At 41.9% G+C, this 108983-nt stretch overlaps 6 protein-coding genes across 9 annotated transcripts; 4 read left to right on the top strand and 2 right to left on the bottom strand.

Moving 5' to 3' along the window:
* Positions 1-6329: 6329 nt before the first annotated feature.
* On the top strand, positions 6330-47140 carry LOC100565325 (vomeronasal type-2 receptor 26). The gene is made up of 6 exons (XM_016995840.2): positions 6330-8066; positions 21741-21968; positions 25764-25890; positions 41937-42164; positions 43019-43145; positions 44789-47140. Exons 3-6 carry the CDS (start codon positions 25828-25830, stop codon positions 45697-45699), a joined length of 1329 nt encoding a protein of 442 aa, XP_016851329.2. The 5' UTR covers positions 6330-8066; positions 21741-21968; positions 25764-25827; the 3' UTR covers positions 45700-47140.
* Positions 47141-48102: 962 nt separating this feature from the next.
* On the bottom strand, positions 48103-60282 carry LOC103279782 (zinc finger and SCAN domain-containing protein 16). Of its 3 annotated transcripts, none has more exons than XM_016995843.2 (4): positions 60194-60282; positions 57078-58013; positions 56206-56410; positions 48103-50270 (listed from the first exon to the last, which is right to left on the bottom strand). In XM_016995843.2, the coding sequence occupies exons 2-4, from the start codon at positions 57858-57860 to the stop codon at positions 49642-49644; spliced, it is 1617 nt and encodes a 538-aa protein (XP_016851332.1). In that variant the 5' UTR covers positions 57861-58013; positions 60194-60282; the 3' UTR covers positions 48103-49641. The 3 variants fall into 3 exon arrangements, with proteins under 3 accessions (XP_016851332.1, XP_016851331.1, XP_062839944.1); XM_016995842.2 differs by having other exon boundaries at positions 48103-50273; positions 60194-60281; XM_062983874.1 differs by lacking the exon at positions 60194-60282 and adding an exon at positions 59885-60030 and having other exon boundaries at positions 48103-50273.
* Positions 60283-60286: 4 nt separating this feature from the next.
* On the top strand, positions 60287-69248 carry LOC103279781 (zinc finger and SCAN domain-containing protein 16). Its single transcript, XM_008116496.3, has 4 exons — positions 60287-60488; positions 63986-64908; positions 65339-65468; positions 67310-69248. Exons 2-4 carry the CDS (start codon positions 64078-64080, stop codon positions 67795-67797), a joined length of 1449 nt encoding a protein of 482 aa, XP_008114703.1. The 5' UTR covers positions 60287-60488; positions 63986-64077; the 3' UTR covers positions 67798-69248.
* Positions 69249-74224: 4976 nt separating this feature from the next.
* On the top strand, positions 74225-80282 carry zswim9 (zinc finger SWIM-type containing 9). Its single transcript, XM_062983873.1, has 4 exons — positions 74225-74381; positions 75986-76048; positions 77205-77457; positions 78673-80282. Exons 3-4 carry the CDS (start codon positions 77210-77212, stop codon positions 80042-80044), a joined length of 1620 nt encoding a protein of 539 aa, XP_062839943.1. The 5' UTR covers positions 74225-74381; positions 75986-76048; positions 77205-77209; the 3' UTR covers positions 80045-80282.
* A 2418-nt stretch (positions 80283-82700) lies between these two features.
* Positions 82701-103869, top strand: lig1 (DNA ligase 1). 2 transcript variants are annotated; one of them, XM_008116500.2, is made up of 28 exons: positions 82735-82837; positions 83756-83789; positions 84297-84354; positions 85047-85127; positions 86201-86342; positions 87217-87328; positions 87753-87860; positions 88098-88262; positions 88702-88822; positions 90810-90908; positions 91464-91520; positions 91622-91794; positions 91965-92131; positions 92954-93030; positions 94015-94106; positions 94675-94774; positions 95279-95364; positions 96086-96201; positions 96437-96532; positions 96670-96780; positions 97711-97782; positions 97948-98092; positions 99408-99490; positions 99829-99981; positions 101540-101593; positions 102058-102201; positions 102645-102737; positions 103552-103869. In XM_008116500.2, exons 3-28 carry the CDS (start codon positions 84338-84340, stop codon positions 103627-103629), a joined length of 2742 nt encoding a protein of 913 aa, XP_008114707.1. In that variant the 5' UTR covers positions 82735-82837; positions 83756-83789; positions 84297-84337; the 3' UTR covers positions 103630-103869. The 2 variants fall into 2 exon arrangements, with proteins under 2 accessions (XP_003224638.1, XP_008114707.1); XM_003224590.3 differs by lacking the exon at positions 83756-83789 and having other exon boundaries at positions 82701-82837.
* Positions 103870-103931: 62 nt separating this feature from the next.
* On the bottom strand, positions 103932-108750 carry atf5 (activating transcription factor 5). Its single transcript, XM_016995845.2, has 3 exons — positions 108476-108750; positions 105739-106011; positions 103932-105054 (listed from the first exon to the last, which is right to left on the bottom strand). The coding sequence occupies exons 2-3, from the start codon at positions 105920-105922 to the stop codon at positions 104411-104413; spliced, it is 828 nt and encodes a 275-aa protein (XP_016851334.1). The 5' UTR covers positions 105923-106011; positions 108476-108750; the 3' UTR covers positions 103932-104410.
* Between the last annotated feature and the right edge of the window lie 233 nt (positions 108751-108983).

Here is a 108983-nt window from a genome sequence, read left to right as displayed (position 1 = left end):
CCAGTACAGAGAAACAAGTTCCCCAGGTTGAAGGCAATGCCATATAGGTTTATTACAATTCAGCCAAAAAGTATACAAGTACAAGCATAAACTCACAGAGAAATGCAAGACATGTTATACAGTTCTTACAGCTATTCAGACTTCCCGCTCCCTCCTCTATTGGCTGAAAAAAGAGACCAGCTAGGATATGCACCTGGATTGGCTGGGAGTTCCTTTGATGTCACAGCCCACAGGTGGGGATTTCCATGGTGAGAAGGCAGACAGCTGGCAATTGGATAATTCAAAGAACCAATGCATTGCAGGGATGCCCCTTGGGAGGTCACAGCTCATAAGGAAATAATGCTATGATTAACTTAAGTGTCCAGTTCTGTGCGAGACAAAGGTGTTGATTCAAAATAATGAAGGGCTTGGCTGCCGGCCTGAGAAGTGAATGGCTCTGTATCTACTAAACCCCCTCTTCTGCGGGAGCAGCAGACTCTCAGCCTCAAAACTATAATATAATATAACACAACTTTATTTATATACTGTCCTATCTCCTCAAGAGACTCAGAGTGGTTTCCAATACAACAGAAAACATACAAGTTAAAAACCATACAGGAATTAGAACATAATACCACATGAACATAAATATATAAGACATATAATCAGTTAACACAAATTTAAAACCTAATGACAAGAACTCCATCAATAGATTAATGTCTTGCTCACTCCAAAGGATCAGTCTGAACGCAGATCAAAGATAGCTGCTCTCAAACACAATCTTTATTGAAGAATACATGACTTTGGAAAAGTCAAGAATGACTTAATGTTTACATACAACTATTTTTATAACTTTTGATGCTACGTAATACCACACGTAAATATCATCATCAAGCCCCACCTCCAATATCACATTACTACCATTTTCACACACTAAACCAATTATAATTGTTTACACTTTCGGTTCCCAGTTCCCAGGCGTATTCTATCTTCTTCTGCCAGGTGCTTGTTTATGTTATGACTCCCAGTTGCAGAGCTGAATTACCAAAGCTCTGTAACTGGGTTCCATGACATGGTGCCCTCCTTTTCTTCGCCCTCCTCTTCGGTTCTTTCTTCGTCACAAATCTGAAATCAAACGATAATTCTATGTGTCCATTTTGTCCAAAGTACCCATATATTTCTTCAGTAAGCTACGATGGAAAACAGGGTGTATTTTCCCTAAACTTTTTGGCAATGCCAACTGGAAAGTCACTTCGTTGATAACACCCTGTATTCTAAATGGTCCAATATATCTAGGGCCCAATTTTTTCGAAGGTAGCCCCAGTTTGATGTTTTGGGTACTTAACCACACTAGATCTCCTTTCTCCAATTTATCGCCTTCCACCCTCTTCCTATCTGCGAACACTTTATACTTTTTATGTGCTTCCTTTAAGGATGCAGTCACTTGACTCCAGCATTCCATCATTTGTGATTTCCATTTCCCCCCTTCTGTTCCCTCATTCTCTGCCCATCTTGGCAGCTGGGGCAGAGGCTGTATTTCATACCCGTAAACTACTTCAAAGGGGGTTTTGTTTGTTGCTGAATGTATAGTCGAATTAAAAGCTAGTTCTGCAAAAGCCAACCACCGAGACCAGTCATTTTGTCTCATGTTAGAGTACATTCGAAGAAACTGTCCAAGTGTCTGCTGAGTACGTTCTACCGCCCCATTTGTCATGGGGTGAAAAGCAGAACTTAAACTCCTTTCTGCTCCTAGCATTTCCAAGAATTTTTCCCAAAATTTCGCTGTGAATTGTACTCCTCTGTCACTGACTACTCTACTAGGACATCCATGCAGTTTGTAAATGTGGTTTATGTACAATTCAGCTAGTTTCTCGGCTGATGGTAGTTTCGGCAGTGCTATAAAATGGGCCTGTTTAGAAAACAGGTCTAATACCGTCCAAATATAACGATGTCCTTTGCTAACTGGTAGTTCCCCCACAAAGTCCATAGCTACACATTCCCAAGGTCTGGTAGGCTCTGCTACTGTTTGTAATAATCCCATTGGTTTCCCTCCTCTCGATTTATTTCTGGCACAATCATCACATTGAACCACATGGTTCTTTATGTCCTTCCTCATCCCTGGCCACCAGCAATGTTTTGCTATTGCTTTTGTTGTTTTTGTAATTCCTGTATGACCAGCGCTCTGGTTGTTGTGAAAACGATGCAAAATCTTGATCCTTAATGTTGCTGGGATATACAGTTTCTTGTTCACAAACCAAAATCCTCCCTTTTGCTCCCCCTGTTCTGTATTGGATGCGATCCACTGGTCTCCTTCATAAGACTGTTTCAGTTCGTTTCCCCAATTATCTTCCCCGCCGAGTTCAACCATAGCAGTGTTCTCTTTTTGGGTTTGTGCTCTGGTCCTGACAGCTAAGCCCCATTGTTTATCAGAGAATATTGTTCCCTCTGTTGCTGCGGTTATTCCGTCGTGTTGAGGCATGCGTGAAAGGGCATCTGCCAAGACATTCTGCTTCCCTTGAAAAAACTTTAATTGGAAATCGAACCTGCTGAAGTATTGTGCCCATCTAATCTGTTTGGGGGACAATTTTCGAGGAGACTTTAGATACTGGAGGTTCTTATGGTCAGACCAAATTTCAAATGGGATTCCGCTTCCTTCGAGAAAGTGCCGCCAGCATTCTAAGGCTTTTAGTATGGCTAGTGCCTCTTTTTCCCATATCGGCCAACATTTTTCAGCTTCGCTGAACTTCCGGGACAAATATCCACAGGGTTTTAAGTTCCCATTTTGATCCTTTTGCAATAGTACTGCCCCATACGCACAGTCTGATGCATCGCAATGGATTATGAACGGGCTCCTGATATCGGGGTGTTTTAGAATGGGCCCCTCTGTGAAGCATTCTTTTAGGGTTTCAAATGCCTTTTGGCATTCTGGCGTCCAACTTAGTTTGGCGCCCGGAGCTTTTACTTTTGCTGTCTCTCCTTTCCCTTTTGTTTTTAAAAGTTCAGTAAGGGGTGCAGTTATTTGCGCGAAGCCTTTTATGAAGGATCTGTAAAAATTTGCAAAACCCAGAAACAATTGCAATTGCCTCCTTGTTTGTGGCACTCCCCATTCTTTTACATCTGATACTTTAGCTGGATCCATAGCTAACCCTTCTGGAGATATCCGATACCCCAGAAAGTCAATTTGAGTTTTATTAAATTCACATTTGGACAGTTTTGCGTACAGCTTTGCTTCTCTTAATTTCTGCAACACTTCCCGGACCAATTTTACGTGCTTTTCCTTATCTTCAGATACAATCAAGATATCATCAAGGAATATGAATACCCCTCTGTACAATAACGGGTGTAGTATTTCATTTATAAGCTGCATAAAGCAGCCGCCTCCATTTTTTAAACCGAAGGGCAAAATTTTATATTCAAAATGGCCGAATGCGCAGGAAAATGCAGTTTTCCAAGTATCCTCCGGTTTGATCCGTAATTTATGATATGCTTCAATTAAATCAAGTTTAGTAAATATGCTCCCTTTCTTCAATACGGTAATTAAATCCTTTACTAAGGGCATAGGGTATTTATTGTCCTTAGTAATTGCATTTAAATTTCGATAATCAATGCACAATCTTAGGGAGTTGTCTTTCTTTCTCCTGAATAACACTGGGGCCCCGAGAGGGGAATTGGATGGCTTAATGAAGCCTCGCGCCAGGTTTTTATCAATGTATTTCCTCAATTCCTCCTTTTCCTGCACAGACATGGGATACACTTTTGGTTTTGGTAAGTTTGCTCCTGGGGTTATTTCAATTTCTACTTCTACATTCCTTTTGGGGGGTAATTTACTTGCCTCTTTCTGATTGAACACATCCACAAAGTCTCTGTATTCAGGTGGCAACAGCTGTGGGTCTATTTCACCTTCTTCATCTCCCTCGTCCTCCTCTTCTGCAATCTTGCTTATCTCCCATTGTGTCTGCTGTTCTTTAAATGCTAGACTCTTTCCTCTCCAATCTACTTCAGGATTTGCTTGCTCAAGCCATGGTATCCCTAATATTACATGGTATGTGGCAATAGGGGCTATCACAAAGGATATTCTTCCTTCCCATTTGCCTATCTTACATGGGACCTCCCGTATTTCCTTGGTAGATACTTCCCCAGTTGCAACTGAGCCGTCTAGCTGAGAAAACGCAATTGGGGAGTCAAGCGCCATCTGCTGGCATTTCAACGCTCCTGCTAATTCCGGAGTTATAATATTCCTGGAACAACCACAATCCACAAATGCCTTGCAGGTGGCCCGATTCTCCAGCCCCGAGAGGCAAATTGGCACTACTATCATGCGTTTGTCCCGACTCACCAATTTTTCTGAGGGTTCTGGGGCTTGCACCTCCTCCTCCGCACGCCTCCCGGTTGCAGGTTTGGGCTTTGATGGTTTTGGCGGCTCCCCCTTCCGGGCCCAGCATTCTGCCGCTCGATGGCCCGTCTTCCCACACACAAAGCATCCCGGTTTAGGTTTGTTGTCATCTCCTCTGGAGGGAATCCCCGGCCTCCCTCCGGGCCTTTCCTGCTTCCTCGTCTCTCCTCGACCTCTCGCCACCGGTCTTTGCTGGCCGCCGCTGCTCCTGAAGCGCTTTACTTGGGCCAGGGTGGATTCAACGCGCCCCACTAGTTGAATCCATCCCTGGATCGTTTCGGGGTCGTCTCTGTGCGCTGCCCAGCTGAAAATCTCGGGGCGTAGTCCCTCTTTAAATAATTCCACTTTGGTCACTTCAGACCACTCCGGTACCCTTTCCGCGAGGTGGAGGAATTCCTCTGCGTACTCGGGCACCGTTTGTCCCTCTGTTTTATTCCTTTCAGCTGGTCTCGAGCCCTCAATTGCTCTAGCCGGTCTCTGAACCGGTTTTCCAGTGCGGCGAGGAAGCGGGGCACCGACCTCAGGCATGGGTCGCGTCTGGCATGTAATTGCACATACCAGCTGGCCGCTCCTCGCTTTAGTGTGTTGCCGATGGCTCGAACCCTGCTTGCTTCGGAGGGAAATGTGTGTGCGTTGTCTTCCATATATCCTCTGATGCTAATTAGAAAAAAGTTCAGTTCATCTGATTCCCCTCCGTATTCTAGCTTGAGATCTTCCCTTCTTGGCATCCATTCAGCGGCCCGTTGGTGCTGTCTGGGAGGCATGGGGAAGGGTTGCATCGGGTTTCCTTGGATGGCCCCTTGGCACACGCCGCGCCCCACTCCGGTGGTCATTCTGCGCGGCTCCCGAAATCCTGCCGCCGCTGTCGGCCCTTCGCCCCATCCGCATATTGGCCTCATTGTAGCCCCCGCATCTCGCCTTTCCTCGTCGTACGGCACATCCTCCTCCTCTTCCTGGATCTCCTGCTGCTCTCCGCATTCATCTGCTAATCCACTGGACCCGATCCCTGGCCCCAGTGGCTTTTCTACTCCGATTCCCATTCGGAGGGTTGGGAGTTCTGTTGGGGTTGGCGGCCTCAGACTTCCCAGAGTTTGCTGGCGCTCCACTTCGCGCGCCATTCTGTCCCGGAACTCAAGCTCTTGCCAATATTCCTCGTCCCTTGCCACCGCGGGACTCTGCGTTGAAGCTCGCTGTCCCCTCTGGCTCCAATCATCTCCTTTGCTTGGCTCTCTCTCGGTGCCATATCGGATGTGCTCTTTTTGGAGATTCTCTTCCAATATTGGCACTATTCTCCCCACGGTATCCGACAGCCTGGATAAATGAGTTTCCAGGATGGATAGCCGCAGGGCCACGGTCTCCGGCATGCTTCCTCCAGATCCCCAACTGGTTTCTGCCGCCGCCGGAGCGCCTCTTCCCCCTCTGGGAATCCTCTGAGTCACGCCGTCCGGCTTGGGGTACCCCGTAGAGGAAGCTATGGCTTGCAATGTCTCTCCTGCCAACGGCCGAGCTTCCAGCGGAGGCCCCTTTGCTCCGTCATGGCTTTGATCTCCTTCCCTGCTCATTTTCACTTCACTGCAAAATCGCAGGAGGGTGAGAACTGGATTCTTGACTTAATTGTCTTGCTCACTCCAAAGGATCAGTCTGAACGCAGATCAAAGATAGCTGCTCTCAAACACAATCTTTATTGAAGAATACATGACTTTGGAAAAGTCAAGAATGACTTAATGTTTACATACAACTATTTTTATAACTTTTGATGCTACGTAATACCACACGTAAATATCATCATCAAGCCCCACCTCCAATATCACATTACTACCATTTTCACACACTAAACCAATTATAATTGTTTACACTTTCGGTTCCCAGTTCCCAGGCGTATTCTATCTTCTTCTGCCAGGTGCTTGTTTATGTTATGACTCCCAGTTGCAGAGCTGAATTACCAAAGCTCTGTAACTGGGTTCCATGACAGATTAATAACTAAATGGATAAACATCCTGATCTTTTTTGTTGGCAAATGTGATCATCTATCCACACACAAAGGTTCTAGTAGTTATCTGGCTTGGGAAATGGCTGGAGGGATCCTGGCCATGGTCCTCTTTCCCAACGGATTATGTAAACTGGGACCATGAAGAGGTGATTACCATCAAGTTACATTTTGATACATATATTGGATACAGTTTATACTCGTCATCTAGTAGGACTTGACACAATATGCAGTACAGTAGAGTCTCACTTATCCAACATAAACGGGCCGGCAGAACGTTGGATAAGTGAATATGTTGGATAATAAGGAGGGATTAAGGATAACCCTATTAAACATCAAATTAAGTTATCATTTTACAAATTAAGCACAAAACATCATGTTAGACAACAAATTTGGCAGAAAAAGTAGTTCAATACACAGTAATGCTATGTAGTAATTACTGTATTTATGAATTTAGCAGCAAAATATCAATGAAAGCATTGACTACAAAAATGCGTTGGATAATCCAGATAGTTGGATAAGCGAGTGTTGGATAAGTGAGACTCTACTGTAATTACTACATAGCATTACTGCGCATGGAACTACTTTTTCTGTCAAATTTGTTGTATAATATGATGTTTTGGTGCTTAATTTGTTTAATCGGCTTTTCCTGAATCCCTTCTTTTTATCCAACATAGTCACTTATCCTGCCGGCCTGTTTATGTTGGATAAGTGAGAGGCTACTGTATATTGATAATCTTATATTATCTGCTTAGAAGTGGATTATATGAGGCCCCTTCTTCACAGCTGTATAAAATGCACACTGAAGTGGATTATATGGCAGTGTGGAGTCAAGATAATCCAGTGCAAAGCAGATAATATAAGATTATAAATGGGTTATATAGCTGTGTGGAAGGGCCTTGAGTCTACACTGCCATATAATCCAGTGCAAATTAGATAATCTGTGGAAGAAGCCTAAATTAGGTCTAAATCTGCCTGTCCCCTAACTGAACCCTGGCTGTCCCTTTGCTGACAGCCTGGTTGCTAGGCGACCAAGTGGGCAGAGATTAGCCCTCTAAACTGGCAGCAATTGGATAAAAAACAGTTATTGCTCTCCCTCTAATTAGGACTTTATTTTTCTTTTCTTTTTGTTGTATCAACCTTGAGGCATGGATGATGGGTTGTGTTGTCAAATTTTGAGGTTGGGGGGCCTGTACTTTTGTTGTTTTGTGAGTCGCCGTGATGCCATCACTCTTTTATATATATAGATATTATAGTTTTGAGGCTGAGAACACAAAGGTTCTAGTAGTTATCTGGCTTGGGAAATGGCTGGAGGGATCCTGGCCATGGTCCTCTTTCCCAAGGGATTATGTAAACTGGGGCCATGAAGAAGTGACTACCCTCAAGTTACATTTTGACACATATATTGGATACAGTTTATACTCATCATCTAGTAGGACTTGACACAATATGCAGTATCTATATATATAATAAAAGTGAAATCGGAGTATGTATCAGCGTTTTGATTGGCCTGGCGGAATATGTGCTCGCGTTTTGATTGGCCTCGCAGAATATGGATCAGCTTTCTAATTGGCCAGCCGGAATATGGGCCAGCTCTGATTGGCCGCCACTTTCACAGGCCACTGGGATCGCTGAGGGAAAAACTACTACCAACTGGCTTCGTTCGGCCTACTTCTCTCCTCTCCTTCAACACTCTCCTTCAACAAGGTAAGGCGGCAGTACGTAAATACTATTCACAGCAGACTAAAGAGAAAATAATGATTATCTTTTTATTCTTTCCTTTTAAGGATCGTTTACTCCCCCCCCCCCCCCAGTTTTTACTGAGGCAAAAAACTACCACAGAGCAGGCTTTGGCCTACTCACTCTAACAGGCCTGACACATACAGTCCCCATGGCCTACTATACATCCGGGCCCTGTTTGGAGTGGGATGGACCATGGATGATGGACTTGCATATGGGAGTTGTAGTTCACCTGCCCCCACTGAACCCTGCTATTTCTTATTTATACTACTATTGCTTGACATTACTTTTATGTTTTATTTATATGGTGGATGTTAGCACGTGGCTTAATGACCTTGCAAGTCACTTTGGGTCCATTGCAGAAAGGCGGGGGAGAAATATCAGAATTAAATAAATACATAAATAAATAAATGTCTCAATGGTATGTATGGTTGGAATGACCTTCTGTCGGGAGGGCTTGAATGGTCTCTTCCTTTGTGGCAGAAGGGGCTGGACTGGATGACCTTCAAAGACCCCTTTCAAATCTAGGACTCTATCTCCCAATCGTATGTATGACTGGATGGCCATCTGTCAGGAGGGCTTGGATGGTGTCTTCCTTTGTGGCAGATGGGGCTGGACTGGAGGACCTTCAGAGACCCCTTTCAAATCTAGGACTCTCTCTATCTCCCAATCGTATTTATGACTGGATGGCCATCTGTCGGGAAGGCTTGGATGGTGTCTTCCTCCATGGCAGAAAGGGGTTCGACTAGATGGCCTTTGGGGCCCCCTTCTAACTCTAGGATTGTATGGAAGCCTTTAAACCAGGCACAGGCCAACTTGGGCCCTCCAGGTGTTTTGGACTCCAACTCCCACAATTCCAGAGAGCCTACCCCATGATGCGCTTTATGTCCTGGTGCCGTTTGCAGGATGATGGACCATGGGTGATGGGATATGTAGTACTTTCAATCGCTACGATTCCCACAGACCACTGCGATGCCCACCAGTGACGGAACTGGACCAAATTTGGCACACAGATGGGACATGCAGTACCTTCACTCGCTTCTTGAGACCACAGCAACTGCTACATATGACAGAACTGAACCAAATCTGGTATATATATCCCAAATGACACACTTTATATGTTGCAGCAGTTTGGGGGAGGATGGACCAAGGACGATGGGATTTGCAGTACCTTCATCCAATTCACCTCCCACAGGCCACTGTGATTCCCATGAATGATGAAACTGTACCATACTTGACACACAGGTGCAATGTGGCCCCCTTTACGCCCTGGTCCAGTTTGACGCAGGGTGGGCCATGGATGATGGGATTTGCAGTACCCTCACCCAATTCACCTCCCATGGATCACTGTGATACCCATGAAAGATGAAACAGTACCATACTTGACACACAGGTGCAATGTGACACAATTTATGTCCTGGTGTGGTTTGCAGGAGAATGCACCAAGGATGATGGGATTTCCAGTACCTTCATCCAATTCACCTCCCACAGACCACTGTGATGCCCATGAATGATGAAACTGTACCAAACTTGACACACAAGTGCAATGTGGCCAGCTTTAAGTCCTCCTGCCGTTTGAGGAAACAACTGACCAGGGAAGATGGGATTTACAGTACCTTCACTCACTTCCTCAGACCACTGCAACCCACACCAATGACTGATCAAGATCAAACTTGACACATTGCGTCCCCATGACCTACTTTACATCCTGGCGCTATTTGGAGGGGGATGGACCATGGACTTACATATGGGAGATCACATTATTTGCTTCAGGTCTCTTGGTGAACAACAAATCATTTGTTAATTTGTAAGTTAATTTTCATATGTAAGTTAATTTTTTAACTGATTTATAGTGTATTGTACAGTTTTATATATGTGTTTTATTGTAAGCCGCCCTGAGTCCCCTGTTGGATGAGAAGGGCGGGATATAAATATTGTTATAATAATAATAATAATTTGGGGGAGAGGGGTGCAATGACTCAATAACATTAAGGCTCTAGCGCAATGAGAGATTAGATATTTCTAATCTGGAAAAGGCAGGATAGAATTAGAAAGACTTTTCAAAAGAGTTCCTCCCAATCTATGTTTAATCTACATAGAATCTATATTATTAATACATTGTAGGTAATACCGAGCTAGGAAGAATCTGATAATCCAGAGACAGGGGATATATGTTCTTCCAGGTATTGTTGAACTGAATCCTAGTCAAACAAACCAGTAAGGAGGAAAGATAACAACTGAAGATCAACAACATCTAGAGGGCACATATTTCCTGTGATAGTCCAATTGCCTAACTGAGGCCATGTATATACAGGTCCAATAAAATAGACTCACCTTGCAGCTGCTTCAAAGAGTCCAAAGATATTCTAAAAGAGACTGGTTGGTACTATCTTTTTTTTGTTTTCATTTCATACAGTCAATGCAAGGAATAATATTTTTTTTTTTTTGCAATGGTACAAAAATGAACCAATTTTCTCTATCCATTTCTCTCTACTTTAATTAAACCAGAAAATTACCAAAGAGGGGATATTCAAATAAAGAAGGGAGCAGACTTGCTTTATTACTTTCATTTTGGAGAATGAACCCATTCTCACATCTGTTTGCCACAACGTTTCCATTCAATATCGGTCACTTATTGAATAACTGGAGAATACATTAGAAACAAATTTACTTTAAACCAGTAAATGTTGTCATTTTTGAAGCGGCTGATCAAACGTTTGGGAAGACAGAGGCATCTGTTTGCAGAAGCAAATGGCAAAGCTAACTTTCAACCATATACAAACATGACTGAGAGAATTGCCCAACACCTGATTCTTCCAACTGTCACATAAAAGGCCGTGTGCAAAGGCTTTGGCAAATGTCAACTCTACTTTGTCGATTTCATACGGTCACTTCATGGGTTACTAACTATACAGGGTTTCATTGAAAGGAATACACAAACCTTTTTTCAGCACAAAGGCAGTTCCAGACAGGAATACCTCAGCCAAAAGGACAAACCATGTTACAAATCAGAGTTTCAAAGTGTATATTTCATGGAGAGAAACACGAATGCACTGCTGAGTATAAATGATGGATCACTTCTTGTAAAATGATCAAGGGTCTGGAGAACAAGCCCTATGAGGAACGACTTAAAGAACTGGGCATGTTTAACCTGCAGAAGGGAAGGCTAAGAGGAGACATGATGAGGGCCATGTATTAGGAAGAACTTCCTCACTGTAAGAGCTGTTCAGCGGTGGAACTCTCTGCCCCATAGTGTGGTGGAGGCTCCTTCTTTGGAGGCTTTTAAACAGAGGCTTGATGGCCATCTGACAGGAGTGCTTTGAATGTGATTTTCCTGCTTCTTGGCAGGGGGTTGGACTGGATTGCCCACAAGGTCTCTTCCAACTCTACTATTCTATTATTCCTATTAACTCCATTTTCCCCAAAACCAAGACTCCAGCTGCCTTTTTGATTAAAATAAATACAACACAGTTTAAACATATCGCTAAAATGATATTAAAAAGAAATTAAACGGTACCTCCCCAGTACATTACCCAAAGAACAAGACAAATGAGAGCTCTGTTTTGCATAGGAAAAGGCATACACCAATTTATAGGTAGAGATATAAATGTAGACATGATTGCTACAAATACAATACACCTGGCAAGACAATCTCTTACTTGGCTAGGTGTACATGTGCACAGAAATGCATACACATCTTACTTGTTGATGATCTTTGTTTTTACTAATTGCTTTCAAGTGCTGCATAAATATTAACAGATCTTTCCATTTGGTTTATAATGCAATGCTAAAGCCAAAGGAGGTGGAGAGGAAAGAAGTAACCCAGGAGTTTCACAATTTCCAGGGAGAAGCGCAACAGGGTTCTTGCGACCCTGGAGAAGGATAGGTGTGGTAGCCTCCATGGTAGCCCCTCCCGGCTGAAGGTCCTGCTGTTTAATGCCAGATCCGTCAAAGGTAAATCATCTATTATCCAGGATCTAATCATGGATGAACATGCGGATCTGGCCTGCATCACCGAAACCTGGTTGGATGATCTGGGTGGGGTTAGTCTTACCCAGCTTTGTCCTCCGGGTTTCGGGGTGCATCAGCAGGCCAGGCCAGGAGGGTGGGGAGGTGGGGTTGCGGTGGTCTTTAGGCAGTCCATCGCCCTGGTCAGATGCGTTGCTTTGCAATCGGTCGGGTTTGAGTGTCTCCACTTGAAGGTGGGTACCCGGGACAGTTTGGGGATTCTGCTGGTGTACCGTCCACCCCGCGACACAGCAGTCTCCCTGCCTTAGCTAGCAGAGGTGGTTTCTAGCGTGGTGTTGGGTTCCCAGCGCCTGTTGGTGCTGGGCGACTTCAACATTCACGCTGAGACCACCTTGACAGGTGCAGCTCAGGAATTCATGGCCGCCATGACGACCATGGGTCTGTCCCGGATCTGGCCTGCATCACCGAAACCTGGTTGGATGATCTGGGTGGGGTTAGTCTTACCCAGCTTTGTCCTCCGGGTTTCGGGGTGCATCAGCAGGCCAGGCCAGGAGGGCAGGGAGGTGGGGTTGCGGTGGTCTTTAGGCAGTCCATCGCCCTGGTCAGATGCGTTGCTTTGCAATCGGTCGGGTTTGAGTGTCTCCACTTGAAGGTGGGTACCCGGGACAGTTTGGGGATTCTGCTGGTGTACCGTCCACCCCGCGACACAGCAGTCTCCCTGCCTGAGCTAGCAGAGGTGGTTTCTAGCGTGGTGTTGGGTTCCCAGCGCCTGTTGGTGCTGGGCGACTTCAACATTCACGCTGAGACCACCTTGACAGGTGCAGCTCAGGAATTCATGGCCGCCATGACGACCATGGGTCTGTCCCAAATAATATCGGGTCCCACTCATCAAGCTGGACATACACTCGACCTGGTTTTTGTTGCGGGCGACGGTTTGGTCGGAGTGGAAGAGCAAATTATTCTTCCATTGTCATGGTCCGGCCACTATCTGATCAGTTTAAGACTAACCGTCTCTTCCAACCTCCGCAGGGGTGGTGGACCAATTAAGATGGTCCGCCCCAGGAGACTTATGGATCCTGAGAGATTCCTGAGGTGTCTTGGGGATCTGTCTACCATGGAAGCTGACGATCCTGTCGATGCCCTGGTCACTCGTTATAATGGCGAGTTGTCCAGGGCAATAGACCCGATCGCTCCTGAGCGTCCCCTCTCGCTGCGTGGAGTTGCCCCAGCTCCCTGGTTTACTAGGGAGCTGGCGGAGATGAAACGTGCAAGAAGGAGACTAGAGTGCCGCTGGCGGACAACTCGTGACGTATCTGACCGAGTACGGTCTAGAGCCGCTATTAGGGCCTATTCCGCGGCATTGCGGGCAGCCAGGAAAGTTTTCTCGACTGCCCGCATCGCGTCTGCAACAAATAGATCTTCAGAGTTGTTTCGAGTTGTTGGGGAGCTCCTCCACCCTCCTCAGGTTGGGGGAGCACCTGACATCTCGTCAACTCGGTGTAGCGAGTTCGCTCACCATTTTGCAGACAAAGTCGCTCAGATTCGTTCCGACTTAGACGCCGGCCTTGATGCATTGCCAGGTGAGGTAACCGAGGCATCTGTCTGTTCGATCTTGTGGGATTCGTTTCGGCTTGTGCAGCCTGATGATGTGGACAAGATTCTTGGAGCGGTGAGGGCGACCACCTGTGCCCTTGACCCTTGCCCATCTTGGCTCTTAAAACAAGCCAGTGGAGGGCTAGTTGATTGGTTTGTGAGAATAATCAATGCCTCTTTGGAGCAGGGCATATTTCCATCTGGCCTAAAACAAGCTGTGGTGAGGCCTGTTTTGAAGAAAGCCTCCTTGGATCCGGCTAACCTCAGTAACTACAGACCAATCTCTAACCTTCCATTCTTGGGCAAGGTCTTGGAGCGGGTGGTTGCTTCCCAGCTCCAGGGATTCTTGGAAGATACGGATTTTCTGGCCCAATCGCAGTCTGGTTTCAGACCTGGCTACAGTACCGAGACGGCTTTGGTCGCCTTGGTGGATGACCTCCGCAGAGAGCTGGACAGGTGGAGTGTGACCCTGCTGGTTCTCTTGGACATCTCAGCGGCTTTCGATACCATCAACCATGGTATCCTTCTGGGACGTCTCTCCGGGATGGGCCTTGGGGGTACTGTTCTGCAGTGGCTCCAGTCCTTCCTAGAGGGCCGTTCCCAGTTGGTGAAGCTGGGGGACACCTGCTCGGACCCCTGGCCATTGACCTGTGGGGTCCCGCAAGGTTCCATTTTGTCCCCCATGCTTTTTAATATCTACATGAAACCGCTGGGTGAGGTCATCCGGAGTTTTGGAGTGCGGTGCCATCTCTACGCGGATGACACCCAACTCTACTACTCCTTTCCACCTAATTCCAAGGAAGCCCCTCGGATACTGGACCAGTGTCTGGCCGCTGTATTGGCCTGGATGAGGGCGAACAAGCTGAAGCTCAATCCTGACAAGACAGAGGTCCTCCAGGTCAGTCGTACGTCTGATCGGGGTATTGGGTGGCAACCTGTGCTTGATGGGGTTGCACTCCCCCTGAAGGCGCAGGTCCGCAGCTTGGGGGTCCTCCTGGACTCTGCGCTGACACTTGAGGCCCAGGTGTCGGCCGTGGCTGGGAGGGCCTTTGCACAACTAAAACTTGTGCGCCAGCTGCGACCATACCTCGAGAAGTCAGATCTGACCATGGTGGTCCATGCCTTAGTTACCTCTAGACTGGATTACTGCAATGCGCTCTACGTGGGGCTGCCTTTGAAGACGGCTCGGAAACTACAACTAGTACAACGATCGGCAGCCAGGTTTCTAACTGGGGCAGATTACAGGACGCGCTCAATGCCGCTGTTTAAAGAGCTCCACTGGCTGCCATTTATTTTCCGAGCCCAATTCAAGGTGCAGGTTATCACCTACAAAGCCCTTAACGGTTTGGGACCCACCTACCTTCGAGACCGCATTTCCCCCTATGAACCCGCACGACCTCTTCGCTCGTCGGGGGAGGCCCTCCTCTCGCTTCCACCAACTTCGCAGTTGCGGTTGGTGGGGACGAGGGAGAGGGCCTTCTCCGCCGTGGCCCCCCGGCTGTGGAACTCGCTCCCCAGGGAGATTAGGCAGGCCCCTACCCTACTCTCATTCAGGAAGAGCCTGAAAACTTGGCTATTCCAGAAGGCCTTCGTTGACTGATCCTTGTGGGATCATGTTATTTACCTATTAAGCAGTAGACCCTCTGGATTGTTTTTAGGATTCATTCAGCACTTTAAGTATTACACCTGCTGTATAATTATCCCTCCCTGATAACTTGATATTGCTTTGCACCTTGGCCTGGATCTTTTGACCCAAATCGGGATTTTAATATTATTGTGTATATTGACTTTTATGACTGTTTTTAATCATGTTGAAGTTTTACTGCTCGGTTTAATGTTTTATCTGATTTGTGCTGTCGTGTCTGGGCATGGCCCCATGTAAGCCGCCCCAAGTCCCTCCGGGGAGATGGGGCGCGATATAAGAATAAAATTATTATTATTATTATTATTGTTCTCACGCATCTGAAAAGGCAGGAAATAGAGGAGGCAGAGTGGAGATAGTTTCTCAACCAAACTAACTCTCCCTCTGCTACAACTAGACACCACAATGTTGGTTTGTGTTTTCTGGATGAATCTTTTATAGTCTTCTGCTGGACTATGAGAATAAGCATGCTGGTTAGGAATTTGGATTAATGCTGTCATGTGAAACAGCAGCATTGGAATGGTAATACTAGCTCACTGTATATATAAAGAATATAAAAAGAGACCACAATGACCATCCAGTCCAACCTCTACCATACATAACAGCACTCCTGATTGATGGTCATCCAGCTTCCATTTAAAAACATCCAAGGGAAGTAAACCCCACCACACTCCGAGACAGCATATTCCACTGCCAAACACTTCTTACTCTGAAGACATTCTTCTTAATCTTTAGGTGGAATTTCTTTTATTGTTTAGGTCTGTTACTCTATGACCCAGTCTTTGGAGCAGCAGAAAACAAATTAGTACCATCTCCAATGTGACATCTTTTCAAATATTTAAACATGGCTGTTATGCCCACTCTCAACATTCTTTTCTCCAACATAAACACAACCAACTCCCTTAGCTACTCATCATAAATACATGGTTTCAAGATCTTTTCCCATTTTTATTGTCCTCTGGATGTATTTCAGCTTGAATGTATTCTTCTTGAATTGTGGGACCCAGAACTGCACTCATAGTGCTCAAGATGAATTCTGGCCCATACAAAATAGAGTAATAATTATGACTTACCTCAATCTAATCAATATATTCTTATTAAGGCAGTCTACAATCACATTAACTTTTTAAGCCGCAACATCAAACTGTTGAAGCATATTCACATTGTGTTTTATTGATGTGTGCATTTGGGCTGCCTCTCTGAGACTGCGATTGGAAACCAGTGTCTGTTGTCTCTAATGGATTGTAGAAACAAATCTCATAAAACTGCCATATCTTTGTCACATACATGTTTTTTAATCTTTTGAAGATGCCTAAATTTGCAATGATAGTTCCTTTAATAGTAGAATATGATGAGGCTGCAGTTCTGTAGGGTTCGTTGTGCTTTCCTTCACCACAGCCTAATCCTGGATCTATGTTGCATTCAGCAAGTTCTCTACCAAACAGGAAATCAGCTTTGAACGTTCAGATCCTGTGACAGAACATTGTGCAAATATGAGTTGGAAATGCTGCAGTATTTATGGAATGAAAGAGCGAGAGATTTATATCAATGGAGAAACATATTGAACTACTGAATAATTATTATTGAATTATTATTGAATAATGCCCCGTTTACATGCAACAGAATATTGGTCTTTGATTGTTCTATCCTAGTAGAGAGAATTATAGACAGATTTCCCAAGTCTGAAGACTGTAGGAAGTGTGTTTGTCTGAGTGAATTTTTCAACTTGCTGAATCTACTGCCTAAAACTTTAGAGCAATCCCGCGGCTTTGACCTAGTGTAGTCAGCAGAACCAAATCCAATCCAGACCGATCCAATGTCCACATGGGTCACTGCTGCCATCTCCTCCTTCTTCTTTGTTCTTGCCTTCTCCCTGGTCATATGGGTTCTTCTGATGTGGGATTGAGCACCCACAATGGCGCGAAGTTCTCATGAAACTCTGCAGCTGTCAGGAAGAGGAAACAGCAACCCAGATAAAATAGTGATGATCCAGTGGGGCTGATGTGGTCTTGGCCTGGTTGGACCAGTTGGACTCTGGTCCACCACCACTGCAGTTCTGTTCCAGTCAGATAGCCTACGTGATTTCATTTTGTTGTTAAATGCAAAAGGCCTATACCTATTTTGTTGTTGGATGCAAAAAAGCTACCTGATATCCCACATTCTATGTCTGAAACTGATCTTGAACCTTAATTTTGCAAAGGTATGTCCTGTAACAGTCAGCTGCAAACTTTCACTTTAGGAAGAATTCAATAGGAATATTGTCCCGATAGCTTTATGACATACTGTATCCACAGTACTCTTATCCGCAGATTCAATACCTACAGCTCCAGGTATCCACAAACCAAAAATATCCCTACCTATTTCTGAAAATGTTTGGAGTTCTTCATTGCAGTTCTATGGTATACCTTTGGTCCATGTATAGTCAAAATATAGGATTCCACGGTTTCAGATATTCACAAGGAGGTCTTAGGACCTATCCCCCTGGATACAAAAGTTATACTGGATATTTCACCCAGTTCTAACAAGCTCTTCTAAGACATTTTATAATGGAAGTTAACCTAACTTCATTTGCATTTCTCAGCCCAACAAAAGTGTTGTTTTAAGGGGTTACAAATATTTTCTCAGAACAGGAGCAGGTGAAATTGATCTTTGGAGAAAAGGGCTTGCTTCCCTATTATTATGGTAAGCAACTCTGAAATTATTGTGTTATGAAAAACACGGAGTACAATCTCCATAGGGAACAGTATTTTTAAATGGTATTCTCCAAAGCCCAACTACAAAAATTAGTAACAAAAACATCCTATACTGACAAAAGGGGGACGTAGTAATGTGCAGAGGATCTTTGAATACATAAATAAAATGAGATCATTTAGGAAGAGAGGCTCCACACAAGCCAAGGGTTTTTTGTTAGTCCCAAACTGTGACCAAACATTCAGGAATGATCTGCTAAGGAAACCTAACACCATAGACAGAAGAAGAAGATACATGCTCAATGCCAGATCCAGAAGTGGGGAAAATATGTTTGTGTTGTCAATGCAATTCCGCTCACTGCTTCAACTGCTATTTTTTCTGCAACAGTGCGCATGCAAAACATGCCAATCTTTTCAGACAACAAAAATAACATATAATTATGTGCAGAAATATTACACTTCTGGAAACCACATTATAGGTGGAGGCTTTTCTCACAATTTTTATCTCTATGATGTTGAAAATTTTAATAAATCTCCCAAGCAAATGTGTGTCCTTAACAAGAGGTGAGTCTTTCTCATTGAATGTGTATTCATAGGCACTGGCAGAGTATTGCACAGTGGATACCATGAATGTATACAGAGGATTTTGGACTGTGTGACATTTACTAAATAAAAACAGAAAAGTATTTATTTAGTAAATGTCACACAGTCCGAAATCCTCTGTATACATTCATGGTATCCACTGACATGTTATCACACTATTTCAATTGTATTTCAATATTGAATTGCCAGTATTGCATGTATAGTATGATACCCTGCATATCATAAATTCTGATGTTAAGGGAAATCCTATGTCTACATAACATGATTTACATACCATTGTAGCAGATAGAGATGTGATTGTGTGTGTGTGTGTGTGTGTGTGTGTGTATAATAAGATACATGGAGAGTATTATTAATTAATCGAGCCAAACTGGGAGTAGCGGCATACAAGTCTAATAAATAAATAAAATACACATATTGGACTGGGACTGTGTGGTTAAAGCTGTGATCTTTGATTTTACTGCCCTCCAACCTATTTGTCTTCCCCATCTTTATGAAATGAGGAATGTGATCACTCAACAGCAACAACAAACATCCAGATGAAGTTAGTTACAACCAGCCATAGGTCCCATTAATCTTGATATGCAAAGTTAGTTATGACTAACTCCCATTGATTTTAAAGGAAACTATTATTATTATTATTATTATTATTATTATTATTATTATTATTATTATTATTATATTCATTTATACCCCACTTTATCTCCCCAAAAGGGACTCAAAGTGGCTTGACATAAAAGCATTATTATACAATTTAAAATATATCCCCTGACTAGATGTTAAACACCTTCTTCTTTAAAAGCCTGCCTGAATAAAAAGGTTTTGGCCTGACGCCAGAAGGACAGTAGGGAGGACTCATAGATCTATAGTGTGATTGGGGTCTCATATTCTATATTGTAATCTCTCATACAGAATAGTTTACATTCCATATATAATTTTAATATATCTATATTGCAGATTCACGCGCAAAAATCTTTTGGAAGCCCTGGCTTTCCTGTTTACAAGGAAGGAACTCAATGAACGGCAGAATCTCTTGCCCAATATCAGCCTTGGTTTCCACATGCTTGAAAATTACTTTATCCCCCAACTGACTTTTAAACACACTATGAATCTCTCCTCCATTCAACGTCAAAGAGTCTTAAATTACAAATGTGGAAATCAGGGCAATCTTTTGGCTAACATCGGAGGGATGAATTCTGAAGCCACCATTTCAATGGCAAATATCTTGGGCCTCTTCAAGATCCCACAGGTTGGTGTTCATGTTGAAACAAACTGCTTTTTACGCTAGTCAAGCAATGCAATAAACTGCATTTTCAAGAACAACATTAAGGAATATTGAAACTGTGATACTTATATACAGCTGAAAATCAGATGAAACTAGAAGGGGGCAATCTGTTTTCCCTCACAAAAAACTTAACATGTTATAAGAAATAAAAAACTTGAAATGATGTGCAGTTGATAATAAATTTTAATACTTTTTTTTAAAGCTCGGTTATGGCTCCTTTGCTCCTGAGTTGAGTGATAAGACTCAGTACCCATTTTTTTACCGGATGGCCCCAAACCAAGATCTCCAGATATCAGGAATAATACGCTTACTTTTGCACTTCAAATGGACTTGGGTTGGACTCGTTGCTTATGAAGGAAACAACGAAGAGATGTTTCTACAGAGGATTGAATCAGTATTTACTAAGAATTGCATTTGCACTTCCTTTGTGGTTAGACTGCCCTACCTGAATTTCAGTGAAAAGGGCTTAAATTTCATCCAGAAGCAAAAAGAGTCTGTACAGAAAAACATTGTCAATGTGGTTGTGCTTTATGCAGATTCTCACACTTCATTATATTTCCAGATGAACACAACTGGAAGAGTTTTTATTTCAACAGCCCAGTTTGATTTTCTTGCAGACCACACTTCCACTGATGGTTCAATTTATTTCAATGGTGCCTTGTCCTTTGTTCCCCATTCTAAGGAAGTGAGGGCCTTCAGAGAATTTCTTCTGAACTTGAACCCTCGCTCTTCTGATGGAGGCTGCATTATCCAAGCATTTTGGCAGATCATGTTTTCCTGTTGGATGCCAATGTGTTCTTTACCTGATACAATGGACCTGTTCAAATGCATGGAAGAAGAGGCACTGGATGACCGACATGTCATTGCATTATTGCAGACTCAGGATAGCAAAAGTTACAGCATCTATAACACAGTTTATGCTGTTGCACATGCACTCCATGGCATTGCTTTAACATTCTTCAGTCATAAATCAAGGGGAAGCAAAACAAAAGCACAACTATGGAATTTGCAGCCATGGAAGGTAGCTATCTATCCATTATGTGTGTGTGTGTATTAAATTCCTGCACATTTTTTGAAGGTTGCTAATATTGCCACGGGGTGCCCAGTGGCACAGTGGGTTAAACTGTTGAGCTGTTGAACTTGCTGACCGAAAGGTTGGTGGTTCAAATCCAGGGAGCAAGGTGAGCGTCCACTCTTAGCCCCAGCTTCTGCCAACCTAACAGTTCAAAAACATGCAAATGTGAGTAGAGCAATAGGTACCGCTCCGGCGGGAAGGTAATGGCACTCCATGCAGTCATGCTGGCCACATGACCTTGGAGGTGTCTATGAACAATGCCAACTCTTTGGCTTAGAAATGGAGATGAGCACCAACCCTCAGAGTTGGACACGACTAGATACAATGTCACAGGAAAACATTTACCTCTCCCTTAATATTGCCAGGATAAGGAAATCTGTTTAGAAAGGATCCTTTTCAGATATCTTATTAAGAGAATGAGCCCTTGTACAGTTTGAGTTGATTATTCTAAGATATTCCATCATGTTAATAGCAACATTACAAAAACCTAGAGAAATCGTTGGGCATACATCAAAGCCAGTTTGTGCTCTGTTTAGAAATGTAAGTATGTGTGTGTCTCTATAGCTGTCAACAGGTTGTATTTGATCCAAGGCAAGGTGTTATTATTTGTTCAAGTCAATATGCTTTGCTTGTCTCAGCTAAAAAATGGTCTCTGAAACACATGATGCAAGAAAATTGTGCATTGTAATCTCTGTGAAATTTGAATCAGATAATGGACTTTGTGAATGTTTCAAGAGAAAAATCCAAAATCTTAAACTGCCTACATTTCCACACTTTTTCCTAGCTTCATCTCTACCTGAGAAATGTCCAGTTCAACAATAGCGCTGGTGATGAGGTGTATTTTAACCAAAATGGAGAATTGAATACAGGGTATGATATCATAAATTGGTGCATTTTCCCCAACAAGACTCTAACTAAAGTGAACGTTGGAAGGATGTGGCCTCCAGATTTATCAGGACATGAGTTTTATATCAACGAGAGCATCATTCACTGGCATCATCATTTCAACCAGGTAATTATGATTTCAGAAAGGCCTTGACCCATGACCTTCTTGCAAGCAAACTTGTCAAATGTAGGCAAGGCAATACTGATAGTAAGTGGATCTGTAATTGGTTGAGCGACCAAACCCAAAGGGTGCTCAGCAATGGTTCCACCTCATCCTGGAAAGAAGAAACTAGTGGAGTGCCACAGGGTTTGGTCCTGGGCCCAGTACTGTTCCCAGTACTGGACCCAGTACTGTTCATTAATAAAAATAAACATCTTTATTAATGATTTGGCTGAACGTATAGAGGGCATGCTTATCAAGTTTGCAGATGACACCAAATTAGGAGGGGTAGCTAATACTCCAGAAGACAGAATCAGAATTCAAAATGACCGTAACAGATTGAAGAGCTGGGGCAAAATTAACAAAATGAATTTCAACAAGGACAAATGTAAGATACTACACTTGAGCAGAAGAAAATGAAATGGAAAGATACAGGATGGGTGATTCCTGGCTCGATAACAATCTATGTGAGAAAGATCTTGGAGTCTTCATGAACAAGTTGAACACAAGCCAACAGTGTGATGCAACAGCTAAAAAAGCCAATGGGTTTTGGGTTGCATCAAAAGAGTTTAAATCAAAGGGTTATAGGGCCTTTCTATTCTGCTTTGGTTAGATCTCACGTGGAATTCTGGGCACAATAGTATAAAGGAGATATTGACAAGCTGGAAGATGTTCAGAGGAGGGCAACTGAAATTATCACAGGCCTGGAGGCCATGCCCTATGAGGAGCATAAAGAGCTGGGTATGTTTAGCCTGCAGAAGAAAAGGTTGAGGGGAAACATTATAGTGATGTATATGTGAAAGGGTGTCATAAGGAAAGGGGAGCAGGCTTGTTTTCTGAAGCCCTGGAAGCTAAGATTCAGAGCAATGGGTTCAAATTACAGGAGAGGAGATTCCACCTAAACATTAAGAACTTCCTGACTGTAAGAGCTGCCCAGTATTGGAACTCTCTGCCTCCAAGGTGGTGGAAACTCTTCTATGGAAGCTTTTAAGCAAAGGTTGGACAACCATCTGTCAGGGTTACTTTGATTGTGCTTTTTCTGTGTGGCAGGGGGTTGAACTAGAGGGCCCATGTGGTCTCTTCCAACTCTATTATTCTATGATTAATCTATGATTCTATGTCTATATGGCTAGTAAATCCAGGGCCAGTTTAGAGCATGCAGCCACATACAGCCCCCCAAAACCTACTGCAGTGGTGGGTTGGAGTCTGTATAATCCAACTGAATTGTCACCTCACTTTCCATGTTACCATTGCCGTACCCAGCTAGCCACAGAGCTCCATGTAAGTTCCTAGCCATCATGGGCACCTTGTTCTGCTATCAGCAAAGGTATCTAGATTATCTCCCCCAACTTCTTCCTGGATGTAAAAACAACTTTGTTGATATCAGAATGAAGAGCCAGACAGGATACTGGCAAGGTCCTCTTATCCCTGGGCTGATGGCGGTGATGATGGCAGTGTTCCTTGAGGAAAGTGGACTAGTCCAAATCACACCTGAACCATCTGCCCACACTGCTCTAAACCTATGAGATACTCTGAAGTTTCAAGCAAATCCAATTTTTCCTGAAGTATGCAAAGATTCTGTTTAATCCACAATGCACACCCGAAGGGGAGGAATGGTGTGAAAACAGCCAGGAGATAATTCAGATTAAATCATGGTTTTAATGGCCATATAAGCAAACTCTGTGAGATGCATAGATCTGTCCCCATTCAAATCATAGTTATACCCTCACTGACTATTTTACTCCATGAAACATGTTAGGAAAAAATGGGGCTAGTCTTTATTGCAAAGCTATTTAGGCTTTCTTCATTTTCCCAATGCCTATCAAATATAGACAATATAAACCTAAGTAAGTTGAAGGAAGGCCTCGCTTTGTGCAAAACATGCAAATTGTTCTTTCTGGGAAGATCTAGTTTTGCTGAATCATTGAGATTTCTCTGAATCTTTCTTGTTGCATTGCTCTTGGCGTTTCCTGTTGATATGGCAAGATTGTGCAAATGGTCTTCATTTGCCACAAAATGAGGAGGTGTTTTGTGAACAATACTTACTGTATTTTAAATTTAATGAGTTGTGTTTAATGTACCATAAAGTTGCAAAGCAATCATAGCAAAATAAAGATGCATTTTTTATTTTCTGGGCAAGTATCTGCCCAGAAGGAATCGTAGGGTTTATGGTTTTGTGCACCCAAATACAAATCCCCAAATTGCATAACATAGAGCTACAGCAGTTACAGTGGTAGAAAATTGCTAGAATTGTGTAAGATATTTAGGATCAGATAGTGTCCCGTAGAAATCAATCAATGATATAGCAGTACTATCTAGCCTTTAGTGGTGGTGTCTCAAGATTAGCAGTTTCCTAGTGAAGGTAAAGGTTTCCCCTGACGTTAAGTCCAGTCATGTCTGACTCTGGGGGTTGGTGCTCATCTCCATTCCTAAGCCAAAGAGCCGGCATTGTCCGTAGACACCTCCAAGGTCCATGAATGCATGGAGCTTCGTTACCTTCCCACCGGAGCGGTACCTATTGATCTACTCACATCGGCATGTTTTCGAACTGTTAGGCTGGCAGAAGCTGAAGCAACACCGGGCACTCACTCCGCTCCCGGGATTTGAACCTGGGACCTTTTGGTCTGCAAGTTCAGCAGCTCAGTGCTTTAACACACTTCGCCACCGGGGCTCCATGTAGAGGAACTACAACTCCAAAATTCAAGGTCAATGCCCACCAAACACTTCCAGTATTTTCTGTGCGACAAGTTTGATTCAGTTCCATCATTGATGGAGTTCAGAATGCTCTTTGATTGTAGTTGAACGATAAATCCCAGCAACTACAACTTCCAAATGACAAAAAATCATTCCCTCCCCAAGCCCACCAGTATTCGAATTTGGGCGTTATCGGGTATTTGTTCCAAATTTGGTCCAGTGGATGAAAATACATCCTGTATATCAAATATTTACATTACGATTCCTAACAGTAGCAAAATTACAGTTATGAAGTAGCAACAAAAAGAATTTTATGGTTGGGGATCACCACGACATGAAGAACTGTATTAAGGGGTTGCGGCATTAGGAAGGTTGAGAACCACTATCCTAAGCATTCCAAAACATATGACTCTAAAAGGTTCATTGTGGCAAAGGGTGCTCACTTACCCAATATCTCCCTGCTGAACTAATGGAATATACTCAAGGAAAGAAGAAGTCTGAAGAATCCTGCTTTCTGTCAGTGGCAGAGAATCTAGCCTTGGAAGATGCTCCCTTCCTGTCTTTCTCTGTCCTTGTACATCCAACAGATAATACCATAGCTGGACATTTTAGGATGTTGGCATAGATACAAGAATGACATATGTTTCTTTTTGATCGTTTGTGATAATTATTAACTGCCAAACGTATAAAAGGGGCTTGGAACTGTTGTTTGGGGTTGTTAGAATTGTTTTGTGGCAGGAAATCTGCTTCTGGCAATCCCAGCTGGTATGGAATATATGCCTGTACTTTTCCTTTTCACGAGAAGGTCTCTTTTGTGTCTGTCGGAAAAATTATACTCTTTACCCAGTACTCTTTCAGCATGACCCACAAAGCATGGTCAAAACTAGTCCATTCATTGTGACAAATTCTCTAGGATAGCCTACTTCAGAATTTTTTGAGGCAGATCTGAGTCCAAGTGTGAGAACTGTCTGGGCATCAGGGCTGTAGTTTCTTCATGTCAATAAATGAACTGACCTCTGTCTCAAGCTCCCTTAAGATTTGAATTTACTTTTTAATGTTTATATCCAGACAACGCCTTACGCCCAGTGCAGTGATGTCTGTGATCATGGATACATGAAGGTTGGCAGGGAAGATGGACCAGTTTGTTGTTATAATTGCTCCCCTTGCCCAGAAGGGACCATCTCCAGTAGCACAGGTCAGTATGCTTGTGTGTACATGTGTATCCATACATACCAGACACACACATACACACATATATCTATATATCATGCCAGCAGGGGAATCTGAGAGTTGTAGGTAAAGGTAAAAGTAAAGGTTCACCTTGACGTTAAGTCTAGTCATGTCAAAGTCTGGGGATTGGTGCTCATCTCCATTTCTAAGCTGAAGATCCGGCAATGTCCATAGACGCCTCCAAGGTCATGTGGCCAGCATGACTGCATGGAGCATTGTTACCTTTCCGCCGAAGTGGTACCTACTGATTTACTCACATTTGCGTGTTTTCAAACTGATTGACAGAAGCTGAAGCTAACAGTGGGCGCTCACTCCGCTCCCCAGATTTGAACCGCCAACCTTTTGGTCAGCAAGTTTAGCAGCTCAGCGGTTTAACCCACTGCAACACTGGGGGCTCCCTGAGAGTTGTAATTGGACAAAATTTCCAAGGTCTGATATTTACCTAGTGCCATTGACATTTCATCCTTCAATGCTGATAGTGATTCACTTTTTTGTGGCTGAGAAGTTCATAGTGTTATGCCTTAAACATTCAAATGACACTGCCATTATTTTACTTTGTTCCTTTTAGATATGGATTATTGCAACAGCTGTCCAGCTGACCACTATCCCAATAAATTGAGAGATGAATGCATCCCAAAAATAATAACTTTTCTTTCTTACGAGGAACCTCTTGGACAAGCCTTCTCTTCCTTTGCTCTTCTGCTCTTCTTCATGACCTTTGGGATTTGGGGGATTTTTATTAAATACCAGAACACCCCAATAGTCAAAGCCAACAATAGGGAGGTGAGCCATGTTCTTCTAACTTCTCTCATGCTCTGCTCTGTGAGCTCCTTCCTATTCATTGGACGGCCCAGAAAGCTCTCCTGCCTCCTCCGACAAACTGTTTTTGGCATTGTTTTTGTTGTTGCTATTTCGTGTGTATTGGCAAAAACCATCACTGTTGTTCTGGCTTTCCTGGCCACAAAGCCAGGAAGCAAGATGAAGGAACGGATGGGTAAATGGCTGTCAGTCTTCATTGTCCTTTTCTGCTTTCTTACACAACTTTGCATCATTGTTGTTTGGCTGGGAAACTCCCCTCCGTTTCCAGAATTTGACATGCATTCACAGAGTGGAAAAATAATTGCACAGTGCAACGAAGGCTCCACTGCCATGTTTTATGTCGTACTGACATATATAGGTCTTTTAGCTCTCACAAGCTTCATTGTGGCCTTTTTTGCCCGAAAACTTCCTGACAGTTTTAATGAGGCTAAATTTATTACTTTCAGCATGGTGGTTTTTTGCAGTGTGTGGGTTTCTTTTGTACCAACCTACCTAAGTAGTAAAGGGCTACACATGGTAGCTGTGGAGATCTTCTCTATCTTAGCCTCCACTGCTGGGTTACTGGGTTTCCTCTTTCTTCCCAAATGCTACATTATCATACTGAAGCCCTGGTTGAACACAAAGGAACAGCTAATAATAAGAAAAACAATTGTCAGGGAATAATAAGGGTAACAAAATTGCTCCCATTTGTTCTCCAGTACAAGTTTCACTGATAGCACAGAAATCACAGGCATGAATTGAAAAATTTCTAACAAAAATAAGAACAAAATACCTATTTAAAAGTGAGAGTTCAGGAACAGCTTTGATTTGCTTTTTTCTGAACCTTATTCTAAATGTGTATACTTCTCCCCATGTCCCAATATACATGTTAAAAATTGGATAGAATGTCACCAGTTGTTCTTCGAACTATCATTGTTATTTTATGATAAAACTGTTCCTATGTATATGTATGTATGTATGTGTGTGTGTGTGTGTATATATATATATATATATATATATATATATATATATATATATATGGACGCCCCAGCCTCATATACATATATACACATACACAATAAAAGTGAAATATGTATATGTATATATGGCTGGGTGTCCACTTACACAGACAAGCTCCTGCCTCCACAAACCACTATACCTCCCACTGCACAGGAGACACCAATGGCCTTCCCTCCAATGACATTGCAGGTTATAGTGAGTGCCATGAACATGTCCAAGAGTCCTACCAATGTCCTCCACAAACACCATACTGCCCACCACCCAAGTGATGGCTTTCATATAGGCACAATTTCCTCCTATATTTCCTGTTTTTTTCCTCCGCCACAGACATCCCAGTGTTTCTTACTCTTTCCATTGGTGTGGAATTTGCATGACCACGCCCACTGCCTCTCCCATAACCCTTTCCTATTCTTTTCTATGGTTCACAACCTTAAATTCTATAAAATTTAAAAACTTAAAAAATATAAATATTAAAATAACATGTAATGGTACAATTGTCGAAACAATTCAGTTAACCTCTCATTAAACTGAATAAGTAACAAACTGTGTTACTGTTAATAAACATGAGCCAACTATGCAAATCTACAAATTGCTTTCATAATGTCTCATATATTCATTTCTCTAGCCTTATTCTATGTTATATTCTATTTATTAATAAATCAAAGCTCTTTTAGCTTATTTTCTCTGGTGCTTCTCTGCCTATTAATGTGTATAAACGCACACAAGTCGACAAATTTCATCTAAACAAATCATTCCAAGAAAAACCCGTGATAGAATCTGTAGCAACAGAAGATAAGCGGAACATGTTTTTTAAAAAATGTTTCTTTCCAGGGCAAAATGGTTTTTTATTTCTTTATTTCCACTGTTGTGTGAGCTGTTTCCTTTTTGCAAAATGTCATCATATGCAAAGAAAATGCATTTTGTGATTAGAGGGCACCTAAATGAAACTTTTGTGCTACATTTCGAAGACACTGATGCCCCCTTGTGGCTGAATGCTTTGGAATCCGGGATGAGGCAGAGAAGGTGGAAGACCTTGCAAAACTACAACTCCCATGATTCCATAACATTTAGCCATGGGCATTAAAGTGGTGTCAAACTGTATTAACTCTACAGTGTAGATGTGCCAGTTGTTATCTTCAAATGGCAGCTAAATTGTTCAATTAGGTGGTAGCAAACATTATTGAATCCAGGCAAGACTGTGGACTCATCTTTTAGGCTAGATCTACACTGTCCTATAATCCTGTTTCAGAATGTGGATTAACCGTATTGAACTGGATTCTGTCAGTCTACACTACCCTATAATCCAGATCAATGCAGTTAATCTACATTCTTTTTTTTCGTGCCAGGAGCGACTTGAGAAACTGCAAGTCACTTCTGGTGTGAGAGAATTGGCTGTCTGCAAGCATGTTGCCCAGGGGATGCCCAGATGTTTGATGTTTTACCATCCTGTGGGAGTCTTCTCTCATGTTCTCGTATAGGGAGCTGGAGCTGACAGAAGGAACTCACCCACTCTCCACGGATTCAAACCGCCAACCTGTCTGTCAGCAGTCCTGCCAGCACAAGGGTTTACCCCATTTATTGGACTGTTTAGATTCAGTCATAGTTCATGGAAAACTGATTTAAAATAAAAATATTCTAATTGTGCAAGGAAGAATGTTACATTTCTATGATATTCAAAGAAAAAGAGAACAAAATACATGTATTATTCATGGATTTATAACAAGTTTTGTCCTTTCCTTTTTACTGTTGTTGTAAATGCATAACTATAACTACAAGAAAAGATGCACCACCTAAACATTAGAAAGAAGAGTTCGACAGTGAATATACTGCTTCAAAATGTGATGGGAGTTTCCTTCTCTGCATGTTTTTAAAACAGAGGCCGGATGGTAATCTGCCAGGAGTCCTTTGATTGTGTATTTCTCCATAATACGGGGTTGGGCTGGGTGGCTCTTGGGATCTCTTCAAACTGTACAGTTCTACGAGTCTATGATTCTGTCCATTTAACTTGACATTCCCCCATTAAAAAATCTATTATTCTGCAAGTAGAATTAAAGAAATTCTGCTGTCCATGTGATACTCAGAATTTTCCAAAAGCAGTGTACCCCTATCATTTGGGGATGAGCAAATCTGTCCAGTTTGATCTCATTGAGGTTCCCAATTTTCCTTTACTAGGATGCTTTTATCTCACTGCCTCCATTGGATTGTGAACTATTTTCCCCACAAAATAGTTCCTATAGTATGCAAAGATACTATATGTGTGTTAACTGGAAAATCAAATGCATGGAGCTGATTGGCTGAGTTTCCAAGGACCTGGGAATTGGTTTTGTAAGTGTTGCTATCCTGCTGCTGGAGAACCAGTTTGAACAGGTTTCTCTGTGTGTGTGTGTGTGTGTGTGTGAGTTTTCTGAGTACTGGCTGGAAAGAAGATGGCTTTGTACTCGGAGAGGCCTGACTATTTCTGAGGCCTTGTTTGCTGCTGATCTTCACTGAAGCAGACTCATGGACTAAGACTGCTTCTTGGCAGGGGGTTGGACTGGATGGCCCATGAGGTCTCTTCCAACTCTACTATTATATGATTCTATAAGAAATTATTGCTTATAACTGCCGATTTCTGTAAGTAATCAGAAGGACTACTGTAAATAAATACCATTGTTCTGTTGATCTATTGGATTCAGTAAAAGTTCTTGTGTTATTTGTTCTGCAAAGCTGAGTGGTGCATCTTTTTGCAGAGTGTCTCTGGGCTCACATACACACGTAAGAGCTTCCATCTATCATCCACAATCCCCAACAAGAAATGCATATCTATGTTTTCGCATTTTTTTAAATTGTGTACATTTCATGCACATACACTGTTGACTAAGTGTATTCATCTATTTTAACTCAACAATTAACTGGTTTGTTTTTTTTTTTAGTTGCAATGGATACTTTCTCCTTACATGGTTTACACGTCATTCCAAGTATTTTGAAATATGTGGATTGTTGTGGTTAACTAAGATCGCAGTTAAAGAGGATCCGTGTCTTGATGCAAATTCATAATACTGATTTTATAGCCAATTTAGCTATAAAAACATTAGGGCCAGAAACTTGCTGTAGTGATATATATGGTGTTTTCTATTTTTTGATACAATTTTATGTATTTAACCTTTTCGTATAGCTTATGTTTTGTGGAGGTTCATCTATTTGAAGAATGTATATACAAGTATATTTTTGACTTTATAATGTTTTTTGCATTTAGTGTAGGTATTGTTTTATTACATCAGTGCAGCTTGTAATATCTTACTATTCATGTTTAAAGATTCCTTATTTGTCTGGTATAGGCTTCTTTGTGCCAAATCCTTTTGGTACACTATGTCAATGATTGCAGTTTTACCAGGAATTTGCAATGGCATCAAGGGAAAAGAGGCATAAATTTGCCAAATCTACTAAGTGTCCTGTTTCTTAATTGCTTTATTTCCACTTTGATGTACTTCCTCCATTCTCTCATTGCCTTTCCTTTCCTGCAGTCACTACTTACAGTATATTGTATAAACTTGTGTATAAGTCTACCTTGTGTATAAGTCAAAGTCAGGTTCGGGAAGTAAAATTATGGATGTTGACATAACCCATGGTTAGGTTGACAGTAATTCCATATAGAGAGTAGTCCAAAACAATCTTCCATATATATTAACTGTATAGGCCTGAACCAACCCATATTGACCTCAAATGTTGACAGTTCAGCCCCTAAAGTGGTCAGAAGACATTTGCTGCATTCCTGTACCTTCAGGAAGTTGTCCATTCTCGGGTTACTGGCTCATGTGCAAAAATTTAAAAAAATCACTTCCATCAGCACAAACTAACTTCGGAAAGGAACAATTGGTTCTTTGCTGCATAAAAAAATATGAACCATAAAAACATTGCTTCAAAAAAGGAACAAAAAGAAAGCAACAGAGCACAAGAACTGCTGTCAAGGCAAAATCACATTACATTTTCATAGTCAGCAATTCAACATCCCACTAGATCTTAAACCTTTGCTCCCTAGATGACTTGGACTGCATCTCCCATGATTCCTAACAATCTACCATTGTAGCTGGGGATTCAGGCATGAGAAAGTTAGAATACCCAAAGCACCACTAGTCTAATGTACCTGGAGAAGCAGTTGCTATTTTTGCCCCACTTCTAATAGTTTCTTGCACCCTAATCACACTAAAGTAAGACTAAAGTAGGTGATGGGAACATAGTGGGATTGGGAGCTATTGATAGAGTGTACCTACTAACACATTTGAGTAGATCAATAGGTACTGCTCAATAGATCAATAGATACTGCTCTGGCGGGAAGGTGACAGCGCTCTATGCAGTCATGCTGGCCACATGACCTTGGAAATGTCTACGGACAATGCCGGCTCTTCGGCTTAGAAATGGAAATGAGCACCAACTCCCAGAGTCGGACACTACTAGACTTCATGTTTGGGAAAATCCTTTATTTTTACTACTAGCACATATCTAGGGATGGAAGAATCACAGATGGAAGGCGAACAAGTAGTGAGATACACATGACATCTTGAGATCAGGTTCAGTGGCAATTTGCCTGCTTATGATAAAGTCATTAATCTATTTTCTCTTTTCTAATTTTCTTCCTTCATTTCAAAGGGCGCATCTAGATTGGAGTTTGACACTCCTTTAACTGCCAAGGCTCAATGCAATGTGATTCTGTGAATTGCAGTGTAGTGAGTCAACCGTTCATGGTACCTCTGTTCAACTTAGCTTTTCGTCTGCAAAGGCCCCTTCTACACTGCTATATAAAATCCATATTATCGGCTTTGAACTGGATTATATTGCAGTGTAGATGAATGAAAGAGTATCTGTAGAACCTTCCCTAAGACACATGTGAACCCCTGATCATTAGCCATATAGGCAAGATTTCATGGGAGTTATAGTTCATTGGGATTGTCAATCGTAGCCTTAACTAAAAGGAAGGTATAATTAAAACTGAAATATTAATATTTTCCAAGATAGAGTTTCCAAGACAAGATGTATTGGTTTCTTGCCTTCTGTGATTCACGGCATCCCTTGTAGTGATGGGAGGCACCGTATGGATGCAGAATCTGTGGGTACAGAGGACCAACAGTTCAACTGTTTGAATACTGTAAATTGTGTTTAATTCCAGCCTGTGTTGTGCAATTTGAGTGTTTTTAATATGTGAATTCTGCTTTGTGAAATTTGCTGCGCTCTTTGAATAATTTGCCTGTGTGCTTATCAACGTAGGAGCCTCCGGTGGCCTAGGGGATAAAAGCCTTGTAACGTGAAGGTTGGGTTGCTGACCTGAAGGCTGCCAGGTTCGAATCCCACCCAAGGAGAGCGCGGATGAGCTCCCTCTATCAGCTCCAGCTCCATGCGGGGACATGAGAGAAGCCTCCCATAAGGATGGTAAAACATCAAAAACATCCGGGCATCCCCTGGGCAACGTCCTTGCAGACGGCCAATTCTCTCACTCCAGAAGCAACTCAGGTTGCTCCTGACATGAATAAATAAATAAATAAATAAACGTAGTCTTTCTGGTAGTAACAATTGCCAAAGCTTGAGAAAGTTACTTTTTTCTGAAACAAAATATACCAGGCTAGCATGAAAATTAACTCTTTTGAATGGGGATGAACTCTAAGAGTAGTAGTCAATAAAAAAATTACTTTTCTAAACTCTGATTTAAAAAATGACTTGAAGACACCAGCTAGAAAAGTTGGTCTCTGACAGCTGTGCCATGAAAACCATCCAGTTATAACCAAGACCAGATCCGTACCAATCCTAAACTCCAGAATACAACAGTTTGCATACTTCATTTTTCTTGTAGGGCATCTTTAGAAGGACACACTTTACTACCTGTCCCACTACACAGCAGAAAAATACTTAGCCTACAAAATGACCGCCATGTTTTCTTCTGTAATGCCACAGAGAACTCACAACTATTGCCAAAGGATAGTTCATTCCATCTCCTGTAATTATCGAAAGTGCTATGATGAATATTATTGCTGGCCAAATTCCCTATAGAAATCCAATGGTTAGAAAAGCTAGTAATTAAGATTGAGGAGTAAACTATACCTTCTAATCAGGGGGTTAGTAATAAACAGGACATATCTGGATGATGCCATATTATCTTTTATGAACTGGAAGTCTGAGACAAGCAGGACAAATAAAGTGGAAGCAAAGAAATCTCTGTAAAGTGGGCAGATTTGGCAATAGGATGATAGCCATATTAGTTTTATCACTGGTTTTGCTTCCTCGTGCTGTATGCAAAATGTATGTATTTAAGTGTGCCAGCAATGAGCCCATTCCAGTTCTTCACAGCTATTATCAACCAGGTGACTTCATCATTGGCGGCATTGCTTCCCTGAGCGTCATTCCTTTGGGTGGGAGAACCTTCAAGACAAATCCCATGCAGGAAGTGAGGATGCTTGACCCTGTGTAAGGATGCATTTAGCTTTGCATAAGCCATAAAATGGTCTAGATAATGTTTCTAGTTAGAATAATTAAATTATGTTTGGTGTTGTTAAAAAAAATGGAAAAGTTGTTTTTTCTGTTTCTTCTGATTGTTTCCGATGGGGAAATGTGGCGAAATAGATTATATGCTATTTTGTTTATAGTGGTGAGTGAAATATTTAAGACAAAGTGTTCCTATATTTGCTGTCCCAAAATCACTACTGAAAACGACATTAGAAGAAAACGATCATGTAAGACTCTGTAACATATCACTATACTTTGTCTTGATTTTTCACTTCATTTTATGGAAATGAGTACATTAAGTCTGCTTTGAAGACCTAGTGCAGACAAAATAATTGTCCATGTCTTAATAATGTTGAAACTTTGTGTTCTTTTAAGGGGCATATCAGTATCTGTTTTTTTAGATTAGCAAAACACTTTTCAATTATTTAAGTATTTTTAATAGATTAAGTATGACAATTTAAGGCCAACCAAAATTCTATATACAGTAGAGTCTCACTTATCCAAGCCTCTGGCTAATCCAACGCATTTTTGTAGTCAATGTTTTCAATATATCGTGATATTTTGGTGCTAAATTCGTAAATACAGTAATTACAACATAGCATTACTGCATATTGAACTACTTTTTCTGTCAAATTTGTTGTATTTGTTGATGTTTTGGAGCTTAATTTGTAAAATCATAACCTAATTTGATGTTTAATAGGCTTTTCCTTAATCCCTCCTTATTATCCAAGATATTCGCTTATCCAAGCTTCTGCCGGCCCGTTTAGCTTGGATAAGTGAGACTCTACTGTAACAACAAAAACTTTCAGTTTGTAGAGGGGACTTAATACTTTCATATTTTTTTAAAAACTATATTTTTTATAACAAAAGGAGTAATAGGTGTTTTCCTTCCATGGCCTCACAATTTTTGGGAAGTGCTTTCAGTTTCACCTAACCATTGTCTTTCTACTTGTTGAAACCTGTATTTCAGTGGTTCCCAACCAGTGGTCCGTGGACCACCAGTGGTCCGCAAGAACTAAAATATGGTCTGCAGTCTCACCATTATTACTACGGATAATAACATAGCCCAACCAAAAAAGTTTTTTCTTAATGTCTTTGTTTTTAGGCCTGCTCCTGGGGTTATTTGGGGTGCTGATTTAGAAAATTGTATTGGATAAACCACATCAGCTCTAGATGATTAAATATGGTTTTCTGTAAGCGTGCAGATGCTGACTACTGGATGGCTTATGTGCTGTATCAGAAACTATCTAATGCAATTTTCTGAATCAGCACCCCAAATAATCAAACTGAATCTAAAGTTGACCAAAAACTGATTCGTAACTCTTTTCATACTAATGTTGGAGAGTGGTCCCTGTTCAAGTGGTCTCTGGTCAAAAAAATGTTGGGAACCACTGCTATATATTAAGCGGGGAAGTGAGATGAATAACACACCAGGAATCTCACGTCTGATTTATAGTTGTTTTGTCACTAATTAGATATTTAGTAATTTAATGAATTCAAAAAGTGAAATGGTTTCACCCCAACTTCCATTTTATTCATGAAAAAGGGATTCTGAGATTCACCCATTAATTTCATATATGCCTGTGGCATCCTATTTGATGATTTTGTTTACTTTTAGAAATAGTTCATGATAAACAGATTTGGAGTAGAACTTTTTGGAAATTATGTTGAAATAATGAAGATGTGTCCTTTCACTTGTTAGAATGGCATAAAAAGACAGGGGATCTCCACTAGTCTCCTAAAATATAGAATCTGGTTCAATACATTCACTTTCTTTCAGACAATGTGGGAATTTGTTTTAGTCTTGCATCTCCAACTTTCATATGAAATTATATTTATAAAACAGCAATCTCATTAACTGGAAAAACACCCACGGCAGTGAATGAGATGTGCTTTTAAGTAACTATATATTGGATTGCACAGTTAATGTGCTAGGTATCACCCAATACTACAGTTGGGAAAGAGGAGCATAGAAAAGAAAGTGATCTTGTTGAGATGAACCATCAGTCTGGATTTTTTCATACTGACCTGTTTTAAATATATGAGTAAGAGAGATGATAGTATATCTCTCACATTCTGAAATAGCTGTTTTGGGAGCAGCATATGTGTGTGTGTGTGTGTGTGTGTATAATTTTTCTTGGAGCCTCTGGTAGCACAGCGTATTAAAGTGCTGAGCTGCTAAACTTGCGGACCAAAAGGTTGCAGGTTCGAATCCGGGGAGTGGAGTGAGTACCTGCTGTTAGCCCCAGCTTCTGTCAACCTAGCAGTTTGAAAGCATGCAAATGTGAGTAGATCAATAGGTATCGCTCCAGCAGGAAGGTAACTGCACTCCATGCAGTAATGCTGGCTACATGACCTTGGAGGTGTCTATGGACAACGCCGGCTCTTTGGCTTACAAACTGAGATGAGCACCAACCCCCAGAGTCGGACATGACTAGACTTAATGTCAGGGGAAAACATTTACCTTTACCTATAATCATTTTTCTAAGTGCAACATATTTAAGTAACATAGCTTACAACTGTCGTTGTAGTGTTCTGCTTAAGAATTACCAGCATGTCTTGGCTTTGGCATTTGCTGTAAAAGAGATCAATGACAACTCACACGTCTTACGGAACATCACTCTGGGGTTCCACATCTACGACAGCTATTTCAGTGCCATGTGGACCTATTACAAAACCATGCGACTGCTTTCTACATTGGACAGATTTCATCCCAATTACAAATGTGACACCCAGAATAGTTTGATAGCTATCATTGGAGATTTTAGTTCCGACAGGTCTCTTGCAACTATCCTGGGCATGTACAAGATTCCACAGGTAAGTGGATCTCTTTGAGGAATAAGCCATACCCACTTTGCAGTGTCTTTATGAATAGGGTGGCTGATGCAGACTTTGGGTGCAATTTCACTGTAGAATGAATGCTGTTTGATACTACTTTAACTGGCATGGCTCAATGCTATGCAATCATGGGAGTTGTAGTTTTGCAAGGTCTTTAGTGTCTCTGCCTAAGGGTGCTAGTGCCTCACCAAACTATAGCTCCAGGATTCCATATCAATAATCAATAAATGTTATTGATTGGCCCTTAGGCCATATCAAAATACCAAACCAAACAACAAAGCCTGATAAGACTTAATTACACTCAATGTAGTAAGTTAAAATGAAACAGTAAATAAATATGATAAAACTGAACATATATATATATATATATATATATATATATATATATATATATATAATATTTCCTTATCACCCTACAATTTACCCCAATCAGCCCCACATATGTGGTTCTCAAACTTATTGTTTTGCTTAAATACAGAGCTGCTTTATATGTTATTTTTGGGTCTTGGCCACACATAAAATATGCTGTTCTGATGTGAGATTCCCAAATACATTGTCCATTTGATATATGGACCAAGATACAATTCTCTCACCTTCTGGTATAATTTACAATCAAATAATATGTGTGTTATAACCTCAATTTCAGGTACTCTGCAGATACAAATCCGTTCATTATAAGGGATGTTGTTAAATCTCCCATATCTGGCCATTGTCTCAAGTTGATCAAATTTAGCTCTAGTGAATACCTCCCTAAAATGTTTTGGCATTTGCATTTTTAGATAGTTGTCAATTTGAAAGGTACGTTAATATTGACTCAGCCATTTTAGGTTGGCAACCTTACTGAGGGTGGCTATATCTTTTTACGCTTCTATGTCCAAAATTCTTTGTATAGCACTCTTTTTTACTTGGTCTCTTAAAGTGCAGGGGACAGGATTCAATATCATGGAGCCATAGTAGTTAAAGAGGGGTCAAACTGCATTAATTCTATATGTTAGGTGTATCAGGTCCCCAGATAATGAAGAACCTACACAGAGGAATGCTACCTCTGAGATGGAAAATAATTTATAACATTCTAATTACAACCATGAATGATCCCATCCTCCTTCAATTTATCCAATCCTCATTTAAGGATCCATCATTTCATCTTGTCAAAACGTATGCTATAACTCAATTTTTGGTATTTTATGGAGGGATGCTTCTTTTTATCTACCCTGTATCTTTCATCATTCAGCTCTAATGCATGAACACATATTCTAGTATAGTAGAGTCTCACTAATCCAACATAAAAGGGCCGGCAGAACGTTGGATAAACGAAAATGTTGGATAATAAGGAGGGATTAAGGAAAAGCCTATTATGCATTATGATTTTACAAATTAGGCACCAAAACATCATGTTTTACAACAATCGATAGAAAAAAGCAGTTCAATACACAGTAAAGTTAAGTAGTAATTACTGTATTTTCAAATTTAGCACTAAAACATCGCAATATATTGAAAACATTGACTACAAAAACACTGACTAATAAATAATTGACTACAAATAAACATAGAATTGCTGCCTAGAGAAACAGCTGTGGACCTGGGCTGGAGTTGTGGTGGAGGCTCCTTCTTTGGAGGCTTTTAAACAGAAGCTGGATGGTCATCTGTTGGGGGTGCTTTGAATGTGATTTTCTTGCTTCTTGGTAGGGGGTTGGACTGGATGGCCCACAAGGTTTCTTCCAACTCTATGATTCTATGTGTTGGACAATACAGAACGTTGGAGGAGTGAATGTTGGATAAACGAGACTCTACTGTATTATGAGAAAGGGAGTGTAGGGTGTAGAGAGAGATCTTCCTAACCACTTTCTTCCCCCCCTGAGCTTCCTGACTTTTCCCACATCCTTGTATGTTTTCCCTGTTGTCTTTTAGCTCATGTATAGCTCTACTTCTGAGCTGAGCGATAACAGACAAGTCTTCCCTTCCTTCCACATGGTCCCAAATGAAGTCCACCAGTATAGAGGGTTACTCCAATTACTTCTGTACTTCCACTGGATATGGATTGGTGTAATTACAATGGATGATGATGATGATGATGGAGAAAGATTCTTGCGGAGAGCACTTCCTACATTTGTTCAAAACGGCATCTGTTTAGACTTCATTAAGATAACCCCCAGAATTACGTTTATGACAGAACATCTGAAAGTAATGAAATTAATTCAGGAGATATATAACGTTATCTTGGAGAGAAAATCCAACGTATTGGTGTTTTATGGCAAAATACCAGACATGGTCACCTGGAGAACATTTCTGAATGAACCAATAACCATTCATCCAAAAGGTAAAGTATGGATAATGGCAAGCCAGATGGATCTTGTAGCATTTGGCTTCCAAGACAAACGGAATCCCCAAGTATTTAATGGAGCATTATCCTTCACAGTTCAGTCAAATGAACTGCCAGAATTCCAAAATTTTCTTCAGATCAGAAACCCACACTTGAATGAAGAAGATGGTTTCATTGAGGATTTCTGGCAGCAAGCATTCAACTGCCAGCTTCCCAGTTCTGTTGCAGATGGAAGAGTAAACAAAAACTGCAGTGGAGATGAAAAGCTAGAGAGTCTTCCTGGGGCATTTTTTGAAATGAGCACGACCGGTCAAAGCTATGCTATTTACAACGCTGTGTATGCTGTGGCACATGCTTTACGAGCAATGCAGTCATACAAATACAAATCAGTCCTCGGTGGAAAGACCCAGAAGAATGAAAATAAATTACCATGGCAGGTACAGTGGGTTCACTGTATCTACAATCATTGTGGAGTTAATTATTTGTGGGCTGCTGTGTTTATGATAACATCTACTGTTGCCCTACATGCAACTGAAAAAAAAATCTCTTTAGGCATTTGTAGGCCCCCAATGAAATTCTGTGGTCAACTTCTACTGGATCTTGAATACAGAGTTATGATGGAGGATCTAAAAATGCCTGTATTTTTCTACCCATTGAATTCAGAGGAACCTGCTTTCAGGTACATCTAGAATGAATGAATGGGTAGCTGCATTCACAGCTGAAGAGGGCAATTGAGGACTTAATTGTGATAGTAATAGAGCTAATGACTTTTCCCAGATCCAGGGAGAAATCTACATTTGTTATACATGTCTGGTAAAATGGTAGCAACAGTAGCTGCCATACCTTCTTACCATCATCATTTGAATGCAATTTCCTGCTTCTTGACAGGGGGTTGGACTGGATGGCCCATGAGGTCTCTTCCAACTCTATTATTCTATGATTCATCATAGCACATCAATCTTCCACCTGAAACTCTTTCAGAATCTTATTCAATCACCATTTATAGACTCTTTCCATAGCAAGAGTAGGGAGACGATTGTCCTAGATGTCAAAAGAGCAGCAGCCCATGTAAAATTATATAAAAATCAGATTCATCCCAATAATTTGGCAGAATGTGATAATACAGTAGAGTCTCGCTTATCCAACGTAAACGGGCCAGCAGAACGTTGGATAAGTGAATATGTTGGATAATAAGGAGAGATTAAGGAAAAGCCTATTAAACATCAAATTAGGTTATGATTTTACAAATTAAGCACCAAAACATCATGTTATACAACAAATTTGACAGAAGAAGCAGTTCAATGCACAGTAATGCTATGTAGTAGTTACTGTATTTACGAATTTAGCACCAAAATATCATGATGTATTGAAAACACTGACTACAAAAATGCGTTGGATAATCCAGAACGTTGGATAAGCGAGTATTGGATAAGTGAGACTCTACTGTATTAGTTCCATTAAGCCAGTGGTTCCCAACCTTTGGGCCTGCAGGTGTTTTGGACTCCAGCTCCTACAGTTCCTAACAGCTGGTAAGATGGCTCAGATATCTGGGAGTTGAAGTCCAAAACACCTGGAGACCCAAAGGTTGGGAACAACTGCATTAAGCAATAGATGGGTGGGCAACAATTGCAGAGTCTTGGCTGTTCCCCATGAATCTTCTGATCTATCTGTTGGAGATCAGAAGAGTATATATCAAACATTATTTGCTGTAAACTAGAGATGGACAAAGTGCAGTCTTCAGACCACATTTAGCCCTGACAAGAACTTCCACAGGTAAAATTAAAATGATAATTTCTCCCTATACTAAAAGAAAAATCAGTGATCTCTTTTGTGGCACCTAAATGTTTTATTGCACGATGGTGGCATAACAACACCATGCAAAACCCACTGCTGTTCTGCCACCTCCTCACAACAAACCCATTCTCTGCTATTGACTGGAAAACTCTTGACTGCACCACAATCCCATCACGTACCTAATGCCGTGAGTCCTATCTACTTCTGTTCTGGCAAGAAACTAGATTATTTTGCTCTCCAACTCTCCCCTCAATCCCCTTCACAGTGACTGACTGATTTAAAGTTGTTATTATTTTACTCACTGTAATTTCAAAGTTGCTTGTCAAAGAATTATTTTTTGTAAAAAAAACAAAACAAAACTCTAATGGAGCAGTGAAATCAGAAGAAGGCAGTTATGGTCCTAACACAGTGGTTCTCAACCTGGGGTCCCCAGATGTTTTTGGCCTTCAACTCTCAGAAATCCTAAACAGCTGGTAAACTGGCTGGGATTTCTGGGAGTTGTAGGCCAAAAACATCTGGGTTGAGAACCCCAGGTTGAGAACCACTGTCCTAACAGGAACCACAAAGTGGCAAATCGTTTCACTTGCATGACTACCGAGAGATGCAATGACGAGGTGATCATTCCAGTAAGTTGCAGCTATCTTTGTTGCAGAATAGTGGCTTTGTGCATTAAAGTCCTTAGCATATGCTGAAGAATAACATTCTTAATGCTAAAGACTGCGGTTATTGCACTTTTCTTTCCTAACATGTTGTGTTCCTTTTCTATCCAGCTGTATCATTTTCTGAAAAGAGTTTCATTTAACAACACTGCTGGGGACATGATTGCTTTTGACCAAAATGGAGAATTTGTAACTGGCTTTGATATAATCAATTGGGTCTTTTCCCCAAACCAATCCTTGCAAAAAGTGAAAGTTGGAAGAATGGATCCACTTGCTGCCTCAGAGCAAGCAGTCACCATTAATGAGAATGCCATCACCTGGCATAGTTGGTTTAACCAGGTAGGTGGGTGTTTATTAAAACCTGTCACCATTTTGAGAAGAAAACAGACACATTTGAGCTGGTTATGGGGATTGTAACCTGCTGGGGAGCCCTGGGTGGCACAGCGGATTAAAGCACTGAGCTGCTGAACTTGCTGACCAAAAGGTCGGCAGTTTGAATCTGGGGAATGGGTGAGCTTCCACTGTCAACCCCAGCTTCTGCCAACCTAGCAATTCCAAAATATGCAAATGTGAGTAGGTCAATAGGTACCACTCCGGTGGGAAAGTAACGGTGCTCCATGCAGTCGTGCTGGCCACATGTACAGACAATGCCAAATCTTCAGCTTAGAAATGGAGATGAGCACGAACCCCCAGTCGGACACAACTAGACTTAGTATCAGGGGAAAACCTACTTATTTTGCTGGCCTTCAATTCTGTTTTTGCAACAGGTTATTGAAAACTGAATGCTTTCAAAGCATGTGTAGTTAAGATTAGGCTGTACTGTTTTTGACTGTTTTAATGTGCTTTTAATTATTTTTAATGAAGGGTACATCTACACTGTAGAATTAATGCAGTTTGCTAGCACTTTAACTGCCATGGCACAATGCTATCAAATCCTGGAATTTGTAATCTGCTAAGGCCCCACCATTCTCTGGCAGAGAAAACTAACTATCTTGTAAAATGACAACTTCCATGATTCCATATCACTGAGTCACGGCAGTGAAAGTGGTGTATTAATTACAGGCCCTGAGACAACAAATGAGAAGAACGGTAACAAAACCAAACATCTGGAATTTCTCTCCAATGCTTTACAAGAGATCTACGAATTCTGAAAGTGTGTTGTAAAGCATCTTCCCTTTTCTGGTTATTATTAGGTGTTGCCCCTGTCTGTGTGTAATGACCCTTGCCATCCTGGCTACAGCAAGAAAAGGATAGAAGGGAAGGCATTTTGTTGCTATGATTGTGCTCGGTGTCCAGAAGGAAAGATTTCTAACCAGCAAGGTAAGTGGCACTGAATGCAGGCTACACTTAGTGTAGTACTCTTACAGAGTGATATTGCAGCATGTTGTACCCATAGTGTAGTAACCTTCAAACTTGCATATTTCCTTGCTCAAATATTTTGTGCAATATTATCCCCTAGGCAAGCCATGCAGTTAAGGTGTTGAGCTGGAAGGTGGAAGAACCAAGTTTCATTCCTTGGATGACTTTGGGTGCATCTACACTTTACCGACCATAGCTCAATGTTAAACTGAGCTGCTAAACTGTGACCATCAATAGCTACATGTCATCCCATGCCAAGTGGTCTAAAAAATTTTAAAGTTCCCATCATCATGTCTCCAATTTCATTCAAATTTTAGCTGTAGCACCAGTCAGGTGTCAAACTAAGCTTCCCAAAATTTGAGGTCTCTAACTGCAATAGTTGCTGATCTAGAACCCTTTATCTGGTGGGTAGTCAGCGTGTGCACGACATTTAACAAAATGCCATTTTTGGGGTCTAATAAAATTGAACTTAAATGTATAGGAATGGCTAGTAAATTGAAATCCTGTACAGTTTTTTCTGCTGATTCCAATGAAATTAATTTTAACATTATGGATACAAAATTCAGTCAAACAAGTTGACTCAAAGTGTGCATCAAAATGTGTTGCGACAAATTTTGACCACTATACAGACTGCAACAATTTCCATGCAAACGAAGATACGGACTTGATATTTTGACCAAGTATGATGCTTGTGCTGGACATAATACTGCCAAATTTGGAACTACCCAGCATCTATGACTGCCCTGCAGGATCTCTTCAAATTATTAGAAAAGAGTCTACCTGAATATGCTTGTGAATAGTATCATCTGAAAGAGAAAATTTTGCTCTGCAAGACTGATGTTTTTGTTTTGCAATGCGATCATTAAGTATCCATTTACTCAGATCAAAGTATGTTATATTTTGTGCATTTATGCATTATGCTTTATGCATCCTCATGGCCCTGCTATCTACTGCACAGCTATTGGGCATGGCCCCTGAGGCAATGGGGATTCTGGTTTCAATGTGATATAATATAACTTACAGTATTATGTCCAGCACAAGCATAATACCAAGTCTGTATCTTCGTTTGCATGGAAATTGTTGCAGTCTGAATATGACTCAAAATTTGTCCAACACATTTTGATGCACACTTTGAGTCAACTTGTTTGACTGAATTTTGCATCCATGTTAAAATTAATTTCATCGGAATCAGCAGAAAAAAAACTACAAGATTTCAATTTACTAGCCATTTTTATACATTTAATTTCAATTTTATTAGACACCAGAAATGGCATTTTGTTAAATGTCATGTGCATGCCAACTGACTACCCTTCATATAAGGGGGTTTAGATCAGCAACTATCGTAGCCAGAGACCTCAAATTTTGGGAAACTTGGTTTAACACCTGACTGGCACTACAGCTAAAATTTAAAATAATTTGGAGACATGATGGTAGGAAGGTTTAGACCACTTGGCATGGAATGATCCAGCGGAATATTTTTAATTTGCCTACTTTGGCACAAGCTGAACATTCCGTCAATATTAGTCACTCCTCAGAAAGTTATCTCAATCTTTGAATCTAGAGTGTGTTTCTTAGTGCGTGAAACTGAAACTATTTTTTTTCAGACACGGCTGATTGTATTGAATGCTCAGAAGATTATTATCCAAACAAAAGGCAAGATTCATGCATTCCCAAGTTCATCACCTTTCTATCCTACGGAGAACCTTTAGGCATCGGCTTAGCCATTTCTGCTCTTTTCTTTTCTCTAATAACAGTTTTGGTGTTAGTGACGTTTGTGAAGCACAAAGATACACCGATAGTCATCGCCAACAACCGAAGCCTTACCTACACTCTCCTGCTCTCTCTCCTACTCTGCTTCCTTTGCACTTTGCTCTTTATTGGCCAGCCCCAGATGGTGACCTGTCTCCTCCGACAAACTGCTTTTGGAATCGTCTTCTCAGTGGCCATCTCTTGCGTGTTGGCCAAAACCATCATGGTGGTTTGGGCATTTGCAGCCACCAAGCCAAGAACCAGGATGAGAGGATGGGTAGGAAAAAGCTTGGCCAACTACATAGTTCTTTCCTGCTCCATTTTCCAAGCAGGCATTTGTATGATATGGCTGGTGACTTCTCCGCCATTTCCACATTTTGACATGCATTTAGATGTGGAAGAAATTTTATTAGAGTGTAACGAAGGGTCAACGTTCACATTTTACTGTGTTCTTGCCTACCTTGGCTTCCTAGCCCTCCTCAGTTTCTTTGTGGCTTTTCTAGCAAGAAAGCTCCCAGACAGTTTCAATGAAGCCAAGTTCATCACTTTCAGCATGTTGGTGTTTTGCAGTGTTTGGTTGTCTTTTGTCCCCTCTTACCTGAGCACCAAGGGGAAATACATGGTGGCTGTGGAGATCTTCTCCATATTAGCCTCCAGTGCTGGGCTGCTGGGTTGCATCTTCTTCCCCAAAGTCTACATCATTGTAGTGAAGCCCGAGCTAAATAGCAGAGAACAGCTAAGGAAGGTCTTCAAAGGAAAATGGTGAAAAAAACTAAAGTGCTGCAGGGGAGCTTTCCAAACATTTCATGCTGGTAACACACTTTTTAGACATGCAGCATTTCGCAACACAGTAATTCAGCTTTGCTCACAAACCAGGGATTAAACCCCTTATAAGAAATACGGACACATACATAAATTGTAATAATGATATATATGGGGACACAACATATCTCATGAAAACTTTTCATATATATTTTAATATATATATGGTTTTTTCGAAGGCTTTCATGGCCGGAATCACTAGCTTGCTGTGAGTTTTCCGGGCCGTATGGCCATGTTCCAGAAGCATTCACAACCTCTGAGGATGCCTGCCATAGAAACAACAGGAGTGAATGCTTCTGGAACATGGCCATACAGCCCAGAATACTCACAGCAACCCACTATATATGGTTTATTCCTTATTTCACTTAGACTCAAGAGGTTTTATCACTGAGGAGAGGCAGGTAAGAAATAAAATTATCATTAATATTATTATTATTCTCGTTACATTTGCACAGCACACTAACATGTCACGACACATAGTTTTGAAAGCTCTGTACTACGGGTTTTAAGTGAATTGTGACATAACAAAATTGCTGGCTAAAATTAGGACCTCTGAAGATTAAATAATTTTCAACATAGAAAAGAGTGGATTAAATATTTTGGGGTTACAGCCAGAAGAATAATAGCTTGTTATTTCAAAACAGTTATAGAATAGTTTGGAACAAAATAAAATGGGGAAAGTTACATTTTCGGTAGAATCCCATTTGGTAAAATCACAGTAATAAAAGTAAATGCTTTAATGTGCTGTCAAAGGCTTTCATGGCCAGAATCACTGGGCTGCTGTGAGTTTTCCGGCCTGTATGGCTATGTTCCAGAAGCATTCTCTCCTGACATTTTGCCTGCATCTATTGCAGGCATCCTTGGAGGTTGTGAGGTCTGTTGGAAACTAGACAACTGGGGTTTAGATATCTGTAGAATGTCTAGGGTGGAAGAAAGAACTCTTGTCTGCCTGAGGCAAGTGTGAATGTTGCAAATTGCCCATCCTGATTAGCACTGAATGGCCTTTCAGCTTCAAAGTCAGGCTGCTTCCTGCCTGCGGGGATCCTTTGCTGGCCCTGATTGTTTCTTGTCTGGAATTCCTCTTTTTTTATTAAAAAATTGCTCTTTATTTACTGTCCTGATTTTACAGATTTTTGAATACGGACTATGAAAATGAATCACACAAGGCCTCCCAATTAGTTGAACCAGTACAGTACTTTAGAGCTAGTCATTCTCAACCTGAACACTAGAGGGCAGTAAAACCTTGTAGCTGACTTGTGTCAAAATTTGAACTTCTGTACTACAAATCTGACTGTACTTCTGAGAAGTTGTCAGATTTACACTGAGAAGTATGTGCAAGAGTCTCTGGGCCATTATTTAAACATAAAAACCGACCAGCTGGGAAAAGACAGTGCCTATAATGTTTTTCCTTCATATCATTTCTTTGCTCCAACTCAAAAATTTCAGTTTTCAAAACTGTAAAAAAATACATTAAAAATACATCAGTAAAATTAAATCAACAAATTTTAAATTTTTAAAACCAGGAATCAATAAACATGCAAACAGTGTAAAAGGGGCAGTTTGTATACCTGTGTCTTTGTATACTTTCCAAAGTATGCAAAGTTCCCAGCCAGGGAGCAAGGTGGGAAATTTCAGTGCCAAAAAAGTCAAATAAAGTGGACTTCTATAGATGATGAAGTGGCGTGAGTGGCCGCCGTTAGCTCCAGCTCCTGCCAACCTAGCAGTTCGAAAACATGCAAATGTGAGTAGATCAATAGGTACCGCTCCGGCGGGAAGGTAACGGCGCTCCATGCAGTCATGCTGGCCACATGACCTTGGAGGTGTCTACGGACAACACCAGCTCTTTGGCTTAGAAATGCAGATGAGCACCAGAGTCAGACATGACTGGACTTAATGTCAGGGGAAATCTTTACCTTTTATAGATGATGGAAATCTCGACAAGATCCTAACTTGAGGATGTCAACATCCAGGAGAAGCAGCCCCTAAGAGAGGCAGCTCTCCAACTATGTAAGGTGTTCCAAGATAAAAACAAATTGAATTGGGCCTGGAAGGCAACATTCAACCAATGCAGGTTCTTTCAGCGTGGGGAAATTTGAATAGATCCATTTGAAATCAACAAGATTTATATCAGGGTGCCTCTACACCAGGCATGGGCAAACTTTGGCCCTCCAGGTGTTTTGGACTTTAACTCCCACCATTCCTAACAGCCGGTAGGCTGTTAGGAATGGTGAGAGTTGAAGTCCAAAACACCTGGGGGGCTCAAGTTTGCCCATGCCTGGTCTACACTATAGAATCAATGCAGATATTAAAATAACAGTTTGGTGTACCAAATGATGACTTATACATGTTTTAGCTTTAGGCTTTTTTTAATGAACTGAGAAATAAAACACAGCTTGTGTTTTAGTATCCACAATTTTTCCTTGTGTTCCCCATAAGGGCAGAATATCACCATCTATGAGCAACAGCACGAGGAGATTCATTATGTTAGTCTTCATCCAGAATATCTGCCTTCCAGAGACATAGTTTTAAACAGAAATTCCAAAGAGTCACTGACAAAGAGGCCACAGCTTGGCTTTCTCCAATCTGTTTTTCTGTAGATGCAACAGACTGCATCTCCTAGCATCCTCCAGTCAATTGACTCAGGGATACTGTGAGATGTAGTCCAAAACACATAGCAAGCACCGTACTGGGGAAGGCTGAGCTATAGACAAGCTCCTTGCAAATGGGTGGAAGCTGATATTTGCAACTTCGACACTCCATCACAGGAAACATGAGAGATGATCCAAAGAAGTCTATGCCAGGCACCCAGAACCTGTTGAAATCTCTTTCTTGGTCACCATTTTCCTTTGGGAGACCTTACTCATGGTTGAGATTCCCTTAAACTCACTCCTAATGTCCCCCTACTCCCAAATACAATTTGATCACAGCATAGCTAGTATGACTTTCCACAGGCATGGCAATAAAACCTCTTGTCCCACTGTTTCTACTCTGGTGCACTTGGAAAACTGTTGCTGTAGTTGTGATGTGCCTTCAAGGTGACTCCAACTTATGGTAACCCTATCGTAGGGTTTTCTTGGTGAGATATCTTCAAAGCAGGTTGAACATTGCTTTCTTCTAAGCCAGAGGTTCTCAACCTGTGGGTCCCAAGGTGTTTTGGCCTACAACTCCCAGAAATTCCAGCCAGTTTACCAACTATTAAAATTTCTGGGAGTTGGAGGCCAAAACATCCAGGGACCCACAGATTGAGAACCACTGTTCTAAGCATAAGAGTGTGTGACTTGCTGAAGGTGACTTAAAAGTTTTCCACAGCGGAGTGGGAATTCAAATCTTGGTTTCCCGAAGATCTACCATATATACTCATGTATAGGTTGACCTCGTGTGTATGTCAAGGGTTTTTGATAATGACCAATTGAATAAGTTAGGGATCATTCCTCAGAGATTGGAACGCACCAATGATACCTCAGGGGTCAAGCCATTGCTGACGAATGCCGCCATTTCTCTGACCAAGCATTCAAAAAGATCAGAAGTGGAACCATGATGGAAAGAATGGAGGAGGTCAGTGCTTCTTTTAAGTTCTGCTGGAATGGACTAAGCTGTCTATTCAGAGAAGGGGGTGGTTCCTTTTTTGACAGGAGTTAAAATACAGGGGTCACATGGCTAAGTCAAATCAGTTTTTTAGGGGTGGTGTTGATTTTTTGACTAAATTTTCTAGACTTATACATGAGCATAAGGGTAGTCCAACACTCAAACCACTACACCAAGCCTGCTCTACCTCCAGCACTAACATAATCAAGATCTGGATCAATATAGGGCATTCAGTCAAAGGCTACTTCCCAGATATGGCTTACATGCCTATAAAAAATTACGTTTCCCCCCGCTCTCCAGGTCAACAAAGAGAGGGTACCCTTCCGTTTTCATGAGTTCTCTGATGAGCAAGGAGTTCTTTCTGTTTGCTGAAGCAGTCCCCACATGCATCACAAGAGTACGGCTTGTCGCCTCGGTGCCTCCTCTGGTGCTTGTAACAATTGGACAAGTCCCCAAAGCTTTTCCCGCACTCGGCACAGCGGTAAGGCTTCTCACCCGAGTGGATCCTCAGGTGAGTGGTGAGGTGGTAGAGTCGGGTGAATCTCTTCCCGCAAACGGCGCAAGGGAAGGGCCTCTCCCACCGGTGGATCCCTTTGCGCAAAGCAAGCTCCTGCCTGGCATGGAAGCTCTCCCCGCAATCTCGTAGCTGGTAAGGCTTCTCCCCCCAAAAGAATGCCCTTGCTTGGCTTTCCGGGTCCTTGGCTTCTGGCAACACATCCTTGGCCCTGGTGGGTTGTACTGGGCCCTTTCTTCGCCGTCGTTTTCTTTTGATGCTAAGCGCCTCTTCCGAAGAGTTGTCTCGCTCACGCAGCCGCTGGTCCTCCTCCCAGTCTGATGACGTTCCCTTACCCATATTCCTCCGGGATTCCTTAGGCAATTCCAAGGAGATTTCGGGAGGACATTCTGTAGCCTGGATGGTAGTCCCTACATCTGCTGGGATTTAAACAACAGAAGTCAATTGTTATTCTAGAATAACAGATTCACAGAGTTGGAAGAGACCCCAAGAGCCACCCAGTCCAACTTGCTGCCATGCAGAAACACAGCATCCCTAAAAGATCGCCATTTTCAGTGATACATTCAAATTATTCCCAGAAACAGGAGGTGCCTAAGGAATCAGTTGTACTTTTAAAATGGGATTTAAAACCCATGATTTGTATTATAAGTGTTCTGTAGGGAGCAGAGTGAGCGCCCGCTGTTGCTCCAGCTTCTGCCAACCTAGCAGTTCGAAAACATGCCAATGTGAGTAGATCAATAGGTACCACTCAGGCAGGAAGGTAATGGCGCTCCATGCAGTCATGCCGGCCACATGACCTTGGAGGTGTCTACGGACAACACCAGCTCTTCGGCTTAGAAATTGAGATGAGCACCAAACCCCAGAGTCAGACATGACTGGACTTAACGTCAGGGGAAACCTTTACCTTTTAGGTATGAGATGACTTTTAAAAAGCATATTACATCATGGATTTGATATGAGTTGTAAGGTAAAGATAAAAATAAAGGTTTTCCCCTGACATTAAGTCTAGTCATGTCTGACTCTGGGGGTTGGTGCTCATCTCCATTTCTAAGCCAAAGAGCCAGCATTGGCCATAGACACCTCCAAGGTCATGATTGCATAGAAAGCTGTTATATTCACGCTGGAGCAGTACCTATTGATCTACTCACATTTGCATGTGTTCGAACTGCTGGGTTTGCAGAAACTGGGGCTAACAGTGGGAGCTCACTCTGCTGCCCGGATTCGAACTGCCAACCTTTCGGTCGCTGCACCACCGGGTTGTACCATATGGGTTGTACCAGACTGAATGTATAGCCTGTGATGACAAATTTGTGAAGTCTTGGGACAAAATACTGAAGCCTTTGCTTCTAGATTAAATACTCAAGTTGTTTGTCTTTTGAGTTTCTGACAGCGGACTTATCATGGGTTTTTCTTGGCAAGATTTGTTCACTGATGGTTTGCCTTTTCCTTCTTCTAAGGCTATCAGACTGTGACCTACCCAAGGTCTCCCACTGAGTTTCAATGGTCAAGCAAGGATCCAAATTCTGGTCTCCAGAGTCACAGCCCAATCTCAACCCACTATATTACACTGGTTCTCATTAAAAGACATACAGATTTTTAAAAACGTTTTGAACTTTTGTAGATATTGAACCTCATCACTTTCATGAGCACCTCTCATATTTTTCACTGCTCTCACTTTAGCTCCTGTCTTTCAGCATTCTTGAAGGGATAATAAACATTATATCTGCTTATCTATTTACTCTCTGCGCATGTCTATCCAGAAACAAAATGCAGTAACAAAGGGCAGTTCAAGCTGCTGCCAACACAGCTTGTGTCAGATGACAAGACAGACCTCCTAGAGAACTGAAAACAAGGGAGAAAATCTTGCATCACTGGAGTTCATAGGTCACTATGATTCCACTTTAATTGACAAAGTTGTGTCCTATGGAACATTGGGATTTGTAGTTTGGTGAGGCACTTAAATAGTAGTTAAAGTGAAATCACAGCTCCATAACTGTGCAGTGTGAATGTGCCCAGAGATGCAACAAACTGGGTGGCTGTATGTTCCCAAAGCATTCTCTCCTGACGTTTCACCCATATCTGTGGCAGGCATCCTCAGAGGTTGTGAGGTCTATTGGAAACTAGGCAAGTGGGGTTTATATATCTGTGGAATGTCCAGGGTGAGAGAAAGAACTCTTGTTTGTTTGAGGCAAGTGTGAATGTTGCAATTGGCCACCTTGATTAGCATTGAATAGCCTTGCAGGTTCAAAACCTGGCTGCTTCCTGCAGTGAATTGTTAGTGGCTCTGCCTGATGAAACCTGTGAGCCAAACAATATCCTGATTCCCACTCACTTAACTTTAAAAAAAACTACCACTGTAGGGCATTATCCCTATAGCTTATGATCTGACACAGGGAGGGAAGCAAAAGCGGTGGGATCGAATTTCGGAGGAAGAATGCCTAATGTTAGTTCTACAGCTTAGCTCACCTTGTTGACCTAGTTATTTCATATTAAAATCTAATTTAACAAGGCATCTCAAAATCCACAAATGCTGAAACACAGCTCATAATCTGAAAGACTATGTTCTGCTCTTTAGAATACAGAAAAATAGACTCAGCTGGTGCTGTTCATCCGTGAATGGCTCCAAGCAAAACTGAATACTGAACTTTTTGTGAGCAGTGGCAAGTCATTGTCTCCAAAACCCTTTCCCATTCTTACCCGGCTATACACTTGCAAATTTCCTTACTTGGGAGGCACAGCTATGGAAACACCAAATCAAGAAATAGCTCTTGTCTGTTGGAGGCAAGTGTGAATGTTGCAATTGGCCAACTTAATTAGCATTGCATAGCCTTACAGCTTCAAAGCCTGGCTGCTTCCTGCCTGGGGGAATCCTTTGTTGGGAGGTGTTAGCTACCCCTGATTGTTTCTCGTCTGAAATTCCCCTGCTTTCAGAGTGTTGTTCTTTATTTACTGTCCTGATTTTAGAGGTTTTTTTAATACTGGTAGCCAGATTTTGTTCATGGTTTCCTCATATCTGTTGAAATTGTCGACACGCTTGTGGATTTCAATGGTTTCTGTGTGTAGTCTGACATGGTGACTGTTAGAGTGGTCCCAAATAATATGCTGTGTCCAGGTTGGTTCATTAAGTGCTCTGCTATGGCTGACTTCTCTGGTTGACTTCCCTAGGCAGGAAGCAGCCAGGCTTTGAAGCTGCAAGGCTATTTCAATGATAATTAAAGTGACTAATTGCAACATTCACACTTGCCTCCAACAGACAAGAGTTCTTTCTCCCACCCTGGACATTCCACAGATATATAAACCCCACTTGCTTAGTTTCCAACAGACCTCACAACCTCTGAGGATGCCTGCCCTGGATGTGGGTGAAACGTCAGGAAAGAATGCTTCAGGAACATACAGCCTGGAAAATTAACAGCAACCGAAAGACTCAGATTGACAGCTTAGGATATGACTTTTCATTTTTTTGTCTTCTTTGTCTATCTTCCTCACCTCATAAGGTTGTCACCTTCAAATTAGCACAAAGAGCTCAATAAGAAGTAAAACTTTATGGAATGGGTGAACAAATCTTGTCAAGAAAGCCCTGCAATAGGTTCACTTTAGGGTTCCAAGCGGTCATAAAGTAAAGGTAAAGGTTTCCCCTGACATTATGTCAATTGTGTCCAACTTCGGGGGTTGTTGCTCATCTCCGTTTCTAAGCCGAAGAGCCGGCGTTGTCCATAAACACCTCCAAGCTCATGTGGCCGGCATGACTGCATGCCATTACCTTCCTGCCGGAGCTCACCCGATTTGAACTTGCGACCTTTCGGTCTGCAAGTTCAGCAGCTCAGCGCTTTAACACACTGCGCCACTGGGGGCTCTAAGTGGTCATAAACCTTTAAATAATGGACTGCGACTTTCAGCAATCTTAGGCAGCACAGTCAGTGGCTTGGAACTACAATCTTACATGTAGAGGGAGATTTTATTTCCACCATTCCTTTAAAATTTAAAATGCAATTGAAAACAATGTTTTCCCCTTTTAATTGGCCAATTGGACTCTTTCTTTCATTCTTTTTCCTTTCTCCAATTTTATTTGTGAGCCGCGGTGGCGCAATGGGTTAAACCCTTGTGCCGGCTGAATTGCTGACCTGAAAGTTGGGTTGTTGACCTGAAAGTTGCTGGGTCAAATCCTGAGATGGGGTGATTTCCTGTCTGTCAGCTCTAGCTTGCAGGGACATGAGAGAAGCCTCCCAGCTAAAACATCTGGGCGTCCCCTGGGCAATGTCTCTGTAGATGGCCAATTCTCTCACACCAGAAGCAACTTGCAGTTTCTCAAGTTGCTCCTGACGTGGAAAAAAAAAAGTTTTATTTCTTCCTCTCTCCCTCGATCACTCTCACAAATCCCAGACATCCATTTTTTAAAGTTCTACATGGCTTGGTTCCAGGTTCTTCCCCTGTACAATCCACACAGTACACACCACCTTATGTAACCTTATCACAAGGCTTTATTGGCCAGGTTTATTCAGAGGAAATGTGGCAATGCCTTCTTCTAACGTTGACAATGTGACTTGCCCAAGGTCACCAAGTTTCTATGATGGGGGGAAAATACAAACCATGGTCTCCCACCTTGCTAATCTAGCACACAAAGTACTATGCCCAACTGGCTCTTATCAAACGTAACACCCTTCAGGTATTCGAAGAAAAGATAAAGAAATTTCACTTGCTCCTTCAAAAATGTTCCCACCTCAAATCCGGCACTTAAATGTCCACAGCAGTCATAATGCACTTTTAAGTATTTTTTTTTAAAGATTGCCTAATGCTGGCTTCTGTTGGGGAATATTCCTAAACTAAAATACTGGATTTATCTTGAAGTTTTCTTTAAGCATCTCTTGATTTTGGCCTGGAAGACATCCAGTTGCCCAAACTGGCACCCAAATTAAACAAGAGGAAATGGTCTCAGTGTGTGATTAAAAATCACAGGTCATACTATGCTCAGCCTCCGGGAATTTCCAGGTAGGTATCCTTGGATTCAACCACTGAACCAGTCTGAACCCGTACTAATTGGTACATGGTGTAACAGGCGCAAACCTGTGGAGCCAGTATTTACATACTTTTTGTGTGTATTTACATCTCTGACATATTGCCTTGAATGTGTCTTCTTCTTTCGAGAGAAAGATTACCCTATATACTCATGTATAAGTCTAGACAATTTAATAATTTATTTTATTTTATTTTCATGTCAGGAGTGACTTGAGAAACTGCAAGTCGCTTCCAGTGTGAGAGAATTGGCCGTCTGCAAGGACGTTGCCCAGGGACACCTGGATGTTTTGATGTTTTACCATCCTTGTGAGAGGCTTCTCTCATGTCCCCACATGGGGAGCTGAAGCTGACAGAGGGAGCTCATCTATGCTCTCTCCAGATTCGAACCAGCAACCTTCAGGTCAGCAACCTAACCTTCAAGTCAGCAGTCCTGCCAGCACAAGGGTTTAACTCATCGCGCCACCAGGGGCTCCAATTCACCGAGGACTCAAAAAAAATGTAAGTACTGAATCATAAATCTGATTTTAAAAGTATCCCCTTCTTATGTAGTATGTCAAACATCAAAAACGTTGTCCATCACAGGAGAACCCAAACAAAGTGCCAAGTTTCTCTATTTTCTATGCCATGGTGCCACTTTTGGCCTTTTTGAATGCCTGGATGTGAAAATTTCAGTGGAGATACCTTTTCCCCATGAAAAGTTTCAGGATTTTCCCTACCTAGGGGTAGACTTCTCTCACTTCCTGTTGTCTCACTCCTTAACTATGAGTTGCTTGACCGCCTTTATGTATGGTATCTTCTGAACATTTGAAACTATATGAACAAGATATGATAAGCTGATCAGTATTCTTAAGATGATTTATATTTGTGATTGACACTGAAATATATACGCCTCCCATATCCATGGATGATATATTCTCAGGCATTGCATGGATATGAGAAATTGTGGATAATTGTGAACCCTATTGAAATGATGGACAGAATGTCCAAGAATTGTATAAGATCTCATTGCAGGGCCCATAAACCAAACAGAGAGGAAATATTGTGTCAGATATGGATGTAAGTCCCACACAATACTGTATTTATATTCATCAGCTAAGAGTTGGAAGAAGAAGAATGAGAAAAAGGGAAGAGGGAATATATCATCGTGTTATAATTATATAGGAATTGGAGAGATCTCTCAAAAAGGATGGCAAGTTTAGGCTTATTAATGTAAGAATTACATTAAATTTGCCTCTGAGTCTTAGCTGATGGAAAGTGAAGTTCAACAATATCTGGAGAGGCATATATTCCCCATCACTGTAGTACAAGAATTCTCTATCTACACATACAGGTCAATACCTATCTCTAGCGAAGGATCAGCTTCTTCTCCCAGGATGCAGATCAGCTCTTGTGGTTCTACAGGTCCGCTCCATTCTACGGTCTTCTGAGAGTGGCGTCCAGGAGGGGTCTGAGGGTCAGAGACATCCCACAAGGCAGCAGGCAGAACTATTTTCTCCTCAACATCCCCTGAAGTCGCCTCCTCTACCTTCATATGAACAGCAACCTGACACAAGCAAAACATAGGCTGTCAGTGCTGAAACTGCCTACAGGATGAGTGACAAAAATGCAGAAAATACATGTTTATGAACTACAGCTCCCAGAATCTCTTACTTATTATTGTCAATTCAGAGGTTAAGGCTGCAACAAACAACTTTGCTAAGAGGGATTGTCACAGTCCTCCAGATATTGCTATTTTATTTATGTCCCACTTTATATAGAGAGATAGTATAAATTTAATAAAAGCATTTCTAAAACAATTTAAAGGGAAAGCAGTAGACAAAACCTGAATTCAGCAGGCCAAGCCATGATTATTGGACTTGTAAAAGCTTGGGTTGTAACTTGAGTACTCAACTTCAGTTGCCATAGTTGGGAAAAGCTTGGATTGAAGCTGGCAAAAAGGGCAAAGACTAGGGGTGCATCTGCATTGTAGAATTAATGCAGTTTGACACCACTTAGCTCAATGGTATGAAGTCATCAGAGTTGTAGTTTTACAAGACCATTAGCCTTCTCCGCACAAAAGTGTTGGTTCCTCACCCAACTACAACACCTAGGATTCCATAACATTGAGTCGTGACAGCTAAAGTCTGTATGATGAATGCACCCCAGTTTTCAGAATAGATGCTCCTAGGAACTGCAGACTTTATAATTAATTAACATTAACAGATGCTCACACATGCATCCAATCTTTCGGATTCTTGTTGTTTCCGAGCAAACTCCTCTGCCAGGGCCACAGCCTGGGCACAAGTCTCTGGGCGACATTCCCAAACCCAGCTCTGCATCTCATCTGGCAAGATGGTCAGAAACTGTTCCAGGATCAGCAACTCCAAGATGTGGTCCTTGGTGTGGATCTCTGGCTTCAACCACTGACGGCAAAGTTTCCGCAAGTTACCGCAAGCCTGTCGGGGACCCTCAGCCTCCTGAAAGCAAAAGCGCCGGAAGCGTTGCCGCCGGGTCTCGCTCCCAAAGGTGCAGTGACACAAGATAGCAGCTTTGACTTTGCCATAGTCATCTCTGTCTGTAATGCTGAGGTTGATGTAGGCTTGCTGGGCTGCCCCACTAAGAGCAGGCACCAATCGGCTGACCCACTGTTCCTGGGGCCATTGACACGCGTCAGCTACCCGCTCGAAAGTGGACAAATAGATTTCAATATCATCCGCCGATGTGAGCTGAGGAACTTGGAGATTGCCCCAAGCGGGAGAGGAGGCTGAAGTAACTTCTGGCATACTAGTCTCCTGCCATTGAACTTCCCAGCGTTGTGATGTCTCCTGGCCTTCATAGCTGGCCTGCTGTGACACTACACACCTCACAAGCTCCCCAGATGGGATGAAAAAAGGGGATTTAGTTACATATTTCAAGTCTGAATTCTCTGGATCCAGTTCCTCGATTTTCACCACCGGCTGCAGACCCCGTTTGGCCAGAATCTCATTCTGCAGTTCCGAGATGGTTGCTGTCATTCTCTTTATTCCAAGTCTAGAATGAGATTTCAAACCCAAATCCACAGTTTCAAAACAGTGTACGCAAAGGCTGATCACCAGTATTCATATGAAGGACAGCAGATATACTGGGACAGCAGGTAGACAACAACTAGGAAATCCAATGAGATTTTCCTGCCAAAGGGGAAAAAAGAGAAATATAAACAATCTGTAGACATATTTGTTTTCTTATCCATCACCATCACTGCGAGCAGAGCAAATGTTAAGGGTGCTAGAATAAAAACTAAGATCGAGGCTCCATGCATTTCAAATTGAGATGTTTACCCAAATGCAGGTTCTTCCCTATTGCTGGGCTATGCCAGGAGAAGTTCTGGCTGTCCAAATTCTCCCTTCTAATTCATTTGTGTGAATTTTCAGCCAACTCTGTCCCAAGAGGTGATATATTTTTACGCAGGTGTAGGAATGCTTTTAGCCTCCAAATGTTTTGAATTGCAATTTCCATCAGCCCCAACCAACAAGACCAATGGTAAGTCTGTGGAAACTTATCTTGAGTCAAAGCTTCCCTATCTGATTTGTCATTGTATGCCTTCAAGTCTTTTCTGACTTATGGCAGCCCTAAGATGAACTTACTATGGGGTTATTTAAGGTTTAGAGAGCGTGACTTGCCCAAGCCACCCAGTAGGTTTTCACAGCCAAACGGGGATTTGTTTAGTTTTTCATGGTCTTTAGCGTTCTCTGCCAAAGCCTGTGGGTGCCTCACCGAACTACAAATCCTAGGACTCTATAGACTTGAGCCATGGCTTTTAAAGCAGTGCAGATGAGCCCTCGAGGAGCTAATATCCACATATTAAACTGCCATTCAAAGCACAGTCCAAAGTTGAGGCAACCTTTGCATAAGATACAAAAAGTTATTTTAGAAAGTAATAAATGCAGAAAGGATCTTTTTCCACAATGCAATCAGCAAATCTTGACATGTGGTGCAGACTTTGGGAAAGTCCTCCTGCAGCAAAGGCAGGTTTCTTTACCAAACAGCATCAGCTTTGCGAGAGACAAAGAAGATTCCCGTGCAATGTTTCCACAAGCATTGAATAGACAGTGGGTTGCTGTGAGTTTCCCGGGCTATAATATATAATCATGTCCCAGAAGCATTTTCTCCTGAAGTTTCATCCACATATATGGCAGGCATCCTCAGAGGCTGTGAGGTATATGGGAAACTAGGCAAGGGAGGTTTATACATCTGTGGAAGGTCCAGGGTGGGAGAAAGAACTCTTGTCTGTTGGAGGCAGGTGTGAATGATTTGCATTAAAAAGCCTTGCAGCTTCAAGACCTGGCTGATTCCTGCCTGGAGGAATCCTTTGTTGGGAGGTGTTAGCTGGTCCTGATGGTTTCATGTCTAGAATTCCTCTGTTTTCAGAGTGTTGTTCTTTATTTACTGGAATCAGCCAGGACTTGAAGCTGCAAGGCTTTCCACTGCTAATCAAGGTGATTAATTTCAACATTCACACCTGCCTCCAACAGACAAGAGTTCTTTCTTCCACCCTGGACCTTCCACAGTTATATAAACCTCCCTTGCCTAGCTTCCAATATACCTCACAGCATCTGAAGATGCCTGCCATGGATGTGGGCGAAACGTCAGGAAAAATGCTTCTGGAACATGGCCAGACAGCTGGAATACTCACAGCAACCCAGTGATTCTGGCCATGAAAGCCTTCAACAACACACTGCATAGACAAGTCCTACCATAATGTGTTTTCTACATTAAATCCCAATCTTATCCTATCCAGCCTTTCTTGGGCCTCTGGGTACAGCAAATGCTAACACAGGGTGCATCTACATTGTAGCATGAATGCAGTTTAGCACCACTTGAACTGCTATTGCTCAATGCTATGGACACTTAAGGTGTGTAGTTTGAGGAGGACCAGAAGTCTTTGGCAGAGGAGTCTTGCAAAACTATAACTCCCAGGATCCCATAGCCTTGAGACATGGCACTTTAAGTGGTGTCAAACTGCATTCATTCTACAGTGGAGATGCACCCAAAAACTCACCTTTGTATTGTAACTCCCCTTGGGCTCCCCAAAATCTCCCAACTCCCCTTCGAAAATAAATAATACCAAACAAGTCGGCACTAGGACCCGGAGGGCTTTGCCCATTTAATTAACCCTTTCCCTGCCAACTCAGCCGAAATCGAAGCCTGCCTGTTTGCTTTTGCATTTATTTTTGAAATAAATCAAGCAAGGCCAGGAGCAATTTCATTTTCAGCCTTGGGGGAATGCAGATGCATGCTAATCAATGCAAGCGGAGGAGGAGGAGAAAGAGAAGGAGGAAGAAAGTGCCTCTGAGCATAAGCAGAGTACCTTTCCGAGCGTCCGCTTGCCAAATCGCGCAACCCATTTGCACACATCTGGGATCACTTGGGGGAAGGACTTCCCGGGTCAGAGGGATGTGGTTTCCGGGCAGCTTTGAGCCCCGGCACCACTCTTTTCCTTTTTAAAAATTCCTTCTCTCTATTAATATTTTGGAAATTAAGGGAGGAGAATAAAGCAGCTCAAGTTGCATTGATTTGCGACATCAGTAAAGTGTGCCGACTCCTTTCCTGCAGTATTTTTCCTTTGCAAGACCCGAACATTTCCAACAGGGTTCTGCAGAAAGGTACAGTCGCCCTTCTCCGATTCCGTGGTTTAATTTGGGTGTGTCTACATTGCAGAGTTAACGCAGTTTGACACCGCTTTAACTGCCAAGGCTCACTCTATGAGATCATGGAAGCTGCAAGGTCTTGAGCTTCCTCTGCCAAATAATGTTGTTGTCCCACCAAACTACAAATGCCATGATTCTGTATTGATGCCAATCTGCATTAATTCTACGGTGTAGATCAGGCATGGGCAAACTTGGGCCCTCCAGGTGTTTTGGACTTCAACGCCCACAATTCCTAACAGCCGGTAGGGTTAGGAATTGTGGGAGTTGAAGTCCAAAACACCTGGAGGGCCCAAGTTTGCCCATGCTTGGTCTGCACTATATAATTAAATCAGTTTGAAACCACTTGAACTGCCATGGCTCTTTGCTATGGAGTCTTGGGATTAGTAGTTTGGAAAGATAACCAGCGCTCTGTGGCAGAGAAGGCTCAAGGCCTTGGAAAACTACACTCCCTTATACTGTACTTCTAAAGTGGTGTCAAACTGCATTAATTCAGCAGTGTAAACATGCTCCTTGAAAGTTGCATGTAAACATGCAGAAAAGGTCCATATTCCGGGAGAAAAAGGAAATACTGCATGAGAAGGGAGTAGTAGAGGATGTTGATTGACTTCTAGTGAATATCAGACAGGAATAGGAGTGTATTTGTATTGTTGTGCTTCTAAGACGAGTGTTGTGCCTTCAAGGGTGTGTCTACACTGCAGAATTAACACATTTTGGCACCACTTTTATTGCCATGGCTCCGTGTGACGGAATCCTGGGATTTGTAGTTTGGCAAGACACTCGCACTGTTTGGCAGAGAAGGCTAAAGACCTTGTGAAATGACAACTCGTAAGATGTCATACTGTAACACTGAGCTGTGGTGGGTAAACATAATGTGAAACTTCATTAATTTCTACAGTGTAGATGCACCCCAAGTTGTGTCCGACTTACGGTGACCCTCAAGCAAAATAATTTCGAAGTGGAGGAGAGGTTCATTTCCTTCAAGGGGTTGGAGATTTGAAATGCCACTCAGTTGTCTTTGAAAAAATTGTTTATGTATGTACAATATTTATTTTATTGACTTGTCCATGGTGGCATTTACACAGTAAAATGAATGCAGTTTGACACTACTTGGTCAATTGGTATGGAATCCAGGGAGGCACCAGTACTCTGGCAGAGAGGGCCAAAGACTTAAAAAGCTTGGGAAAACATCCAACCAAGCACAGCCTGGCTTTATAGAAATTAAGGACGATGTAAACCAATAGTACACATTTTAGAGGTGATCATTATAGATTGGAAGAGAAAAGAGAAAACATTGGAGGAAGCCAATGTTCTGTTCTGTCCTGGGCTGAGCTTATTGTTTGTCTGAACATTGAATTGCATACTTTCTAACAGCTGTTCTATGGTATGTGGGAAATGCAGTATTTCTGGAGACAACATGGGTGCAAGGGGGCCTATTCAATTGCATTGAGCTGAACACACGAAAGGGAAAGGGAGAACGTCAGATTCCCAAAAATTTAAGGTTGGCAAGGCAAATGTCAGGTAGGATTTTACCCTTCTGAAATTTATTTTAAAAGTACGAGAGTTCTTTGGTGGACCTGGAAGTGTGCAAATTTGCACATGCTAGGGCAATTTTACATTTCCTATAAAATTAATTCAGTTTGACACTACTTTAACTGCCATGACTCAATGCTATGCCATCCTCGGATTTTTAGTTTGGTGAAACACTAGTACTCTAGGCAACAGCTCCCATTGAATCCACAGCATTGAGCCATGGCAATTAAAATGATATTAAACTGCATTAATTCCACAGTGTAGATGCACCCAGAAAACAAAACTTCACTCAATCTGCTTTCTCAACTGTCCACCCTGAGGATTTTCACCTACAACTTGCATCAACACTAGCAAGCATTGGCAAAAGTGAAGGATTTATGGGAAGTGTAGTTCAAAAAGATCTGGAGAACCGTAGTGCAGGGCCAACCTCAATTTTAGGCCATATAATGCAGTTTAACTGCACTATGAAACTGCATTATATGGTTGTGTAAATGGGGTTTTAAATCAGAGGAAGAAGAGGGAAAGCAGTATATAAACCCTGCTAAAAAGATTTTAAAAATCCCTTCTTCTTCAGCCAGATAAAATCTAGAATTCATCTCTCTCCCTTTTATCCATACAATCACTAGAGGTCCATCTACACTGTGGAATTAATACAGTTTGGCACTACTTTCACTGCCATGACTAATTGCTGTACAGTCATGGGAGTTGCAGTTTTACAAGGTCTTTATTCTTTTCTGCCATGCAATACTAGAGCCCCACCAGACTACAAATGCAGGATACCATAACATTGAGTCGTGGGAGTTAAAAATAACCAAACTGCTTTAATTCTACAGTGTAGATGTACCCTGGGTTTTTCTCCCCCCCCCCCCCCCCCTGATGTTAGCGGGTTATTCACAGGCCTCCATTGTCAAATTTAGTTTGGCCCTACGGGCTTCTGCTCTAATTGCAACAACATATTTCTTGTTGTTATTATATTTAATTGTCAGGGGAAGCCAACAATTAAAGAATGGGAGGAGTTTTCATTGGGAGTTGCATGTGTCATAACAATACAAGAATGATGTCTAGATTATCCAGAACCGAAGCCTTTAGTGTGTGTGTTGTCAGAAGCAAGTTACATCAACATCCATATGAGAACATGCAGTGGCATCAGTGATGGATGCAGCGGGTATAAACTGCATCGGGTGACACCATCAGACAGTGTAACAGCAAAGAGACTGTCTATAAAAATTTTGTGCCGTATTTCAGCAGAATTTATTTTCTCATATGTGAAAATATCCCTGTAATTAGATATAATTGGATATAACCACAAAACAGTTCTCGTAAACCCATCTTGCATGTACAGTATGTCTAAACTCTTAACATTCTATATTAATATACTTTCTGAATCTTCTAATGCTCATGCGCTCCAGTTACATATATTGTTATTACCCAGTTTTGAATCACATTTTAAAAAATGTGTTCTCTTTTTTTAAAAAAATTACTGTTGGTGGTGGTGGGGGGGGGGGGGTTTGCTGTTGATTTTGCGAATTTTTTAATATTTTAATGATAATTTTTTTAGTTTGGTCTTGTCTAGTATGAGAAGAGGCCCATTGGGAAGACACCATGAGTTAAAACGATGGGTAGCACTAACCCAGTGGTTCTCAACCTGGGGTCACCAGATGTTTTTGGCCTACAACTCCCAGAAATCCCAGCCAGTTTACCAGCTGTAAGGATTTCGGGGAGCTGAAGGCCAAAAACATCTGGGGACCTCAGGTTGAGAACCACTGCTAACCTAGTATCTCTAACACTACTAGTATCTCAGCTTTTCTCCATGGAGCTTAAGATGGAATATACAGTGCCCACTTTTATCTTTACAGCAGTTTTGTATTGCTCAAGTCCCATTGCAGTACTTTAATCTATTATGTTATTTATTATGTCTCCAGCTTTCCAACTGGACCAGTTGAGGATTTTGCCTACCTGATTGGAAGCTGTTTTTAAAAAGTCTAAATAAGTAGACACATAACCCAATCTGAGAATGAGGAGGAAAATGACAGCCAAGCGGAATATGGTGGCCCAGTACCTCCAGTGTCCGGCTCCACCGGAGCAGCGAACGCAACCCCTGGTGAAAGTGGAGAAAGAGCCAGAGCCACCCGGTTCCGATTCGGTGGGTGTATTGGAAGGCTCTGTAAAAACCTACCGCATTGTTCCGGTTGGAAGTACTGGAGGCGGCTTAAAACTTGTGACACCTCAACAGACTCGGAGCGAACGACTGGAGACATCCCAGCGCTGGGAAATCCAGGGCCAGGAGTTACCAACTCCGGACCTGACGCCCGTGCAATCGCCCGCCTGGCGCAACCTGCAGGTACCCGAGCTGACGCTGACGGAGGATGTCGAGACCTACTTGGCAACCTTTGAGGATGTGGCAGAGGCCTGCAAGTGGCCCAGGGAGCAATGGGTGACTCGGCTCGTGCCGGCCCTCAATGGAACCGCGCTCCATGCCTACAACAGCTTGGATCCCAGAGAAAGCGGGGACTATGCAAAGGTCAAGGCGACTATCTTGCGAGAAGATGCGGTCAGCCAGGAGAGGCAGCGCCAGAACTTCCGTCACTTCCGTTACCAGGAGGCTGAAGGGCCCCGTGAGGCTTGTGCCCGGCTGCGGGGTCTCTGCCATCGCTGGCTGGAGCCGGAGAGCCGCACCAAAGAACAGATTGTGGAGCTCTTGGTCCTAGAACAGTTCTTGACCATCCTGCCAGAGGAAATGCAGGACTGGGTTCAGGAGTATCGTCCAAAGACCTGTATCCAGGCAGTGACCCTGGCAGAGCATTTCCTGCTGAAGCAGCAAGAGGGAGAAAGGTGGGATCAGCAGGTGAGACCACGTCAGCATGAGACCTGGAAGTCTAGGACGTGCAGGGCTGTGATCATACTGTACTAGGTTCTACATTAGATCTTAGAGGTGTGATCTAATCTAAAATCTAGCACTTTGCATTGATACCCAGGGAACATGATTTTAAATTTGCGGGTTGAGTTATCCCTTATCCAAAATATTTGGGAACAGAAGTGTTCGGTATTTTGAAAGATTTGCATGTACAGTCCTATATAGTCGGACACGACTGGACCTAACGTCAGGGGAAAACCAAATGTCTTTGACCAGCTCTGTATTATCTCCCCTAGATTGTTATTAATAGGTTCCACAAATAGATTTTTTTTCAAAGGTTAAAATACAGTAATCTGCCTATGTGGTTATTATTGTCATTTTTATCGCCATTATTTTGATGGGGCCCATGCTGCTGTTGCAGGTGTTGGGGCCATTTGTCTTTGAGGAAGCTGTGAATTTCTCAGAAACTGAGCAAGTGCCAATGGACACCAGACAGATGGTAATCTGCAGAGATGCCAAGGAAGAGCTTCACGAGAACCACTCTTCTCTAGGTAAGAGTATTTGTGGGACTTGTGCCTGGCATGTAGAGGAAACAGTGCAGTCGATCCTCCATTCTAGCGGATTTCTACAATATTTCTAGAAATTCTAGTCCCTTGAGTACAATTCTGTGGTCAACTTCTTAGAGAAGTGTCTCGCAGGTTTTTTTTTAATTGTCTTTTTATTCCCACTTTTGAGGTGGTCCTGTGCCCCTAACCCCAGCAGATGCTGAGATCTGACTGTATACACAGAGTGGCATGTGGAGATGAGCTTCTTACAAAAATCGAACCACATGTCCAGCAGCAAAAGACAGAACCATGTTTCTAGACCCATGTCAGAATATAAGAGAAATGTTTCATCTTTCCATGTTTGACATGTAGAAAACTTGTCAAATAGTTTGGTATATTTTTAGACTTGTAAATTATTCTTACTGATTTAAATGATTTAAAACTATTCATATTGGAATAGCTGAAAAAGTGGAGGTTAGATAGATAGATTCACTAATAATTTTTTCATTATTTTTTGTGGAAATAATAATAATAATAATAATAATAATAATAATAATAATAATAGTAATAATAATAATAATAACAATAATTTGTTACCTTTCTCTCATGGCTCAAAGTGAGGTATAACACAGTTAAAACACCCAGATAAAAACATGAAGAAATACATATAAAATAAAATACATATACAGACAGTCCCCAAGTTACAAACATCCGACTTACAAGTGACACATAGTTAGGAATGGGGGTGAGACAACAGGAAATCTACACCTCGGAAGGGAAATCCACTTCTGAAAGAGTTATCATGGGGAAAAGGTGACTCCACAGAAGCTTAATCTACAATCCTTGTTTCCACAACAAGCCAATTTTTTTCAAAATCCAATGAAAGTGAGGTGAAATCTTCTGAAAGGGGCACAGACAACAAAACCAACTCCACAGGGGTGTCAACCCTTCCCTATGCTATCAAAAGCTATATATATTTATTAATTAGTGGTCCCCAAGAATTAAAAGATGATCCACCGTTACTACACCATTGCAACAAGAGCAACTGGTCTCGTGAAACCCTCTTATAATACTGAGGCAACGGGGATGTCGGGAAGGAGAGGCTGGCTACCCATGAAAGGCGTGACAATGAGCCTCCTGACTGCTGCTTCTCCTCCTCTTCCCCCCTCCCCCTGAGTGGAGCCATTCCATGTGGCATCTGAAAGCAGGGGCGCCTTGGTGTCTTCATTTTTAGGCCTGTTTCTGGGGTTATTTGGGGTGCTGAATCAGAAAATTGCATTGGATACACCACATCAGCTCTAGATGATTGAATGTAGTTTTCTGTGGGCGAGCAGATGGCGACTACTGGGTAGCATATGTTCTGCATCAGAAACTAGAGCTGATGTGGTCTATCCAATGCAATTTTCTGAATCAGCAACCCAAATAACCAAACTGAATCTAAAGTTGACCAAAAACTGATTTGTAACCATTTGGTACTAATGTCCCTGAGTGGTCCCTGGTCAAAATGGTCCCTGATCAAAGTAGTTCATGGTCAAGTGGTTCCTGGTCGAAAAAAGGTTGGGAACCACTGACTTAAACAATGTACTTTGTTCCGACTTACAAACAAATTCAACTTAAGAAGAAACCTACAGAACCTATCTTGTGCATAACTTGGGGACTGCCTGTGTTAAATACGTAGTACAAAGATTAAAATACAATCCTAATAGAATGTAAGTTTAAAATATTTAGTTTAAAATTCACAAGGTATGTCTGCTTCTTTCATTGCAGAAGTGACAATCACAAAGCCTCAAATTGGTTAAACAAGTTTAGCATTGGTTAAAATCGTATCTTTTCTTTTATTCCTGCAGGAGATGAGAACCAGTCCAAAAACGAGGAAGAGTTCATCGTGCAAGAAAGTGCCAAGAGGCAAAAAAGCCATCTGCTTCCCAGCCTCCAGCCTGCCCACTTTCCCCCGCAAAACCCCGATGGACAGCTAGTCGCCAACAAGCAATCTGCTCACAAACAAGACGCACTTTTCCCCTGCCCTGAATGCGGGAAGAACTTCTCTCGTAAGTCCACCCTCACCAGACACCGGCGGGTGCACACAGGCGTCAAGCCCCACCAGTGCATCGAATGCGGCAAAAGATTCTTGCACAAGTTTAACCTGGTGAACCACATGCGAACCCACGTGCGAGAGGAGTCGAGCCGTTGTACGTTGTGTGGAAAAAATGCCAAGAGGAATTCAGGCCCCGGAGGTCAAGAGAGGAAAGCGGGGTGTTGCGAATGCACAGAAAGTTTTGGGCCGCCGTACAATACGGAGCAGATAATGCCTGAAGCTGGGGAATCCTTCAGTTGACTTAAATACTGAGGATAGAGAAGAGGGAAATTTGGAAGACTTGAAAGTAGAGAGAGGAGTTTTAGGAAATGCTCAGCCCCATGGGGAATGTACCTCTCTACCCTGGAACTTCCTAGAAGCTGGAATCACATTTGGAGAACGAAGCAGTTATCTTAGGTGCAATCGAAGCAAATAATGCCTTCCACAGCTCTTTTTTGGTTAATTATTTTATTTGTATTTTTGTTTGTTAATGTCTAGAAGCATCTAGAGGTGCATAAAGGGCAAGAAAATTTCTGCAGGAATAATAGAATACCAAATTTCAAAGAACATCTGATCGCAAGCACTTCTGGCCTTAACGAAATATTTTTCCTTGTGTGAATATAAGATAAAGCCACCTTGATTAGATACTCTTAAGAAAACAGTATGGTGGATGGATGTTATCCAGTTGTATGTTAGTTATTCATTATGTGGTCAGAGGGCTTATCTACACTGACACATAATGCAGCTTGAAACTGCATTGTGTGGTCAGTGTAGACTCATAATGCAGTTCAGTGCAATTAAACTGCATTATATGAGTCCGAACTCACTATATGTCAATATAGATGACACCAGAATTTGGGGCAGGCCTCCAGGTTATTCAAGGATGGAGAAAATGCATATTTCCCGATGTTGGACTACAATTCCCATCTTCTCAATGAGGAGATGTCAGGAAATTCAAGAAATTCTAGATGGACACATGTTTCTAACCCTTTGAGAGAATGTCACCTCAAAGGCCTTCAATCCAGTGCCTCTTTATCGAGTCATGTTCAATGTTGTGATAGAGATGAGAACTCATCCACTGTCTGTCAAGTTTTCTTTATGTTTCTTTTCTTTAAAAGTGCCTCAATAAGAGGTGAAAGAAATCACAAGAATATTTGTTGTCCATGTCTACTTTTCTGTTACGGTTGTTTGGGTGAGGAGTCCATGGTCTACTCAAACTCTAAACCATTTGTTGTGATGTGGAACAATAAATGTATTTTTCCCAACTAGAGCCTGGATAAAAATCCAAAGGTCTGTCTAGCTAGTTCCACAGACCCAAAGGGACTTTGGAGTTGGGTCTATACTGTTTTGAGAGTAATGACTACTTTAAAAAAGTTTTTGTTAATAAGAAATAGGAGCTCTGGGTCAAAATTCCCATTGGGTTATGTTTAAAAAAGCTCTTTGCATGTCTGCCTGGTTTGTTGTACATGCCTGTCAAACACATTTCAAGTATTTCAAAGACTTCTAACACTACCCGTTTTCTAACCCCTGTAACATTGTTCCTATACCAAAATTGCATGTTTGGGATTTTGCAACGGTTATAGCTGCATATGTAAATTTTAGATTTTTTTCTTTAAAAAAAACCAGGAAAAGAAATGTTTTTGTAATTTTTTATTAAAGCTTTATTTTTTGTAGTTTGCACATTAAAACAAAGTCTAATGTTGTAATAAGAACGTTTAGTTCCTGGTGTTTCACTACCTTTAGGGGATGGTCCCCAAGTTTGCTGTTTCCTTTCCGGGTAGACCAGTTGAACTTGAGAGTGCAGCATAGCTTTGGGATAGTAAAATGCATTGAATGCAGAGTAATTTTGCACATGCTTCTCTACCTACAGGCTGATTTCAGAAACATTAGATCTGAAACTCATGTAAGTTATATTTTAGGCTGCGGTGCTAAAATCTCAGGCACTACTCTAACTCCAAGTTTCTTCCTTTCACCCTGTGGGCCAGAAAACATCGACCAGGTCTGCAAATGTGGAGTAAAATCCAGTAACAGTGAATCTGTATTGAGAAAGTCAGGTTACATGCCAGCAAAAAATACTGGAGGTCTCTGGGGAAAATTCACCTTGATTTGGGGGAGTTGTAGTTCACCTACAACCAGAGAGCACTCTGAACACTGATGAATCTGGGCCAAACTTGGCACACATACCTGATATGCTGAAATTTGATTACTGGAGGGTTTTGGGGGGAGCTGACCTTCCTTTCTGGGAGTTGTAGTTCACCCACAACCAGGGAAACTGTGACCTCCACTGATGATGGACCTGGTCCAACTTGGTACACAGAACCCCATGACTAACTCAACCTACTGGAGGGGTTTGAGGGCACTGGCTCACCATAGTGGGAGTTGTAGTTTACCCTACAGCCAGAGAACACACTGAACTCCACCAATGATGCATCTAGAGCAAACTTGCCTGATATCACAAACTTTTAAGTATTGATGGAGTTTCTCAGGGTTAACCTGGCATGATGTCATGTGTAGCCAATCTACTACATTATGTATTTTGTACAATTAAAAATTGACTTTTTCAAATAACCCGGGCAACACAGGGTACCCAGCCTAGTACTACAATAAAAACTATATAACTCATTTCTTCGATTCTAAGACACATTCTCCCCCCCCCCCCCCCCAAAAATAATAATAATAAACATCTCTAAAAAAGAGCTGTGTCTTAGAATTGCAGGAACTTTTTTAATAGACTGTATCAATAAAGCTTTTTTTTCTGTTGGTGGTACTGAGATTAGTGTGCATCTTAGACTAGAAGAAATCTGGCAATTGCAACCCATTGCACCACCGGGGCTCCTTCCAGAGCATTGAACCATGGCAGTTAAAGTGGTGTCAAACTGCATTAACTCTGCAGTGTAGATGTGCGCATAGATCAGCACTGAAGTGTTTGCTTCAGCGGTAGTTTTTGGATGTTGCGAAAGTGCAGCAATTTGTTTGTTACTCCTCCATTTATTGACTTTTTCTTTGTCCAGGGAGAGGTGGTTGTTTAATTTCTCTACCTACTGTGCCAGAAATAACTTGGCAAGCTTTGGATATGATATACCTAAGACTGCTGGAAGGGAGGCGTTGCCACACATTTAAAAGCCAAGCGTGAGAATGTGGAAACCTTGCTGTCTTCTTGAGTGGCAGAAATCCTATCCAATATTTGCAGCAGATAAACAGGTTGTTTTAGAGTTGCCAAGAGCTTCACTTTTCATGGGGCCATCTCCAAGTGAGAGACAAAGGTACAGTCATCTACACTTGAGGGGCTTAGCTCCAGGTAAGAAATTATTGTTGTTGTTGTTAAGTGCCGAAGCTATGTGCCAATCTCCAGCTCAGATATGAAAACAGCAGCTTGCTTAAACTTGCAAGACTTCACTGATGTGTTGCTGCAACTTGCAAAAGCTCTTTTGGAACAGCATCGGATAAAATTGGTAGGGGGGGGCGGGGAGATACCAAATTGCACATTTAATGTTACAGAAAATGTTTTTTCACCATTTCAATTGATATATGTATTTATATAAAACAGTACAAAATACCTAAAGAAAAGTGTTGTGCCCACTGACATGTTTTATATGAATGATACGGAAGTTTTGGGTGCATCTACACTGAAGAATGAACACAGCTTGACACCACTTGAACTGCCATGGATCAAGGCTATGGAATCTTGAAAGTTGTAGTTTGGCAAAGGAGGCTAAAAAACTACAGTGTAAATGTCCCCAAAGTCTCCTTTATGTGATGCCCTGATAGGTCTAGCAGAGAGCTATGTTCTTAGAATCAAATAATTATACAGTTGGAAGAGACCACTTGGACCATCTAGTCCAACCCTCGGCCAATCAAATCATCCTCAACAGATGGCCATCCAGCCTCTGTTTAAAAGCTTCCAAGGAAGGAGCTTCCACCACACTCTGAGGCAGTGAGTTCCACTGTTGACCTGCTCTTACAGTTAGGAAGTTCTTCCTAATGTTCAGGTGGAATCTCCTTTTCTGTAATTTGAACCCATTGCTCCTCATTTCCAGAGCAGCAGAAAACAAGCCTGCTCCTTCCTTATGACACCCTTTCACATATTTATACATGGCTATCATGTCTCCTCTCAACCTTCTCTTCTGCAGGCTAAACATACCCAGCTGTTTAAGATGTTCCCGATAGGGATTCATGGTCTCCAGACCTTTGATAAATTGAGTTGCCCTGCTCTGGACACCTTCCAGCTTGTCAATATCACTTTTGAATTGTGGTGGCCAGAATATATATACACAATATTCCAGGTGAGGTACAATTGAAGCAGAATAGAGGGGCACCACGATTTCCCTTGATTTAGACCAGTGATTCGCAACCTGTGATCCATGGACCACTAATAGTCCCCAAGAACTAAATATGGTCTGCGGCTTCACCTTAGCTATACACCGTTGCAACAAGGGCGACTGATCTTGCAAAACTCTCTTATAGTGCCGAGGCAATGGGGATGTCGGGAGGGGAGAGACTGACTACCCAGAGATGGTGCAATACCAAGCCTCCTGACTGCTACTTCTCCTCTTCCTCCCTCCCCCTGAGCAGAGCCATTCCATGTGGCGCCTGGAAGTGGGGACACCTTGGTGTCTCTGTTTTTAGCCCTGTTCCTAGGGTGCTGATTCAGAAAATTACATTGGATAGACCACATCAGCACTAGATTATTAAATATGGTTTTCTGTGGGCGAGCAGATGGCAACTACTGGATAGCATATGTTGTGTATCAGAAACACAACATTGGATAGAGCTGATGTGGTCTATCCAATGCAATTTTCTGAATCAGCACCCCAAATAACCAAGCTAAATCTAAAGTTGACCAAAAACCGATTCGTAACCCTTTTGGTACAAATGTTGGAGAGTGGACCCTGGTCAAAGTGACCCCTAGTTAAAGTGATCCCTGGTCAAAACAAAAATTGGGAACCACTGATCTAGACACTACACTCCTTTTGATGCAGCCCAAAATCCCATTGGCTTTTTTAGCTGCTGCATCACACTGTTGGCTCATGTTCAACTTGTTGTTCACGAAGACTCCAATATCTTTCTCACATGGACTGTTGCCGAGCCAGGCTTCACTCATTTTGTATCTTTGCTTTTCATTTTTTTTCTGCCTAAGTGTAGTATCTTACACTTTGTCCTTGTTGAAATTCATTTTGTTAGTTTTGGCCAAGCGGCTCTCTAATCCGCTAGGGTGATTTTAAATTCTGATCCTGTCCTCTGGAGTATTAGTTTTCCCTCCTAATTTGGTGTCATCTGCAAACCTGATCAGCATGCCCTCTAAACCTTCATCTAAGTCATTAATAAAGATGCTGAACAGAACTGGACTCAGGACCGAACCCTGCAGCACTCCATCAGTCACTTCTTTCCAAGATGAAGAGAAAACACTGGTGAGTGCCCTTTGGATTTGGTCACTTAACCAATTACAAATCCACCTAATATTAGCATTGCCTAGTTTGCTTGCAAGAACATCATGGGGCACCTGAAATCAGGATATGCTACATCCACAGCGTTCCCTGCATCTGCCAAGCTTGTAACCCTATCGAAAAAAGAGATAAAATTAGTCTGGCATGACTTGTTTTTGATAAATTCTCAGAGATCATGTAGGAAAAGAACTCTGTACATGCCCAGAGGTGCCATCTGCAGCAGAGGGCCTATGTTCTCAGAGTTAATACTGCAAAAGCACTCCGTACATGCCCAGAGTCACTATCACCTTTACTAGATGCTCGGATGTTTTTCTCAGAGGTCGTGTAGGGAAAGCACTCTCTGCACATGCCCAGAGACATTATCTCTTTTATGTGATAGCAGCAGTCTTATGTTCTTCTCAACAGTCATGCAGGAAAAGCATTTTGCTGCTGCTCAGTCGTTTAGTCGTCTCCGACTCTTCGTGACCTCATGGACCAGTCTACACCAGAGCTCCCTGTCGGCCGTCACCGCCCCCAGTTCCTTCAATGTCAACCCAGTCACTTCAAGGATACCATCCATCCATCTTGTCCTTGGTCGGCCTCTCTTCCTTTTTCCTTCCATTTTCCCCAGCATCGTGATCTTCTCCAAGCTTTCCTGTCTCCTCATGATGTGACCAAAATACTTCAGCTTTGCCTCTAATATACTTCCCTCCAGTGAGCAGCGGGCATTATTTCCTGGAGGATGGACTGGTTGGATCTTCTTGCGGTCCAAGGCACTCTCAGGATTTTCTTCCAGCACCAGAGTTCAAAAGCGTCTATCTTCCTTCGCTCAGCCTTCCTTATGGTCCAGCTCTCGCATCCATAGGTTACTATGGGGAATACCATGGTTTTGACTATGCGGACTTTCATTGCCAGTGTGATGTCTCTGCTCTTCACTATTTTGTCAAGGTTGCCCATTGCTCTCCTCCCAAGAAGTAAACGTCTTCTGATTTCCTGGCTGCAGTCTGCATCTGCAGTGATCTTTGCACCTAGAAATATAAAGTCTGTCCCTGCCTCCACGTTTTCTCCCTCTATTTGCCAGTTATCAATAGGTGTAGTTGCCATGATCTTGGTTTTCTTGACGTTTAACTGCAACCCAGCTTTGGCACTTTCTCACATGCACAAAGGCACCATTTCCTTGTAGGTGATGCTCTCTGATGAGTCCAGCAGAGGGCTCCTGTCCTTCTCTTTCTCTAGCCTCTCCTTGGTGTCTTTCCGATATCTCCATCAGGGGGCGCTCGAGAGTCGTGCTTCCTTTTCTCGGCTGGAATCCTCAAAGCAGGAAGACAGAGCGCTGGGGGGTGTCTTCCGCCGCGCGCCGGCCTGGTTGCAACTTGCAAGCTTGAGCCCAGATCCAAGACAACTGGGGAGGCATTCCTCCAGGTACGGGTCCAAAACGCCCTGTCCTTCGAGAAGGACACGAAAGCCGGGGCTCAGAGAAATTGGGGGTGTGTTTCCGTCCATTAATTGGCTGCCCCCCACTCCCACCTTCCAGGGATGCATGATTAACCCTATGCAGGCAAATGCATTCATTTGCCTGCTATTGCATACATGTATGTCTCTTTTAGCATTTCCTTTTGAAGTCTGCATGGACTACCTTATATGTCAAACGCCTCATAAGCGTTTGAAATACAGGCTTATAAGCAGAAACTGGATGGCCATCTGTTGGGAATGCTTTGATTATGTGTTCCTGCATGGCAGGGGGTTGGACTGGATAGCACTTGAGGATCTCTTCCAACTCTATGATTCTATGGCTGTTTTAGCATTTCATATGAGTTTTGCAATAAAAAAATAATACAGTAGAGTCTCGCTTATCCAACCTTCACTTACTCAACGTTCTGTATTATCCAACGCAGTCGGCTTTTTAGTAGTCATTGTTTTGTTGTCAATGTTTTCAATACATTGCAATGTCTTGGTGTTAAATTCTTGAATACAGTAATTACTACATAATGTTACTGTGTATTGAACTGCTTGTTCTGTTAATTTGTTGTAAAACATGTTTTGGTGCTTAATTTGTAAAATCATAATGTAATTTGATGTTTAATAGGTATTTCCATAATCTCTCCTTATTATCCAGCATTTTTGCTTATCCAACGTTCTTCCGGCCCATTTATGTTGGATAAGTGAGACTCTACTGTATACTTCCTCAACCTTCCTAATTCTGCAACCTTTTAATACAGGTACTGTATTCCAAAATCTGGAAGAAAAAATCCAAAACACTTGTGGTGGATAAAGGATCCTCAACCTGCATTGATAGTTATAAATCAGGGAGAGGGAATCTTTGACCCTTCAGATGATGTTGGACTCCATCACCCATCAGCCCCTGCAGCATGAGCCATAGGAAGGCATCCTTGGGGGTGTCAATGTTGGGAGGACAGAGACTGCCCATCCCTATCTTTAACAGATGTCAACAACTTTACATATAAATGTATTGTCATTATTTTGCATTTTATTGATGTCTGTGTGAGTCTTGTTTGTATTTTGGTATATGAATTTTAATAGTGAGTTGTATCTGTCTATTTTAACCATGTTGTATCTTGCCTCAAGCCGCAACTACTTGAGTTGGGTGGGTAACAAATAATAATAATAATAATAATAATAATAATAATAATAAGCCAGTACAAGTGGTTCCGGTGGTAATTGGCGCATTGGGTGCCATGCCAAAAGATCTCAGCCGGCATTTGGAAACAATAAACATTGACAAAATTATGATCTGTCAGCTGCAAAACGCCACCTTACTGGGGATCTGCACTCATCATCCAAAAATACATCACATAGTCCTAAACACTTGGGAAATATTCGACTTGTGATTTTGTGATACGAAATCCAGCATTTATATCTCGTTTGCTGTGTCACACTGTGTCTTTGTGTCAATAATAATAATAATAATAATAAAAATTATTATTAATGTTGTTGTTGTTGTTTGTACATACACTAAATTATTCTTAAATGTGCTAATTTGATCCATATTATTTTTTCTTCTGTAGATTACGTTTACTTTGAAGAGTGGCAAGACAACCCAGTTCAGAGAAAACACATCTCTTTCAGAGGTATAGCTTTTATTTTATCAACTGAATGCTGTGATTGTGGCAACATAACTTCTAATCTATTCAGAGAGCATTTTATCTGGTTCTTTATTTGAGAACCTTATTTCTGTGCTCCATCATATGCTGCATATTTAAATTCTCATGACATACTGAAAAATATGGTTGTGGAATGTAACCAACTTGCTTTTACTTTTGGGAGGATTCTCTAAGGAAATTTCCACATGGAAGTGACATTTTTTACCAACACCAACTTCCTTCCTCCTCCCTTGTTGCACCTTCAGAAATGCTCTTCTGCCTCTGAAATCTTCCATGGACAGATGGAGCTATTCTATCTGCAGAAGGAAGATCTGGAGCCAAGCCAGTGTTTACATAGCACTTCTCAATGCTCGAGACATAACATGCACTTTCAAGGCGATATGGAAATATACATCTTGTCGGAAAATGCAGTTTGAAGGGAAGGGTGACCAGTTGAGGCACGACTACATTTTAGTGATAGTACAACCATACGCATACATTTCGGATTCCACAATTCTTTGCATGTTTATTCAGTAGTACAGTTGGCCCCCCATATCCACGGATTCTGCATTTACAGATTCAACAGATCCCTAAAATTGCAAAAAGCAAACTTTGATTTTGTCATTTTATAAAAAGGACATCATTTTACTATGCCACAGTATATAATGGAACTTAGATTCTGGTATTCACAGAGGGTCCTAAAACTCCCACAGATACCAAGGGCTCACTGTAAATCCCAGCAGTCAGTGGGGCTTACTCCCAGGTAAGCAGGCACAGGATTATATTACAAGTCCCATTGGTTTCAGTGAGAAACTAAGATCCCATTTACACTGTCCTTATATCCCAGGATCTGATCCCAGAATATCTGTTTATCCCAGATTATATGGCAGTGGAGACTCATATTATGCAGTTCAAAGCAGATAACCTGAGATCAGATCCTGAGATATTAGGACAGTGGAGAAGGGGCCTAAGGCTGCAATCCTATAACTGCTTATCAGGAAATAAACCCTGTTGAATTCAGTGAGATTTCTGAAAAGAGATTTCTAAAACTGCCCTGTTAAGGACATTTTGTGTCCTTGCCATTTTTGACTTCTTTTATTTGTTTTTTTCTATGATGTCATTGATTTCTTTACTCTGCTTGCAGGTGCCATGGGGGACTTGGGCCTGGGCCGGGAATTTCATACCTGGCACCAGTTCAGCCTCTTCTTCGATGACTGGTGTGAAAAGCACAAGGTGCTGTTCATCATCGCCAGCCTGAAGCCACTCATCTCCCTTCGCCAGAACCCACCCCCTTATCAGCCCAGCTTGGCCGAGACACTCCGCTTCCGTTTTGTGCGTCTCATCTGCAAACACAGTGGGACCTATGTTGGACAAAGCACGGTGCAACGGAACCACCAGTAAGTTGGTTTTAGTATGAATATGATTATTATAAAGTACTCCCTGTTTGTATTGTGTTTCATGTGAGAGGACAGGACCTTGCTCCATGATGCTTGCAATCTCAGATTCATTACTGGAGTGACAACAGAAGAAGGGGAGGAGGAATAAACTGGAAAACACTATTGTATGTGCTCAGATCCTGTTACTAACTGGAGTTTCCATGAAATTATAAGGAAGTTGTGTTCAGATTTTAGGGAAGAGGGATTTCAAGGAACCAAGACAAGTACTATTTCACAGTTTTTCTGGGAATCAGTTGCAAGAACATGGAGCGGCAAGGGAGAAAGGGTGGAATATTCTGCAAAAACAGGATTTTGCTGTGTAGAATAAGACAAATGTTCTTGGGCACCTCATTCTGATTGCAAAATCTGAAAGAAAACATTGGTTTGTATTGTTCTGCCCCATTTCAGTCACAGATGGCAACTCTTTAATAGACCCACAGGGGTAGTTCTCATGCTGGGTATGGGGTTCAGACTGTGGCATAGAAAATGTTTTTGGTGGGCTGAAACTTCCATAATCTCAGCCATGCTGGCTGGGGGATTCTGGGACTTGTGGTCAAATCAAATAACCCTTTCAAGCATCTCCATCTTCTTAAGAACCTTCTCCTAGTCTTCTTAACCCAAACAACTTTCACAATTGAAATGTGGAGAAGATTCCTAGCCCAGTTCAGATATTCACCTGATGATGTAAAGGACTAAAATATCAGAAGAAAACCAGTGTAATGATTTGAATGTTGGACTCTTGACTCTGGAGACTGGGGTTCATATCCCCACTCAGCTGTGAAAACCCACTGAGTAGCCCTAGGCAAGTAGCACCCTCTCAGCTCCAAAAAAAAAAAACACACACCTCAAGTTTGTTCTAGGGTCACCATAGGTAGAAAACTACCAGAAGGCACACCGTAACAATAATAACAAAATGTCATATGGATATGAGGAAATCTCAGAAGTTTCCTTCACAAATTCCTGAGCATTCAAAGTAGATTAGACCTCTGTGTATTGAGCACAAAGTTTTGAATGGTTATAAAATTGTGTGAGCTCTATATATGAAGGGATATTTTGGGATAGAGTTTGTCTGCCACCCAGAGATTTATCACTAGTTTTTATCTGATATGTGTTTGGATGACAGTTGTTACTTGTTACCTGATCAACTAATCCATTTGATTTCCTCCTCTGTTGCAGCAGTGAGAAGATTGACTGCCCAGCTTCCATCACCCTACGCTTAGGCCCCAAGAAGGACCGCCTGGTGGTGATTGAATCCAACCTAGAGCACAACCACCGCTTGTCTGAACTGGAGTTCTCCCATTACTTCAAGCGGCACCAGCTGAGAGCCAGCCTGGGGCTGCCCATCCGTATTACCAACAGCATATCGAAGCGCTTCCTGGCACCTGACCTTATCTGGAACCTGGAGGACTATAGCAAAGCGAAAGACAAAGGCATGTGTGAGCTCCTGGCTGTTCTGGATGGGCTCTTCAAGACTGATGGGGGTGCCAAGGTCAAAATGGTGTTCCAGGAGGACGCGGCTGTCCTCAATTGCATCTTCCTGGCCACCTCACACATGTGCAAACTGGTGCAACGATTCCCGGCTCGCCTTTTTCTGGAACGTGCTGCCTGTCTCAATGCAGAGTTTGAGCTCTATACAATACTGTGCCAAGATGCCAATGGACGTGGTCGTGAGGTGGCTTATTGCCTGGCGCGACAGGGGCTGCCTGACCTCCTTATATTTATGGTGGCCTCTTTGGTGCAGAGTGCCCCAGATATTAAACTGCGGGTGAAGGTGATCACAGTTGGGGCTGGTGCAACTGGGCTGGATGCCATAGAGGATGTGTTGCCATGTGCCCAGGTGCAAATCTGTCGCCTGCAGGTCTTGGAGACCCTCTATCTCAAGGCCTCTGAATTGGCTGTGCCAAAGGAAGATCAGATCCACAACCTGCTGCTCAACCTGGCAAACTCTGACTCACCCCAGGTCTATAGCCAGTATCTGAGTGATCTGGAAGATATGGCTCCATCCTCCTTTCTACAGTACATCCTGGAGTGCTGGCACCCCCACAAAGACATGTGGGTAGAGTGTTGGGCCTTTGAGAAAAACCAAGAATGTTCCTTTCTGGACCACTTTGGTGCCCATCGCCACAAGCTTTTGGCAGCACTCAATTCTCCTATGACACTGGCCGCAGGTTTACAAGGCCTCCTGGGTCTCCAGACTTTACATGTGGAGACATCAACATTCAATGTATCTCCTGTGGCTGAGCTGTACCGTGCTGCATGCCTGTCTGATTGCACTGAAATGGTCACTGAGGAATTGGACTTGGTACCCCACGCACACTACGACCTGAAAGAGACACCCAAGGGATACCTTTTGGGAGGGCACACCTGCTCTTTTCTTGTAAGCCAGGACATGGCCACTTGCAGCTGCTCCATTTACTTGACTTGTCAGCTGCCCTGCCGGCACATTTTTGCCATACGCCTTTGGGTTGGAGAGCCTTTGTTTGATCCCTGCTTGCTGCCTAACTTGCCAGACAAACGTCAAGAAACCACAGTCCAGGATGAATGCTAGCTGTTGGACACATTGGACCAAGTCAGCTTAATAATATGCCATAGTCACCGCTGGAAAAAAATTACTTGTTTGGATACAAGTCTAAGTCTACACTTCCTGTTTTGCAGGCTGGGGAATTCTGGGACTTGCGGTCCAAACAAGGAGTGTTTCCTATTGCACTGGATGGCTGGGCAGAGCTTTGGTGACCACCACAATCATTATCATTCTTTGCTGCAAATAAAATATTGGTCTCATTGGACTCATGCACCTTTGAGTGGAAGCAAATCCAGCCTGGGGAATCAAACCTAATAAAGCAGCCTAATAACCAGGGACCAGCTACTGTGCCCACCCATGTGCCAACCAAATGTCTCAGGTGCTAAGAAATATCACATATGAGCCACCATAATCAGTGTTACTGAGACACAGTGAGTTCCCACAGCTATTCTAGAAAAAAGCAAACAAATAGGTACAGTTTAAAGCAGAGCATCCTCGTGTTATCTAACTAGTGAGTTGACAACTCTCCCCCTGTGGTACTAGGGACCAGTATCAGATTTGTGTCCATTAGGTGTAAACACTTTTTTCCTTCTTGGAAATTTCCCAGGGACTAGCACTGCTCCACAAACCAGTATTTTTGAGTATCATTGATTTAGGATAGTGTTGGGGTCATGAAGTTTGTAGACAGTTACTGTGATTTTTTAGACATAATAATAATAATAACACATTTTATTAATTATTGACACTTAGACACTAGTTTGTTCTGCAAAGCCAAATGATGGCTGGTTAAAAACATACACAGTAGAGTCTCACTTATCCAACATTCGCTTATCCAACATTCTGGATTCATCGTCATTACAATCATTCAGTCGTTTTCGACTCTTCGTGACCTCATGGACCAGTCCACGCCAGAGCTCCCTGTCGGCCGTTGGCGCCCCCAGTTCCTTCAAGGACATTCTGGATTATCCAACGCATTTTTGTAGTCAGTGTTTTCAATACATCGTGATATTTTGGTGCTAAATTCATAAACACAGTAATTACTACATAGCATTACTGCATATTGAACTACTTTTTCTGTCAAGTTTGTTGTATAACATGATGTTTTGGTGCTTAATTTGTAAAATCAACCTAATTGGATGTTTAATAGGCTTCTCCTTCATCTCTCCTTATTATCCAACATATTCGCTTATCCAACGTTTTGCCGGCCTGTTTATGTTGGATAAGTGAGACTCTACTGTATTTATATATATATATACACACACCCAAACATACCAGTAGATGTATATATGAATATATATGAACACACAAATACATCTATACACACACCAATCTATATTTTATAGTAATAAAGTCTGTATGTGTGTATATGTATGTATGTGGGCGAGTATTTTTGTGTCCAATTTCCTATGGGTTCCCACGTCCAGAGACAACAGCGACTCCCACCAATGACGGATCTGAACCAAAATTAACACACAGAATCCCCATGACTAACTGAATATACTGGAGGAGTTTGGTGGGAACTGCTGCTGATTTTGGGGAGTTGTAGTCCACCCGCATCCAGAGAGCACTGAGAACACAATGGATCTGGACCAAACTTGGCACGCATACCCGATATGCCCACATTTGAATACTGGAGTAGTTTGGGAGGGATTGACCTTAACATTTGGGAGTTGTAGTTCCTAGGATTTATAGTTCACCTACAATTGAGCACTCTGAAGCCCACCAACAATGGACCTGGACCAAAACTGGCACAATGAACCCACACCAATAGAAAATACTAGAGGGATTTGGGGTGCATTGCCCTTGATTTACAGGAGTTGAAGTTCACCTACATCGATGGAGCACTGAGAACCCAATCAATGATGGATCTGGACCAGACTTGGCATGCATACCCGATACACCGAAATTAGAATACTGGAGTAGTTTGGGAGGGATTGACCTTGACATTTGGGAGTTGTAGTTGCTGGGATTTATAGTTCACCTACAGTCAAAGAGCACTCAGAACCTCACCAATGATGGACCTGGACCAATCGTGGCACACTGAACCCCCAGAACCAACAGAACACGCTGGAGAGGTTTGGAGGGAACTGACCTGCCCTGGTGGGAGTTATTTATTTATTTATTATTTACAGCATTTATATTCCGCCCTTCTCACCCCAAAGGGGACTCAGGGTGGCTCACATTACACTTATAGGCAAACATTCAATGCCTTTTAACATAGAACAAAGAGAAGACAAACATAGGCTCTGAGCGGGCCTCGAACTCATGATCTGGTCAGAGTGATTCATTGCAGTGATTCATTGCAGCTGCTCTCCAGCCTGCGCCACAGCCCGAGCCCTGCATCCAGAAAGTACTCTGAACTCCACCAATGACGGATATGGACCAAACTTGACACACAGTCTCAACATGGCTAACTTTGAACGCTGGGGTGATTGACCCATGATTTTTGGGAATTGTAGTTCACCCATATCCTTATAATAACAACTCTCAAGCGACTAGAAAGTACATTTATCCAGCATCCGGGATTGTATAGAATATAAACACAGCTATATGCATAGATAGATAGACGTATATATGTGTATAAACACATACACACTCATACTGTGCTTCCCCCTCTTTTTCCCATGGAGCAACGGGAGCGAGTCAATCACACAGAACTTGCAAGAACTCCCTTTCCCGGCATGCCTCAGCGTCGCGCATGTGACGTCACTGCTGGTGGCTGGCCCTGTCAGTCAGTGAGTCAGAGGCAGGGCTGGATTTTCGCGCGAAAAACAGAAAGAGGCTTGGGAAAGAGACGGGGAAACGAGTCAACTCGTGCAGGTGAGGCCTTCACGATTTGATACTCTTATTAGAATTTACATACAACACGATTACACCAAACACACATAGAGGAACAAAGTAATCTATGTCTCTGTGTGAGAGGGTGCCTCTACATCAGGCCTGAGCAAACTTGGGCCCTCCCGGTGTTTTGGGTTTCAACTCCCACAATTCCTAACAGCCTACTACAATTTCCAGAATCCCCCAGCCAGCCACAGCCTCCCATACTCTACCATACTATAAGCTCTATGTTGACTTCATATTAATATTGAAATGCAGGAATTAAAGCCAAAGCAAAGACAAACAATGTTACTGTATTTTTAAATTTAAAGTATTATTCCTTTGGATTGCTGTGAGTTTTCCGGGCTGTATGGCTATGTTCCAGAAGCATTCTCCCCTGACGTTTCACCCACATGGCAGGCATCCTCCGAGGTTGTGAGGCCTGTTGGAAACTAGGCAAGTGGGGTTTATTTCTGTGGAAGGTCCAGGGTGGGAGAAAAAACTCTTGTCTGCTTTAGGCAAGTGTGAATGGTCCAATTGGCCACCTTGATTAGTATTAAATGGCCTTTCAGATTCAAAGCCTGACTGCTTCCTGCCTGAAGGAATCCTTTGTTGGAATGTGTTAGCTGGCCCTGATTGTTTCCTGTCTGGAATTCCCATGTTTTCTGAGTGTTGTTCTTTATCTAATTTCCTAATTTTAGAGATTGTTAATACTGGTAGCCCGATTTTGTTCATTTTCATAGTTCCCTCCTTTCTGTTATTATTGTCCACATGCTTGTGGATTTCAACGGCTTCTCTGTGTAGTCTGACATGGTGGTTGTTAGAGTGGTCCAACATTTCTGTGTTCTCAAATAATATACTGTGGTTGGTTAATCAAATGCACTGCTATGGTTGACTTTTCTATTTCTTTCTTTTTTACAGTTGTTATGAGAGTTAGATTTCTGTTTCATTCCTGGTACAGTAATATTTATTTGCTTCCATGTTATCCTGCCTTTCTCCCAGCATTGGAGCTCATACATTTGTGGGCATGATGGATATCAGTGATGTCGCACCTGTCCCTCCTGACTCACTGCATGAAATGCTGCTTATGTCACATCTTCGTGATTTATTTTAATTCTGTAAAGTCTTTACAGATTTAGGAACTAGTGGTTTGAGTGTTAGACTGGGGGCCCTTCCACACAGCCATATAACCTAGAATATCAAGGCAGATAATCCACAATATCTGCTTTGAACTGGGTTATCCGATGTCCCTTCAACACAGCTGAATAAAATTCCGCATTATCTGCTTTGAGCTGGGATATATGGCAGTGTGAACTCAGATAGTCCAGTTCAAAGCAGATATTGTGGGTTATTCTGCCTTGCTATTCTGGGTTACATGGCTGTGTGGAAGGGCACTTGGACTACTTGATTGTTTGACAGAACTGTAGTTGCTTATCTTCATCCTCTCTCCATTTTCCATCAGATGTGGCCTGCGATGAAATAGGATCAACCACATAATTTACAATGCAGAGCACAATAAGGTAAGAACCGTGCCTGAATTTTGAAAGCACTGTGTGTGGGCCACCTAAGCCTTGGAAGGTCTTTTCTTTTCCTAGTGTGTAAAACATGGAAAACAGCCATTTTGATGGAAAATGTTTGCATATGAACTCACCCCTCCAAGTTGAACATGTTAATAATTCTTAAGAACAGGTATTCAAAAGAGTGTTTTTAATTAGATCCTTCCATTTTTTTCGTACCACCAAAAAATAGAGGCACAATATGCTTCGCGCTAGAAATGCAACAGTTAAAGTGCTAATATAAAAAGCAATGCTTTTTTCTGTAGCACATTTAATTCCTTTGCAGCAAAGTAGCTGCAATAGGGGGAATGTTTTTGTTATTGCTGAGAGCCATATTCCCTGGAAGATATTGTCAGGGGTCCCATGTCAACTGTGAATGAACAAAGCTAGCTGCTTTTTAAACTTTTTCATTTGCCCCTGCATCCTCCCATCCTATTAGACTACCAGGAGAAGGAAAAGGTTACTCATGATTCCATCTTCCAGCACCACCAATTTATTAGTTATAATTTGATTGGTGGTATTAAGAAACTATTGTCTTTTTAAACTATAGGGCTACCAGAAGCTCATATCACCACGCTGTTGCAAAAATGGCAATAAACTTTGCACCCCTTTGTGAAGGAGGACATGTATAACTCTGCTTATTTATGTGTGGACAGATCGTTCTTCCAGCCACTAACACAGGCAAAGCCTGGAAAAGGAGTAGCAGAAAACAGTGAAGAAGAAACCACTCCCAAAAAGTGAGTTATCTTGGGGCCTGGATGCTGCTGAATTTAGGATGTTGAATATTCACTGAATTTCCATACCCATATTTCACTAAAAAATCTGGTGTGATTTATTCAGTACATGTAGTCTTAATTATTGTACCGAGACTTGTTCTAAGCTCTGAGATTCAAAATACCGTATCAGAGGCCTACAATTAGAGATGCAACATTGATTGCTGTGGTCTTATGCTGGAGCGCTTTCTGAAAGGCTGTCTGGGCAAGCTGTTGGATACTATAAAAGGTAAAGGTTTCCCCTGACGTTAAGTCCAGTCGTGTCCGACTCTGGGGGTTGGTGCTCATCTCCATTTCTAAGCCGAAGAGCCAGCCTTGTCAGTAGACACCTCGAAGGTCATGTGGCTTGCATGACTGCATGGAGCGCCATTACCTTCCTGCCAGAGTGGTACCTATTGATCTACTCACATTTGCATGTTTTTGAACTGCTAGATTGGCAGGAGCTGGAGCTAACAGCGGGCGCTCAAGCCGCTCCCGGGATTTGAACCTGGGACCTTTCGGTCTGAGACCTTCTCCATACCCACCCCATTTTTGAAACATTGCTGATTGCATCAATGTCATGTTGTCAAAGAAACCTATGTCTATAGGGAAGATATTTGCTGTCCAATATTTATTGGTTAGTTACAGTTTCTAGTGCAAGAACCCTCTCTTCATTCTGCCTGGTCAATTTGCTACCTGAAAACACTACTAAAGTTTGATGTTTGGCCTTGTTCTCTGCTGATGGCAAATTAAGACTACAATAAGCTTCAGATCCATTCTAGTGCAAATAAATTGCATTAAGGATTATTTTTATATACAGACAACAAGAGTCAATATGTTGGAATCATTAGTGTACTGGTAGTATGCAAACATTGTCAAGGAACACATTTAGACCTTCAGTTTGCCACAAAGCTCACAGAAGAGTTTCAGTCATCATTATCTAGGTTTGAATCCATGATTAAACATAAACTGTTTGTGGGGAGAGTCATATTCTCTTCCTTGAGGTGTTTGGACTGCGATCCAATGACTCTGTTGCTAAGTGCTCTACATCTTTTTAGGAAACCAGTAAACTCTGAAAAGCCAGTAAATGGTACAGCACTCTGTGCAAACATCCCAGAGAATTCATCAGCCAAAAAAGATGAAGACAATTCTGTGAAATCAGAGGGGGGAAAAGATACAAAGTCTGGTGAGAGCAAGCAGGTAGGGCTATTTCCCCCATTTCCATATATTTCTTTAAGAAACTATGTTTGAATCCATCCTGTCTTTCAGTTGTGCAATGCTAATTTTCTTATGTCTGCTTTCCTTTCTTTGTAATTTTAGTGCCCATCAACGTGGTCTATTCACAGTGCCCTAATTCGGGATTGTGGGTTGTTCTGTTCCCTGTTTGTAGAAACTGCATCAGGTGTCATTATAGTATTTTTTGCTCTGCCAGCAGGTATATGGCATGAAAGAGTCATTGTATATTAGTAACCTTGCTTGATACTTTGTGCTTTAGCTTGGCAGCCAAAGACTGGGAAAAAGATAGGAAAGATGGAAACAGCTTAGCGAAGTCAATTTTCCTCTGTTGCTAGCACAGTAGACATTGTTAATGGAGCAGAGATAGGTCACACTGATTCACATGTATTTTCTTTGTTTGCTTCTGTATTGTATAACCTATAGGAGTCTTGTTTTTAATTAGCTTCATCTGGTGAGAGTGCATCCCAGTCCATATAGCCAGTAATGGGGGCTGAATTTGATTTCTGGGGATAGTCTGGGTAGAAAGGGTTGGGGAAAATAGTTTTCTCATTGGCTGTTAGGAAATGCTAGACCCTTCATCAAAATGCTTCTATGCTCTGCTGGAATGTTTCTACGCTATGTACATTACTGCTCTGCTATGGCATTTACGCATCAGTAAGATGTGTCAGTATAGTGTTTAGCATTATTATGGAGGGCTACAAGCATGGCAAGTTCGAACAGAAGATAATCACCCCTAGTTGGGTTTTTGCTCTCTTCAGTCTCAAGAATGTGATACCTTAATTTGACATAGTTCCTTCTGTCCACTACACCTTTTCACATAATTGCCCTACATTTCTAGGAATCTATCTGTCTTCCTGAGCAAAGTAAACCTGTTGAGAACAACTCCCCAAGTACCAGCCCAGCTGCATCTAATTCACCCTCACCTTCTAGCATCCCACGACGCAAGACTGGTAAGTGTCCGTCCTTCTTACATGTGAGCTTGTGGTGTAGAGATAGGCAAATTGTCATACAACTCCCAGTTCATTTTTATGTCCTCAGCTTTTCCCAAAAGTTTGAAATCCCTGCCTCAGTTTTTTAAAATGAGTGAAAAATGCACAGATGTTTGATGGTTGTCTTTATTTGTCTAGCACAGCACCCATCCACCCAAAAATGAAGCGGAGGGACTGTCAAAATATCAGCCAAAAATTAATCTTAAATTATAACTCATTTGGGAGGGTGGGGAGACACAGGGGCAAATATTTCCCCTCAATTCTGGTGTAGTTGCCCACATTTGTTTCTTCTGGTGTAACTCCTCTGCTATAGATAATTTTAATTGCTTTTTCTTTGAAATTATTCATTAAACGAATATGGTGTCATTTTGTCTCTTGCTTTCAGCTCGCAAGCAGGTCCCTAAACGTAAATTAGAGGACGAAGTCAACAGCTATAATAATTCTCAGGAGGTTCTTAGTGCCAAGAGGCAGAAAGGAGATGATGATGGAGATGGTGAGTGTTTTTATATGCTTTGTTGAGGTCTGGAGAAGGGAAACTTATGTTTAAGAAGCAAACTTCTCTGAATCCTTCAAGCTTATTGTTCCCATTCCATTGCAATGTATACCTTTATGTCTGGAGATGTCAAAATCTTCCTGTGACTAGACTGAGTTAGGCAGTTTTGTTTTAAGGAAGTACAGGTTGACTCTTGTTAAAAGTCCTTTGGACATATGGCTCCTGCATCTTTTATAGGTTCACATGGAGAGTCAGATGCAAAACCCATGCAAGTGAAAGAAGTGAAAGACAAGAAAGAAGAGGATTCAGAATTGGTAGAGCGTGAAGAAGAGACAGAAGCAGAAGAAAAGAAGATGCTTACATCCTCTAAGCTATCCAACAAGGCCATCTCTAGCTTTTTTGGTGAGCATGTGGGAGACTCATTTGTATGGGAGGAAAATGGCCATGTTTGCACATGTTTGATGGGATAACATGAAGGTGCATACACACATTTAATCATACCATTAGTCAATATGACTAAATCAAAATTTGATTTAGAATTGTGGAAGGTTTTCCTGTGTGAAAGAAGAGATGCCTTCTATGCCAATATCCCATATCATAAAGAGAGCAGATGCAACAACATCATTATGTTGTATGGGCCAAAAGATGATCATCTGTCTTCTCTTTAATACTTTAAGTGATGTTTAAAGTACTGGAAACAGTATTTCCTTTTTCAAAATTCGGCTTTGCACAACTGCCTCTGACTTTGAGATAACTTCCATACATGAACTATCAATCCAAAATAATTGTATTCCATTCCATATAGGGATAGTCTCACATTTGTCTTTTTTATTATTTACAGCCCCCAGGAAAACCTCTGTGAAAGCAGACAAAAAGCAGACACCTGGCTCAGAAGAAAATGTGCCTCCAGCAAAGAGTCATAATGAAGGCAAAAACCATGAGTCAAATAGTGTGGCTAAAGAGTTAAGTGTTTTGCGCCATTTGGAGGATGGAATGGGAAGCAGCTTGTCCTATGTTTGTCTTGCATGTCACCAGGTTCTCTGTAGTATTTAGAGGGAGGCAAAATGAGCCACATTTTATTCTGTTTTGAGGGATCCTCCAGTCTCCTACCATCTCAGTTCTTATTCTTATTAATAAGAATAATAATAGCCCACTTTTTCTCTTTAAAAATGATAGTCAAATGGCTCACAATAAAACCAATAGAATACAATTAAAAACCTATAATATACAAACATTGAAATGGAATTAAACATGAACAGTATTAAAAATAAAATGTTAAAACCCTTGAAACCAATTATTATGGCAAAAAATGATAAACTGCATTTCCTGGAATCTTTTAGGAGTGGCAATTTAGCTTTTAAATACCTTTCAGAGTCTCCTGCATTGTATAACATTAAAACACCTGTTCTTAAAAATCAGAAGAGGATTTTTCTTTTCTCCCCTCCACTTTTTTAGCATTCCATATAATAACATGGAGGGTCCTGGGAAAGAAACAGTAGTGTTCCCTCACTACTTCGTGGTTCACTTTTTGCGGATTCGCTGTTACGCGGTTTTTCAATAAACTCTAAAAGAATATTATAAATCATAAAAAATTACAATTTACAACCTAAGGAAGGGAGAAAGGAGAAGCCTGAGGGAGAGAAATGAGCCCAAGCGGCAACAAGAGGAGAAGGAGGCGATTTATTAACACACAATTGGTTGATAAAGGCTTAAAATCGTGTATAACTACTAAAATAATGTATAAATATATAGCGTCCCTACTTCACGGATTTTCACTTATTGCAGGTGGTCCTGGAACCTAACCCCCACAATAAGTGAGGGAACACTGTATCTCACATCCATTGTGGTTGCCCTCTACTGATATAGGGAATGCATAAAAGTGCTAATCTGTTTCTATATATCAACAATGAAGCATTATTTTGCAAGAAAAAACTTAAAACTGAGAGCTGAGACACAATTGAGAGAAATTGACCATAAAAGAATGCTAGAGATGTTAACTACTCAGGACCACCTAGCAGCTTAACAGTCACATGTTGTGGGTGTTATTTTTTATGTTCATAATCAATGGGCTCTCATGCTGTCTTGTCATACAACTCAATTACTATTTTTCACCATTCTTGATCCTTTCAATTGATCAGTGAGTTGCTGATCTAATTTAGGTGCCGTAGCTGTCTTATACTATAAAGACTGAGTCTCAGTATAGTGCTAGTACTAGTTTACCAATATCTGGCTTATTTTTTAAAAGCTTGTAGCTCTAAACCTAGGCAGAAAATAGAGAAAGTGTATCTTAAGTTCTTATCTCTGAAGCCAATTGAAAAACAGAGGTACAGTTTTCGCAATTGATGCAGATAGCATATAGGTATTTATATCAAAGACAATTACTCAGTATCATATCCTGCTCTGTCCTATCCTATATCTGTGGTGCTTTATTGAGACAGTTTCGATGCCCAGCATTATTCAGTCTTCAGCCAGAAATAGGATCCATAATGGTTCTGGTTAGAATCCTTCATTTGGTTAATTTGTAGTCAGACAAAGCACAGGCATCTAGATGTTACAAAACTGCAGCTCTCTTGGGCCCTTGCCAATGGTGAAAGAATATAAGTGTTTGAGCCCAAAAAACTTTGGAGGGCTACACTTTGCCCATCCTTTCTTGAAACAAAAGTTATAACGTTTAAATCACTTAAGTCCTTAGGAAGGTCTTGAAAGTAAACAATTGCCTATGGTGAGCAAAAATTAGCTTTTGGTGAGGGAATAAATAAGTTGTGGTATACTACCTATGTATGAATTTTTTTTCTGCCCTTACTGCTGTACTGAGACCGATGTGCTCCTAAGAACTTATAACAGGATACATAGCAAGTGGTGGATTCTTTTAAACATGTAGATTAGTAATGTTCATGTCTTTACTTGCTAGGTACTCTCAAACTAAGTACATGTATCTTCCTTTTACAGTTCTCCAAAGGCCTCTCCCACACTTGAGCCTTCAGAGTACAACTCGGCAAAGAGCAACTATCATCCTATCCATGATGCTTGTTGGGGTTCTGGTCAGAGGTGAATGCTACTGATGTGGAGTTTTCTGTTGAAAAATATTATTGAGCTCAACCCTTATTACTCTCTTTATGTTCATGCCAGCACATGACATAGATGTGTTGACTTAACTATTTTGAAATTAGCCTCATCCTAAGCTTCACTATAGTATAATGGCTCTGAAACGGATCCTCAGTTTGATTTATATCATAAAGGGAAGAGTCTGCATTGCTATGCTTTATTTGTTATTTGTGGGTGACTGACTGGTCTGTGGAGCGTATTTACTTTTGATGGTCAAAGATGCCTTTCTCTTACAGTATAGTACTGTTTTGACCTGATCTTTGCTGATGCCATTCTACTCTCTTGGGTTGTTTGAATTGATAATATAGAAAATGGGTGGATATTGCACCTGACTTTTTAGCATCAAATTGCTCTTCTAAAGACTTTCCAGTCTTCTGATTCTATAATAGCACTCTTCTCTCAAAACAAGTCAACATAAGGAGTGATAAGGGCTCTATTTTACCTCTGCTGATCTGGGTGTCTTGGTCTCATGCTTCTGAATCATTCTCATTCTGACAGAGTACCATACCTGGCTGTGGCTCGTACCTTTGAGTGGATTGAACAGGAATCTGCCCGGTAAGGTGACTAAACCGAACAAATAGAATAGAGAGGGGAAAGCAATAGCACTCCATTCTGATCCCCAACCCAGACAATACCCTGCTACTCTCTGTTTCCAGGTTGAAAATTATAGAGACTTTGAGCAATTTTTTTCGCTCTGTGATTGCCCTATCTCCTGAAGACCTGCTGCCCTGTGTCTATCTTTGTCTGAATCGGCTAGGCCCAGCATACGAGGGTTTAGAACTGGGTATTGGCAAAACCATCCTCATGAAAGCTTTGGCTCAGGCCACAGGTAGGTTTGGTTAATTGAAGTTGCTACTGAGATACTTTTGGGCAGTTGCAACAAGACAACTGAGAGAATTTGCATATATTACTTTAAAATGGGTGCCTCGGTCTTTAGTAATTCTTAGTCAGGGAAAGCATTACATTTGTTTGGTTGATAACCATTTGATTTTTCTTCAGGTCGGCAGCTGGATCAGATCAAGGCAGAGGCAGCTGAGAAAGGAGATCTGGGATTAGTTGCTGAAAGCAGCCGCACCACACAAGGCACCATGTTTGCCCCACCGAAGCTTGGTGCGGGTGCAGTCTTTGGCAAACTGCAAGCAATTGGGCGCATGATGGGAAGCTCTGTAAGTAGTGGGTGAGTGGGCATTGAAGGTCAGAGAGTAGAGTCAAGAGGGTGCCATTGGGGTGTCAGGGAACAGAGCCAGGCTAGGGTCAGGTAAGCATCATGGATTTTCTCCTCCGATTGCAGCAGTGTTAATGCTGCCGTCCACTTGGCACAACATACCAGACATTGTATTTTCAATATACAGTAGAGTCTCACTTATCCAACACTCGCTTATCCAACGTTCTGGATTATCCAACGCATTTTTGTAGTCAATGTTTTCAATATATCGTGATATTTTGGTGCTAAATTCATAAATACAGTAATTACTACATAGCATTACTGCGTATTGAACTACTTTTTCTGCCAAATTTGTTGTCTAACATGATGTTTTGGTGCTTCATTTGTAAAATCATAACCTAATTTAATGTTTAATAGGCTTTTCCTTAATGCCTCCTTATTATCCAACATATTCGCTTATCCAACATTCTGCCGGCCCGTTTATGTTGGATAAGTGAGACTCTACTGTAGTTTAATTTTATATTAGTACAAAGATGTCCAAATCAAGCTGAAGTGGATAGTTATGAGTTTTGGTTCTTCTCACAACATGGACCCTCTCCTGCTGACCACTGGAGAGCTCTGTGATACCATCAGAGCAGTAGAGGACAGAATTGCACAAATGTCTTCTTGAACCCCTTGAGAATGTCATGTATCTTTAGGGAAAGTCTTTGTTGTGAGTGTTGTTGCTATCCTTATCTAGCTCTTCAAAAAAGAACACTTTAGATTGTTCTTCCCACTCCCTAGCCCCTAAGAATATAGCTGACACACATTTCTTTTCCTTTAGTCCATGAACAAGAAAATCGACATAATCAAGTCCTTGTTTGTTGCTTGTCGCCACTCAGAGGCTCGCTACATTGCTCGGTAAGTAGAACCATATTGCTATTAACTGTGTCTCCTCTTCTTTTTTCTACCTCAACAATTCCATTTAGTTTTTTACCTTTCCCATCTTCACAGACTTCCTAAAAGTCAATTGCAATAGTTATGGCTCCTACACTGCTGCAGCAAGGAAAGCAAATCCTATTTTAGTCCGTATTAATAGAAGCATGGTTTCCAAGTCAAGTAATAGCCCTACTGTATTCTTCACTGATCAGGGCCCATTGTATTCAGTTCTAGGCCTCTCATTTTAAGAAGGAGCCAGGTTCAGAGAAGGGCAATGAGGATGATTAAGAGGAATAGAGAACATATGAAGAAAGGTTGAAGGACCTGAGCATGTTCAGTATGAAGAGAAAGCTATGGGGTGATATGATTGCAGTATTTAATGCCTCAAATAATATCTTAGAGAGAGGGAGGAGAAGACCTGTTTTCTATTGTCTCATATCATAGAAACAGGTCTAATGTTTCAAGTTACAGAATAGTAGATTTTGATTGAACATTAGAAGGAACTTCTTGAAAGTAAGAGCTGTTTGGCAATAGAACAATTGCCTAGAGATATGTCTCTGCTGGACAGTTTCAGAAAGAAGCTAGACAGCTATCTGCTGGGAACTGTTTAGCTTGGGGATCTTGCACTGCCCAGGATATTAGACTAAATGGTACATGACACCACTTGGAACTCTATGAATCAGTTTGTTTATTTATTTACTATATTTATATACCACTTTTCTCACTCCTGGGGGGACTCAAAGCAATTTACAACATAATAATGGCAAAATTCAATGCCATACATATGTATGAAACCAAATCATATCAAAACAGTAAACATATAACTATGCATTCAAATCAATACAAAAATACAATAAATAACTAAATAAATAAATAATAATTTCCCCTAATTGTCAACTCTGTTGTTGTAATGAGGTGGGCTTTTGATTTTTGTTTTGTTTTGTTTTGTTTTTGTTTTTATTTCAGATCACTGGAAGGGAAGCTGCGGATTGGATTAGCAGAACAATCTGTCCTATCAGCTCTGGCCCAGGCAGCATCACTCACTCCTCCAGGGCAAAGTGAGTACATGAAGAAGCCAAGAGGTCACTTGATTCTGAAAAATGTAGAATTTTTAGAACCAAGAGAACACGAACAGGACAAGAAAACCAATATTTGCTAGCCTTTCTACTGAAAGAGGGGTGGTTGCTATGAAATAGAAATATAAGGCTGTAAAAGGCAGTTAGGCTCTGTTACTTTTGTGTGCCCAAGATCATAAAGGGAGTTCCAAATCAACAGAGAAGATTTGCCTTTGCCTTCATCTGGGGCTGAGAAAGTGTATTCCCAAGTTTACCAATGGAATTCCATGCCTGCGCAAGGATTTAAGCCCTGCTTTTCAGAACCATAGTCCAGCACTCAAAATGCTATCCGATGCTGGTTCTATAGTTCATATTTTCAAGCTTCCTTAGTATTAAGTGAACGTGAGTGCTAAAAATGTGCCTTTTCATTATTAACTGAGGTGCTCACTAATAGATTCTGTATTTTTAAGCTGAAAATTTAAATTTACAAAATATCTATATTGTAGCCACACAGAGATTCCAACATTTTATATGTAAACGACCTGCTATGCTTATATTTCTCCTTCTATAGAATTCCCCCCAGAAATTCTGGATGCTTCAAAAGGCAAATCTGCAGAGACCCGCAAATCCTGGCTAGATGAGAGAGCCTTGATTGTTAAGCAAGCCTTCTGGTGAGTAACTCCCTACTTAATGACCTGCGCAAACTTTTCCCTATTTTTGACCAGAAGTCTATCTTCAAAGGCTTCACTAGCTTAGACTCAGAAAATAAATGTGGATCTTTTCAGGTAGCTCAAGCTTCCAGTGGGTAATAGGAGGGTAAGTTTTGGGAAGTGTGCTCTTATACCACTACTTATTAGATTGTTATCTATATCCTCCTCTTTGGAAGGGGCTCAGGTCCTATTTACATTTTCCTGCTCTTACTTAACCTGGATTCTGCAAGAAGTGCCAAAGTGACCAGATATATAGCCTTAGGAAACATTATCAGAGTGGCTATAGGCAAGAGAGCAGTGGCAGACATTTGTAAGAGTTTGACTTGGATTTGTACTTTCTAAGTACCCACAGATCAGGGACGCCTTCGGCTTAGAATGCAGATAGCTACCTCTGAAAGTCTAGAGGGCTATATTAATTATCTACAGGAGACTGCTCCTCTTCATTCTTGCTTGTTTTTTTTCCAGTGAACTGCCAAATTATGACATCATTGTGCCTGTCCTCCTAGAGCATGGTGTGGAGAGCCTGCCTAAGCACTGCAAAATCACACCAGGTATCTGCAGCATTTCGTCGGAGAGATGGCATTTGATACAATATGAGTATCTTGACTGTGCCATGCTAGTGCCTGCTTCCTAGAACTATTTATCTTGTGCAGTTCTGTAAATGCGGCCTATGCGCATGAAATGTCACCCAGTTCAGAATATAGATTTCTGCAAAACTCAGGCTTTAATTTTTTTAAAGGGCAATCCATTTTGATAAGTTTTTATTTTAAAGTACAGGCTCCAATAAAACCTTAATTTTCTTTGTCTCAGATGACTATGTAACTATCTTTCCTTAACTATACACTTTTTCTTCGTGTTGTCATTTTCCACAATAATTAAAATGTGTGCCCACATGCAGATGTTGGTTTGGGTATAAAACAATGTAGATTTGACATTTATGCATAATTATATTGTACATTATCAAATGTGTGTTTGATAATGTGTGCATGTGCTTGATAATATATACACACCCATACATACAGTATACCGAAAGTATGTGTGTAAAATATACACAATTTTGCATTTAAAAAACTAGAAAACTCTTTACTGAAATTAGAAAGAGTATATAGAAAGTGGTAAGGAAATGTTGGTTTTTTTCTTGTACATTTCTTCCTAATCAGCATTATAAGTAATCCTTCACTTTCCTAAATTGGGAATACTTGTTGTCTTATTTTTAGTGATGCAGAATAAATAGTTAATACAAATAATAGCCATGCATATTTTCTCACACAGGAATCCCCTTAAAGCCCATGCTGGCTCACCCGACAAAAGGAATTGGAGAAGTATTAAAGCGTTTTGAAGAAGCCGCTTTTACCTGTGAATATAAATATGATGGGGAGCGAGCACAGGTAAGGATGTTTGGAGTAGGTCCAAAGATGGGTCCTCCCTTCACCTTTGTACCTGTCCCCTTCTACACTGCCATATAATCCAGATTATCAAATCAGATAATCCAGATTATCTGCTTTGAACTGGATTATATGAGTCTACACTATCATATAATCCAGTTCAGAGTAGATAATCTGGCTTTTATATGGCAGTGTAGAAGGGGCCTGAATCTCAAGGGTGGATTTTCCTTCTTCACAGATCCACATCCTGGAGAATGGAGAAGTGCATATCTACAGCCGGAACCAAGAGAACAACACAACCAAATACCCTGACATTGTGAGCCGTATCCCCAAGGTACAGTGGCTTTTGTAAATGTAGGGTCATTTGTGAATAGATAAAGTTGAGGATGTCCTCTGGTAGAGAGCAGTTGTTATGCAGAGAGTTTGGGATAAAGAGAAACTTGGGTAACCTGAACCCTCATGATTTTGCAGGTAAAAAAGAGCACTGTAGAGTCGTGTATCTTGGATGCAGAAGCTGTGGCCTGGGATCCGGATTCCAAACAGATCCAGCCATTCCAAGTACTGACTACTCGGAAGCGTAAAGTAAGCTGGATTATTTTACTGGATTTAAAGGGCTTCCTGGCCAGTATCCCTTTAGCTTGATTCTTCCTTTCTTATGGGACACAACACAAATGGAATAAAATAGGTTATTCATAGGTAGATTAACTGGAGGTTTTATGTAGCTTCGACAACACTGGCCAACACACATTTTAGGTACTCAAATGTTAGACTTGCTTCCGGGTATATAAGACATGTTGGATTCCAGAAATAATGCCAATTTCCCTCACCCGCTCTATTTTTTGAGATACAGAACATATGTCATATAACAGTCACCATCTGCTCACCTATAAATAATCATAATAAACATATCTAAGAAACTAGAACTGATGTAGTCTATCCAATGCAATTTTCTGAATCAGTACCCCCAAAAAACTCAGGAACAGGCCTGAAAATTAAGACACCAAGAAAAAAATAGTTGGGCTGTGTAATAAATACAGTAGTCTCGATTATCCAACATTCGCTTATCCAACATTCTGGATTATCCAACGCATTTTTGTAGTCAATGTTTTCAATACATCGTGATACTTTGGTGCTAAATTTGTAAATACAGTAATTACTACGTAGCATTACTGCGCATTGAACTACTTTTTCTGTCAAATTTGTTGTATAACATGATGTTTTTGGTGTTAATTTGTAAAATCATAACCTAATTTGATGTTTAATAGGCTTCTCCTTAATCCCTCCTTATTATCCAACATATTCGCTTATCCAACGTTCTGCCAGCCTGTTTATGTTGGATAAGTGAGACTCTAGTATTTTACTCTCAAATTGTGGGACATTTAGAAGGAGAATTATTTCACTATCAACTATTTGCTGGAAAGTTTGAAAATATAAACATTATGTGAGGAGGACAAAAGCCAGAGCAGTGTTCAAATGTCTAATCTCTCCTTAATGCCACAATTTTTCTTCCAGGATGTAGATACTGAAGATATCCGAGTGCAGGTCTGCGTATATGCATTTGACATGCTCTACCTCAATGGGCAGGTAAGTGTTCTGGTTCCTCTATACAACTGAACATTGGATGCTCATTTTCAGCACATCACTGTTCAACACCATTCACCCTGCATTGTTTCCACTTGTTTTCCAATTGTCCTGCTTTGTTCCCTGTTCTTTGCCAGCCTGTTAAATGAATAATTTTGTGCCTTCCAGTCTCTGGTCCGGGAACCCTTAACCCAGCGCCGAACCCTACTACGGGATTCCTTCACTGAGGTTGAAGGTCAGTTCCTCTTTGCCACCTCCATGGACACAAGTAATACAGATGAGATAGCAGAGTTCCTGGAACGCTCCATCAAAGGTAAGTAGCAATTTTTTAAATTGCGTTTCCCCAGTTTGTGTACTATTTCTTAAAACCAGGCATCTTTTGAGTTCCAGCCTTGCAGTGTAATAATGCACAGGATACTGGATTAGGACATAAGACCACGTAGGTTTAAATGAAACAGATTTAGCTATCTTCTACATCAGGCATGGGCAAACTTTGGCCCTCCAGGTGTTTTGGACTTTAACTCTCACAATTCCTAACGGCCGGTAGGATTTGTGGGAGTTGAATGTTGGAAATCGTAGTCTCCCAAGTCTTTCACTATTTATTTGTTAATGTGTATATTTGCTAACCTGTATTCTATGTGGATGTTGATTTGCCAGTTTGATTGTACCTCTTTGGTGTGGGAGGGGTTATAGACATGTGATTGTACTGAGCATGTTCAGACTCAAGACTCAATTTCGTGTTTAATTGCTGTTTGGACTTCAGTGTTAGCAATTTGCATCAGACCTCAGTGGAGGTGGTTGCATGTTTGCTTATGGACTTCAGTGAATACAACTGTACCTAAAGACTATGGACTACTGATTAAGAATGATACCCTATGTACTCAACACTCTCTATACTCTCTATAACTGAACTTTAATAAGAAATGTGCCTGTATGGTGAATTAATACAAGGTGTTTGTGAGTAAACAAGATATGTTATTTTTCAAGGAAGACTTTGTTTTTTACCTCTGAGTGCATATTTTAAACTAAGAGGTTTCAAGGGAGTGTATACATTTTGCGCAACAGCAATTACAACTGCAACTGCAATTTCAACTTCAAAGAAACAACCATCCTCTGCTAACCAAATATATTTTTGCAGTGATATGTCTTTATCCTTGGCAGTTCAAAAACATGGTTCTTCAGTTTAACAGCTGAGTTACCTGTGTGCCATTACATGAATGCTTATGAATACCACTTGTTCAAAGGGTTAACTTCTAACAAGATCATGCTTTTCTTGACTAGTGGTTTTGAAAAGATGGTCTCCACATGTTCAGGGAGATTCACATTTACCAAACGGATATGACATCATTTTTTGTTTTTCAATAAGGTAATGATTGCCATTTATTTCCAGAAGGATATATACCCAGAGACTGGGTGCAGTTATTTCCAATATTGAAGGCCAAAGAATTGTGGGAGTTGAAGTCCAAAACACCTTGAGGGGAAATGTTTGCCCATGTCTTTTTTACATACTATGTGTAAGGAGAAAAACAGAGATAGTCTGTTTTACCTTAAACTTCTTTAATATAGAAGCAGGATTAATGATCTGCTATATGGGATGGGCTACTCATAAGATAACTTGTTTCCCTCAGACTCTTGTGAGGGGCTAATGGTAAAAACATTGGAAGTGGATGCCACATATGAAATTGCAAAGAGATCCCACAACTGGCTGAAGGTAAGAATGTAGTGCTTCTTCAGATTGCAATGCCATCTGATAGAACAATGTTGATTGAGCTATAATAACATAAGGAAAGATAAAGTAGTGTCTCCTTCTTTCCTCTGATTGACTGCAGTTGAGGGAGGGAAAGAGAGGGTAATTTTTTTCTTATTTATTGGTTTGAGTAAAATGGCCATAATGAGTTACAACGACATAAACAATAATACCACATAAGTAACAGTGTGTTTGGTTCCCATAAATAACAGTATCAAAGTTTGCATTATTTAGAAAATCTCAAGACAAATTGCTTTTCCTTAGACAGGTTTAACTCATGGTAATTGTGTTTTTTACATTAGCTGAAAAAAGATTATCTGGATGGTGTGGGGGACACTCTGGACCTGGTGGTGATTGGTGCCTACTTGGGGAAGGGAAAGCGTGCAGGCATCTATGGCGGCTTCCTCCTGGCTTGTTATGATGATGAAAGCGAGGAGTTCCAGAGCATCTGCAAGGTAATGATCCACAGGCTTGAAATAAGCTGGGCTTCTGCCAGGTTTAGAATTTCTGTTAGCATTATGGTCAAACATTAACTGTTGTTCAGTGCTATGAGAGAGTTAACTTGCATAAATCACCTTGTATATTTCTTGTACTCACTTTGCACTTTGAGATGGGAAAAGATATGAGTACAGATAAGGGAGTGGATTTTTCTCTCTTGCGAACCTGGTTTGGAGAATTTGCTTGGTTGCGGGAGTCAAGTCACATTTGTGCACTTAGTCTCCTTTTGCATTTGCACTATAAAGACCTTGGGAGTTTTTCCCCCATGAACAACTTCTTATATATGCAGCAATAGGAATTTGATTTGATTGCTGGCTGATACATCTGGATTTGCAGGGGAGGGTGTCAATTCTTGCAATGGCTGTGTGGGGTAATGGAATGCTTCTGTACTGTGCATCATCTGTTGCATTATCTACCACCAATAAAGTATATACTTTAGCAATAAGGAAAGCCAGCATCATGTTGTGGTTCAAGTGTTGGAGTAGGACACTGGGAAACTGGAGTTTGAATCCCTGTTCAGCAATAGAAACCCAGTGGCTGGCCTTGGGCAAATCACACTTTCTCAGATGCCAAGGGAGGCAAAGGCAAATCTACTCTGAGCAAACGCGGCCAAGAAAACCTTAGGGTCTCCGTAAGTCACAAATGCCTTGAAGGCATGCAACAACAATAGCAGTAACTTATATCAGTAAGGTAAAGATAAAGGTTTTCCCCTGACATTAAGTCCAGCCGTGTCCAACTCTGGGGGTTGGTGCTCATCTCCATTTCTAAGACGAAGAGCCAGTCCATAGACATGTCCAAGGTCATGTGGCCAGCATGACTGCATGGAGCACCATTACCTTCCCGTCAAAGCAGTACCTATTGATCTACTCACATTTGCATGTTTTCGAACTGCTAGGTTATTTTTTAAAATTTATATACTGTAATTTTATATTGTGTTTAATTGTTTTTAACTGATTTTATGTACTGTTGATTGATTTTGTATAGGCATCTAATTGTGCCAGTGTTGTAAGCCACCCTGAGTCCCTTCGGGTGAGAAGGGAGGGATATAAATATTGGAAATAAATAAATAAATAGGTTGGCAGAAGCGGGGTCTAACAGCAGGCGCTCATTCCACTCCCCAGATTCGAACCTGCGACCTTTTGGTCCACAAGTTCAGCAGCTCAGCGCTTTAACACTCTGTGCCACCGGGAGCTCTTATATCAGTATTTGGCATCAAATGAACCCTGGGAGCGGCTTGGAAATGCTCTCAATTCCAGAGCCATTGTTAGGGGCATTTGGAAGCTTTTTGTGTCTTTGGAGAATGTAGTACAACCTTCATGATCTAAACCTACAAAATTGGAGGCTGTCATTTTGTCCTTGGTGCAAGGTTTGGAAGGAAAAGAACAATGAGCTAGAAGGATTTTTCTACCAAAAATTTGGAATAAAATGAGTGGCTCTTGCATTTCTACTATTGTTTTCCCTGTGATACAGTAATTGCTATTTAATTTCTCACTGTCATCTCTCTGCCTGTCTTAGATTGGCACTGGATTTACGGATGAGGACCTCGAGAAACTTCATACCTCTCTTAAGGTAGGAATTTCTCTGTTCAGCTAAGGCATTGCTGTACTCTGAGCAGAGGAACAGAAGATGTGAATGCTTTCTCTCCTCCAGTATTTCTTTCACAGGAAATGGCTGTATATGGAGCATTCTTGAATCTCACCTGTAGCACTAACCAGCTGTTCTCCATTCTGTAAGAGAAATCAGTTCTGACTTTCTTACTCAAAAGGTGATAAGACTGCCTTCACCCTGATCAGCCAAGGGGAAAAACCATACCATATTGGGCAAACAGTCACTGTACTGATTCCATTTGCACAAACTTTGGTCCTTCATGTGTTTTGGACTTCAACTCCCACAACTGTTAACAGCTGGTAGACGGTTAGAAATTGTGGGAGTTGAAGCCCAAAACAACTGGAGGGCCAAAGTTTGCCCATGCCTGCATTCGACTGATCCTTGACATGCAAATGTTGAAATTCATCCTAGCCTCTATATTGCAGGCCCATGTCATTCCACAGCCACGGCCATATTACCGCTGGGGTGGCACAGCAGAGCCTGACCACTGGCTGGAGACACATCATGTCTGGGAAGTGAAGTGTGCTGACCTGTCAATTTCTCCCGTCCACAGAGCAGCAGCTGGACTGGTGAGTGAATGATAGCTGTTGGAAAGTCTGTGTGAGAAACTGAAAAAATTGGGAGTTGTGATGTATACACTCACAGTTGTCTGTAGGATGGATGTTTGCATAAATATTTATTATCACTTAGGCTAATAATAATAATGGCTGAGATCCTGAAAGTAATGCACAAAGAAACAAAATAATTACATTTAGAGTGTCCTTTATCTGAAATGTTTGGGATCAAATGTTTTTTGGGTGAGTGGTTTGTTTGTGGGTTTTTTTTGTTACATACTAAATGAGAGGCAATGGGGAGAGAGGTTTAGCCACACACATCATGTTTTCTAATTAGCTAGTTTGCAGATAACATCTGCTCGGAAGAGGGATGGGATGGAAAACTGGCATGTTCAATGGCAAATGGGGTGTTGCATGACCCATCCCAACTTCGTAGCCAACTTGTCCTTCGCCTGCAGGTGGATGAAGAAAAGGGCATCTCCCTGCGCTTCCCCAGATTCCTACGCCTCCGAGATGATAAGAAACCAGAGGAAGCCACTACCAGCGCTCAGGTACAGAACATAAATGTATGGGGTTAGGGTGTGGAGGAATCTAACAGTGGCTGTCTCTTTGTAGAGTATGATGAAATTTTAACTGCCATTCTAGTAATGCTTACAGCCTGTCAAAGGGGATTAAGGGAATCCCCTTCCATCCTTGTTACTTGATAATGGCAAACTATTGTTTGCATGGTTTGAAATTAATTTAGTCCAATTCTGGGCATCACAATTTAAGGGACACGTTGACAAGCTGGAATTTGTCCAAAGAAAGGCGACTAAAATGATCAAGGGTCTGGAGAACAAGCCCTATGAGGAGTGGCTTAAAGAGTTGGGCATGTTTAGCCTGCAGAAGAGAAGGCTGAGAGGGCCATGTATAAAATATGTGAGGTAAAGTTATAGAGAGGAGGGAGCAGGCTTGTTTTTTGCTGCCCTGGAGACTAGGATGTGGAATAATGACTTCAAACTATAGGAAAGGAGATTCCACTTGAACATTAGGAAGAACAGCAGTGAACTCTGCCCCAAAGTGTGGTGGAGACTCCCTCTTTGGGGACTTTTAAACAGAGGCTGGATGGCCATCTGTTGAGGGTGCTTTGAATGCGATTTTCCTACTTCTTGGCAGGGGGTTGGACTGGATGGCCCATGAGATCTCTTCCAACTCTATGATTCTAGTCCATAAGGGTTTTAGGAACCATTTCTCCCAGAAATCGCAGGAACAGCAGAACCCTAAGGCGATAAGGAATAAGCTAATAATAATATTGCAGGACTAGTGGGTTAAGATGTAAGAAGAGAAACAACACCTCTCCGTAATGTATGTTTTTCTCTGGTGCAGGTGGCTGAGCTATACCGGAAACAGCAACAGATCCAGAATCAGCAGTCAGTGGAAAATGGAAATGATGATTTCTACTAGTTTTTCTGTTTGTCTTCTTAACGTGTTGTTGGCTTTTCTCCTGGACTGAACATAGAATTTTCCTGGCCTCTTAAAGATGCTCTTATGAATTTCCTCGGCCACTTTGTGGAGAGAGTGTATACTGAATCTAGTTCTTCTTTTCATTCTGACACTTGTTAATACCCTGAAGCCTGTGACTGAGCAGGCAAAGTGAAACATTGGTGACGGTACATTAATAAACTTTGTTAACGTAACAAAAGTGTTACTGCCTGCTTAGTTTGAAATGCTTTGCTTAGATTTCTATTTGCAGTTTGACTCATAGCAAGTGTTTGAAACAAATATTTATTGGTGCATAACTGGAAAAGGTAGCGCAAGAAACAAGTGCTATGAAGTATACATACAAAAAAGCCACTTCAAATCTGAGACTTAAGTTTCCCTTCGTTTGAGGAGAGAAGGAGAAGTGCGATAGAGAAGTGAAAGAGGTCCTACCCTGATAAAGTCTACATCAGAAATCTTGAGGCTGTCATTAAAGAGGGTAACTATAACCATAGGTCTTTCCTCCTTCAGGCCTTTCCATGGGATCCATTCTATTTTTTACAAACACAGAGTTCATTAGCCCCACAACTCTGAACCACTCCTTCACCTACTAGGCCTGCCCTCCAAGTATCATGTAAGATACTAACCCAACCATTTCCCAAACTCTATTCCTACATGCTTGCTCTCTTATCTACGTCCATTGTCCCTCTGGCTTCTTGATGTTAGTCTTTTGGGGAAGAGAGAATTAAGGCACAGATCCTTGCATCTAGGGGTTGATGCGCAGGCGCTGACTTCGTGCCTTGTAGACTTCAATGAGCAGGTCTTTCACATACTGGATTTCTCTCTCAATAGACTCTGCTTTTTTGCGCAGCTCGCGGTTGCGTGCCTCAAGGACCTGGCACTCATCCCCCAGCGCATCATGTTCAGCCCGCTTGCGCTGACGGTAGCGCAGGGCTGCTGTCTTGTTCTGGTCTCGCTTCTTCTGGCGCCGGTCCCCCTTGGGGGCTGGGGTAAGTGGTTCTTCTACCAGGACAGGGATTTCACTGCCCTGAGGCGGGAGCTCAGTTGCTGCGTCCCTACCATAGAGCTCCAGCAACTCCAAGCAGCTTGAATCCAAGGTCTGTAAGGGAGCAGGTGGGCAGGGATGGTCCAGGGGTTGGAAACCATCAGCAAAGGGAAAGTGTAAGTTCCTATCAGAGGGAGAGGTGCTGGGTGCTACCTGTTCTGGTGAGAGTGACTCCTCCAAAAAATAATCCTCCGTCTGCTCCCACTCTTTCTTGAGGAGAGACGTCATGGCCTCCAGGTCTGGAGCAGGAGGGGAGGGCAGTGAGAACAGCGAGGGCTCCCCTGACACACTCAGGAACGTGGCCAGGTCTGTGCGCTCCATCATCCAGTCTGAGAAGCCATCGCCTACAGACAAGTGAAACAAAGCAAGCAAGAAACAATGAGATTGACAAGAAATGCAGACCATGTCAATTTCTAAGCATGAGAATAGGTGGACGGGGAGTCAATAACCCTTCTATGTTGTGTGGTTTGATGCCACTGCTACACATACAATCATTCACAGAAGGGGCTGTCTGCAAAATATAAAATCTAGAGGAAATGGTCGAATATATAGTAACAAAAAACCCACATGGGAGGAAGAGAGGTAAAAGATGGCCTCTAATGGCCCACCACCCATTGGACTGGAAACACTGACTATGCCAGCTAGGGCTAATGGACTTCACTACAACCACTTTGTAGTCTGGAAAGCTATAAATAAACCACCTCTCCTGAATTTATGGGAAACTTAATCAGTCATTGTTTTCGAAACTGGTAGTTATTTGCCTTCCAGATGCCAAGGTATTGTTTACAAGTATGAGATGTATGATACATCTATGTGTGACTGAATAAAAAATATCTCAAAGGGAATAATGTTAAAAAAAACCTGAGTTTAAAATAATTCCTACATTGATGCTTATGTTGTTAATGATACTGCAGCTGAACAACTGAGTTCTATGCAAATGCTGGCTGCTCAAAAACCCCAAGAGACCACCTTGAACCAAGCGACTATCCCTCCCAACTTTAAGAGTTGAGCTCCTTGCATTTATTCACCTGTGAGCCTAGAAAGCTCCACGTTGAGGGCAAAGCCCTCGTCTACAGGCCCGGCTAGCGGCTCACAGTGACCGGCGTGGGGCAGCCGGTGCTTGAGCAGCTCCGGCCTGCAGGACATGCAGCTAGCTGGGATCATGGTCAGGTCTAGGTCTGGGTCCAAAGTCAATGCCGCCTGCAAGGACATGGTAGCGATTCCTCAAGGCAGGACTGGAACGTGGCAGGCAAGGAGTGGCTTGGCTCCTGCGGGCAGGGATGGCGGTGCTGGCAAAAGACCTGAAATATGAAGACACCGAAAAATGGGTCATGGATTTGTGCAGTTTTGTGTTCTCAGAAAGCAGCAAAAGGGATCAATCGCTTCATGCTTTAAGCGGAAGTCAACTTACCCATGGTGAGGACACTTGGAGACTTTAACAGACTTTGGAGTAAGCAACTTCAGTGTGACAGGATTTGCAGAGCAGGACAGACCCAATCACCTGTTAAGTATAGCTAGGGCACCCTTTTCCCTCATGCCATAGTTGACTCCAGGAGCAAAGCTATTGTCTAGATCAGACATGGGCAAACTTTGTCCCTCCAGGTGTTTTGGATTTCAACACCTAGAAATCCCAGTCAGCTAACTAGCTGTTAGGAATTGTGAGAGTTTGAAGTCCAAAATATCTGGAGGGCCGAAGTCTGCCCATGCCTGGTCCCGATAGATTGGGGGGGGGGGTTGTACGCAATACCCTCATGAGCAAAGGAGATGCAACCTGCTGCTCTCCAGCTATTGTTGTCCCTCCATGTTTGCAGATTTGATTATTCACAGATTTGATTTCAAATGTTCATTCTAAGAATCTCTAGGTCAGTGGATCTCAATCTGGGGTCCCCAGGTGTTTTTGGCCTTCAACTCCCAGAAATCCTAACAGCTGGTAAACTGGCTGGGAATTCTGTGAGTTGTAGGCCAAAAACACCTGGGGACCCACAGGTTGAGAACCATTGCTGTAGGTACTCCAGTGCGACTCAACAATTTCCTCTGGTTATGCTGATTTTGAGAGAGAACACCTGTCTTGAAATCCCTAGGTCAGGGGTCCCCAAACTTTTTAAACAGGAGGCCGGTTCACGATCCTTCGGACTGTTGGAGGGCCGGACTATAGTTGGCCACCGAGCAATAATAATAACAGCAACAGCAACAACAACAACAACAACAATGATAAAGAGGGTTGGAAGAGACACTTTGGGCCATTGAGTCCAATCCCCTTCTGCCTTTGTGCGCCAAAAGCACAAGCAAAGCACCCCTGACAGATGGCCACCCAGCCTCAATATTAATATTAATAATAATAATAATAATAAAAAAGAGGGTTGGAAGAGACCCCTTGAGCCATTTAGTCCCATCCCCTTCTGCCCTTGTGCACCGAAAGCACAAGCAAAGCACCCCTGACAGATGGCCACCCAGCCTCAATATTAATAATAATAATAATAATAATAATAATAAAGAGGGTTGGAAGAGACCCCTTGGGCCATTTAGTCCCATCCCCTTCTGCCCTTGTGCACCGAAAGCACAAGCAAAGCACCCCTGACAGATGGCCACCCAACCTCAATGTTTAATAATAATAATAATAATAATAATAATAATAATAATAATAATAAGGGTTGCAAGAGAAGAAGAGATCCCTTGGGTCATTTAGCCCAACCCCCTTCTGCCCTTGTGCCGTGGGGGCCGGATAAATAGCTTCGATGGGCCGCATCTGGCCCCCGGGCCTTAGTTTGGGGACCCCTGCCCTAGGTCCTCCAATGTGATTCTATGGTCCAACACAGGTTGACCATAAAGTCATACTGAAAGACCTAGAAATTCCTAGAGAAAAAAATCAAAAATATTTTCTTTATTTATGGTTTTTCACTTCCACGGGACTTCTGTGCCTCTAACCTAGCCATCAGAATTGGACTTTGAGCTCAGTGCCAACTCCCATCAGTCCAAGTTAGGAAACTCCCATCTGCCCCAGTTGGGCAAACTTCAGTCCTCCTGGTGTTTGGACTTCAACTCCTATAATAAGGCTGTTAGGAATTATGGGAGTTGAAGTCCAAACACCTAGAGGGCTGAGATTTGCCCAACTGGGGCAGATGGGAGTTTCCGCACTGGGACTGATGAGAGTTGGCAGTCCCAAAGAGCTGGAGGCATTGAGCTCAAAGTCCAATTCTTATGGCTCTCCCACCGAGTTTCCAGGAGGTGTGGCATGGACTAGTGGTGCCACCTTCCCTCCGCCTCTCTTCCACGCAGGCAAGGGCAAGTGACAGCACTGTGCTGTGGCTTCTCCCAATAGGATTGGCATATGCACCTGATCCCTTCTTCCCTGGGGATCTCTGAACTTCTCCCCGGCCCCAAATGGGCAGGAAAGAGAGAGCGATAGGAGGGCCAAAAAGCAGGAGTCTTTGGGTCTAATGAATGCAGTTTGGCACCACTTGAACAGACCTGGCTAAGGACTAAAGAATCCTAGGAGTTGCAACTGGGTGGGGCACCAAAGACTTTATAAAACTAGAACTCCCAAGATTCTGTTGAGCCATGGCAGTCCAAGTGCTGTCAAACTGCATTCATTCCACAATGGAGATGCAGCGGTTGGCACTTTTGGAGCCAAGGCGACTTCCCGTTGCCAGCATCAGCAGCCCCACTGACAGATCGCCTCCTCCTAAACCTTATGGTGGGATTTAATGGGGAGGGAATTCCATTTCTCACAAGGACACAGACACCCCAAGATCGGGATCTACTCACTCCATCTTGCTGGTTTGGATGTGCAGCGCGCAAGACACGCTGTTTCGCTTCGGGATCCGCGCAGCTCTACAAAGGGGCCATCTCTTCGCTCTTTTCCTGTTCGTCTCTTTTGCACCTGGGTCGAGAAGGGAATGAATCACCGGGGGAGGAGCTTCCCTATAAACTGGATCCCTTTCCCAACCAGGCTGCTTAGGTATCCATCCGCCAGGCCTTGCCCCGCCTTCTGCTCCTGAGCAGCTTTACGCACACGCTTCAAGGAAAAGTGTGCTTGGTGTCTCTCAGCCCCTTTCTTCCTCTGGGTAGAAAGAAGGACAAAGTTAGGCGGTAATTTGCAAGTTAAAGTACTGGGACTCAAACTTTGAATATAGAGGACAGAGGAGCTGAAGTGCCATATGTCAGAAACCACTTGAAGGCACACAATAACAAAAAGCAGAGCCAATTGTTTACAGAGTGATGGACAAGTTTACAAGCTACTACAGAACTGGGTTGCTGTGAGCTTTCTGGGCTG

Source organism: Anolis carolinensis, chromosome 6, assembly GCF_035594765.1.
Source record: "Anolis carolinensis isolate JA03-04 chromosome 6, rAnoCar3.1.pri, whole genome shotgun sequence".
NCBI classification, from domain to species: domain Eukaryota; kingdom Metazoa; phylum Chordata; class Lepidosauria; order Squamata; family Dactyloidae; genus Anolis; species Anolis carolinensis.
This window is presented reverse-complemented; position numbering and strand designations above follow the sequence as displayed.

Excerpts from the sequence above, each read along its gene's own strand:
- LOC100565325 (XM_016995840.2), top strand. The coding sequence starts at position 25,828 with ATGGACCAGTTTGTTGTTATAATTGCTCCCCTTGCCCAGAAGGGACCA. Across the intron at positions 42,165-43,018 it reads GGCATAGTTGGTTTAACCAG|GTGTTGCCCCTGTCTGTGTG; the intron begins GTAGGTGGGTGT and ends GGTTATTATTAG. Across the intron at positions 43,146-44,788 it reads AAAGATTTCTAACCAGCAAG|ACACGGCTGATTGTATTGAA; the intron begins GTAAGTGGCACT and ends ATTTTTTTTCAG.
- LOC103279782 (XM_016995842.2), bottom strand. The coding sequence starts at position 57,860 with ATGACAGCAACCATCTCGGAACTGCAGAATGAGATTCTGGCCAAACGG. Across the intron at positions 56,411-57,077 it reads CCGAAAGATTGGATGCATGT|GTTGCTGTTCATATGAAGGT; the intron begins GTGAGCATCTGT and ends TGCTTGTGTCAG. Across the intron at positions 50,274-56,205 it reads TGATCCTTCGCTAGAGATAG|CAGATGTAGGGACTACCATC; the intron begins GTATTGACCTGT and ends TTTAAATCCCAG.
- LOC103279781 (XM_008116496.3), top strand. The coding sequence starts at position 64,078 with ATGAGGAGGAAAATGACAGCCAAGCGGAATATGGTGGCCCAGTACCTC. Across the intron at positions 64,909-65,338 it reads GAGAAAGGTGGGATCAGCAG|GTGTTGGGGCCATTTGTCTT; the intron begins GTGAGACCACGT and ends CTGCTGTTGCAG. Across the intron at positions 65,469-67,309 it reads CGAGAACCACTCTTCTCTAG|GAGATGAGAACCAGTCCAAA; the intron begins GTAAGAGTATTT and ends TTATTCCTGCAG.
- zswim9 (XM_062983873.1), top strand. The coding sequence starts at position 77,210 with ATGGGGGACTTGGGCCTGGGCCGGGAATTTCATACCTGGCACCAGTTC. Across the intron at positions 77,458-78,672 it reads ACGGTGCAACGGAACCACCA|CAGTGAGAAGATTGACTGCC; the intron begins GTAAGTTGGTTT and ends CCTCTGTTGCAG.
- lig1 (XM_003224590.3), top strand. Across the intron at positions 88,823-90,809 it reads TCAAATAGTGTGGCTAAAGA|TTCTCCAAAGGCCTCTCCCA; the intron begins GTTAAGTGTTTT and ends TTCCTTTTACAG. Across the intron at positions 102,202-102,644 it reads ACAGAGCAGCAGCTGGACTG|GTGGATGAAGAAAAGGGCAT; the intron begins GTGAGTGAATGA and ends CTTCGCCTGCAG.
- atf5 (XM_016995845.2), bottom strand. The coding sequence starts at position 105,922 with ATGTCCTTGCAGGCGGCATTGACTTTGGACCCAGACCTAGACCTGACC. Across the intron at positions 105,055-105,738 it reads GGAGCTTTCTAGGCTCACAG|GCGATGGCTTCTCAGACTGG; the intron begins GTGAATAAATGC and ends ACTTGTCTGTAG.